The 139,016-nt window shown below is 52.1% G+C and overlaps 8 protein-coding genes and 1 non-coding gene across 10 annotated transcripts in view; all 9 read right to left on the bottom strand.

The window, feature by feature from the left end:
• LOC119946056 (kallikrein-5-like) overlaps nucleotides 1–4,274 on the bottom strand; it is a 5,375-nt gene extending 1,101 nt beyond the window's left edge. Inside the window, exons 1-3 of the mRNA XM_038767435.1 lie at nucleotides 4,211–4,274; nucleotides 2,527–2,680; nucleotides 1,636–1,889 (exon numbers count right to left, since the gene is read on the bottom strand). Coding sequence (XP_038623363.1) covers nucleotides 1,636–1,889; nucleotides 2,527–2,680; nucleotides 4,211–4,274 — 472 coding nt within the window. The remainder of the gene's footprint in view (nucleotides 1–1,635; nucleotides 1,890–2,526; nucleotides 2,681–4,210) is intronic.
• A 5,154-nt stretch (nucleotides 4,275–9,428) lies between these two features.
• LOC119945932 (kallikrein-6-like) lies at nucleotides 9,429–14,712 on the bottom strand. Its single transcript, XM_038767226.1, has 5 exons — nucleotides 14,673–14,712; nucleotides 14,276–14,432; nucleotides 12,266–12,516; nucleotides 10,501–10,637; nucleotides 9,429–9,581 (listed from the first exon to the last, which is right to left on the bottom strand). The coding sequence occupies exons 1-5, from the start codon at nucleotides 14,710–14,712 to the stop codon at nucleotides 9,429–9,431; spliced, it is 738 nt and encodes a 245-aa protein (XP_038623154.1).
• A 9,598-nt stretch (nucleotides 14,713–24,310) lies between these two features.
• LOC119946285 lies at nucleotides 24,311–24,448 on the bottom strand. Its single transcript, XR_005456391.1, has one exon. It is a non-coding gene; the product is annotated as a small nucleolar RNA SNORA7 (small nucleolar RNA).
• Nucleotides 24,449–26,518: 2,070 nt separating this feature from the next.
• Nucleotides 26,519–31,323, bottom strand: LOC119945931 (kallikrein-7-like). The gene is made up of 5 exons (XM_038767224.1): nucleotides 31,224–31,323; nucleotides 30,257–30,416; nucleotides 28,225–28,478; nucleotides 27,563–27,699; nucleotides 26,519–26,671 (listed from the first exon to the last, which is right to left on the bottom strand). Exons 1-5 carry the CDS (start codon nucleotides 31,321–31,323, stop codon nucleotides 26,519–26,521), a joined length of 804 nt encoding a protein of 267 aa, XP_038623152.1.
• Nucleotides 31,324–47,786: 16,463 nt separating this feature from the next.
• On the bottom strand, nucleotides 47,787–58,973 carry LOC119945798 (kallikrein-9-like). Its single transcript, XM_038766982.1, has 6 exons — nucleotides 58,882–58,973; nucleotides 58,360–58,433; nucleotides 58,003–58,159; nucleotides 50,034–50,299; nucleotides 48,126–48,262; nucleotides 47,787–47,939 (listed from the first exon to the last, which is right to left on the bottom strand). The coding sequence occupies exons 1-6, from the start codon at nucleotides 58,971–58,973 to the stop codon at nucleotides 47,787–47,789; spliced, it is 879 nt and encodes a 292-aa protein (XP_038622910.1).
• A 6,821-nt stretch (nucleotides 58,974–65,794) lies between these two features.
• LOC119945950 (kallikrein-10-like) lies at nucleotides 65,795–73,317 on the bottom strand. Its single transcript, XM_038767260.1, has 5 exons — nucleotides 73,231–73,317; nucleotides 72,082–72,232; nucleotides 68,983–69,260; nucleotides 66,301–66,434; nucleotides 65,795–66,068 (listed from the first exon to the last, which is right to left on the bottom strand). The coding sequence occupies exons 1-5, from the start codon at nucleotides 73,289–73,291 to the stop codon at nucleotides 65,916–65,918; spliced, it is 777 nt and encodes a 258-aa protein (XP_038623188.1). The 5' UTR covers nucleotides 73,292–73,317; the 3' UTR covers nucleotides 65,795–65,915.
• Nucleotides 73,318–82,100: 8,783 nt separating this feature from the next.
• KLK11 (kallikrein related peptidase 11) lies at nucleotides 82,101–96,448 on the bottom strand. Its single transcript, XM_038767261.1, has 6 exons — nucleotides 96,419–96,448; nucleotides 93,447–93,527; nucleotides 88,172–88,328; nucleotides 85,709–85,974; nucleotides 82,847–82,983; nucleotides 82,101–82,447 (listed from the first exon to the last, which is right to left on the bottom strand). Exons 2-6 carry the CDS (start codon nucleotides 93,490–93,492, stop codon nucleotides 82,295–82,297), a joined length of 759 nt encoding a protein of 252 aa, XP_038623189.1. The 5' UTR covers nucleotides 93,493–93,527; nucleotides 96,419–96,448; the 3' UTR covers nucleotides 82,101–82,294.
• A 14,262-nt stretch (nucleotides 96,449–110,710) lies between these two features.
• Nucleotides 110,711–118,032, bottom strand: LOC119945994 (kallikrein-12-like). Its single transcript, XM_038767339.1, has 6 exons — nucleotides 117,858–118,032; nucleotides 116,394–116,455; nucleotides 115,855–116,011; nucleotides 112,648–112,907; nucleotides 111,474–111,607; nucleotides 110,711–110,907 (listed from the first exon to the last, which is right to left on the bottom strand). The coding sequence occupies exons 2-6, from the start codon at nucleotides 116,431–116,433 to the stop codon at nucleotides 110,752–110,754; spliced, it is 747 nt and encodes a 248-aa protein (XP_038623267.1). The 5' UTR covers nucleotides 116,434–116,455; nucleotides 117,858–118,032; the 3' UTR covers nucleotides 110,711–110,751.
• Nucleotides 118,033–126,874: 8,842 nt separating this feature from the next.
• On the bottom strand, nucleotides 126,875–135,871 carry LOC119946078 (kallikrein-13-like). 2 transcript variants are annotated; one of them, XM_038767470.1, is made up of 5 exons: nucleotides 135,832–135,871; nucleotides 133,085–133,274; nucleotides 130,326–130,597; nucleotides 128,767–128,903; nucleotides 126,875–127,027 (listed from the first exon to the last, which is right to left on the bottom strand). In XM_038767470.1, exons 1-5 carry the CDS (start codon nucleotides 135,869–135,871, stop codon nucleotides 126,875–126,877), a joined length of 792 nt encoding a protein of 263 aa, XP_038623398.1. The 2 variants fall into 2 exon arrangements, with proteins under 2 accessions (XP_038623398.1, XP_038623399.1); XM_038767471.1 differs by lacking the exons at nucleotides 130,326–130,597; nucleotides 133,085–133,274.
• Nucleotides 135,872–139,016: the final 3,145 nt, after the last annotated feature.

The following is a 139,016-nucleotide window of genomic DNA, read 5'->3' as shown; positions in this document are numbered from 1 at the left end:
GTGACTGTCAATTTTGTTATATCGTACTCTCCCAAGCACTTAGTACACAATAAGCGTTCAATAAATACCACTGATTGACTAACTGATTGATGGTAAAGAGGAGATTCAATGCCTGTTCCCTGGCCACTTAGCCTGGGAACACCACGTGGGAAAAGGATGGTGTCTGACCAGATTATTTTATCTTTTTTATGATATTTATTAAGAGCTTACTATGTGCCAGGCCTTGTACTAAGCGCTGGGTTAGATATAAGCTAATCAGGTTGGACACAGTTCATGTTCTACGTGGGACTCACAGTCTTAATCCTCAATTTATGGACAGGATAACTGAGGCACAGAGAGTGAAGAAGCAGCGTGGCTCAGTGGAAAGAGCCCGGGCTTGGGAGTCAGAAGTCATGGGTTCGAATCTCGGCTCTGCCACATGTCTGCTGTGTGACCTTGGGCAAGTCACTTAACTTCTCTGAGCCTCAGTTACCTCACTCTGTAAATGGGGATTAAGATTGTGAGCCCCACATGGGACAACCTGATCACCTTGTATCCCCCCAGCGCTTAGAACAGTGCTTTGCACATAGTAAGCGCTTAACAAATGCCATCATTATTTATTATTACTGCCGAAGGTTACACAGCAGACAGTGGTAGAACCAGGATGAGAACCCAGGTCCTTCGGACTCTCAGGCCTGTGCTCTATCCTCTGGGCCATGATGCTTCTCATCACAGCGATTAACTATTATGAATATTATTATACTATTATTATTACAGAGGCGGGACACAGAGACAGAGCGAGAAAGATGAAATATAGAGAGGGGCGGAGAGACAAACAGGGTAGAGACAGAGAAACATAACCCCTCTGCTCAGGATCATCTGCATTTATTGAGTGTCTCAATAATAATAATAATTGTAGTATTTGTTAAGCACTTACTATATGCCAGGCACTGTACTAAGCATCGGGGTAGATACAAGCTAATCAGGTTGGACACAGTCCCTGTGTCACAAGGGGTTCATAGTCTTAATCAGCATTTTACAGATGAAGTGACTGAGGCACAGAGAAATGAAGTGACTTGCCCAAGGTCACACAGCAGACAAGAGGCAGAGCTAGGATTAGATTTCAGGTCCTTCTGATTCCCAGACCAGGGTCTGGAGCAATGTGCTACTCCCATTAGGAGTAGTACCCTTCTCAGCACGCTGAGAAGCAGCATGGCTCAGTGGAAAGAGCATAGGCTTGGGAGTCAGAGGTCATGGGTTCAAATCCCGGCTTTGCCACTTGTCAGCTGTGTGACTTTGGGCAAGTCACTTCACTTCTCTGTGCCTCAGTTCCCTCATCTGTAAAATGGGGATGAAGACTGTGAGCCCCACGTGGGACAACTTGATCACCTTGTATCCTCCCCAGCACTTAGAACAGTGCTTTGCACATAGTAAGTGCTTAACGAATGCCATCATTATTATTAGGGGATGGTATCGAAGAAGGGAAAGTGACGGTCCTGCCCTCCCAGAGCTTACAGTCCAGCTCCACCCATGCTCCGGGTCAGCGGCCTGGAGCTAGACCCAGACCAACGTGGCCCCGGTGCCCAATGCCACCGTCCCTTTCGGGCCCTCCTTTCCCACCCCTGTCCCCCGTAGCCTCTGTCTGCACCCCCTAACCTTGAGGGCTTCTCGTGGTGCCCCAGCCAGAGGCGAGGCAGCGGGTTCCGGCCGAAGGGCAGCGGGAGGAGAGGCCGATGGGCTTCACATCAGCCGTCAGCCGGACCGGCTGCCCCAGCTTGATCAGCATGAGATCGTTGTCATGCTTGGGGTGAGAGTATTTGGGGTGGGGGATGGTGAGGATCCCCTTGCGCAGCTGTGTTGTCAGCTCCATCTCCTGGAGCCTGTGGCGGCCCAGCTGCACCAAGTACGAACTGCGGTGACACCCCCAAGCCCCCAGTCCCCAGACATCTTCAAACCTCCCCCTTAACCTTGCCTGTCTGCTCACCTTCAAACTTCCCTTCACCCCTGCCCTGCACCTCCTGCCGCACCCCGGATGTACTAAGAGGAGAACCCCCCGACAAATTTATCAATCCTCGATTCCCCCCACCATTTTCAAATCTACCCCCATACGGTAGTCTGGTCATCCCCAAACTCCCTCCAAACCAGCCCCTCAACAGCCTCCCAACCCCAACATGGACCAATCTGCCCAATACCCAGGGAGAACTGTGTAGAGACCTCCCCCGCAAAATGATAAATCTTAGGTTTGCCCCTGCTGTCTTCAACCACTCGCCAGTCCGGTTGCCCTCAAAATCTCCACAGACTCCCCTCCACTGAACCAGCTCCCCCAATGCCCCCAAATGACCCAGGCCACTCCTCTTGACCACATCCCATCCCATCTTCTTCATCCTCCCTTCCTCCCACTTCTCCCCCAGTGAGCCAGCCCCTCCTACCACCAGCACCCTGAGCCATCCATCTGTCCATCCTTCCATCCACCTGCCCATCCGTCCACCCATCCATCCATGGACCGGTGGCCCTCCCCCACACCCCCATCTGCCATGGGTCACTCACGGCTTCCGGCAGTGGGCAGCGGTCAGAAGCCATTGCCTGTGCACCAGGACAGCCCCGCAGTAGAGCCTCTGGCCCAAGAAAAGCACCACCTGCCACGGGTGAGAGTGGCGAGGACACTCCGTCCCGTTGATGATGCGGATTTCCTCCCTCCCCTCTGGGAAAGCGAGAGAGAGAGGAAAGGGGGATCAGGTGCTGGGGTGGGGTCCAGAAGATGGCAGACTCAGGACCTGGGATATAGGGGAATGGAGCCTGAGAGGATTGAGGTCAGCAGTGGGCAGAGCAGGCAGGGGAGGGGCAGGGGTGGCGGGGAACAGGGGGGAAGCGTTGGGCTGAGTCCTGCTCATCTCATCCACACTAGACCGGACCAGGCCCCGGCAGAACCATGACAAGCGCGGCAACCGGTCAGGTCTAACCTACCGTGTTCTTTAGGCTGGATCGTTGCCCAGACCCAATCCGACTCTGGGGGTGAGGTTGTGCACCTCCCCCTTAACCTTGCCTGTCTGCTCGCCTTCAAACTTCCCTTCACCCCCACCTAGCACCTCCTGCCACACTCCAGATGTACCAAGAGGAGAACCCCCCTGACAAATTTATCAATCCCCGATTCCCCCCGCCGTCTTCAAATCTACCGCCACACGGTAATCTGGTCATCCCCAAACTCCCTCCAAACCAGCCCCCCAACAGCCTCCCAACCCCAACATGGACCAATCTGCCCAATACCCAGGGAGAACTTTGTAGAGACCCAGACCCAATCTGAATCTGGGGGTAGGGTTGTGCATATGTGTGTATGTGTGTGTGTGTGTGTGCGCGCGCGCACGCGTGTGTGTGTGTGTGTGTGTGTGTGGTTTATCCGTGTGCCCTGCTGCACCTGCCTAACTGAGCAGCAGGGCCAGAGCATCTGTTTGCAACTGCTCCGCCTCCCTGAGTGGTTGGGTTCAGATCTCCCTGCCCAACCCTCACCCCCACTCTTCAGTATGGCGTAGTGGGTAGAGCATGAGCCTGGGAATCAGAAGGTCATGGGTTCTCATTCCGGCTCCGCCACCTGTCTGCTGTGTGACCCTGGGCAAGTCTCTTCACTTCTCTGTGCCTCAGTTATCTCACCTGGAATATGGGGATTGAGGCTGTGAACCCCACAGGAGGACAGGGACCGCTTCCAATTTGATTTGCTTGTATCCACTCCAGCGCTTAGTACAGTGCCTGGAACATAGCAAGGGCTTAACAAATGCCATCATTATTATTATTTCCTGGGGCCCAGGGACAGAGACGTGCACAAACACTTATACAAACAGCTGGACATAATATGGGCAGGGAATGTGACTGTTGTTCTATCGTACTCTCCCAGGCACTTAGTACAGTGCTTTGCACAGACTAAGCGCTCAACAACTATGACTGAATGAATGAGTGAACACACACAAAAAGACACTCACATGACCAGAACTTACTTAGAGAACAACTAAAGCATACATCCATGTCCTAAGATACAAAAACACACGCATGCACACACATACACACCCAGAACTACCAGGGCATATATTCCCTCCCTGAGATACACACACACACATACACACACACACACACAATCTCACACCCACACCCAGACCCACAGTTCTTCCTACAGTCATACACACGGACCCCCACAGGCAGAGACACATATCCACACACACTTACACAGAACCTCCACCTCTACCTGTGCTAATCAGGATCATCGCTGTGGTCAGTAGCCAAGTGGCCACAGTCACCGCCCCAGCCATGGTGGTCCAAGTTCTGCAGAGGGGGAGCGCAGATGGTCTGGACCTCTCTGGCCCCTCCCTGCAGGGGACCCCTAGGCTCTGGGCCCTGTGAACTCTGCCCCGGTTCTGCCCCTTCGTTTGGGGGGAAAGGGGGCTTGCAGGGACCACAGCAAGCCAGGGGCAGAGTTGGAGGGCTCGGTGGGGAGGGAAGCTGGGAATCCTGCCCAGAAGATATCCCAGGAGGAAAAACAGGGGGTGGGACAGAGCCCAGTCCCCCAGAGAGGAGGGCAAGCCAGAGAAAGGCTGAGGCAGGGGGCTGGACAGGGGCAGAGAGAGTTGGGGTCTTGGCAGACCTTCCCACAAGGGGCAAGGATGGGGTCTTGGCTCTCCTGAGGGAGCCCTGCTGCTCACCCTCTTCTTCCTTGCTCGCCTCCCGCCCCACTGCCTTATAGCCACTGGGACCGTGGGCACATTCCCTGGGAATGAGGTGCCCAGGCCCCCTGAGGGGGGAACTCCCTCCCATCCCGGGGAGGAGCCCCTCCGCCCCCAACCCTGTTACCCGCCCGGTTTCGAGATGCCACCCCTGGCCGCCAGACCGGGCCAAACCGGCTACTGGCTTAGATGTTCAGGATAACCGGGGCGCAAGGGAGCACGGGTCCTTTCCCCATATACCCTACCTCCATCCCTCCAGAAACCACTGTGACTTTCTTGGGACCGTAGGCAGAACTCTGTCTACACCACCTGAGGCCTGAACAAGAGGGCGAGGGGGAAGAGGAGGGCAAGGAGGAGGAAGGGATGGCCGAGGAAACAGGATGGAGGATGGGGTGGGAGGAGGAAGAGGAGGAATCAGATAGGGCAGCCGGGAAAGAGGGAGCAAGAGGGGGATCACGGGAGAGAGGGGAGGAAGGAAGGATCGGAAGGAGAAGCAACGTGGCCTGGTGGAAAACAGCAAGGGCCTGGGAGACAGAAGGATCTGGGTTCTAATCCTGGCTCTGTCACTTGTCTGCTGTGTGACCCTGGGCAAATCATTTCACTTTACAGAGACTAAGTTACCTCATCTGTAAAATGGGGATTAAGGCTGTGCTCCCCATGTGGGAAAGGGACTGTCCCCAACCTGATTACTTTGTAACTATTTCAGCACTTAGCACAGTGCCGGGAACATAGTATGCACTCCTGGGAAGAAGGGGAGGGTCATAAAGGGGAGATTCTGAAGGTGGGCAGAAAAGGGGAGGAGGAGGAGGAGGAGGAGGAGGAGGAGGAGGAGGAGGAGGAGACAGTAGGAGGCAGGGGAGAGACAAGACAGAATGGCAGAGAGGCCTAAAAAATAATAACTGTGGGATTGTTAAATTGCCATATTCCCAGCACTGTGCTAAACACTCGGGTAAAATACAATACAGCAGATCAGCCCCCGTCCCACACAGGACTCAAAGATTAATGAGGAGGGAGAACAGGTATTGAACCTCCATTTTATAGATCAGTAAAATGAGGTCTAGATAAGCCAAGTGACTTGCCCAAGGTCATCCAGTAACCAAATAGCAGAGCTGGGATTATAACCCAGGTGACCAAGGCCTCTCACCCCTTCTTCTCTTTCTCACTCTTGGGCACTTGGGCACTTGGACACTTGGGCTTCCTTCCAGGAAAACTACTAATCAAGCCAGGAAATCCAACCAATTTGAAGAGGGAGTTAAGCAGGAAGACCCTGCGATTGTATTTATTGAGTGCTTACTGTTTGCAGAGCACTGTACTTGGAGCTTGGGAAGTACAAGTTGGCAACATATATCTGTAATCTATTTATTTTACTGTCAGTTTCCCCCTCTAGGAGTTAAGCTCATTATGGGAAGGGAATATGTCTGTTTATTGTTATTTTGTTCTCTCCCAAGTGCTTAGTACAATGCTCTGCACCCAGTAAGTGTTCAATAAATATGATTGAATGAATACTACTGAATGAAATACCCACCTGCCCAGTCCTTAGGTACCAGGAGAGAGCTGGGTGTGGTGAGTTGGTTGAGAAGAGGGAAAAAGGAGGGGCACCAGGAGGAGAACTCAACCTGCTTTTCTGTCCCAAACCAAGTTCCCTGCAGATTCTTAGCATGTTTGGTGTGGTCCGGAATAAGGGCAGAGTCTGGGAACTGGCAGGTGCTGGAGGGAGGGGGGGTTACGGGAAGAGGAGAGGCTAGAAGAGGGAGGAGGACAGAATGAAGGAGGAGGAGGAGGAGACTTCATTCTGGAGAGATTTCTGCTCCCAGTGAGAAAAGAGCCAGGAGAGGAAAACAGCTGCCAGGCCAGTCCCATGTTGATTCAAAACAGAAGTTTCCACCTGTCTCTCTGGATCTCTATTTTGCCTCTCTTAATCTAATAATAATAATGATGATGATGATGATGGTGTTTGTTATGTGCTTACTATGTGTCAAGCACTGTTCTAAGCGCTGAGGTAGATACAAGCAAATCAGCTTGGAAACAGTTCCTGTCCCACATGGGACTCACGGTCTTAATCCCCATTTTACAGATGAGGTAATTGAGGAACAGAGAAGTGAAGTGACTTGTTCAAGGTCATGCAGCAAGCCAGTGGTGGAGCTGGGATTAAAACCCAGGTCCTTCTGACTCGAAGGCTTATGCTGTATCCACTAGGCCACGCTGCATCTCGGTATCTATGTCTCCTCTTTCTCGCCAACCTGTCCTAAAATCTCAACTCTCCTTTCTTTTTTGTTAAACAGGATTTTTAAGGGTTTACTCTGGCCCAGGCACATACTATGGGCTAGGGTATATACAAGATGATCAAGTTAGACACAATCCTTGTCCCACAAAGGGCTCACAGACTTAATCCCCATTTTACAAATGAGGTAACTGAGGCACAGAGAAGTTAAGCAAATTAATAAGAATTGTTGTATGTGTTGTACTGTATTTGTTAAGGGCTGACTGTGCCAAGCACGGTACCAAGTACTGGAGTACGTACAAGATAAACAAGTCCCATATGGGCTCACAGTTTAAGTTTATTGAAGATATTAAGTTTACCTCCTTCCCCTCCCCACACCAACTGTATATATGTATATATGTTTGTACGTATCTATTACTCTGTTTATTTATTTATTTTACTTGTACATATTTATTCTATTTATTTTATTTTGTTAATATGTTTTGTTGTCTGTTTCCCCCTTCTAGACTGTGAGCCCACTGTTGGGTAGGGACCGTCTCTATATGTTGCTAACTTGTACTTCCCAAGCGCTTAGTACGGTGCTCTGCACACAGTAAGCGCTCAATAAATACGATTGAATGAATGAATGAATCCCCATTTTGTAGATGTGGGACCTGAGGCACAGAGAGATTAAGTGATGTGCCCAAAGTCACAGAGCAGACAATTGGCAGAGCTGGGATTAGAACCTAGGTCCTCTGATTCCCCGGTCTGGGCTCTTTCCACTGGACCACACACTCGTCCTCTCCCTGACCTCTGTAGCTCTTCCCCTCCCATAAGATTCCAGCTGGGATGACAGGAATCTGATCACATCTCAGGACAGGAACCTCCCCATTCTACCTTTAAAAATATTTCTTAAGAGCTTACTCTATGTCAAGCACTATGCTAAGAAGAAAATCAGATCAGACACAGTCCCTGCCCCATACCAACTCGCAATACAAGAGGGAGGGAGAATGGGTGTCAATCCCATTTTACAGATGAGGGAAGTGGGGCCCAGAGAGGTCAAGTGATTTGCCAAAAGTAACACAGCAAGCCAATGGTATTATGACTAGGGTTTTTTTGTTTTGTATTTTGGGTTTGTTTTTAATTGTATTTTTTAAGTGTTTGCAATGTGCCAAGACACTCTACTAATGCTGGAGTAGTTACAAGCTAATCAGGTTGGACACAGTCCCTATCCCACATGGGGCGCACAGTCTTAATCCCCACTTTACAGATGAGGTAACTGAGGTGCAGAGAAGTGAAATGACTTGCCCACAGTCACACAGCAGACAAGTGGAGGAGCCGGAATTAGAACCCAGGTCCTTCTCACTCCCAGGCCCCTGCTCTATATACTAGGACACATTGCTCCATGCTGCATCAGGGTTCTTCTGATGCCTAGTCGCCTGCTCTTTCTCCTAGATCCACTGGTCAAGAGAAGCCCCGTCTTTCTTTTGGGATTCAGGAGAGCCTACCCAGAATGATGTACTTCTTAGCCCAATCTGTCTTCTTCCCACCAGCCCTTCTCCCATCCCCTGACAGTCCCCTGATTAGAACCCAGGTCATCGGACACCCAGGCCTGGACTCTTTCCAATAGGCCACACTGCTTCTCAGTACAGTGTCTGGCACAAAGATGATGCTAATTGCTCCTACTGTTGAGGGGGGTCACAACCTGAAGGGACCCCGGCATTGAATAGGAGTGGATGCTGTGTGAAGTGGACACTGAGGGGGGCTGGACACTGTTGACAGTGTACACTAAGGAGACCCTAGTAGCCTGGAAAGGCCAGGTGCCATTCGTATTGGATTCTTGCCACCCTTTTTTCTCCCCTCTTGTTTCATTTTTTTTTAATGGCATTTACGCACTTACTATAATAATGATGGCATTTATTAAGCACTTACTATGTGCAAAGCACTGTTCTAAGCTATGTGCCAGGCACTATACTAAATATTGGGGCAGGCACAAGGTTGTTAGGTTAGACAGTGTCCCTTTCCCGCATGGGGCTCACAAGCTTAATCCTCGTTTTACAGGTGACGGAGCTGAGGCCCAGAGAGTGAAGTAATTTGCCCAAGGTAATCCAGTAGACAAGTGGCAGAGCCAGGATTAGAACCCAGGTCCTTCTGTCACCTAGGCCCGGGCTCAACAATTAAGCCACATTGCTTCCAATGCTGGGTGAAGGCAGGGAGCCGGGACAGGGAACAGACAGGCAGACATGTTTATTTTACATTTTTGGAGGAGTCACATGGTACAGACTATCCCACCCCCTTTTCCTTATCTCTGTCCAATTCCTACAGGGAGCCCCCGGCCCCCACGATGATGCATGAGGTAGATGAACCCCAGAGGCGAGGGTCCTGCCCACCCCCCCGACGGAGCCACTCAGGACAGGGTGGTGGGAAGGCAGTGAAGGCCTCGATCCAAGTCCATTGGAAGCCACGGGTATGGGCTGAGGCATCAAGTAGGCCAGAGGGGCCGGGAGGAGGGGCTCTCACCCGGAGGCCTGGCTTCTGGAGGGTCAGTTGTCACGGATCGTTTTCCGGATCCAGTCCACATAGCGGCAGACGTTCGTGTAGACCCCCGGCTTCTCCCCCGTCCCGCACGGAACCTCGCCCCACGACACGAGCCCGCGGAGTCGCCCCCCGCAGACTAGCGGGCCTCCTGAGTCACCCTGAGGAGGGGACAGGGACAGAATGAGGCAGGCCTTAGGGATATGTCATGCAGTCAGTCATTCAGATGTATTTATTGAGTGCTTACTATGTGCAGAGCACTGTACTGAGTGCTTGGGAGAGGACAAAATAACAACAAACGGACACAGATCTCTCCCCATCTGCTAGCCTAAACACTTTGCCTTCGAGTCTTGTCCAGTCCTGCAAATTCTCTCCCACTCCCACCTCCCCCTATGATCTGAGCCTCACTGATTGGATCACCTTGTCCCCTCCTACCTCACCTCACTACTCTCCTACTCCACTTCACTCCTCTAATGCCAACCTTCTCACTGTACCTCGATCTCGTCTATCTCATCGCTGACCTCTCACCCGCCTCCTGCTTCTGGCCTGGAACACCCTCCCTCTTCAGATCCGACAGACGATCATGTTCCCCACCTTCAAAGCCTTACTGAAGGCCCCCCTCCTCCAAGAGGCCTTCCCTGACTAAGCCCTCTTTTCCTTTTCTCCCACTCCCTTCTGCGCCGCCCTAACTTCCTTTATTCATCCCCCCTGCCGGGACCACAGCACTTATGTCCAAATCTGTCATTTATTTATTTATATGAATGTCTGTCTCCCCCTCTAAACTGTAAGCTCACTGTGAGCAGGGAATGCGTCTGTTATATTAGTATATTGTACTCTCCCAATCGCTTGGGACAGTGCTCTGCCTACAGTAAGCGTTCAATAAATATGATTGATTGATCGATTGATAGATAGCCCTCCCCTATCCCAGGGCTGAGCTCAGAGCTAACACTCTCCACCTCTTAGGGGCTTGGCTTCAGAGGCCTCCCCTCTCCGGCCCCACCCCCCACCCTGGAAGGGCTCCAGGTAACCCCAGCCTCAGGTGTGGTGAGGTTCTCTGCCCCCCGGCACCCCCCACCTTACCTGACATGAGTCCTTCCCTCCGTCGTGCTCGCCAGCACAAACCATGTTGTCCGTGATCTGGCCTGGGTAAGCGCGCTCACAGGCCTCATGGGAGACCAGGTGGATTGAGGCACATTGGAGTGTGTCAGGGTAGACCCCTAGGGAGAAAAGTCACCCGGGCTGCTGGGGCATCACCCTGGGCTGCTGCCATCTCCCCCTGGGCTTGGGCCCAGCCCTCAGGCCAGGCTGGGCCAAGCAGGGAGCCCCCTCCCCCGTTTCTTCCGAGTTTCCCAAGCACAGGCCGATTCATAATAATAATAATAATTCTGGTATTTGTTAAGCACTTACTATGAGCCAGGCACTGTGCTAAGCAACGGGGTAAATACACAATCCCGGTCCCACATGGAGTTCACAGTCTCAACCCCCATTTTCCAAATGAAGTAACTGAGGCCCAGAGAAGTGAAGTGATTTCCCCGAGGTCGCACAGCAGAAAAGTGGCGGAGCCAGTATTAGAACCCGTGACCTTCGACTCTCAGGCCTACGCTCTATCCACGAGGCCATGGTACTTCATCCAAGGCCCTGCTCTGGCCAGAGTCATGCCAGGGTCATGAGAAGCAGCATGACCTAGGGGAAAGACAACAGGCCTGGGAGTCATAGGATCAGTACCCGGCTCCGTCGCTTGTCTGCTGTGTGAACTTGGGTAAGTCACTTCACTTTTCTGGGCTTCAGTTCCCACACTGCAAAATGGGGATTCAGTGCTTGTTCCCCCTCCTACTTAACTTGTGAGCCCCATGGGAGACTTGATTATTTTGTATCTACTCCAGCTCTCGGAATAATGCTTTGCCCATAGTAGGCACTTAACAAATGCCACAGTTATTATTATTAAGTCACTTAACTACGCTATCAAGCACTTAGTACAGTGCTCTGCCACACAGTAAGTTCTCAATAAATACGATTGAATGAATGAATGCCTCAATTCCCTCATCTTTAAAATGGGGATTAAGACCGTGAGCCCCATGTGGGACACGAACTGTGTCCAACCTGACTGTCTTGTGTCTGGCACGCAGTGAGTGCTTAACAAATACCATTAAAAATAAATGCTTAGCCCAACCCATGTCTTTCTTTACTGAGAGCTCTAGCTCTGCTCCCCTCTTCCTCTCCCTTTGTTTTCCATCCTCATCCAAAAGGAGAAGATTCTTCCTGAAGTCTATCCATAGTCCCTCCTGCTGCAGTGTCAGCCCCTTCCTTCCCTCCCATCAAAGGGACAAAGAGAGTGTGAGGCTGGAAGCCCTCCAGACTGAAAGCTCTTTATGGGCAGGCAACATTTCTCCTGATTCTGTTGTAATAATAATGATGGTATTTATTAAGTGCTTACTATGTGCCAAGCACTGGGGTAGATACAAGGTTATTAGGTCGTCCCTCATGGGGCTCACAGTACTCTCCCATGCACTTAATAGGGTGCTCTGCTCATAGTAGATGCTCAATGAATAACACTGATTGATTTATTGAGCAACTCCAGCCTAGGTCCCTAGTTCCATGACTCAATAGTCGATCAATGGTATTTAACGAGCACTTACTGTGTGCAGAGCACTGTACTAAGCACTTGGGAGAGTACAATATAACAATATAAGAGACACATTCCCTGACCAAAATGAGCTAACGGTCTAGAAGGTCTCTTTTCCTGATCCCGACCCCCTCCCCATTTCTGTCTCCAGGAGAAGCGGGAGGCCCAGGCCAGACCGGTTCTGGGAGGGTTTCCATTTTCCACCCCTCCCTGGGTACTGACCCTTTCCGTCGGTCTTGCCCCACCCAGAAACGAGGCAACTGGAGCTGTTGGCATTGCAGTCGGTCTCCAGGGGCAGGGGCTTGATGCGGCGGGACATGGGGGTAGGGTGGGCCAGGCGCAGCAGCATGATGTCGTTGTCATGGCGCCCGTGGTCATAGGCCGGGTGAGGGAAGGGCTGGGCTACCGGGCTCAGCTGTTGGGAGCCCTCCTGTCTGTGCAGGTTGTGTTTGCCCAGGAGGACTTGCAGCTGCCTGGAGGGGAGGGGAGGGTTGAGCCATGAGGCGAGGGGCCACATGCCCTCAGACCCTCTCCTCATCAGCCAGCACCCCGGAAAGGTCAAGTTGTCCATCCCCCCCCAATCTCCAGGTTTCCGGGTCACACAGAGATCTCCCGGGATGAATCCGCCCCATTCCTCTCCTCTCTCCTAGTTCTCGTCTCTCCCTCCCTCTGATGGGCAGACTTCTCCCCTTCCCTTTTTTATGGCACTTTAATAATAATAATAATGATGGCATTTATTAAGCGCTTACTATGTGCAAAGCACCGTTCTAAGCGCTGGGGAGGTTACAAGGTGATCAGGTTGTCCCACGGGGGGCTCACAGTCTTAATCCCCATTTTACAGATGAGGTAACTGAGGGCCAGAGAAGTGAAGTGACTTGCCCAAATGCACACAGCTGACAACTGGTGGAGCCGGGATTTGAACCCCTGACCTCGGACTCCAAAGCCCAGACTCTTTCCACTGAGCCACGCTGCTGCTCAGTAAGCTGTTAAGTGCTTACTGTGTGCCAGGAACTGAACTAAGCACCGGGGTAGGTACAAGATAATCAGTTTGGACACAATCCCTGTCCCACATGGGGCTCACAGTCTGCATCCCCATTTTACAGATGAGGAAATAGAGACCCGAAGATTTGAAGTGACCCTCCCAAGGTCACCCAGCAGACAAGTGGCAGAGCTGGGACTAGAACCCAGGTCCTTCTGACTCCCACACTGCTCTATCCACTAGTCCAAGCTGGATCTTCAGTGGATCTGCAGGAGCAAGATTCTCTAGGCATTGGCCAATTCTTCCAATCCCCTGCCCCTGGCCAAGGTCACCCTTCACCCACCCATGCCGATGGGAGCTCTTCCTCACTGAGAGCTCCCAAGAGGAAATGTTCCAGCTTAGCTCCCTTCCTCAATCAATCAATAGTATTTACTGAGCACTTACTGTGTGCAGAGCACTGTACTGAGCGCTTGGAAGAGTACAGTAGAACAGAATTGGTAGCCATGTTCCCTGCCCACAAGGAGCTCGCAGTCTAGAGGGGGAGACAGACATTAAGACAAACTACAGATATAGATGTAAGTGCTGTGGGGCTGAGAGTGAGGTGAATAAAGGGTACACAACCAGTGCAGTCCTCCTCTCCCTTTGCCTTCCACCCTCATCCAACAGAAGTAGATTTTTCCTTTTTTTAATATTTGTTAAGCACTTACTATGTGCCAGGCACTGTTCTGAGCTCTGGGGTAAATTCTAAGTGCTGGGGTAGATACAAGATAATCAGATTGGACACCGTCCATGTCCCGCGTGGGGTGCATAATCATAATCCCCATTTTACAGATGAGGGAACTGAGGCACAGAAAAGTGAAGTGACTTGCCCAAGGTCACAGAGCAGACAAGTGTTGGAGCTGCGATTAGAACCTAGGTCCTTCTGACGCCCAGGCCTGTGCTCTATCCACTAGGCCACGCCATGTCTACACTTCCTGAAGTGATGATGATGATGATGATGGTATCTGTTAAGTGCTTACTATGTGCCAAGCACTATTCTAAACACTGGCACTGTTCTAAGCGCTGAGTGCAACCGTAGCAGTCCCAGCCCATTTCCTCCCATCAGAAGGACAAAGAGAGACAGAAAGAGGGGGACAGAAAGAGAAATTGAGAGAGCGCCTGGCCCAGCCTGGCCTGTAGTCCCAGGTGTGAGGCTCCGTCACCTGGTACTCTCCGCCCGCCCTCGCCCAGGCTCCCCGGCCCCAGTGACTCACGGTTTTCGGCAATGGGCAGCGGTGAGGACCCAGCCGGGGTGGATGAGGACGCCGCCACAAAGCAGCCCCCCGCCCCGGTACAGAGCCGCCTGGTATGGATGCCCGTCCTCCTTGCAGCCCTCGCCCGCAGTGATCTTATCCTTGTCCTTGGCCGTGGCTGCAACATAAGGACCCGCTTGGGATGCTTAGGTGTCGGGAGGAGGCTTGAATCCACCCTCCGCTTCCCAGAACACCCCTGCCTCCTTCCCCATGAGGTCTCCCACCAACTGTATGTGCCCCCCTAGCTCCTTTGAGAGCCCCCAGCTGGTTCCCCTACCCTTTTCTAAACTTTTCCCTAGAGCCCCCTCCCCGACCTCAGTGGAGCCATTCCCGCCTCCCGACCCCGCTCCACTCCTACCTGCAGTCACCAAGGTCAAAGCCAAGATGAAGAGCACCATGTTGGGGTTGGTGCTGTGACTGGCAGACAGGGGCCGCATCAGAAGTCCAGAGGAGAAGTGCCTGACCCCTAAGGAGGAGAAGATGCCCCGCATGGGTAGGTGGACCCCCTTTCTGCTTCTCCCTGACTCTGGACCCCATCAATACCCCCTTCCTCTTGGAAGCCAAGACCCCGCCAGCTTGCTCCCTCCCCTTTGATCCACTCCCCTTTCTCCCTGGCCCCTGCTCTGTGCCACCTTCCCACCTGGTTTCGTTTATCACCCAACCCCACAGCCCCCCACCATCCAAACTCACTGATAGACCCTAGGCCTGACTTCCCCGGGGGGCTGCGGAGATGGGAGAGGCTGCAGAATGGGGGTGTGGGAGGCTCAGCCTCACTGATGGGGGAGGTCCACCTGGGTCTGGGGTGAGGTGCCCACCCTCTGTTGGGCAGGAACAGGGGCAGAGGCAGTCTCTCTGGAGCTGCCTCTACCTCCCAACTGAACCAATTTCCCTCTGCTCCTAACCCCGGCCTCTGGCCTCCTCTCTTTGGGCCCTGCTTTTAACCCCTCAATCCCGGGCGCCAGAGGCACGGACAGGCCCTGCCCTCCTCCCCCTCCCTCTCCGCCCCTGCACTCAGCCACATTCTTCTCCCAGCCACAGTGGTGACCTCAGGTTGGCCCTCTGAACCTCCTGGCATCCCTTACTCCCTGTCCCCTGGCCTCATCCCAGGCACCAGTAAGAGCAGAGGAAGTAGAGGCGAAGGGAGGGCTGCCTGGCTTTAGAGTTAGCATGGCGGGGGCGTCTGAAGAGAGAGGGACAGGAGGGTCGGAGGGACGGACAGACATATGGACAGTGGGGCATTGAGTGGGGATGGGCTTACAGGAGGAGAGCAGGGCCGGGGTGCCAGAAAAGGAAGCAGGGGGAGGAGGGCAGGCAAGGGACAGCTGGGAGTTGAGACAGGAAACTGGTTTCATTGGTGTTTCTCACTGACTCATTAGGTTCCTGACGATAAATGCCTCCACCGCCCTTCCCCCCCACACCGCCCTCGGTGCCTCAGTTTCCCTGTCTGTGTCACGGGGAGGGCCCGGGTCCGCCTCCCCTCAGGGCCAGGGTGCGGTGATGGGGGAGGCAGCAGAGGGATGAGGAAAGGGACGGGAGCAGGGAGTGGAGACACTAGGAACAATGGGCTCTCTGTTTGGGGCGGCTTCTCCGCACTGTCTGTCTTCCTAGTGCACATGCTCCCTCTCTGACTCCCTCAGTGTCTCTGGACCTTTTTCTGACTCTGCCTTTTCCTCCGGCGGTGGCAGGGCCGGGTGGTTGGCAAGGCGAAGAGATAAGGGCCAGAGGGAGGGCAGCTGAGGCGTTAGCAGCCATGGAAACCCCTGAGGGCCAGGGCGGTGAGAAGGGGACAACTGCCCCTTTGTCCATTAGGGCAAGCAATCCTCCCCCAGTGCTGCTTCACATAAGCAATCTTCCCCCAGCACTACCTCACATTGTCCAGAAGTTTGGGCCTGGGACTTTGTGGTGGAAGAAGTTGGGGGGAAAGAAAAGGGGAAAGAGCAGGAGAGAGTGAGTGGCTGTGAGGGTGGGAGCACAGGCAGGAGAGATAAGGAGAAGAGGTGAAGGAGAAGGAGGTGGGGAAAGAGATGCAAAACTAGGGGAATACCCTCTGGGATTACTCTCTGGGACCCCTTTGAGGAAGACAGAAGTGAAAGGCAGGGAACAGTGAAACCAACTGAACACACTGTGTCTACGTTTCTACAGTGCTTGGCACATAGTAAGTGCTTAACAAATATCAAAATTTTATTATTATCGTTATTATTATTATTCTAGGCTATAAGCTCCTTTTTTATGGTATTCGTTAAGTGCTGGGGTAGATACAAGGTAATTAAGTTGAACACAGTCCCTGTCCCACATGGGGCTCACAGCCTAAATTGGAGGAAGAATAGGAGTAATGAGGCACAGAGAGGTCAAATGACTTGCCCAACATCACTCAGCAGGCAATTGGCAGAGCTGGGATTAAACCCTGGTCCTCTTATTCCCGGGCCAGTGCTCTTTCCACTAAGCCACACTGCTTCTCCTTGTGAGCAGGGAACATTTCTACCAACTCTATTGTCTTGCACTCTCCCAAAAGCTTAGTACAGTGTTCTGCACTCAGCAAATACCACTAATTGATTGATGTCCAGTAAAAGCATGGGGGCTCAGCCCCCCCAAACCTCCCCCAACACACACCCATTACCTCCAATCACTTCCTCAAACTGCAGATTAATATCTGAACTAAATAATAATGATGGCATTTGTTAAGCGCTTACTATGTGCAAAGCACTGTTCTAAGCACTGGGGAGGTTACAGGGTGATCAGGTTGTCCCACGGGGGGCTCACAGTCTTCATCCCCATTTTACAGATGAGGTAACTGAGGCACAGAGAAGATAAGTGACTTGCCCAAAGTCACACAGCTGACAATTGGCGGAGCCGGTATTTGAACCCATGACCTCTGACTACAAAGCCTGGGCTCTTTCCACTGAGCAATGCTGCTTCTCTAAATCTAATGCTAATCCTAATGCTTCTCTGAACTAAATCCTTCAGATTTGCACAGAACAAAAGAAACTTAATTATTGGGCAGAAAAATGATCCTTCCAGTCCTGAGTTTTGTCTCCAGTGGTAACTTCTAGTTCTAGTCTTCACCCCAACCCCAGTGCTCCTCTAATCTGAAACTCAGCCCTGACTCAAATCCCACCCCAACCACCCACTTCTAATCCTAGAGGCCAAGCAAAAACAGCCCAGGCCTGGGAGTTAAAGGACCTGGGTTCTAAGGTTAGTTCCGCCACTTGCCTGCTGGGCGACCTTGGGCAAGTCACTTATCGTTCCTGGCCCTCAGTTTCCTCATCTGTAAATGGGGATTAAATACTTGTTCTCCCTCATAATTACACCATGAGCTTTTTGTGGGATTGCGACTGACCAAGACATCTCATCTGGATGTCTGCCCGCCATCTAAAACTCAATATGTCCAAGACTGAACTCCTTATCTTCCCTCCTAAGCCCTGCCCTCTCCCTGACTTTCCCATCACTGTTGACAGCACTACCATCTTTCCTGTCTCACAAGCCTTGCAACCTTGGTGTCATCCTCGACTCTGCTCTCTCGTTCACCCCTCACGTCCAAAACCTCATCACCATAACCTGCTGGTCTCACCTCCGCAATATCGCCAAGATCCACGCTTTCCTCTCCACCCAAACTGCTACACTGCTGGTTCAATCTCTCATCCTATCCCGACTGGATTACTGCATCAGCCTCCTCTCTGATCTCCCATCCTCCTGTCTCTCCCCACTTCAATCTATACTTCACGCTGCTGCCCGGATCATCTCTGTGTAGGAACGCTCTGGGCATGTTACTCCCCTCCTCAAAAAGTGGCTACCAATCAACCTACGCAACAGGCAAAAATTCCTCACTCTCGGCTTCAAGGCTGTCCATCCCCTCACCCCCTCCTACCTCACCTCCCTTCTTTCCTTCTACAGCCCAGCCTGCACCCTCCGCTCCCCTGCCGCTAACCTCCTCACTGTGCCTCGTTCTCGCCTGTCCCACCATCAGCCCCCGGCCCACGTCCTCCCCCGGGCCTGGAATGCCCTCCCTCCACACATCCGCCAAGCTAGCTCTCTTCCTCCCTTCACAGCCCTACTGAGAGCTCACCTCCTCCAGGAGGACTTCCCACACTGAGCCCCTTCCTTCCTCTCCCCCTCTCCCCGTCCCCATCAACCCCATCTTACCTCCTTCCCCTCCCCACAGCACCTGTATATATGTATATATGTTTGTACATATTTATTACTCTACTTATTTATTTTACTTGCACATATTTATTCTATTTATTTTATTTTGTTAATATGTTTTGTTTTGTTGTCTGTCTCCCCCTTCTAGACTGTGAGCCCGCTGTTGGGTAGGGACCGTCTCTATATGTTGCCAACTTGTACTTCCCAAGCGCTTAGTACAGTGCTCTGCACACAGTAAGTGCTCAATAAATACGATTGAATGAATGAATGAATGAATGACCTGATTATTTTGTATTTACTCCAGTGTTTAGTACAGTGCTTGGCACATAGTATGCACTCAACAATCATTATTATTACTGTTACTAATGTTATTACTTTATCATTATCATCCCTTATCCAACCCTAAACCCAACTTATATAGTAGTAATAGTAGTAGAGTCTGCTGCTCTTCAAGACGCAGCGTGGCTCAGTGGAAAGAGCCCGGGCTTTGGAGTCAGAGGTCATGGGTTCAAATCCCAGCTCCACCAACTGTCAGCTATGTGACTTTGGGCAAGTCACTTAACCAATCTGTGCCTCAGTTACCTCATCTGTAAAATGAGGATGAAGACTGTAAGCCCCCCATGGGGCAACCTGATCACCTTGTAACCTCCCCAGCACTTAGAACAGTGCTTTGCACATAGTAAGTGCTTAATAAATGCCATTATAATAGTATTTATTAAATACTTGCTGTAGGCAGGGCATTGTGCTAAGTACTGGGAGAGAATACAAGGGTGGGTAGGTGGTTTTTTTATTATTATTATTGTTATTATCATTATGGTATTTGTTAAGTGCTTACTATGGCCAAGCACTGTTCTAAGTGCTAGGGTAGGTATAAATTAGACAGATTGGTTGAAGTCCCCATTTCAGAAAAGGCTCACTGTGTAAGTAGGAGGAAGAACAGGTGTTTAAACCCCATTTTACAGTTGAGAAAACTGAGGTACAGAAAAGCAAAGTGACTTGCCCAAGTACACACAGCAAACAACTTGCAGAGCCAGTATTGGATCAGGTCCTCTGACTCCCACGCTTATGCTCTTTCTGTTAGGCCATGCTGCTTCTCACTAACTGGACAAAACAAACTTAAACCTAACCTTAACCCCAATTTCCACCTCTAGCCTAACTTTGACCTCCAAACCAATCCTTGACTTCAACACAAACAAAATCCCAACTCCAACCCCAACTAGATTCCCCACCCTCACCTGAATTGAACCCTTACCCCAAATTTTAGCTAATGCTAAATGAAAATCAGCTCCAACTTTAAGCCCCTACTCTAAGTGCTCAATAAATACGATTGAATGAACGAATAAATAATCACAACCCCAATTCGGGGACTCTGATACTAGTCCCCAATTCACCCCAGATATGAAGGGGATCCCTCCCCACCACCTCCAGTTCAATCTACCAAGGATATTTATCAAGTACCGACTGTGTATGGAGAGGGTAGGGGAGAGCAATTTGTAGAAGAGGCATTTGATTGGATTACGGATGTGCCTGGGCACCCTACCAGATGTACCAATCCCTAGTAGACAGGGTTGAATCTAAGAAGCATTAGAATGCAAGCTCACTGTGGGCAGGAATGGGCTCAACCTTCTGTTGTACTTTCCCAGATGTTTCAGTGCAGTGCCCAGTGGGTGCTCAATAAATTCCACTGTCACAATCACTATGTCTTGTGAGAGTATAGTAGGGTTAGAAGACATGATCCAAACCCTCAAGGAGCTTACACTCTAGCCAGGGAGAGCATTAAATTACAGACAGGAGGAAATAGAGAGCACATAGAAGGACTAATTTCTCCCCTCTCGCTGTCCTGGGTAGGCCCAGCCTCAATTTTGTAAGCAGTAGTTGAGAAAGAAGAAACGACTCATGGCCTGAAGGGTCATGAGGATGAGATGAGGCGAACACCGAAAAATTCCCCAACGGGGCAAAGGAGGACACAGCATTAAACTTGTGATCTCATTTAAGTCAGTAGAAGGGATGCAAACTACATCTCCCAGGCTTCTCACGGGCTCCCAAATTATGCCTTATTCAGCACCCTGTAATAATAATGGTTACCTCTTAAACACTTACTTTGTGCCATGCACTGTATTAAGCCCTGGGGTAGGTAATAATAATAATGATGGTCTTTGTTAAGCGCTTACTATGTGCCAAGCACTGTTCAAAGCATTAGGGTAGACACAGGGTAGTCAAGTAGTCCCACGTGGAGCTCACAGTCTTAATCCCCATTTTACAGATGAGATAACTAAGGCACAGAGAAGTTAATCGACTTACCCAAAGTCACACAGCTGATAAGTGGTGGAGTCAGGATTAGAACCCACGACCTCTGACTCCCAAGCCCAGGCTCTTTCCACTAAGCCACACTGCTTCTCAGCAAAATAATCAGGTTGGACACAATCCCTGTCCCACAGGGGATCTCAGTCTAAGTAGGAGGGAGTAGGATTTAATCCCCATTATATAGGCAAGGAAACTAAGGCCTAAAAAAGTGAATCAATCAATCAATCAATCAATCAATCAATCGTATTTATTGAGCGCTTACTGTGTGCAGAGCACTGTACTAAGCGCTTGGGAAGTACAAGTTGGCAACATATAGGGACGGTCCCTACCCAACAGTGGGCTCACAGTCTAGAGTGAATGATAGATAGCAGAATACCCAAACAGCTGCTGAACTGAGACAGCTAAAAGAAGGAGGGCAGAGGAAGGGTTTTAAGGCCAGAATCAAATGTAGGCTCAGACTTCGCTGCATCCCAGCTGAAACCTTGGAGTCAATGGAGTAAATGATGGTATTTGATAAGCACTTATTATGTGACAAGCACTGTTCTAAGTGCTGGGGTAGATAGGAGGTAATCAGGTTGCCCCACGTGGCACATAATCGGATAGGCCATATAGCTCAGCTCACAATCAATCAATAAATAAATGGTGCAGTGGAGCTTATAAAAACAATCCTTGCCTTCATAGGTAATGTGTGGGCCCAGGAGTCAGAAGGACATGGGTTGTAAGCCTGGCTCCACCACGTGTCTGCTGTGTGGCCTTGGGCAAGTCGCTTCACCTCTCTGGGACTCAGTTACCTCATCTGTAAAATGGGGATTGAGACTGTGAGCCCTACGCAGGACAGGGACTGTGTCCAACCTATCATGCTTGTATCCCCACCCCAGTGCTTGGTACTTGGCACATTATCAGCACTTAACAGATACCATCATTATTATTATCAATCAATCAATCAATCGTATTTATTGAGCGCTTACTATGTGCAGAGCACTGGACAAGTGAAGTGACTTGTCCAAGATCAAAGAGCAGACAAGTGGTGGAGTTGGGATTAGAACCCAGATCCTGTGACTCCCAAGCCCATGCTCTTTCCACTAGGCCACGCGGCGTCTCTATAATTATCCTGGCATTTATTGAGTGCAATGTCCTGAACTCAGCACTCCTAGATGAGCTCCTTGTATCCCCAGAAAGTCTTCCCAGATTTCTTCTTCTTTTTCTCCCATTTCTATCCCCTCAACTCCCACATCGACTTTATTTTTTAAATGATATTTTTTAAGCTCTTACTATGTACAAGGCACTGTCTTAAGCTCTCGGGTAGATGCAATATATTCAGGTTAGACGCAGTCCATTTTCCACATGGGCCTCACAGTTTTAATCCCCACTTTAGAGATGAAGTGAGGCCCAGAGAAGTGAAGTGACTTGCCCAAGGTCACACAGCAGACAAGTGACGAAGCTGGGATTAGAACTCAGGTCCTTCTGAGTTCAGGCCTGGGCTCTCTTCTGTCCTCACTTTCACCCCCATAGCATTTCTGAAAATTCCTACTATTTAAGCACTTACTCATCTAGTTTTCCTTTCTCTTTCCTTTCTCTCTGTAAATTCTTTCGAGATACTTTCCCTTCCAGACTGTAAACTCCCCAAGGGCAGGGATCTGTGCTCTGCACAGAGGAGGTGCTCAATAAATTATCTCGATGAATTAATCAATGGTATTTAATGAGCACTTACAGTGTGTGGAGCACTGCACTAAGTGTTTGGTAAAGTAGAATACAATTGAGTTGACAGGCACAATCTCTGCTCATAAGAAGCTTACAGTCTAAGGGGGAGGCAGCTAGACTGTAGCTATTAGCTATCTCTAGACTATAAATTCCTAAGGGCAGGGAATATGTCTACCAACTGTTATGTTGTACTTTCCCAAGCCCTCTAGACTGTAAAATCATTGTGGGAAGGAATGTGTCTGTTTATTGTTATATTGTACTCTCCCAAGTGCTTAGTATAGTGCGCGTACACGGTCAGCACTCGATCAATACATTTGAATGAATAAAAACAACTGATTGCTCGATTGATAAGGGGAAGCGGCAGAGTATAAGGATATAGACCTAAGTACTTTGGGGCTGGGGTTAAAGTAACAAAGCACCTCATCTGTAACACAGGGATTAAGACTGTGAGCCCCACGTGGGACAACCTGATTACCTTGTATCTTGGCACACGGTAAGCGCTTAATACCATCATTATTATTAATTTTATTATTATACCAGACTCAAGTGCAAAGTTGGTGCAGAAGGGAGGGAAAAAAGGGTGGGGAAGTGAGAGGTTAGTCAAGGAAGGCTTCTTGGAGGAGATTTAGAAGCTCACCCTCTTGCTTCAGAGAAATCAATGTGTCCACTGCCTCCCACCAATCCTCTCCTACTTCAAGTCTTTTCACAGGCCATTTCCTCTCTTCCTCCTCTTCATCAATTCTCATCTCTTCCCTCCCTCCAAACTTTTCTAATCCCTCCTCCTCTCAGAAGCCTTCCCAGATACATTCATAATACCATTAACAATTCTGTTTATGAAGCGCTCCCAGGGTGTTAAATAATGATGATATAATTGGACTCAGGCTCACAGTCTAAAAAGGAAGGAGAGCAAACATCTCAGCCCCATTTTGCAGGTGAAAATAACTGAGACCCAGAAAGGTGAAGTGGGCTAGTTCGAGGGCACCCTCCAGGTCGGCGACATAGCCGAGATTAAAACCCGGGCCTCCTAACTCCAGTCCAAGGCGCTTTACACTAGGCTGGTCATTTCCATCACTCCAGCTCCTTCCCAGCCCTATGGATAGCTTTGTAGTTGTACATACACTGGCAGGGACACGCATGCTTCACCTTGGGGGCTCTCCTTTTCCAAAGCCTTTTTCTAACGCATACACACACGTGCACACTTGCACGCACGCAGGCACACACACATACCACAGTCAGACACATGCTCAGATAGAAGCCTTCAGGCATATTTAAACACATTCCCACATGGGGCAAGCAGGGTGGGGACCAACTGGGATGGGGAAATCTGCCTGGACGGGCCTTGTGGCCGGAGGAGCCCTACAGGAGAGGTCAGAAGGGACGGGGATGAAGTGACCCCAGGGCAAACTCAGCACCCCAGCAGACACCACTGACCTCCTCTGCCCTCCCTCGCCCTCTGCCAAAGTGGACTCCAAGAACAAGGGCGGAGCCCTGCTGAAGGCTGGGCCCTGTTGACAATGCTAACCTCTTATCTTCCCGCCTCATCCCCACTATTTATTCATTCAATCATATTTATTGAGCGCTTACCTTGTGCAAAGCACTGTACATAGGTGAGTACAATAGAACTATTGTGGTCTTATACTGTCGAGTCGTGTCCAACCCGTAGCGACGCCATGGACACATCTCTCCCAGAACGCCCCGCCTCCATCTGCAATCGTTCTAGTAGTGGATCCATAGAGCTTTCTTGGTAAAAATACCGAAGTGGTTTACCAATGCCGCCTTTCGTGCAGTAAACCTGAGTCTCCGCCCTCGACTCTCTCCCATGCTGCTGCTGATCAGCAAAGGTGAGTTTTGACTTGTAGCAGAATGCCATCCACTCGCTAGCCACTGCCCAAGCTAGGAATGGAATGTATATGCCTCTGCTTGACTCTCCCTCCTATAGTCGAGACTGGTAGAGTACTGGAAACTCTCCAGGTGCTACCCTGAGAGGTGCAATAGAATAATAAATAATAATTAATAATTATGGTATTTGTTAAGCGCTTACCACGTGCCAAGCACTGTTCTAAGTACTGGGGTTGATACAAGGTAATCAGGTTGCCCTACGTGGGACTCACAGTCTTAATCCCCATTTTACAGGTGAGGTAACTGAGAAACAGAGAAGTTAAGTGGCTTTCCCAAGGCCACACGGCAGACAAGTGGAGGAGCCGGGATTAGAACCCATGTCCTAAATAGACACATTCCCTACCCACAACAAGCTGACTGTCTAAAGGAAGAGTCAGACGTTAATATAAAGAAATAAATTACGCTACCACCACTTCAAGACTCCTACAGTCCCCTAGCATTTGAGTCCCTCACCCCCTAAGCAATTGGATATTCCCCCTACCTCCTCCCCACTTTGGGTGGGGTGGGGACTAGGAGCAGCCCTGGGGAAGTGACCTCTCTGACCAGGCCACCAGTGGCTCCACCTGTTGTATTTGTGGCCATAAAAATACAAATCAATCTCTCAAGACAAAGCTGCTGCCGCTACCCCTACCTCAGTTTTCCTGGTAACCAGGCATCCGGCCCCCACAGCCTCCGAATTGTCCATATTTTTTTAACACGGTTGCTTCTTCCTACCTGTATATACCTTCATTGCCTGTCTTCCCCACTTGATTGTCAGCTTCTTGAGGGCAGGGATCATATTTACTGCTAAGCACAGTGCTCCGCACAAAGTAAACGTTTAATCAATACTATTGACTGATTGATGGATTGGCAGCAGAGGACATTTGGGCATGATCAGAACAGGTGGAGAGGGCTGGAGGGAGGTGGTCGAAGACAAAGGGCCCAGGTCCAATTTTAGAGAGAGATTATTTGTGGTCTGGTGCATTCTGTAGGCTTGTATCTCTGTGTGTGTGTGTATGTGTGCGTTCATTCATTCGATCACATTTATTGAGCACTTACTGTGTGCAAAGCACAGTACTAAGTGCTTGGGAGAGTGTAACAATAAGCAGCATGGCTCAGTGGAAAGAGCACGGGCTCTGGAGTCAGAGGTCATGGGTTCAAATCCTGACTCTGCCACTTGTCAGCCATGTGACTTTGGGCAAGTCACTTAACTTCCCTGTGACTCAGTTACCTCATCTGTAAAATGGGGATTAAGACTGTGAGCCCTACGTGGGACAACCTGATCACCTTGTAACCTTCCCAGTGCTTAGAACAGTGCTGTGCACATAGTAAGTGCTTAATAAATGCCATTATTATTATTATTAAACAGACACATTCCCTGCCCACAACGAGCTTACAGTCCAGAGGTAAGGGTGTGTGTGTGTGTGTGTGTGTGGTGATGTGCACTGACATCTGAGTGTATTCTGTTCCACTTATTAGTGTGTGGGGCTAATTAGGGCAGGGATGGTGTCTTCTACCTCTGTCAACCCCCTGAGAGAACTCCCAGTTCAGGATTGTACTCACTGGGTTGTGGTGGTGGGGATGGTGTTGATGAGGATCCCTAGAGACAACTGACCACCCCACCCCCAATCCCTCCACCCACTCTCCCCAAGTGTGAGTATAGAGATCCCTGACTCCAGTGAGTGGACTCTTGAGCAGAGACCCCCTGAATCCCTGGGTCATTGGTGGTGCCAAGGTCTCCAAGAGATCTGGGCAGTTCTGAGGAAAGGGTGGGGAAGGGAAGCAGATACAGGTATCCTAGAGGGTGGGGATTTAGGGGTCCCAGGGGGCTATGTGGGTAGGAGGGTCTTGGGAAGCTACGGACTCTGGGTCTCGGCATATAAATCAATCTCTCAGTGACAAAGCTGCTGCCGCTACCCCTACCTAAGTTCTTCTGGAACCCAGGCATCCGGCCCCCACAGGCCCCCAACCATTTCCCACCTCAGGTTGTGCTGCTCTCCGCTCCCGATCCCCGACTCCCGCCCAGACTCCGGAAATCCGCCTCCACCCCAACTCTCCCGGCCCTACCCCCTTTCCCCACCTCCAGGATAGAGTAAGAGAAGGAGATGCAGAGAGATGAAGAGACCAGATTAGATTTATTGTGGGGGCTCAGGCCCCGGCTTCCTGCTTCTCCTTCCAGTCTCATTTTTCCCCCATGGTTTTCCGAATCCAAGCTGTGAATTTGCAGACTTGGGTGTAGACTCCGGGGTCGTTGAGCTGCCCACACGGGAATGTTCCCCAGGACACGAGCCCCTGGAGCTTCCCGTTGCAGACCAGGGGGCCCCCCGAATCTCCCTGGAGAGGGAGAGAGAACACAGCCTGAGCCCCAGAGTCCCTGGCCCTGCCTTCTGAGCTTCAGGGACCCCAGCTCTTCCCAAGGAATTCACTTTATCCAGCAGCCCAAAGAAAGGCAGCCTGGCTTTCCTCTTCTGCTCCTCAGCCCCCTCTCCCTGGTGCTGCAGGCCAGTGGGCAGCAAACATGACCCCTAATACAGGGGGCAGATTCATCCCCTAAAAGATCCCAGGGGCCGAGAACCAAATTAGGCAGGGTGGTCCAGTGGAAAGGGCCCAGGCTTGGGAATCAGGGAACCTGGGTTCTAATCCTTGCTCCACCATCTACCTGCTGTGTGACCATGGGAAAGTCATTTTTCTCTGGGCCTCAGTTTCCTCATCTGTGGAATAGGGGTTAAACACCTAGGCTCACTCCCTCAGATTGCGAGCCCCATGTGGGCAAGTACGGGATCCAATCTGATCAGCTCATACCCACTCCAGTGCTTAGTACAGTGTTTGGCACATGGTAGATGCTTCCTAGAGGCCCTTATCATGAAAACTGGGAGATCACCCCATTAAGAGTGGATAGAGCACGGGCCTGGAAGACAGGAGGTCAGGGGTTCTAATCCCGGCTCCACCACCTGTCTGCTGTGTGACCTTGGGCAAATCACTTCACTGGGCCTCTGTTACATCTGTAAAAAGGGGATAGAGACTGTGAGCCCCTGTGGGACAGGGACCGTGTCCAACTTGATTTGTTTGTTAGCACCCCAGTGCTTAACACAGTGCCTGGCACATAGTAAGCACTTAACAAAGACTATAATTTTTGTTATTATCACCATAATCACTAAGAGGGCGGCCTAGGGTCCCGACCTCCACCCCTAGGCCCTCCCTCCAGTGCCTGGTCAGCGGGCTTACATTGCAGGCATTGGTTTTTGAGTCCTTGAGTCCCGCACAGAGCATGGATTCACCCAGGAGGTCGTGGTAGATGGAGCGGCACTCCGCCTGGGAGATGAGCTGGACGTCTGCACACTGGAGCACCACGGGGTAGGTCACTGTGGGGTCAGGAGAGTCGTGGAGGGTGAGGTGGGGCGGGGAGGGAATGGCTGGGGGGTGGGGGTAGTACCTGAGAGAGCGGCTCCCCTACCCCGGAGCCAGGAGTCAGGACTAGAACCCATGACCTTCTGAATCCCAGGACCGCGTTCTAGTTACTACACCATGCTGCTTTTGGTGGCCTAGTGGATAGAGCACGGGCCTGGAAGCCAAAAGGAACTGAGTTCTAATCCTGGCTCTACCACTTGTCTGCTGGGCGACTTTGGGCAAGTCATTTCACTTCTCTGGGCCTCAGTGACCTCATCTGGAAAATGGGGATATAAAGACTGTGAGCTCCATGTGGGACGGGGACTGTGTCCAACCTGATTAGCTTATATCTACCCCGGTGCTTGGTACGGTGCCTGACAGATAGTAAGCACTTAAGAAATGCCCCCAAAACCCCAGAGGCATCAGTGCCAGGGGAATCAGGTTCAGGGGTCCTCGGGGTCAGGGGCATCCGGGCCCAGGGGCATCAGAGAGCCACTGACCTTCAGGGCTTGTCGTGGTCCCCCAGCCAGAAACAATGCACTTAGTCCCAGGGTTGTCGCATCTCGTGGGCAGAGGCACAGGTTGGACGCGGCTGGTCAGGGAGGCCGCATGGTCCAGCCGGACCAGCATCAGGTCGTTGACATGGGTCTTGGTGCTGTAGTTAGGGTGGCGGTACGAGGTTCGAGCCCTGATCACCTGGCTCCCCTTCTCTTTGGCCTTTAGGCTGTGGTAACCCAGGTAGACTTGATATTCCCTGCAGAGACCAAGAGGGGCAAGCCCAGAGGACACAGATGGGCAGGGTGGAAAGAGTTAGCACAGGAAAAGGCGGAGAGGGGCTCAAGTCCATACTTCACTCCGCTGCCCGGATCATCTTTCTACAAAATCGTTCAGAACATGTTAACCCCCTCCTCAAAAATCCCCAGTGGTTGCCCATCCACCTCGGCATCATTCATTCATTCATTCAATCGTATTTATTGAGCGCTTACTGTGTGCAGAGCACTGTACTAAGCGCTTGGGAAGTACAAGTTGGCAACATAGAGACGGTCCCTATCCAACAGCGGGCTCACAGTCTAGAAGGGGGAGACAGACAACAAAACAAAACATATTAACAAAATAAAATAAATAGAATAAATAAGTACAAGTAAAATAAATAAATAGCGTAATAAATATGCACAAACATATATACATATATACAGGCGCTGTGGGGAGGGGAAGGAGGTAAGGCGGGGGGGATGGGGAGGGAGAGAAGGGGGAGAGGACAAAGAAAAACTCCTCACCACTGGCTTTAAAGCTCTCCATCACCTTGCCCCCTCCTACCTCACCTTGCTTCTCTCCTTCTACCACCCAGCCCACACGCTTTGCTCCTCTAGTGCTAACCTTCTCACCGTGCCTCCTTCTTGCCTGTCTCGCTGCCGACCCCTGGCCCATGTCCCGCCTCTGGCCTGGAATACCCTCTCTCCTCAAATCCACCAGACAATAACTCTCCCTATCTCCAAAGCCTTATTGAAGGCCCATCTCCTCCGAGACGCCTTCCCAGACTAAGCCCCAGTTTTCCTCATCTCCCACTCCCTTCGGTGTCACTCTGACTCGCTCCCTTTATTCTTCAAGCCCCAAGTCCCGCAGCACTTACATATATATCTGTAATTTTATTTCTTTATATTGATGTCTATCTCCTCCCCTCTGAACTCGTTGTGGGCAGGGATTGTGACTCTTTGTTGCTGTATTGTTGCTTTGTTCCCAAGCGCTTAGTCCAGTGCTCTGCACATAGTAAATGCTCCTTCCTCTCCCCTTCTTCAAAGCCTTATTGAAGGCCCATCTCCTCCGAGACGCCTTCCCAGACTAAGCCCCAGTTTTCCTCATCTCCCACTCCCTTCAGTGTCACTCTGACTCGCTCCCTTTATTCTTCAAGCCCCAAGTCCCGCAGCACTTACATATATATCTGTAATTTTATTTCTTTATATTGATGTCTATCTCCTCCCCTCTGAACTCGTTGTGGGCAGGGATTGTGACTCTTTGTTGCTGTATTGTTGCTTTGTTCCCAAGCGCTTAGTCCAGTGCTCTGCACATAGTAAATGCTCCTTCCTCTCCCCTTCTTCCCCCTCCCCATCCCCCCAGCACCTATATATATGTATATATGTTTGTACATATTTATTACTCTATTTATTTTACTTGTACATATTTATTCTATTTATTTTATTTTGTTAATATGTTTTGTTTTGTTGTCTGTCTCCCCCCTTCTAGACTGTGAACCCGCTGTTGTGTAGGGACCGTCTCTATATGTTGCCAACTTGTACTTCCCAAGTGCTTAGTACAGTGCTCTGCACACAGTAAGCACTCAATAAATACGATTGAATGAATATTAATCAAATACGATTGAATGAATGAATGAGAGGACAGAGGCAGAAAGGGTCAGATGCAAAGCCCAGCTGCTCAGACAGTCCTCTGCGGGGAGGGGGAAAGGCTAGGGGCTCAGCCCCGGGAGTGGGGAAGATCAGACCCGCTGGACCCCACACGTCCCAGCCCCAAACCTACGGCAGCTTGCAGTGGGCAGCGGTCAGCACCCAGTTCCTATTCACCAGCACACCCCCACAGTATAGCTCGTTTCCCCGGAAGAGTGCGGCCTGCCACGGGTGGGAGTTGGGTTGACACTCCACACCCTCGATGATCTTGTCTGTTCCTTCCTTGTCCTCCTCTGGACGACAGAAGGGAGAAGAGCAAAATTACAGGGGGGTGGGGCAGGGGCCTGGACCAGGAGGTGGGCTCAGAGATGGAGGCGGGGACACAGTCCGGGGTACTCACAGGTGGCCATAATGATAATTAAGGTAGTGGTTAAGCGCTTACTATATGCCAGGCACATAGATACAAGCAAATTGGGTTGGACATCAACCCTGTCCCATGTCGGGTTCACACCCTTAATCCCCATTTTACAGATGAGGACACTGAGGCCCAGAGAAATGAACAATTCAAGACCTTTCAACCTCCCCCTTCTCCCCCTCCTCTCCCTCTCCACCTTCCCTTCCCCACAGCACCTGTAAATATGTATATATGTGTTGTACGGATTTATTACTCTATGTATTTTACTTCTACATATCTATTCTATTTATTTTATTTTGTTAATATGTTTGGTTTTGTTCTCTGCCCCCTGCTTCTAGACTGTGAGCCCACTGTTGGGTAGGGACCATCTCTATACGTTGCCAACTTGGACTTCCCAAGTGCTTAGTACAGTGCTCTGCACCCAGTAAGCGCTCAATAAATACGATTGATTGATTGATTGATTGAAGTGACTCACCCAAGGTCGCACAGCAGACACGTGGTGGGGCTGGGATTAGAACTCAGGTCCTTCTGACTCCCGGGCCCGGGTTTTATGGGGAGGACCGGGGGCAGGGTGGGGCAGGGGTCTCAGGGGGCCACAGGTGGGTCACTCTCGGGTGGGGATGAGGGGCGGCAGCAGTTGGAGGGACCCTGGGCCGGGGTCAGGCGCCAGGGAGAGGTCACTCACGGGCAAGGACGAAGGTTGGCAGCATGAGCGGCAGCAGCAGCAGCAGCAGCAGAGGGGCCCGGGAGGGTGAGAGGTGGTTTCTGGGACCTGCCCACTCCATCACTCCGGATGGACACGTGAAGAGCTTCAGTTCCGGCCGCAGGAGATACTCCAAAGTGAGGCCCGCTCAGAGCACATCCCCTCCACCTCCCTCTCCACCTCATCCTGCAGGGGCCTGGGCTCAGACCAACCCACTTGGGTCTGGATGGTGGCCGGGGTCCCACAGTCTTCAGGTCTTTGGGCCTTTGGGAGGGTCTTGCGAGATGCTGATCTTCCCATCCCCCCAACCCAGCCCCCAGTGGCTCCTCCCTTGCCCTCGAACAGCAGGGCAAGAGGTAGAAAGCCCACCTTGCACTCCCCTCCACCCCTGACCAGGTGGTGGGCTGAGGAGAGGTCAACCATACCCCAACCGTGAAGCCACGAGCACCGGTTGGTGGGGGCAGGGGAGGGCAGAGGGGAGAGTCCCCCCTCTAGACTGTGAGCTCCTCGGAGGCAGGGATGGTCACTTTTTATTGTTGTATTTTCCCCAGTGCTTAGTACAGTGCTCTCACACAGTAAGCTCTTAATAAATACGATTGAATGAATGAATGAATGAGAGAGAGAGGCAGGAGAGGCTGGGACTCAGGAATAGGACTGCTGGGCTCCGGAAGACAGTCGAGGAGAGGGGTCTTTGTTAAGTGCTTACTATATGCCAAGCGCTGTTCGAAGCGGTGGGGTAGATACAAGGTAATCAGGTATCCCACATGGGGCTTACAGTTTTGATCCCCATTTTGCAGATGAGGTAACTGAGGCACAGGGAAGTTAAGTAGCTTGCCCAAGGTCACACAGCAGACAAGTGGAGGATCCAGGACTACAACCCATGTCCTCTGTTTCCCAAGCCTGGGCTCTTTCCACTAAGCCACGCTCCTTCCCCGGGTTACCGGGGTGCCAAGAGCCGGAGTTCCAGCCCCTTCCTACTGGGCTCTCTGCTTTTTATCTAGCCCAGTGCCTCTGCCTCGGGAAGGAATAGGGTGGGATGAGTCAGGAAAGGTCCAAGTTATCCCTAGAGGAAAAGAGAGGAGTGGAAAGAGCGGGAAAAGATCCAAGTTATCCCTGGAGGGGTGGAGAGAGTGGGGAAAGATCCAAGTGATCCCTGGAGGAGAAGAGAGGGGTGGGGAGAGCGGGAAAAGATCCAAGTGATCCCTGGGGGAAAAGAGAGGGGTGGGGAGAGCTGGGAAAGATTCAAGTTATTCCTGGAGGAAAAGAGAGGGGTGGGAAAAGTGGGGAAAGATCCAAGTTGTCCCTGGAGGGAAAAAGAGGGGTGGAAAGAGAGGGGAAAGATCCAAGTGATCCCTGGAGGAAAAGAGAGGGGTGGAAAGAGCGGGGAAAGAGCCAAGTTATCCCTGGAGGAAAAGAGAGGGGTGGGAAGAGTGAGGAAAGAGCCAAGTTATCCCTGGAGGAAAAGAGAGGGGTGGGAAGAGTGAGGAAAGAGCCAAGTTATCCCTGGAGGAAAAGAGAGGGGTGGGGAGAGCAGGGAAAGACCCAGGTTATCCCTGGAGGAAAAGAGAGGAGTGGGAAGAGTGGGGAAAGAGCCAAGTTATCCCTGGAGGAAAAGAGAGGGAGGGGCTCCCGGGGAAGGGGGTGGGGGGGGATGGGAGGGGTGGGAGGTGACAGGAGGATGAGTGGGGGAGGGGAAAAGGGTGGGGTGGGTGGGGCGGGGCTGGAGAGGGGCAGATGGGAGAGCAGTCAGCCAAACCTGAGGGCTGCGGGGTCGGAGGTCGTCTGTCCGGGGTCAGGGGTCGTCTGTCCGGGGCTCCCTGTGGGTTGGGCAGGGCTGGGCCTGGCTGGGCTCCCTTTCCTCTGGGTCCTTAGCTGGTCTGACCCTCATATAGCCCTGGCCCTCCCTCTTAAAACCGCCCCCTCTCCTCCTGGGTTTAGCTTCCCTCTGGGCCGGAGCCCCTAGGCGGAGGACGGGCAGCCTCCCGCTCGCCAGGACCTGCCCTCCCGAGCCCTCCCCCGGACCTGGCACGGTTTCCCAGGGACCCAGGGGTCAACAGCCGCCCCACAGTCCGTGGGGGAAGGGGTGCGGCCGGGCGGAGCCGGACACCCCCGCAGCATTCCCTCTCCCACGGGCAGGGCGAGCCCAGGAGGGCCCAGGCCTGCCATGGGGCCACCAGGCCACCGAGGACGTGAGCCACGAGTCCGACGACTCCCAGAACCGACTGTGTGTCAGCCCTGACTCAAACCGGGCCCGGACCAAACCGGCCTCTAACCCTAAAAGGGCCCCGGGTGCCAGGACCGGTTACCCCACCTCGGCCCTGACCTCAATCTCGGTGCCAACCGGGGAAAGCCACAATCTTCAGCGCCACGAAGCCCAGTGCTTATCTCAGTCCCACAACCCTTCTGCCCCCGCGGGAACCTGATGCAGCATCTAATCCAAACAACATCGTAAACCCCCTAGACTGTGAGCCCCGTGTGGGCAGGGATTACCTCCCTTTATTGCTGAATTGTACTTTCCAAGCACTTAGTACAGTGCTCTGCACGTAGTAAGTGCTCATTAAGGATAATTGAATGAATGAATGAAGATGGAGTGGATTAGAATAATAATAATAATAATAATAATGGCATTTATTAAGCACTTACTATGTGCAAAGCACTGTTCTAAGCGCTGGGGAGGTTACAAGGTGATCCGGTTGTCCCACGGGGGGCTCACAGTCTTCATCCCCATTTTACAGATGAGGTAACTGAGGCCCAGAGAAGTTAAGTGACTTGCCCAAAGTCACACAGCTGACAATTGGCAGAGCCGGGATAGAGCCAGGGCCTGGGAGTCAGAAGGTCACGGGTTCTAATCCCGGTTCCACCACTTGTCCGCTGTGGGACCTTGGGCAGATCGATTCACTTCTCTGAACCTCAGTTCCCTCATCTGTAAAATGGGATTGAGACTGTAAGCCCCACGTGGGACAGGGATTGTGCCCAAACCGAATTGCTTGGATCCACCCCAGCGCTTAGTACAGTGCCTGGCACATAGTGAGCGCTTAACAAAATACCATAATTATTGTTATGAACAAATGCTAAAATAAAGCACGACACATTCATTCATTCAATCGAATTTATTGAGTGCTTACGGTGTGCAGAGCACTGTACTAAGCGCTTGGGAAGTACAAGTTGGCAACATACAGAGACGGTCCCTACCCAACAACGGGCTCACAATCAATCAATCAATCGTATTTATTGAGTGCTTACTGTGTGCAGAGCACTGTACTAAGCGCTTGGGAAGTACAAGTTGGCAACATACGGAGACGGTCCCTACCCAACAACGGGCTTACAGTGTAGAAGACTCCAACTCCGACCCCGAAGACCACCCCTGAATCCAATCCTGAACTTTACCTTCCACCTGGCCCCACCCTAACCTTTCCAAAAGATGTCTGTCCTTCCCACTCTGTCCATACTTCTCCACCCTTTCCCCTAACGATGTCATCGTTCCCAGCTCCGGCCCGTCCCTCCTTCGCTCCATATTTTGTCTCCCCGGGCCCAGCCCTCTTCCTCCTTCCCAGGGGTGCCCGCCCAGGCTGGGATCTCCTGAGGTCCTGAGGCTGGGGGAGGAGAGGGCTGGGGCTCCCTGAGCTTGGGGAAGAGGGGGCTGAGGGCGGACCCTCTCGAAGGCGGCGGTGGCAGAGGCTCCGGCCGGCCGGAGTTGATGCCCAGGGGCAGAGCAGGAGGCCTGGCATTGCAACTCGCTCCCCGTCCCCACGCCTCCTCCCCACGCGGCGGAGCCTCTTTTCTGCTCCCCGCGGGTGGGCCAGTAGCGCCCCCTTGCGGGGTGGGCCAGCAGCGCCCTTTGCGGGGTGGACCAGTAGCGCCCCCTTGCGGGCTGGGCCAGTAGCGCCCTTTGCGGAGTGGGCCAGTAGCGCCCCCTTGCGGGGTGGGCCAGTAGCGCCCCCTTGCTGGGTGGGCCAGCAGCGCCCTTTGCGGGGTGGGCCAGTAGCGCCCCCTTGCGGGTTGGGCCAGTAGCGCCCCCTTGCAGGGTGGGCCAGTAGCGCCCCCTTCGGGGTGGGCCAGTAGCGCCCCCTTGTGGGATGGGCCAGCAGCGCCCTTTGCAGGGTGGACCAGTAGCGCCCCCTTGCGGGATGGGGCAGCAGCGCCCCCTACGGGTTGGGCCAGTAGCGCCCCTTTGTGGGGTGGACCAGTAGCGCCCCCTTGCGGGGTGGGCCAGTAGCGCCCCCTTGCGGGGTGGGCCGGTAACGCCCCCTTGTGGAAAGGGGCAGCAGCGCCCCCTGCGGGTTGGGCCACTAGAGATCTTTGAGGGTTGGGCCAGGAGCGCTCCCTTGCATGGTGGACTACTAGCGATCCCTGCGGGTTGGGCCAGTTAGCGCCCCCTTGCGGGGTGGGCCAGTAGCACCCCCGTGGGGTGGGCCAGCAGTGCCCCTTGAGAGTTGCGCCAGCAGCACCCCCTGCGGGTTGAGCCACCAGTGCCCTTGCGGGTTGGACCAACAGCGCCCCCTGCGGGTTGGGCCACCAGTACCCCCTGCGGGCTAGGCCAATAGAGTGCCCCCTGCGGGTTGGGCCAATAGAGCGCCTCCTGAGGGCCGGGCCAGTAGAGCACCCCCTGCGGGTTAGGCCAGCAGCACCCCTGTGGGGTGGCCCACCAGTGCCCCTTGCGAGTTGCGCCAGCAGCGCCCCCTGCGGGTTGGGCCAATAGAGCGCCTCCTGAGGGCCGGGCCAGTAGAGCGCCCCCTGCGGGTTGGGCCAGCAGTGCCCCTGTGGGGTGGCCCACCAGTGCCCCTTGTGAGTTGCGCCAGCAGCGCCCCCTGCGGGTTGGGCCACCAGTGCCCCTTACAGGTTGGACCAGCAGCGCCCACTGCGGGTTGGGCCACCAGTACCCCCTGCGGGTTAGGCCAATAGAGCGCCCCCTGCGGGTTGGGCCGGTAGCATCCTCTCCTGGGGACGAGAGGCCTTGATGTGGGGCCGAGTCGCCGGCTGCTCTGCCGCAGGCCAGAGGTCACGGTCAGGCCGGGGAACGGCCTCTGGAAACCCAGCTGCTTCCTGCCCTGCGCCAGCTGCTTCCTGCCCTGCGCCAGCTGCCCTCCACGCTGTTTGCTCAGCCCTGACTCCTTTCGGGACCCAGGTGTCCCACTTTCCCCCACCCCTGGTTTTCAGCTGGTTCCAGTGGGCTCGGCCCTCCTGTCCTGATATTCACAGGCTGTTGAGGGCTCTGTCTCTCTAATTCATGGGGTGGGGAAGGGTGGGGAGACTGGGCCCTGGACATGGGGGGCTTCACCCTGGGGTGAAGGCTGAAACCACAGCTCCTCCAGACGCACCCACCCTCCCAACTACTTCCTCCTTCCCGGGGTCCCTCAGGGCTCTCTGCTGGGCCCGGGGGGCGAGGGCTCCTTGGACTCCAGTCTACAGGTGCCTAGGGAAGCAGTGGGCAAGTCACTTCACTTCTCTGGAGTCAGAGGTCATGGGTTCAACTCCCGGCTCCGCCACTTGTCAGCTGTGTGACTTTGGGCAAGTCACTTAACTTCTCTGGGCCTCAGTTACCTCATCTGTAAAATGGGGATTAAGACTGTTAGCCCCACGTGGGGCAACCTGATCATCTTGTATCACCCCAGCGCTTAGAACAGAGATTTGCATATAGTAAGTGCTCAATAAATGCCATCACTGTTATTATTGTTAGTGGATAGAGTCCAGGCCTGAGCGTCAGAAGGACCTGAGTTCTGTTGCCAGCTCTGCCACTTGTCTGCTGTGTGACCTTGGACAAGTCACTTCACTTCTCTGGGCCTCAGTGACCTCATCTGTAAAATGGGGATTAAGACTGTGAGAACCCCATGTGGGATTGGGAACTATGTCCAACCTGATTAGCTTGTGTCTACCCCAGCGCTTAGAATAGTGCTTGACACATGGTAAGTGCTTAACAAATACCATTATTATTATTATTATTATTATTATTATTATTATGACAATCCCCCGAGACTCAGTTTACCCCCGGGGCACCCAGTCCTCACCCGCATAAATGCTGTTCTTTCTACTCCGTCCCCACCCACTGCCTCCCAACTTCCAGGGCTTTGGAAAACCGCGTGGGGTCCGGATTGAGGATTTATCCTCCCCCTCCTCCGCCCCTCTCCGATCCCTGGCCGGGAGGCTGGGTGGTCCACGACAGGGAGCCGGGGACGGAACCTGGTTCGGAGTTGGAGCTGGGGGAGGCAGAGGGGGAGGAGGGGGGGTTCGTGGGTCGGAGGGGGGGGTCGTGGAGGGGCGGGGCCTCTCCCCCCAAGCTGCAGCCCCCTTATGGCCCGAGAGAGTCCACAGCCAGAAAGGCAGGGCCGAGGCCTCGTTGGGGTTTAGGCGACAATGCGCCTTGGGGAGATGGCCTTGGGGAGCGGGACGGTGGGGAGGCAGGGGAATCACCCCACGTAGGACTCTGCAGTGGCGAACCCCACTTTGCTCTCCTCCTCTTCCTTTTCCTCGTTCTCCTCCTCTTTCTCCTCCTCCTTTTCTTCCTTCTCTTCCTTTTCCTCCCCCCCTTCTCCTCCTCCTCCTCTTTCCCCTCTTCCCCGCCCCGCCCTCCTCGGTGAGCCCAGGCGGGAAGGCGGGGTCTCGGGGTTTGGGGGGGGCGGTCCCCGGGGAAGGGCCCGGCCCTCGCCAAGGGGTTAAATAACCCCCACAGTCAGCTTGATCCAGCCCAGGTAGCGGCAGACGCTGGTGTAGACGCCCGGGCGCTCTGGCTCCCCGCATGGACTGGATCCCCAGGACGTGATCCCTGCCAGGGAGCCGTTACAGATGAGCGGGCCTCCAGAGTCTCCCTGCGAAAATGGGTGGCAGAGGGGAGTGGGTCCAAGAGGGGGGAAAGGGACCAGGCTGAGCTCCCCAAAACTCACCACCTAGGGGGTCTGGGCCCAGACCTCCCTCCAAGAGCCTTCTCTGAGGCCACAAGGCCTCGGCCTTCACAAGTTCACTTCGGGGAGAGAGCGAGAGAGAGGCTTCTCCTCCTCAGCCCCGGGACGGGAGGCAGGGGGATGTCTGACCTGGCAGGTGTCGACGCCGTTGCTATCCCCGGCACACAGCATGGTCTCCGTTACGTGTCCCGGATACGCCGCCTTGCACTGGTCCAGGGGCAAAATTTTGAGCTCCGCGCAGTTCAGCTTGTCCGGGAAATTCTCTGAGGGCCGAGACCCGGCGCGGACGGAGGAGGGTCTCAGCCGCCGGGTCCAGGGAGACCCAGCCCCCAGCCCCGGAGGAAGAAGAGAGGGATCTGCCACCATCTGCTCTCCTGTTCGCCTGAACCGCCTGGGGACCAAAAGGGCCCGCGGGGAGAGCGGGGCTCCTCAAGCCTTCCCCCTGGCGGCCTCTCTTTCTGAGATCTCTCCTCGCTCCCTCTTACTGCAAGCGATCCTGCCCTCGGATCCTAGCCCCCTCCCCTTCCTAGCGATTGAACTCTTCTTGTTCCTGGTCACTGTGACTCGCTCGCCCCTGGGCCTTGAAGTTTCCCCGTCCCTGTTTCCTCACCCTCCTCGGGTCTCTAATCTCTCCGCCTCCAGTGCCCAAAACGGGTTCAGCTTGCGATCCTCAGTGACCCCCGGCTTCCCTCCCTGATCTCTGCCCTTCCGGGTGCGGGTGGGCACCCCCAGGGCTACCCCCGGTTTCCCCCCCTGACCTCTGCCCCCCGGGCCTCAGGGGGCACGAATGGGGGGCGGGCACCTCCGGGGCCACCCCCGGCTCCCCTCCCTGACCTATGCCCTTCTGGGTCGCAGGGGTAGAGGGGTAGGTGGGCACCTCCAGGGATACCCCCGGTTTCCCTCCCTGACCTCTGCCCCCCCCCCCCCCCCGGGCCTCAGGGGTGGGAATGGGGGACGGGCACCTCCGGGCCTACCCCCGACTCCCCTCCCTGACCTCTGCCCTTCCGGGCAGCAGGTGGGCACCCCCGGAGAAGCAGCGTGGCTCAGTGGAAAGAGCCCGGGCTTTGGAGTCAGAGGTCATGGGTTCAAATCCCGGCTCTGCCAATTGTCAGCTGGGTGACTTTGGGCAAGTCACTTAACTTCTCTGGGCTTCGGTTACCTCATCTGTAAAATGGGGATGAAGACTGTGAGCCCTCCGTGGGACAACCTGATCACCTTGTAACCTCCCCAGTACTTAGAACAGTGCTTTGCACATAGTAATTGCTTAATAAATGCCATTATTATTATTATTACTCCTGGTTTCCCTCCCTGACTTCTGCCCCTCCAGGCCTCAGGGGGTGGGAGTGGGTGCGGGCACCTCCGGGGCTACCCCCGACTCCCCTCCCTGACCTCTGCCCTTCCGGGCCGCGGGTGGGCACCCCCGGAGCTACTCCTGGTTTCCCTCCCTGACCTCTGCCCCACCAGGCCTCAGGGGGTGGGAGTGGGCCGTGGGCACCTCCGGGGCTACCTCCGGTTTCTCTCCCTGACCTCTGCCCCTCTGGGCCTCAGGGAGCGGGAATGCGGGGTGGGCACCTTCGGGACTGCTGGTGGTGCCCCAGCCGGACACGACGCAGGGGTCCTGGGGCTCGGGGCAGCGCGTGGGCAGGGGGACGGGCTGGACGCCGGGGCCCAGGTCGGCCGGGGTCCGCAGCTTGACGAGCATGATGTCGTTGCTGTGGGAAGTGGGCTCCGCGTCCGTGGGTCGGTAACACGGGTGGGTCACGTACAGAGACACCTTGCGGCTCTGCTCCATACCCTCCCGCTCCTCCAGGCTGTGCTTACCCAGTAGCGCAGACAATTCGCTGGGGAGAATAATCATTATCATCATCATCATCATCATAATAGCATTTGTTAAGCAGCTTGGCTCAGGGGAAAGAGCCCGGGCTTGGGAGTCTGAGGTCATGGGTTCTAATCCCGGCTCCACCGCTTGTCATCTGGGTAACTTTGGGCAAGTCCATTCATTCATTCAATCGTATTTCTTGAGCGCTTACTGTGTGCAGAGCACTGTACTAAGCGCTTGGGAAGTACAAGTTGGCAACATATAGAGACGGTCCCTACCCAACAGCGGGATCCCAGTCTAGAAGGGGGAGACAGACGTGGGACAACAAAACAAAACATATTAGCAAAATAAAATAAATAGAATAGTAAATATGTACAAGTAAATATGTACACTTCACTTCTCTGGGCCTCAGTGACCTCATCTGGAAAATGGGGATGAAGACTGGGAGCCCCATGTGGGACAACTTGATTATCTTGTATCCCCCCTGGAGTTTAGAACAGTGCTTGGCACATAGTAAGTGCTTAACAAATGCCATTATTATTATCATTATTATTATTAAGCTCCTACTATGTGCAAATACCATAGTGCTTAACAAATGCCATTATTACTATTATTATTATTAAGCGCTTACTATGTGTAAATGCCATAGCGCTTAACAAATGCCATTATTCATTCATTCATTCAATCGTATTTATTGAGCACTTACTGTGTGCAGAGCACTGTACTAAGCGCTTGGGAAGTATAAGTTGGCAACATATAGAGACGGTCGCTACCCAACAACGGGCTCACAGTCTAGGAGGAAATAATCGTTATTATTATTAAGCAAGTACTATGTGCAAATGCCATAGCGCTAAACAAATGCCACTATTATTATTATTATTATTAAGCACTTCCTTTGTGCAAAGCACTGTTCTAATTGCTGGGGAGGATACAAGGTAATCAGGTTGTCCCACGTGGGGCTCACGGTCTTCATCCCCATATTCCAGATGAGGGAACTGAGACACAGAGAAGTGAGGTGACTTGACCAAAGTCACACAGCTGACAAGCGGCGGAGCCGGGATTGGAACCCATGACTTCTGACTCCCAAGCCCGGGAAGGGAGGCTGAGCGGGGGAGGGGGACCCCCCCGTCCGGGTCTTTTGGGGGGTCCCTCAGCCCCCCGGAAAGGGTCGCTTTCCCCGGCTCACGGTATGTGGCAGTGCGCCGCCGTCAGCACCCAGGAAGGATGGATGAGGACTCCTCCGCACCGCAGCCACGAGTCCTCGAAGAAGGCGACCTGCCAGGGCTGGGAGTGGGGGAGACACTCCTCTCCCCCCAGGACCTTGGACTCCTGCTGCATGCTCGGCCCTGAAACACACCGGAGGATGCGGGGGGCTGGAGGGTCCCCGCCAAGAGGAGTCCCGGCCCCGCCCAGCCTTTCCCCCCCACTGCCAGCCCATCCCTCCGGACATCTCCTTTTAGACTGTGAGCCCACTGTTGGGTAGGGACTGTCTCTATATGTTGCCAATTTGTACTTCCCAAGCGCTTAGTACAGTGCTCTGCACATAGTAAGCGCTCAAGAAATAAGATCCTCCCCTCTCGACCACGACTAAGCGCTTAGACCAGTGCTCTGCACACAGTAGGCGCTCAATAAATACGATTGAATGAATGACTACAATCGTGGCTCCGTGGAAAGAGCACGGGCTTTGGAGATAGAGGTCATGGGTTCGAATCCCGACTCCACCACATGTCAGCTGTGTGATCTTGGACAAGTCACTTAGCTTCTCTGGGCCTCAGTTACCTCATCTGTAAAACGGGGATTAAGACTGTGAGCCCCACGAGGGACAACCTGATCACCTTGTAACCTCCCCAGCGCTTAGAACAGTGCTTTGCACATAGTAAGCGCTTAACAAATGCCAATTATTATTATTATTACAATCCCCCGAGGTGTGACCAAGGGGGATAGGGAAGGCGGAGAGGGGGCGTCGTGGTTCCGTTGGACACCGGTGGGAACCGCCTGCCCTCCTTCCCCCTCCCTCCCCCCGAGATAGAGCTGACACTGCAGTGGGAGGGATGGAGGTTAGACTCGGACGGGGAGCGGCGAGGAGTAGGGGCCCCTATTGTATTATCCCAAGGGCTCAGTAAGATGCTCTGCACACGGCAGGTGCTCAGTAAATACCACCGCTTGATTGACTGTACTCTCCCAAGCGCTTACGCACGCAGAGTGCTCAATAAATATCATTGATTGATTGGCCAGCAGACTGGGGTGGGGGAGTGGGGTCTCGTCCCTGGGCGTCTCAGCGCGGGTGACCCGTGACCCCGTTTGTTTTGTTGTCTGTCTCCCCCCTTTTAGACTGTGGGTAGGGATTGGGTAGGGTAGGGGATTGTCTCTGTTGCCGAATTGTACTTTCCAAGCGCTTAGGACAGTGCTCTGCACACGGTAAGCGCTCAATAAATACGATTGACTGAATGAATGAATTAGGACAGTGCTCTGCACACGGTAAGCGCTCAATAAATACGATGGAATGAATGAATGAATGAAGCAGGAAGAGGGTCAGGATGGCCAGGGAAGGAGCCAGCTGAGGGATAATAATAATGGCATTTATTAAGCGCTTACTATGTGCAAAGCACTGTTTTAAGCACTAGAGGGATACAAGGTAATCAAGTTGTCCCACGGGGGGCTCACAGTCTTAACCCCCATTTTACAGATGAGGTAACTGGGGCACAGAGAAGTGAAGTGACTTACCCAAAGTCACACAGCTGACAGTTGGCAGAGTCGGGATTAGAACCCATGACCTCTGATTCCAAAGCCCGGGCTTTTTCCATTTATTCATTCATTCATTCATTCGTATTTATTGAGCGCTTACTGTGTGCAGAGCACTGTACTAAGCGCTTGGGAAGTACAAGTTGGCAACATATAGAGACGGTCCCTACCCAACAGTGGGCTGACAGTCTCACATTGAGCCGGGCGGGGTCCCAGAGGGAGAAGTTTGGGTCCCGGCAAGGGTGGGGGGCCCTGCTTCCCTCCCCCCCTCCCGCCCCACGCGCGCCCCTCCCCCAGTGGGGCCGGGGGAGGGGTCCTCACCTGCTGCACTCGCCAGGAGCACCGTCAAGGCCAGAGGGAGAGAGACGGGTGGGGGCATGTTGGGGGAACCAGAGCTGGGGGTGGGGGTGGGGCAGGAGAGCTGGGGGTCGCAGAGGGGAGGGGGACACCGCAGGGGCTGCAGAGTGGGGGGCTTCACGGGGGCGGCGGCGGTTGCTAGGGGCTTCCTGGATCCCCCTCCTCTGCCCCGCTCGAGTCTCCGCGACTCGTGGCCCCACGCGCCTTTTATCCAGGGCCTCTCCCGCCGCCCCCGCCCTCATTAAGGCTGCCCCCGCCGCCCAGGGCCGCCCGGTGAGGTGAGGGGGCGTGGGGGAGGGAGGGGAAACCCTGGCTCCATCGCCCCCAGATGACGACCCCCACCCACCCACCCACCCAAGACGGGCGGTTCCAGCCGTCGGGGGAGCCGGGGATGGGGGCGGCTGGGAGGCGAGAGGGCAGGACGCCTGGGTCCCTGGGTGTCGGGGGAATTGGAGGAGGAGGGCCCACCCTCCTGGCCCTCCTGGGCCTCCCGGGCCCGCGCCCCCCACCCCTTCATTCATTCAATCGTATTTATTGAGCGCTTACTGTGCGCAGAGCACTGGACTAAGCGCTTGGGAAATAAAAGTTGGCAACATATAGAGACAGTCCCTACCCAACAGTGGGCTCACAGTCTAAAAGCTTTCTGTGCGCCGAGCACTGGACTAAGCGCTCGGAAAGCACTTAGAGAAGCAGCGTGGCTCAGTGGAAAGAGCCCGGGCTTTGGAGTCAGAGGTCATGGCTTCGAATCCCTGCTCCGTCAGTTGTCAACTGTGTGACTTTGGGCAAGTCGCTTCACTTCTCTGGGCCTCAGTTCCCTCATCTGGAAAATGGGGATGAAGATTGTGAGCCCCCCGTGGGACAACCTGATCACCTTGTAACCTCCGCAGCGCTTAGAACAGTGCTTTGCACATAGTAAGCGCTTAATAAATGCCATTATAACTATAATAATAGTGTGACTTTGGGCAAGTCACTTCACTTCTCTGGGCCTCAGTTCCCTCATCTGTAAAATGGGGATGAAGATTGTGAGACCCCCGTGGGACAACCTGATCACCTTGTAACCTCCCCAGTGCTTAGAACAGTGCTCTGCACATAGTAAGCGCTTAATAAATGCCATTATAATAATAATAATAGTGTGACTTTGGGCAAGTCACTTCACTTCTCTGGGCCTCAGTTCCCTCATCTGTAAAATGGGGATTAAGACTGTGAGCCCCCCCGTGGGACAACCTGATCACCTTGTATCTCCCCAGCGCTTAGAACTGTGCTTTGCACATAGTAAGCACTTAACAAATACCATCATTGTTATTATTATTACAATTTGGCAACAAAGACAACCCCTGCCCAACAACAGGCTCGCAGTCTAGAAAGAGGGAGATGGACAACAAAGCAAAACAAAATAATAATGATTATCATTATTACAATTCTGCAACAGAGACAATCCCTGCCCAACAACGGGCTCGCAGTCTAGAAAGAGGGAGACGGACAACAAAGCAAAACAAAATAATAATAATGATGGTATTTGTTAAGCGCTTACTATGTGCAAAGCACTGTTCTAAGCGCTGGGGGGATACAAGGTAATCAGGTTGTCCCACGTGGGGCTCACAGTCTTCTTCCCCAACAAGTAGACAGACATCAAGTTCTCTCCTGTCCCGCCATCAACCCCCTGCCCACGTCCTCCCCCGGGCCTGGAATGCCCTCCCTCTGCCCATCCACCAAGCTAGCTCTCTTCCTCCCTTCAAGGCCCTACTGAGAGCTCACCTCCTCCGGGAGGCCTTCCCAGACTGAGCCCCTTCCTTCCTCTCCCCCTCGCCCCCCTCTCCATCCCCCCATCTTACCTCCTTCCCTTCCCCACAGCACCTGTATGTATGTATATATGTTTGTACATATTTATTACTCTATTTATTTTACTTGTACATATCTATTCTATTTTATTTTGTTAGTGTGTTTGGTTTTGTTCTCTGTCTCCCCCTTTTAGACTGTGAGCCCACTGTTGGGTAGGGACTGTCTCTATATGTTGCCAACTTGTACTTCCCAAGCGCTTAGTACAGTGCTCTGCACACAGTAAGCGCTCAATAAATACGATTGATGATGATGATGATGATGATCAAGTAGACAGGCCCCTTCCAGCACGGGTCAGGAACTCGGCCGAAATTAGCTCCGATCTGGGCCTGCTGGTCTAGGCGGAGTCCTGACCTCATTTCCCCTACGCCTCCCCCGGCCCCGGGCACGTAGGGACTGCCCTTGGGGCCAGGAGGGTATGAGGACCTGGTTTCAGCCACGCCGATTTCAGCAGGATGGAGGAGGGTTAGATTAGACCTCAGGTAGGACGGGCTGGGCAGGCCTGGGATGGAAGGGGGTGGGGATCGGGGGGAGGGGGAAGAGGGCGGGGGTACCACGATCGCCTTTCTCCATCTCCTCAGCGGGGAGGAGGCTGCAGAGGGAGAGAAGAAGGGAGGGACAGATGGAGGGAAGAAATGAGGGAGATAGAGAAGGGCAGAAGGAGGGAGAGAGGGAACGAGGGAGGGATGGACAGAAGGAGAGATGGAGGAAAGGAGGGAGAGAGGGGGCGGGCGTACCACGATGGTCTTTTTCCATCTCTGCAGAGGGAGAGAAGAAGGGAGAGAGGGAGGGAGGGACAGAAGGAAAGAGGGAGGGAAGGAGGGACAGATGGAACGAGGGAGGGAAGGACAGAAGGAGAGAGGGAGGGAAGGATAGAATGAGAGAGAGAGAGAGAGAGAGAATGAGGAAGGAAGAGAAGATACGAGAGGAGGGACAGAGAGAGTGAGGAAGGCAGGGACAGAAGGAGGGAGACAGGGAACCAGGAAGGGAAAGACAGAAGGAGGAAGAGAGGGACAGAAGGAAGGGGGACAGAAGGCGAGAGAGGGGGAACGAGAGAGGAACAGGAGGGAGAGAGGGAACAAGGGAGTGAGGGGTAGAGGAGGGAGAAAGGGGGGAGGACAGAAGGAGAGAGGGAATGAGGGAGAAAGAGAGGGAACGAGAGAAGGGACAGAGAGAACAAAAAAAGGAGGAACAAGAAGGAAGAGAGCGACAGGAGGGAGAGAGGGAACGTGGGAGGGACAGGAGAGAGGGGGAAGGGAGGGAGAGAAGGAGGGAGAGCGGGAAAGAGGTAGGGAGGGAAGGCAGGAGAGAGAAGGACAGGAAGGAGAGAGGGAATGAGGGAGGGACAGAAGGAAAGAGAGAGGGAGGGAGAGAAGGAGGGAGAGAGGGAAAGAGGAAGGGAGGGACAGCAGGAGAGAGAGGGACAGGAGGGAGAGAGGGAACGCGGGAGGGACAGCAGGAGGGAGAGAGGGAAGGAGGGAAATGAGGCCTCCGAGTGGCCTTGGTATTGGTGAGGCTCGGGTGAGAGGCGATTGAAAGGGTCGGTGAGTTCCCTTTCTCCAGAGAACTGGAGGGGATGAGGAACAGGAGTACGGCCCGGGGGAGACCCCCGCCCCCCGCACCCCCAACGCACAGACCACAAGAAGCTGCCGAAATGGGTGAGAGATCATTTATAAAATCTGAGAAAGGCATCGCTGAAACTCCGGGAAAGGGTTCAGGACATGTGGGCGCCCTTCCTGGCCCGCGCAGGCCCGCTACAGTGGTGGAGAAGGGAGGGGAGGGATGGGGAGAGGGGAAAAAGAAGGGAGGGAGGGAGGAAGGAGCCGGCGGCTCAACAGGACGGGGATCCCCCTCCCCACTCAAGTACCCGCACAGGGTCCTCCTGGAGACTGAATTTTGTGGCCTCCTGGGGTCGCCTGAGTGGTTGACCAGCCGAGCCCACCACCACCACACAGTACCGCTGCTCCGGCAACGCGCTATTTCCCGCTCTGGGAGGGCCGACTCCTCCTCTGCCGCCCCTCGGGGGCCGGTGGTGGGAGCCCCCCGACCCCGTCTCCCAAGGAGTATGGCGTAGTGGATAGAGCACAGGCCTGGGAGTCTAAAGGTCATGGGTTCTAATCCTGACTCTGCCACTTGTCCGCGGTGTGACCTTAGGCAAGTCACTTCACTTCTCTAGAGAAGCAGCGTGGTTCAGTGCAAAGAGGCTTGGGAGTGGATTCTAATCTTGGCTCTGCCACTTGTCAGTTGTGTGACTTTGGGCAAGTCACTTAACTTCTCTGGGCCTCAGGTACCACATCTGTAAAATGGGGATTAAGACTGTGAGTCCCACGTGGGACAACTTGATCACCTTGTATCCCCCCAGTGCTTAGAACAGTGCTTCGCACATAGTAAGCATTTAACAAATAGCATTGTTATTATTATTCCCTGTGCCTCAGTTACCTCATCTGAAAAATGGGGATTGAGACGGTGAGCCCTGCGTGCGACAGGGACTGTGTCTAACCTGATTTGCTTGTATCCACCCAGTGCTTGTACTCTGAGTACAGTAAGAGAAGCAGCGTGGCTCAGTGGAAAGAGCCCGGGCTTGGGAGCGAGAGATCATGGGTTTTAATCTAGGCTCTGCCACTTGTCAGCTGTGTGACCTTGCGCAAGTCACTTAACTGCTCTGTGCCTCAGTCGCCTCATCTGTAAAATGGGGATTAAGACTGTGAGCCCCACGTGGGACAACCTGATCACCTTGTATCTCCGCAGCGCTTAGAACAGTGCTTCGCAAATAGTAAGTACTTAAAAATGCCATCATTATTATTATTACAGTGCCTGGAACATAGTAAGCAATACCAACATATCATCATCATCACACCGGGGAGGGCGGGCCGGGGGCGTGGGGGGAAGGGGGACTCAGTTCTTCTCCATGGTCTGGCGAATCCACTTGTGGTAGCGGCAAATGCTGGTGTAGATGGAGGGCCGCCGAGGTTTCCCGCATGGATCCGAACCCCCGGACACGACTCCACTCAAGACCCCGTCACAGATCAGGGGTCCCCCCGAATCGCCCTGGTTGGGAGGGGGAGGAAGGCCTAGTTTTGAGCCTCAAAGACCCCCCCCCCCCCCCCGCCTCTCCGAGAGCCCACCTGGATGTGTCCCGCCCCGCACAACCCCGGATTTCCCCGCACCCTTTTGGGGACTCCTTCCCCAGGCCCCTTCCCCAAGGGTCCCGGGGTGAGGAGGGAGGTGGCTAACCTGGCAAGAGCCGGTGCCACCGGCCCAGACCCCGGCGCAGATCATGTTGCGAGAAACCACGCCCGGGTAAGCGCGTTGGCAGAGTCGCGTGTCCAGGACGGTGACGTTGGCACACTGGAGCGAATCTGGGTACTGGGCTGAAAACGGGCCCGGTGGTTTGGGAGGAGGAAGGGGGAGAGGCCGCCCCCTCCCCTCTGCCCCCTCCCCACCTGACCCCATGATCCTGGAGAGGACTACAGGCCCCTCGAGAAACGGGAGGTAAGAGGGCCAGGCCGAGGGACCGAAAATCAAGACCCCATTTCCTGCGCTTCTCCTCCTTTTCCTCAGGTCTGCAGGGGTCCGGGACCGCCGCTCAACTCTGGGTCCCTCCGCCCCAACCTTCCCCTGCCCCCTCCCCGCTACCTGTCCTGCCCCAGAGGCCCTCTGACCCTATCTGCCCCGGAGCCATCTATTCATTTATTTTCCTAATGAGAGGGAGAGAGGCGAGAGATGGAAAGAAGGTGGGGGGTGGGGGGAGATTGGAGATTTTTGAAGAGCGGGGTGACATGTCCTGAACGTTTTCGTAGAAAAATGATCCGGGCAGCGGAGTGAAGTATGGACTGGAGTGGGGAGAGACAGGAGGCAGGGAGGTCAGCAAGGAGGCTGTTAGGCGGGATAGGAGGATAGGATGAGTGAGTGTATTGACGTGGTAGCAGTTTGGATGGAAAGGAAAGGGCGGATTTTAGCAGCGTTGTGAAGGTGGGACCGTCTGGGTTTAGTGATGGATTGAATATGTGGGTTGAATGACTGAAAGGAGTCAAGGATAATGCCAAGATTACGGGCTTGTGAGAGAAGAAGGATGGCGGTGCCGTCTACAGTGATGGGATGGGGTGGTTGGGGTTTCGGTGGGAAAATAAGGAGCTGTAAGACTACAACTCTATAATAATAATAATAATAATAATGGCATTTATTAAGCGCTTACTATATGCAAAGCACTGTTCTAAGACTCTAAGCTCGTTATAGGCAGGGAACGTGCCTATTTATTGTTGTATTGTCCGCTTCCAAGCGTTTAGTACAGTGCTCTGTACAGAATAAGCCCTCAATTAATACGAATGAATGAAGAAGGGGGGAGGGGGGAAAGGCAGCGAGCGAGAAAGAGTGAAAGAAGAGAGGGGGGAAAGGGAGAGGGAGAGAAGGTAAGGGGGCAGGGGGAGAGGGAGAAAATAATAATAATAACTAATAATAACGATAGTATTTGTTAAGCGCCTACTATATGCCAAGCCCTTAGCTGGGGTAGCTACAAGGTAATCAGTTGTCCCACGTGGGGCTTACAGTCTTAATCCTCATTTTACAGATGAGGTAACTGAGGCACAGAGAAGTTAAGTCGCTTGCCAAAGGCCACACAGCAGACAAGGAAAAGGAAAGGGAGGGAGGAGAAAAGAGGGAGGGAGAGGAGGGGGGAGAATACAGGGGAGAGAAGAAAAGGAGGGAGAGGAGGGGAAGGGAAGAGGGTAAGGAGAGAAAGAAGAGGAAGAAAGGGAGAGAGAAGCAGGGGGGAGGGAGAGGTGGCTGGCTGGGTGTCGGAGAGTTCAGGTCTCGGTCGGTGGGACCCCGGAGCCCCTCTCCCTGGTTTCTCTTCAGATCGCATAAATAGAGAAGCAGCGTGGCTCAATGGAAAGAGCCCGGGCTTGGGAGTCAGAGGTCATGAGTTCTAATCCCGCTCTGTCACTTGTCAGCTGTGTGACTTTGGGCAAGTCCCTGGGCCTCAATTCCCTCATCTGTAAAATGGGCATTGAGACTGTGAGCCCCACGTGGGACAACCTGATTACCTCGCATCCTCCCCAGCGCTTAGAACGGCGCTTGGCACATAGTAGGCGCTTAACAAATACCATCATCATCATCCCCAGGCCCCAGGGCCCTCCGGCCTACCTTCCGGGCTGGTGACGGCGCCCCAGCCGGACACGAGGCAGCGGGTGCCGGGGTCTGGGCAGCTGGTGGCCAGGTGGATGGGCTGGATGCTGGGCGACAGGTGGACCGGGCGGGGCAGGCGAACCAGCATCACGTCGTGGTTGTGGTCGTGGGCGCTCAGGTTGCTGTTGAAGCTCGGGTGGGGGAAGAATTGGGTCACTCGCATCAGCCGCTCCGGACCCTCCCACTTGAAGAGATTGTGCTCCCCCAGGCGCACCCATAGATACCTGGGGAGAGGTGGGCAGGGGAAGAGGGGGGTCAGAGGAGACCCCCCTCACCTCCCCCGCATTCATTCACGCATCAATCATATTAATAATGACGATGGTCTTTGCTAAACGCTTACTATGTACACTGTTCAATCATTCATTCATTCAATCGTATTTATTGAGCGCTTACTGTGTGCAGAGCACTGGACAAGTCGGTTAACATCTAGAGACGGTCCCTACCCAACAACGGGCTCACAGTCTAGAAGGGGGAGACAGACGACGAAACAAAACATGGAGAAGGGTGTCAAAATCGTCAGAACAAATAGAATTAAAGCTGGATGCACATCATTAACAAAATAAATAGTGAATGTGTACAAGTAATAAACAGAGTAATAAATCTGTACAAATATATATGCAGGTGCTGTGGGGAGGGGAAGGAGGTAGGGCGGGGGGATGGGGAGGAGGAAAGGAAAAACGGGGCTAAGCGCTGAGGGGATACAAGGTGATCAGGTTGTCCCACGTGGGGCTCACAATCTTCATCCCCATTTTACAGATGAGGTCACTGAGGCACAGAGAAGTGAAGAGACTTGCCCAAAGTCCCACAGCTGACAAGTGGTGGAGCTGGGATTTGAACCCACGATCTCTGACTCCAAAGCCCATACCCCTTCCAGTGAGCAACGGCATTTGTTAAGCGCTTACTATGTGCGAAGCACTGTTCTATTTATTGAGCGCTTACAGCGTGCAGAGCACTAGACTAAGCGCTTGGGAAGTACAAATCGGCAACATAGAGACGACCCTCCCCACCAACGGGCGTGGGTTTGGGGCACGGGGAGGGAATCGGGGCTGGCAAGAAGAGCACGCGGGGTTCGGCTTCAGAGCGGGCAGGAAATATTTGCTGTTGCATTTTACTCTCCCAAGCGCTTAGTACAGTGCTTTGCACACAGTAAACGCTCAAGCCCGTTGTGGGCAGGGGTTGTCTCTATTTGTTGCCGAATTGTACTTTACAAGCTCTTAGTACAGTGCTCTGCACATAGTAAGCGCTCAATAAATACGACTGAATGAATAAATGAATGAATGAATGAATAAATACAATTGAATGAATTAATGAATAAATACGATTGAATGAATGAATGAGAGAACGAATAACCCGCGTCCTCCGCCTCCCCCTGCTGGTTGGGTTCGGGATCGGCAGGCAGGGGCGCTGCTCTCCGCCACCCATCGCCCCCTGCTGGCTGGGTAGAGGCATGGACCGCCGGAGTTCAGTCAAATGCATCAAGAAACTTCTATGACTTTTGACCTTACAGGATCAGATAATAATAATAATAATGGTATATAATAATTGGCATTTGTTAAGCGCTTACTATGTGCAAAGCACTGTTCTAAGCGCTGGGGGGGATACAGGGTGATCAGGTTGTCCCACGTGGGGCTCACAGTCTTAATCCCCATTTTACAGATGAGGTAACTGAGGCCCAAAGAAGTTAAGTGACTTGCCCAAGATCACACAGCAGGCATGTGGCGGAGTCGGGATTCGAACCCATGACCTCTGACTCCAAAGCCCGTACTCTTTTCACTGAGCCACGTTGAGCACTTATTGGCCTGGAAGCAGAAGGACTTGGGTTCTAATCCCGAGTCTGACACTCGTCGGCTGTGTGACCTTGGGTAAGTCACTTCACTTCTCTGGGCCTCAGTTATCTCATCTGTAAAATGGGGATGAAGTCTGTGATCCCCATGAGGGACAAGGACTGTGTCCAACCTGATTACCTTGTATCTACCCCAGTACGTAGAAGAGTGCTTGGCACATAGTAAGTGCTTAACAAATACTGTTAATAATAATAATAATAATAATAATTTAGGGTGGACCAGACTTGACTCTTGTTGGGTCTGGGCCTCTTTCCTGTCTACCCTCTGTGTCTGGGTGTTTCTTTTCTTCGTTTTCTGTTTCTACATCAGTTGTCTGTCTGTCTACGTCTGTTTCTGTGGCTCTTATGTATCTCTCATCTGCCTCGTTCTGAGTCTCCTGTCCATCTCTGACTGGTACTGCATCTCTTTTCTGTCTCTTTTCTTTTACATCTCGTGTCTGGGTCTCCATCTCTTGTCTGTCCCTGCTTCTGAGACTCTTATCTGTCTCTCTCTGGTTCTGAATCTCCTGTCTGTGTCTGGTTCTCTATCTCTTGTTTGTTTCTGTTGCTCTGTCTCTTACCTATATCTGGTTCATTCATTCATTCAATCGTATTTATTGAGTGCTTACTGTGTGCAGAGCACTGTACTAAGTGCTTGGGGAGTACAAGTTGGCAACATATAGAAACGGTCTCTATCCAACAGTGGGCTCACAGTCTAGAAGGGGGAGACAGACAACAAAACAAAACATATTAAAATAAAATAAATAGAATAGTAAATATGTCCATATAATAAATATGGTTCTGTGTCTCTTGTATGTTTCTGTGTTGCTCTGCATCTCTTATCTGTCTCTTGTCTGCCTCTGGTTCTGCATCTCTTGCCTGTCTCTGTGTCTGCAATTCTTTTCTGTCTCTTCTGGTTTTACCTCTCTTGTCTGTCTCTTCTGCTTTGGCATACGTGTCTCTGTCTAGATTTCCATCTCTGTTTCTCTGTCCCTTGTCTATCTCTGGTGCTCTGTCTCTTGCCCATCTCCTCTGGCTCTGCATCTCTTGTTTGTCTCCCTCTGGTTCTCCATCTGTTATCTAGCTCTGGTTCTCAGTCTCTTCTACTACATCTCTTGTCAGTTTCTGATTCTGCAATCTTCTGGCTTTACTTCTCTGTCTGTTCCTGCACTTCATGTCTTCCTCTGGTTCTACATATCTTGTCAGTCTCTGATTCTGTGTCTCTTGTCTATCTCTGTCTGGTTCTACATCTCATGTCTTTCTCTGGCTCTACCTCTCTTGCCTGTCTCTGTCTGGTTTTGCTACTCTTGTCTGTCTCTGCCTGTTTTTCTTCCCAGTTCCCATCCCTCCTTACCTCCCACCTCAGCAAACCCCTCTCCCCCCACCCCTGGGTCCCCTCTCATTCCTGAACAGACTTCCCTCTTGGGACTTCTTCCCATGACCCAGCAACTTGGCAGTGTGAGTCAAGGCCTCCCCATGGCTCCTCCCCAATCAATTACCGTCAGGATTATCATTATTGTTGTTGGTATTTTTTTGCATTCGTTACATGCTTACCGTGGGCCAAGCACTGTACTAGGTGCTTGGGAGAAGGCAATATAGCTAGTAGGCAAACATCTCTGGGCCTCAGTGTCCGCTGCCCCCTGGTTCTCTGCTATGGACCACCTCTTCCCTCCTCTCTGCCCTCTGGATGTCTTGGAATTCCCTCCCATACCATAATAATAATAATAATAATAATAATAATAATGGCATTTATTAAGCGCTTACTATGTGCAAAGCACTGTTCTAACACTGGGGAGGTCACAAGATGATCAGGTTGTCCCACGGGGGGCTGACAGTCTTCATCCCCATTTTACAGATGAGATCACTGAAGCCCAGAGAAGTTAAGTGACTTGCCCAAAGTCACCCAGCTGACAACTGGCAGAGCCGGGATTTGAACCCATGATCTCTGACTCCAAAGCCCGGGCTCTTTCCACTGAGCCATGCTGCTTCTCTACTAAGGTACTATAGTCTGCCAGCCAATCAATATATCAATGGTATTTATTGACGCTTACTGTGTGCAGAGCAATAATAATAAGAGTAATTATGGTATTTGTTAAACGCTTACTGTGTGCCAGGTACTGTAATAAACCCTGGGGTGGATACGAGCAAACTTGGTTGCACACAGTCATCGTCCCACATGGGGCTCACAGTTTCAATACCCATTTTACAGATGAGGGAACTGAGGCACAGAGAAGTGAAGTGACTTGCCCAAGGTGACACAGCAGACAAGTGGTGGAACCGGGATTAGATGGACTCAGGCTTTTGGGAGAGTACAACGGAGTTGGTAGACATGTTCCCTGCCCACAATGAGCTTTCAGTCTAGAGGAATGCCAGTGGGGTGGGAGTGGGTCAGGGGTGAGGGGGGTGGTTAAAATTTACTCTGGGCCAGCAAGGTGAGGGGGTGGCCATAGGGAGGTGAGGGGGAAGCTGTTAGCCACAATGGAGGAAGGGGCAGGAGGGTTCAGCTAAGGTCATCCTGGCCAACTCCTTGAGCCCACTGTTGGGTAGGGACTGTCTCTATATGTTGCCAACTTGTCCTTCCCAAGCGCTTAGTACAGTGCTCTGCACACAGTAAGTGCTCAATAAATACAATTGATTGATTGATTGATTGTCCTCCTAATCCTCACTGATCAAGTCTCTGGCTCTGAAAGGTTGTTCCAGAAGGAGATACCTCAATCCCTTCACTTCCCTCCCCAAGTTCCTGCATCACCCCCTCTCTTCTGTCACAGTGTCCTGTCTGAGGTCTAACCATGATCCCTCTTGCCGTTGTCTCAGCCCATTTCTTGTTTTCCCCTCAGAAGGTTGTTGGTTCTAATCCCAGCTCCACCACTTTTCTGCTGTGTGACCTTGGGTAAGTCACTTCACTTCTCTGATCCTCAGTCTCCTCATCTGAAAAATGGGGATTAAGACTGTGAGCCCCCCGTGGGACAACCTGATCACCTTGTAACCTCCCCAGCGCTTAGAACAGTGCTTTGCACATAGTAAGCGCTCAATAAATGCCATCAGTAGTAGTAGTAGTAAGCGCTTAACAAATGCTACCTCCCTCCCTTCCCCACAGCACCTGTATATATGTATATTTGTTTTACGTATTTAATACTCATTTATTTATTTATTTTACTTGTACATATTCTATTTATTTTATTTTGTTAATATGTTTGGTTTTGTTCTCTGTCTCCCCCTTCTAGACTGTGAGCCCACTGTTGAGTAGGGACCATCTATGTTGCCAACTTAGACTTCCCAAGCGCTTAGTACAGTGCTCTGCACACAGTAAGCGCTCAATAAATATGATTGAATGAATGAATGAATGACCAACCTGATTACCTTGTATCTATCCCAGTGCTTAGAACAGTTCTTGGCACAAATACTTAACAAGTGCTCAACAAATATCATAATTATTATTACTATTAGTATTGTCATTATTACTATAATTATTAACGGCAGAGCTCAGTAGGCTGTGATTATCATAATTACAGGACCCCACGTGCACTCTGGTTTGAACCCAAAGGCACAGGAAAATGGAGATTCTTTCTCTGGTATTTGTTAATTCACGCCTCAGGACACTCTGGAGTGCCTGAAGTCTCTGAAGGCAGGTCAGAGGGGTCTTCCCTGAGGTGGGGGTGGGGAGGGGTCCCCAATTGGCAGGAGATGTAAGCTGCCCGCCTTTTGGAAGAGCGATTGTAGGCCGATCCTCACTCCCCAAAGAGAGTTTCATGAGCTAGGAAGTATGGCTTGTCTACGCTCAGCCATTACTCTTCTTCAGATGAACACAATCAGCTCCTCCCCGTCTCCCTTCAGATGTCCCTCCCGGCTCCCCTCCAGGACTGGGGAGAAGGGGAAGTGACAGTGAGGGGGAAGAGGAAGAGGAGGAGGAAGAGGAGAGGGAAGAACAAGGGGAGAAAGAAGAGAAGAAAGAAGAGGAGGAGGAGGAGGAAGAGGAGGAGGGTGAGGAAGAAGTGGAGAACATCCCTCAGCTTCAGTGGAGTGGAGAGGGCTTCACAGTGTCCCACAGTACAGTAGACTATGTACTGTGTATCACAGTACTATGTACTATGTATCACAGATGCCTGTCTACTTGTTTTATTATTGTCTGCCTCTCCCTTCTAGACTGTGAGCCCGTTGTTGGGTAGGGATTGTCTCTATCTGCTGCTGAATTGTACTTTCCAAGTGATTGGTACAGTGCTCTGCACACTGTAAGTGCTCAATAAATACGACTGAATGAATGAATGAATACCACATCTCCATCCCCCATTCCACCTCCTATCTCCTTTCTTCCCATTTTCCCTTTAACCTCAGACTCCCTAATGCCTTTCTTCCCCACATCCTTCATCACTTCCCCCCTAACTCCATCTCCCCACCTCTGCTCTGAGCCATCCCCTGGCCTCTAGCTTTCCCACTCCTTGGGGGGTCAGGTCTCAGGTGATCGGTTGGGGCGGGATCTGGGGTGGGTGAAGAAACATTGTTTCCACTGCTCCTTCATCAGGCTGGGGGAATGCTGGGAATGCAGGGGAGGGAATGCAGTGGGGAGGGAGGGAAATAGCAAATGCACCTAGATCCCTTCCCCTCTCCAGCAGAGTCTGGTACCAAGGCTGAGGCCCAGAGGGGCAGGGGGCAGGGAAAGGGAATGGGACCCAGGAAGTCGGCCTCCCAGCTAAGGATTGGGGTCAGGCTGAGGGAGCTGAGAGAAGCCTTCTGGGTTCACGTCACTGTAGGGTGTTTCCTGGAGAACCAGTGACTAGGAAAGAGAAGGGATCTTTCTATATTCATTCATTCTTTCATTCAATCGTATTTATTGAGTGCTTACTGTGTGCAGAGCACTGTACTAAGCGCTTGGGAAGTACAAGTTGGCAACATACAGAGACGGTCCCTACCCAACAACGGGCTCACAGTCTAGAGGGGGGAGACAGACAACAAAACAAAACATATTAATAAAATAAAATAAATAGAAGAGTAAATATGTACAAGTAAAATAGAGTAATAAATCTGTACAAACATATATACAGGTGCTGTGGGGAGGGGAAGGAAGTAGGGTGGGGGGATGGGGAGGGGGAGAAGAAGGAGGGGGCTCAGTCTGGGAAGCCTCCTGGAGGAGGTGAGCTCTCAGTAGGGCTTTGAAGGGAGGAAGAGAGTTAGTTTGGCAGATGTGTAGAGAGAGGGCATTCCAGGCCGGGGTAGGACGTGGGCCAGGGGTCGACGGCGGGATGGGCGAGAACGAGGCACAGTGAGGAGGTTAGCGGCAGAGGAGCGGAGGGTGCGGGCTGGGCTGTAGAAGGAAAGAAGGGAGGTGAGGTAGGAGGGGTCGAGGTGATGGAGAGCCTTGAAGCCAAGAGTGAGGAGTTTTTGCCTGATGTGTAGGTTGACTGGTAGCCACTGAAGATTTTTGAGGAGGGGAGTAACATGGCCAGAGCGTTTCTGTACAGAGATGATCTGGGCAGCAGTGTGAAGTATAGACTGAAGTGGGGAGAGACAGGAGGATGGGAGATCAGAGAGGAGGCTGATGCAGTAATCCAGTCGGGATAGGATGAGAGATTGAACCAGCAGGGTAGCGGTTTGGATGGAGAGGAAAGGGCAGATCTTGGCGATGTTGCGGAGGTGAGACCAGCAGTTTTTGGTGACAGATTGGATGTGAGGGGTGAACGAGAGATATTAGGCTGAAAACTCCTTGAGGGCAGGAAACATGATTACCAAATTTACTATAGTACATTCTCCCAAGTGCTTAGTACAGTGTTCTGCACATAGTAAGAGCTCAATACATTCCATTAATTGATTGCCTGATTCGCAAGCCACCCCTTCTCCTCATGTTCCTGAGGTCGGGAGGCAGGTCCAAACCTTCCCACAGCTGCAGGCAATAGCCCCACAGGCCCCCTCACCTCCTAAAACTGATTAGAGCCAATGGCCACTCAGCAATCCAAATCCAGCTTCTGGGAGAAGCAGCTAGACCGTTGGTGAGGTGCATGATGGGAAATTCCTCCTCAGCATCCTGGAGCCCAGCTAGCCTCCAAGGTCCCATCCACCCACCTTGGGACCAGACCCCTCCTGGACCCCAACTTTCTCTCCTCCCAGACTCACGGCTTGCGGCAGTGGGCGGCGGTGAGAAGCCAGCGGTCAGACAGCAGTGTGGCCCCGCAGAAGAGGTGGGTGAGGAAGAAGAGGCCGGCCTGCCAGGGCTGGGAGTTGGGAGGACACTCCACCCCTCCGATAGTCCGCGTGTCCGCCCGGGCTCCGGCTTGGAGGGTGGCGGGGGTGGTGGTCAGAGGGAGGGCAGTCGATCAGACAGGGGTGGGGTGTCAGAGATGGGATGGGGATTGGGGGGGGTGCTAAGGGTGGATGGTGATAGGTGAAACTCTCTCAACCTCTCTCCATTGGCTCCAGAGCTGGGGGGGAGCAGGGGGGACCGTCTCGGGAGAACTGAACAGTGGGGCTTACCTGCCAGGAACAAGAGCAGCAGTGTCCAGAGTGTCATGGTTATGGGCGTCTGAGGAGGGGAAGAGCCGGTCAGTCTGGGAGCAGAGAGTGGGAGGGCCCGGGGGGCCTGGAAAGTAGGACACCTGGATCCCACCAATATTTTCCCCTTTCTTTGACCACCCTCCATCCAAGCTTCTTCTTTGTCCTCCACTCACCCAGAGCAAAGGGCGGCCAGCGGACAGAGTGGGCAGGGCCCCTGAATGACTGACTCTTAGCTGGAGGCCCAAGGATTGAGGTCTTGGGGTGTCCGGCCTTCTCAGGTTGGGCTCTGGTGGCCTGTGTCCTTTCTTTCCGCAGCTCGGCTTCTCCCCCCCACTCAGTCCCCCTCTGCAATGGGGACCCAGGCATGCCCGACAACCTTTATGGCCTGTGTTCCCTCCCTTTCCTCCTCCTCTTCCATCCCATGATTAATGCGGGGGGGCGGGTGACTCCAGGGTTGGGCAGCTCTGCCCGTTGGGCAATCCAGCCCAGGTTACCACTCACCCTCCCAGCACTGGATTCCTCGAGGGCACGTCTCCCGATCCCGAGGTGGAGTTGGGGGCCGGGTCGGACTTCCTGCATCCCAGGAGGGCCATGGGGTCACCGAGGTTGGGGAGGGGTGGCAGCCTGGGAAAGCTGGGGACCCTGTGGAGGACAGGGGCCTCCAACTTCCCCACCCCCCAAGCAAAGCCTCACTCCTCCCCAGCTCCAACAGAACCAGGGGCCTCCCTGTGTCCCTCTCCGAGTCGAACAAGATTAAGCATTCCTGTTTCAAGACCAATTCCACCCACTCACCTAGGGATGCTCCCCTCCCAAAAGTTCAAGGGGCAAACCAGAAAGGGGAAACTGGAAGGCTGAGGAGAGAAGAAGTTGGGGCCGGGGGTGCCATTCCTGCCTGAGCATCTTGCTGTACTTTTTGTTAATGGTATTGATTAAGCGCTTACTATTTGTCAAACACTGTTCTAAGCTCTGGGCTAGGTACAAGTTAATTAGGTCAGACGTAGTCCCTGTCCCTCATAGGGCTCTCAGTCTAAGTAGGAGGGAGAACAGGTATCCTAATTTTACAGTTGAGGAAACTGAGGCACAGAGAAGTGAAGTGACTTGTCCAAGATCACAAAGTAGACAAGTGGCAGAGTTGGGATTAGAACTCAGGTCCTTCTGACTCCCGGGCCCGTGCTCTCTCCACTAGGCCACGCTGCTTCTCCTTCTCTCCCTACCCCCTCCCCAAGCCTCGTGCCCCCTCCCACCACAAGCCCTCGCTGGAATCGGGGGTGCTGGTTGGAGCTGAATTCCCAGGCTCCTATCCTCTCCCATCCCGACTCCCGCATTCTCTACTCCCTCCCCTCAGGGGCTAGCAAAAGCAGCAAATTCATCCCCTAAAGGCCCCATCAGACACACCAGATCTGTAAGATGTGTCCTGGGCCCCAGTTCAGAGACAGAGACAAACAGCGAGAGACAAGGAGGCACAGGTTGATAGCAGCCCCTCCCTTGAACCCCCTAGAATCCCCTGAATGAAGAGTGGGAAGCAGTGTGACCTCAGACTGGGGAGGTGGGTGGGAACATCAGGACCGGATATCAGAGGGAAACCCTCCTCGCCCAGCCCCAGCCTTCTGCCAGCTCAGCCGGGAGGACATAACTCCACACTTCTTCCTCGTGACCAGTTCAGCTTCCAACCCCACCTCCCCAAAACGTGGAGGTCGTCCTTAGGGAAGCAGCTTGGCTTACTGGATAGAGCCCGGGCCTGAGAGTCAAAAGGTCATGGGTTCTAATCCCGACTCTGCCACGGGTCTGCTGTGTGATCATGGACAAGTCACTTCACTTCTCTGGGCCTTAGTTCCCTCATCTGTAAAATGGGGATTAAGACTGTGAACCCAATGTGGGAGAGGGACTGTGTCTAACCCGACTATCTTGCATCTACCCCAGCGCCTAGATCAGTGCCTGGCACATATTAAGCATTTAATAAATACCATAATTATTAAGCAGGGTGTGGGGCCACGTGGACTGTCATCTCAGGGGTGGGGGTGGGGGAAAGGGATGGAGGGGATTATGAAGGCACGCATCATCCATGTCTGTCTCTGCCCTTCTCTGTCTCTTTCGGTCTCTGTCAGAGTTTGTCTCTGTGGATTGCTGTCTGTCTCTACCTTTTTCTGTCTCTATCTAATTTCCTTGACTCTGTCTCCCTGCCTCTGTCACTGTGTGTCTCTATCTCTGCCTATCTTCCTGTCTTTACCTAGTTCGCTGTCTCTGTCTCCATGCCTCCAATCTCCCTGTTTCTGTCATTGTGTGTCTCTGACACTGTGCAGCTCTTGTCTCTGCCTATCTTCCTGTTTGTCTAGCTCCCTGTCTCTGTCTCTTTCACGATCTGTCTCTGTCTGGCTCTGTCTATCTCCCTGTCTCTGTCTCTCTAACTCCGTCTCCTTGTCTCTGTCTGTCACGGCATGTCTGCCTGTCTATCTCCCTATTTTTGTCTAACTCCCTGTCTCTGTATCCCTGCCTCCATCTCTCGGTTCTGTCCATCACCACGTGTCTCTGTCTCTGCCCATCCCCCTGTGTCTGCCACCGTATGTCTCTGTCTGTCTCTGCCTATTTCCCTCTCTCCATGTCTCTGTTTCTCTGTGGGTCAGTGTCGGTCTCGGTGAATTGCTGCCTAACAGTCTCTGACACTGTTTGTCTCGGTCTCTGCATTTTGGAATCTCCCTCTGAGTACTGCTGTCTGGCTCTGCCTTTTTCTATCTCTACCTTTATGTCTCTGTCTGCCTTCCTCTCTGCCTGTCTCCCTGTCCCTGTCTGTCCCTCTGTCTCTATTGTCACTGCCTGTCTCTGTCTCTGCATGTTGGGGGTCTCCTTCTGTATGTTGCTGTCTCTCCCTGCCTTTTGCTACCCCTAGCTTTATGTCCCTGTCTCTGTCTGCCTCCTTCTCTGTCTGCCTCCCTGTCCACAGGCCTGGGAGCCGGAAGGACCAGGGTGCTCTGCCATTTGTCTGCTGGGTGACCTTGGGCAAGTCACTTAACCTCTCTGAGTCTCAGTTACCTCATCTGTAAAATAGGGATTAAGACTGTGGGCCCCACGTGGAACAGGGGCTGTGTTCAACCTGGTTACCTTGTATCTTACCCCAGTGCTTAGAGCAGTGCTTAGCACACTGTAAGCACCTAACAAATACCATCATCATTATCATCATCATCATCTTTTCCTCCCTCTCAGTCTGTCTCCCTGTCTCTTTCAGTCCCTCCGTCCCTATCGTCACTGCCTGTCTCTGTCTCAGTGTCTCAGAGTTCACCTGTTATTGCTGTAGGTCTCTGCCTTTTGCTGTTTCAGTCTCATCTCTGTCTCTTCCTGTCCCTGCGTGTATCTGCCTGCCTCTGGGGTTGGGTGAGGGCTGGGGGCGGGTGTTTAGGGAAAGAGACATCAGATCAGGGGGCCCCTTTCTGCCTCCACGTTGAGATGGGAGGCACCCTCTCCATGGAGCCTTTAAGGCAGGTGGAGAGATACAGGAGCCAAGTTAGGGGGAGACCAGCCTCTGGCTGAACTCGGGGTGGGGGAGGAAACAGGACAGGAGTTGCCCAGAGGCATCAACATCCAGAGACTCTGACAACCAGAGACATTGACATCCAGAGACCCTGACATCCAAAGACGCCAACAACCAGAGAAGCCGACATCCAGAGATGTGTCAGGAGCAGAGGTGCAGAGGATGCAGGGATTGTCTCTTTGTTGCTGAATTGTACTTTTCAAGCGCTTAGTACAGTGCTCTGCATACAGTAAACACTCAACAAATACGACTGAATGAATGAATGAATACAGGACCGGTGGGTGGGAGGCAGTGTTGGGTGGGGAGGAGCAATAGGAAGGTGGGTGGGATGGCAAGGAGCGTGAAGATTTGGGGGCGAGCAAGATGCTCTTCTTTAGCTCCGCTGAGAAAATAGGCAGAGGCAAACCAGGAGGGATGGAAGTTAGACTTCAGGCGGGACTTCCTAATGATCAGGGAGGGGCCGGAATGGGGACAGGGGAAGCAAAGATACAGGATAAACTTGCTGCTCTCCCTAGGATGTGAGTCACTGGCAATTCCCTTGGCAGAGGGGCCTAGGAAGGGGCTTCTATCTGCTGAGAGGCAAGGAACTGGCCAGGATGAATCAATCAGTGGTATTTATTGAGCACTCACTATGTGCTGAGCACTGTACTAAGCCCTTTGGAGAGTACAGTGGAGCTGGTGGACATGATTCTTGCCCCCAAGAGTCTTACTACCCCTGGTTGGAGGAGGGAGAGGGCAGTTAGAGAAGGTCAGTCAGTCTTATTTATTGAGTGCTTACTGTGGGCAGAGCACCATACTAAGCACTTGGGAGAGTACAATATAAAAATATACAGACAGATTCCCTGTCCACAACAAGCTTACAGTCTAGAGTGCTTGACAGACATTAAAAGAAATCAATAAATGAAAGATATTCATTCATTCAATCGTATTTATTGAGCCCTTACTGTGTGCAGAGCACTGTACTAAGCACTGACATAAGTGCTATGGGGCTGAAGCAGGGGATGAATAAAGGGAGCAAGTCAGGGAGACACAGAGTGGAGAGAGAGAAGAGGAAAAGAGGGCTTAGTCAGGGAAGGCCTCTTGGAGGAGATTTACAAGGAATGTGTCTATTATACTGCAATGTGGCCTAGTGGTTAGAGTATGAGCTTGGGAGTCAGAAGGATCTGGGTTCTAATTCCAACTCCGCTGCTTGTCTGCTGTGTGACCTTGGACAAGTCCCTTAACTTCTCTGGGCCTCAGCTCCCTCATCTGTAACAGTGGGGATTGAGATTAGGAACCCTATGTGGGACAGGGACTGTGTCCAACCCAATTATCTTGTATCTATCCCAGCACTTCATAGAGTGCCTGGCACATAGTAAGCGCTTAACAAATAATATCATTATTATTATTAATGATAATCATATTATTAATAATAATAACAAATACCACAATTATTATTATATTGTCATGTTGCAGTTTCACAAGCTTTTAGTACAATGCTCTGCCCACAGTAAGTGCTCAATAAATATGATCATTTGATTGAGTGTGTGCCAGTGTGAACACTTGTATGTGCCTGCCTGTACCCAGGCTCTGTGTCTGTATATCTGCCAGTGTGCCTGTCCAATGTCTGTCTAGGTGTCTGGTGTGTGTGCCTGTCTGATTGTATCTGTGTGCCTGTTAGGAGCGTGGACACTGAGACCAAGCTCATATCCAGCGCTGACCTGGACCCAACTGACCAGGTGGTAAACAAGGCCCCTTTCCTCAAGTCCCCTCCCCGCCTCAAAACTTCACCCGTCTGGCAGCCTTCCTGGAGAGAATGCTCAGAGGTGGGAGGGGGAGGCGATGATGATAAAGGATTAACTTGCTGCTTTTTCCCTTCATGCGCCCTTCCCCCATGGGGTTGGCTGAGTGTGGATGCTGCTGGGGACTGACTCCCAACTTCCCTTCCCTCTGACCTGGCCAGGGGGCAGGGGGAGGAACTGAATGGGATCTTAGGTCAGCCAAAGGCCGCTGGCTTCATCATCCTCCTGGCCCAACCCTTCCCCATGATAAACCAGTCTTGACCCAGCTCCATTTCGGGGGACCCAGCCCGCCCCCACTCAAATCTGGGGTCCCTAGGCAGGGAATGAATGAGCCAGACCATCAGGGGAGACAGGGTGCTCCTTGTGTCCCCTTTGTACTCTTCCAAGCATTTAGTACAGTGTTCTGCACACAGTAAACCTCTCTCCCTCCTCATATCCAACAATGACTCTCCCTTCTTCAAAGCCTTTTAGAAGGCACACTTCCTCCAAGAGGCCTTCCTTGACTAAGCCCCCATTTCCTCTTCTCCCACTCCCTTCTGCGTCACCCTGACATGCTCCCTTTATTCATCCCTCCTCCGCCCCACAGCGCTTATGTCCCAATCTGTAATATATTGATCTGTATTAATGTCTGTCTCCCCCTCTAGACTGTAAGCCCACTGTGGGCAGGGAATGCATCTATTACTGTTTTGTATTCTCCCAAGAGCTTAGTACAGTACTCCGCACACAGTAAGCACTCAATAAATACGACTGACTGACTGTGAGTGTCCAGTAAATATGATTGATTGGAGCAGGGAATGGGGTCTCCCCTAGTCCAGGACTCCTCCACAGGACACCGGGTCAGGGCCGGGACACCCCCTCAGGGAAGCAGGGGCTTGGGTGCCCCTCAAGCCCCCCTGATTCAGCCCCAGAACAGCCAGGCTCCCTGCTCTTTCCAGGACATCATCAATCGTATTTATTGAGCGCTTACTGTGTGCAGAGCACTGTACTAAGCGCTTGGGAAGTACAAATTGGCAACATATAGAGACAGTCCCTACCCAACAGTGGGCTCACAGTCTAAAACAGTGGGCTCACAGGACAGACCGGGAGAGGTGGGGACTGGGCGGTCCCAGGAAACAGCCAGAACTGGGGATGAGGAAGGAGAGGGCGAGGCAGGAGGAGATGCCTGGCCCTGGTTAGGCCCTGGTGTTGCCATGGCAACGGGGGGACAGGCTAGACAGGATTGGGGTTGAACTTGGAGAGGTTGGTCTTAAATCAGAGGGAGATAGATAGGGGTGATCCCCTCCCCAGATTTTGACCTTTGCTCTCTCAAGACTCTAAAGAGAAGAGGGGGCTGGAGGGGTCATTCATTCATTCACTCATTCAGTTGTATTTATTGAGGGGTTACTTTGTGCAGAGCACTGTACTAAGCGCTTGGAAACTACCATACAGATAGTCAGTGGCTAGCGGGAGAGAGGTCTGGGCAACTCGCCTCTGTTACCTTATCTGTAAAATGGGGATTGAGACTGTGAACGCCACATGGGACAGGGACTGTGTCCAACTTGATTTGCTTGCATCCACTCCAGCACTCAGTACAGTGCCTGGCACGTAGTAAGTGCTTAACAGATACCATAAAAAACCTCGAATGGTGCAGTGGGAAGGGTGCGAGGGCTGGATGTGTGGGTTTGAGCCCCTGAACCAGGGAGCCCCTTCCCCTGTTACTGTCTAGGCCTCAGTTTCCCTGGCTGAGTCCTAGGGAGAGATTAGCCAAAGCAATGTGGTGGGAGAGAAACGGGAGGGAGGTCAGAGTTGGGAGGGGACTGCCTGGGGTGGGTTAGGGCCTATAGGGCCTCTGGAAGGAAATTGGGTATCTGGAAAGTAAAGGGACAGCCAGCCCCTGCCACTGCTCACCCATCAGTCCCTGGAAGTCAGAAGACCTGGGTTCTAATCCCCTCTCCGCCGCATTTACGCTGTGTAACCTTGGGCAGCTCACTTACCTTCTCTGTGGCTCAGTTACCTTATCTGTAAAATAGGGTTTAAGACTGTGAGCCCTACATGGGACAGGAAATGCATCGACCAGATTATCTTGTATCTACCTCAGAGCTTCATACAATGCCTGACACAGAGCAAGCGCTTAACAAATACCACAATTATTATTATTATTATTGAAAGGAGACAAGGGGAGGAACCAGTGGGAATCCTGACGATTATTCTGGAGTCTTCGGTCTCTGGATAGAGGCCTGCCTGGGGGAGGTTCAGTTTCTCCGGATGACTTTGTTGATCCAGGAGGAATATTTGCAGATTTTGGTGTAGACGGCCGGGTGTGAACCTGAGCCGCAAGGATAGTCACCCCAAGACAGGATTCCCTGCAAGGTCCCATTACACACCAGCGGGCCTCCTGAGTCCCCCTGGAGAGATGAGCCAGGGAGAGAGACATCTGTTAGTGCCTGAAACCTCCCTACTCATGACCCCATCGGGGCCATCTCCCCCCGACACAGACCCCCAGGCCTCCAGGTAGGTGCAGGGACTGGTATTAACCAGCATTCCCTCCGGCTGGAGCCCGGAATCCCGCCTTCCCACCTTCCCGCCCCCTGGCCACTCCCTCGTGGAAGCACCATCCTTCTCCCTTGCCACTCTGACCTGGCAGGGGTCACGGCCTCCGGCCTGCCCGGCGCACAGCATGTTTTGGGTCACGACCCCGGGGTAAGACTGGCTGCACTCCTCATGGGACAGGACCTTGACCGGTGCGCAGGAAAGGTTCTTGGCGTACTTCACTGTAGACAGTTATTATCGTCATCATCATTATTATTACTACTATAATTACTGTTTTTATTAATGCTATCATTATCGTCAAAGAGGGCGGCCCAGGTGACCTTTGGTGGAAACCCCGTAGCCCTAAACTCGGTCCCCTGCTCTCCTTCTCCCCAGGCCTCACAGCCACCCTCCCGGTTCCAGCCCAGTTCTCCAGGCTCCTCTCCTCTCTCTAAGCCTCATTCATTCATTCAATTGTATTTATTGAGCGCTTACTATGTGCAGAGCACTGTACTAAGCGCTTGGGAAGTCCAAGTTGGCAACAGATAGAGACAGTCCCTACCCAACAGTGGGCTCACAGTCTAGAAGGGGGAGACAGAGAACAAAACAAAACATATTAACAAAATATGTTTTTGTTAAAATATGCTGTGTGCAGAGCACTGTACTTAGTGCTTGGGAAAGTACGGTGTAACAGTAAACACACCATTCCCTTCCCATAGTAATAACAATACTACTACTACTAACAATAATAATAACAACGGTATTTGTTAATTTGCCCCACCCTTCTTTCCAGGCCCCACCCCCATTATCCAGGCCCCGCCCCTCTCTCTAGGCCTCACGCTTACTGTGTGCAGAGCACTGTACTGAGTGCTTGGGAGAGTACGGTGTAACAATAAACAGACCATTTCCTTCCAATAATAATAATAATATAATAATAATAATTGCAGTATTTGTGAATTTGCCCCACCCCTCTCTCCAGGCCCCGCCCCTCATCCAGCCTTGCTCATCTCCTGAAGATGGCAGAGATGGTGGCTAGTGGAGAAGCAGCGTGGCTTAGTGAAAAGAGCCCGGGGTTGGGAGTCAGAGGAGGTGGGTTCTAATCCCACCTCGGCCACATATCTGCTGTGTGACTTTGGGCAAGTCACTTCACTTCTCTGGGCCTCAGTTACCTTCTCTGTAAAATGGGAATTAAAAGTGTGAGCCCCAAGTGGGACAACCTGCTTACCCAGTGTCTACCCCAGTGCTTAGAACAGTGCTTGGCACATAGTAAGCGCTTAACAGAAACCATCATTATTATTAGAGAAGTAGCATGGCTCAGTGGAAAGAGCACGGGCTCTGGGGTCAGAGGTCATGGGTTCAAATCCCGGCTCCGCCGATTGTCAGCTGTGTGACTTTGGGCAAGTCGCTTCACTTTTCTGGGCCTCAGTTACTTCATCTGTAAAATGGGGATTAAGATTGTAAGACCCTGTGGGACAACCTGATCACCCCAGCGCTTAGAACAGTGCCTTGCACATAGTAAGCGCTTAATAAATGCCATTGTTATTATTATTATTGTTATTATCATTATTATTATCTCCAGGCCCCACCCCCTCCCACTAGGCCACACCCTCCCTCCCTCCATGGCCCCTCCCCTCCCGCCAGGTCACGCCCCTCCAAGCCCCGCCCATCACCAGGCCACGCCCCCCTTTCCAGGCCCCGCTCTGATAGATCCCACCCATCTCCAGGCCACGCCCCCATCTCCAAAGCCCCGCCCCTCCCTCCAGGCCTGGCCTATCTTCAGGCCACGCCCCCTCTCCAGGCCAAGCTCCCAATAGGCCCCCGCTCCTCCTCCAGGCCCCGCCCACTTCGGTCAGGCCCCGCCCATCTCCAAACCACGCCCACTCTCCACGCCCCGCCCCTTGAATGCCCCGCTCCACCCCCAGGCCCAGCCCCCCATCAGGCCCCGCCCCCTTCTCCAGGCCACGCCCTCATCAGGCCCGGCACCGCCCCCATCAACAATCCCTGCCCTTATCTCCAGGCCACGCCCCTATAGACACCCCGCACCCCAGGCCCCGCCCATCACCAAGCCCCGCCTCTCCCTCCAGTCCCCGCCCCTCCCCAGGCCACGCCCCCTATATGCCGCTGCTCCTCCCCAGGCCACGCCCCCACCACAAACCCGCCTCTCCCTCCAGGCCACGCCCCTCTCCCAGACCACGCCCCCTATAGTCCCCCACTCCCCAGGCCCCGCCCACGTCCGCCAGGCCACACCCCCATCGCCAGGCCCCGCCTCTCCTTCCAGGCCACGCCCCCTCTCTCCTGACCCCGCCCCTATATGCCTCCGCTCCTCCCCTGGTCACGCCCACTTTCGCCAGGCCGCGCCCCCGTTACCAAGCCCCGCCCTCCCTTCCAGGCCACGCCCCTTCCCAGGCCACGCCCCCTACATGCCAACTTGTACTTCCCGATCGTTTAGTACAGTGCTCTGTACAGAGTAAGCGCTCGATAAATACGATTGAATGAATGAATATGCCTCCGCTCCTCCTCCAGGCCCCGCCCCATCACCAAGCCCCGCCCTTACCTCCAGGTCCCGCCCCTCACCGGGCCACGCCCCCTACATGCCAACCCGTACTTCCCAAACGCTTAGTACAGCGCTCTGCACAGAGTAAGCGCTCGATAAATACGACTGAATGAATGAATACGCCTCCGCTCCTCCCCCTGGCCCCGCCCACTCCCGCCAGGCCCCGCCCCTCCCTCCAGGCCCCGCCCCCTCCCCGCCGGCCCCGCCCCTCTCCCCCCGCTGCCTCCCGGCGCCACCTTGCGGGCGGAGGGTGGTGGCCCACCCGGCGGCGTCGCAGAGCGCTCCGGGCTCGGGGCAGGCGTCGGGCAGGGGCAGGGCGCGGACCCTGGCGCCCAGGTCGGCGGGCCGCCGCAGCTTGATCAGCATCAGGTCGTGGTGGTGCTCGCGGCGGGGCAGCGTCGGGCTGGGGCTCGGCCGGAAGCCCGGGTGCCGGAACAGGCGCCGGCTCAGCCGCAGCTGCTCCCCGCCGTCCGCCAGCAGCAGGTTGTAGTCGCCCAGGCGGACCCACAGCCAACTGGAGGGGTGGCCGCCAGGGGGCGCGCTCAGCCTCTCGGGGAGGTTGGCCGCCAGGGGGCGCACTCAGCCGCTCAGGGGACCCCATCCGACACACACTCCACCCCCCCTACACACACACACACACACACACACACACACCCACACCCACACCCACACCCACACACACACACACACACACACACACACACCCCACCCCAGCGCTTACAACGGTGCCCGGCGCTTCGCACAGTGTAAGCGCTTAACAAATACCATTATCTCTCATTCATTCATCAACAACAATAATAATAATAATGGTACTTGTTAAGCGCTTAACAAATACCATTATCTCTCATACATTCATCAATAATAATAATGATGGCATTTGTTAAGCGCTTAACAAATGCCATTATCTCTCATTCATCAATAATCATAATAATGATGGTACTTGTTAAGCGCTTAACAAATACCATTATCTCCCATTCATTCATTAATAATAATAATGATGGTATTAGTTAAACGCTTAACAAATACCATTATCTCATTCATTCATTAATAATAATAATGATGGTATTTGTTAAGCGCTTAACAGATACCATTATCTCTCATTCATTCATTAATAATAATAATGATGGTACTTGTTAAGCGCTTAACAAATACCATTATCTCTCATTCATTTATTAATAATAATAATGATGGTACTTGTTAAGCACTTAACAAATACCATTACCTCTCATTCATCAACAATAATAATAATAATAATGGTATTTGTTAAGCGCTTAACAAATACCATTACCTCTCATTCATTCATCAATAATAATAATAATGATGGTATTTGTTAAGCGCTTAACAAATACCATTATCTCATTCATTCATTAATAATAATAATGATGGTACTTATTAAGCGCTGAACAAATACCATTATCTCATTCATTCATTCAATAATAATAATACTAACTGTACTTGTTAAGCACTTAACAAATACCATCATCTCTCATTCATTCATTAATAAGAATAATGATGGTATTTGTTAAGCGCTTAACAAATACCATTATCTCTCATTCATTCATTAATAATAATAATAATAATGGTACTTGTTAAGTGCTTAACAAGTACCATTATCTCATTCATTAATAATAATAATGATGGTACTTGTTAAGCGCTTAACAAGTGCCATTATCTCTCATTCATTAATTAATAATAATAATAATAATAATGGTACTTGTTAAACACTTAACAAATACCATCATTACTATTATTAATGAATGAGATAATGGTATTTGTTAAGCACTTAACAAATACCATTAATGATGGCATTAGTTAAGCGCTTAACAAATACCATTATCTCTCATTCATCATCATCATCAATCGTATTTATTGAGCGCTTACTGTGTGCAGAGCACTGTACTAAGCGCTTGGGAAGTACAAGCTGGCAATTCATTCATTAATAATGATAATGATGGTATTTGTTAAGCGCTTAACAAATACCATTATCTTATTCATTCATTAACAATAATAATAATGATAATGATGGTATTTGTTAAGCGCTTAACAAATACCATTATCTCTCATTCAATCAATCAATCAATCGTATTTATTGAGCGCTTATAATAATAATAACTATGGTATCTGTTAAGCGCTTAACAAATACCATTATCTCTCATTCATTCATTAATAATAATGATGGTATTTGTTATGCGCTTAAATACCATTACCTCTCATTCATTCATCAATAATAATAATGATAATGATGGTATTTGTTAAGCGCTTAACAAATACCATTACCTCTCATTCACTCATTCATTAATAATGATGGTATTTGTTAAGCACTTAACAAATACCATTATCTCTCATTTATTCATTAATAATAATAATAATAATAATAATGGTATTTGTTAAGTGCTTAACAAATACCATTATCTCTCATTCATTCATTTATAATAATAATAATAATGATGACATTTGTTAAGCGCTTACTCTGTGCAAAGCACTGTTCTAAGTGCTAGGGGGGATACAAGGTGATCAGGTTGTCCCATGTGGCGCTCACAGTCTTCATCCCCATTTTACAGATGAGGGAACTGAGGCTCAGAGAAGTGAAGTGACTGGTCCAAAGTCACACAGCTGACAAGTGGCGGAGCCGGGATTAGAACCCATGACCTCTGACTCCCAAGCTTGGGCTCTTTCCACCGAGCCACGCTGCTTCTCTATAACCCGTTCCCTTCCAATAATAATAATAATGGTATTTATTAAGCGCTTACTTTGTGCCAGGCACTGTCCTAAGCGCTGGGTGCAGACAAGCAAAGCAAGTTGGACACAGTCCCGGTCCCCATGGGGCTCAAAGTCTCAACCCCCATTTTCGAGATGAGGGGACTGAGGCCCAGAGAAGCGAAACGACTGACCCAAGGTCACACGGTAGACAGGTGAGAAGCAGCGTGGCTCAATGGAAAGAGCACGGGCTTTGGAGTCAGAGGTCATGGGTTCAAATCCCGGCTCCACCAAGTGACTTTGGGCAAGTCACTTCACTTCTCTGGGCCTCAGTTCCCTCATCTGCTAAATGGGGATTAAGACTTTGAGCCCCATGTGGGACAACCTGATCACCTTGTATCCCCCAGCGCTTAGAACGGTGCTTTGCACATATTAAGCGCTTAGCAAATACCATCATTATTATTATTATTATTACAGTCGGGATTAGAACCCATGACCTTTTGACTCCCAGCCCTCTGCCCCCCACAACCCAGACCGACCCTGCTGACCCCCTCCCCTGGGCCTGACCCCACCCTCCCTGCTGACCCCTCCACTGTCTGTGACCCCCGTGACCCTCTCCCCCTTCTGTTGGTCCTGACCTGTCGAAGCAGGTGGCTGCAGTGAGCACCCAGGAGCGGTCCACTAGGACCCCGGCGCAGCGAAACTGCAGGTTCCGGAACAGAGAGACCTGCCATGGGTGCGAATCCCGCCCGCAGGTGCTCACTTCCAGAGGCTTCTCCAATTCGGGCTCTGTGGGGAGGCAGTGCTGTCACTGGGAGGGTGGGGGGTTGGAGAGCTGGGCCTAAATTTAGGGCCTGGAGGAAATGGGGAGGGTCGGGACAGGGACGGGGGGGGGCAGGATGACCCAGCCGGGGGTAGGGGGATGGAGATAATAATAAATATAATAATAGTAATTATGGTATTTGTTCAGCGCTTACTATGTGCCAGGCACTGTACTAAGCACTGGGATGAATTTAAGCTAATCAGGTTGTCCCTGTCCCACATGGGGCTCACAGTCTCGATCCCCATTTTAACTGAGGCCCAGAGAAGTGAAGTGACTTGCCCAGGTTGCCCAGCAGACATGCGGCAGAGTCGGGATTAGAACCCATGACCTGTGGCAGGAGGACCGGGCCCAGAAGCGGGAGGGTGAGGATGGAGGGGAAGGCTGGAGGCAGGGAGATGGAGAGGGAGGCCGGAGGCAGGGGGCTGGAGATGGAGAGGGAGGTCGGAGGCAGGGGGATGGAAATGGAGAGGGAGGTCGGAGGCAGGGGGCTGGGGATGGAGAGGGAGGCTGGAGGTAGAGGGATGGAAATGGGAGGGAGGCTGGAGGCAGAGGGATGGAAATGGAGAGGGAGGCTGGAGGCAGAGGGATGGAAATGGAGAGGGAGGCCGGAGGCAGAGGGCTGGAGATGGAGTGGGAGGCCAGAGGCAGGGGGATGGAGATAAGGAACGAGGCAGGAGAATGGGGTAGGAGAGGGAGAGGCCGGATCTGGGGCAGTAGAAGAGGGAGGCCGGAGGCAGGGGGATGCAGATAAGGAGCGAGGCAGGAGAATGGGGTAGGAGAGGGAGAGGCCGGATCTGGGGCAGTAGGAGAGGGAGGTTGGAGGCAGGGGGGTGCAGATAAGGAGCGAGGCAGGAGAATGGGGTAGGAGAGGGAGAGGCCGGATCTGGGGCAGTAGCGGGCAGGGCAGTGGGGTTAGGGTCTTGTGGCGGATTCCCCCGACATCCGCCCTGGACCCCTTGCTCACCTGAGGCGCTCAGCTGGAGGGCGAGGAGCAGGAGGTGGAGGGCAAGCAGCTTGGCACCCATCTCTGCCAGCTGTCAGTGACGAAGTGAGCGGTCAGCACCCGCAGCGCCCAACCTAGACGTCCGGACCCGCCGCCTTTCCCCTGCCCCACCCGGAGGACTCCCTGCCTTGGGACACTGAGGCTTTTGTGTGGGTCCTCCGCACCCCTCGCCCCCGCCCCTTCTTTCCCCTTTCCCCCTGATGGGAACGGATGAGCCACTAATTAGATAATTAGGATCCGGGCCCAACCGGTTCCTGGGGGCCCCCGGGGAACTTCGAACGGCACAGCGCGAGCCTGATCCCCGAACCCAGGCTTGCGCCCCAACTCTAGGCATGCCTGCGACCCCAGGTCTGACCCCTGACCCTAGGCCTTCCCCCCCCAGGCCTGACCCCTGAACCCAGGCCTGCCCCCCAACTCTAGGTGTGTCCGCGACCCCAGGTCTGACCCCCGCCCCCAGGCCTGACCCCCCGCCCCCAGGCCTGACCCCCGGACCCTAGGCATGCCCCCTGACCCAGGCCTGCCCCCCTCCCCCAATTCCACTATTTATTTATTTTATTTGTACATATTCTATTTATTTTATTTTGTTAATATGTTTTGTTCTCTGTCTCCCCCTTCTAGACTGTGAGCCCACTGTTGGGTAGGGACCGTCTCTATATGTTGCCAACTTGGACTTCCCAAGTGCTTAGTACAGTGCTCTGCACACAGTAAGCGCTCAAAAAATACGAATGAATGAATGAACAAACGAAGGAACTCCAGGCCTGTCTCCTCGCCCCCAGGACTGTCCCCTGACCCCAAGCCTGACCACCGACCCTAGGCCTGCCGTTGACCCCAGGTCTGCTCTCCAACCTTAGGCCTGCCCCGACCCCAAGCCTGACCCCCAACTCCAGGCCTGCCCCCCAACCCTAGGCCTGGCCGCGACTCCAGTCCTGCCCCTTGACCTCAGGCCTGCCCCCTCCTAGACCCCAGGCCTGCCCTCTGCAGGGTCCTGCAAAGCAGGGGCAGAAAAGCCCTCGACCTCACTTCGAGGGCACTGGCGAGCTAGGGGGTCACTGCTCCGCTCCCTCCAAAGTGGTCCCCGACTGCCGGACGGTGCCTAGACGTCGGGCTGTGCTGCTCCTCTGCGGCCATTTATAAGCTGCAGCACTGGGTGGGCTGGTGGGTGGCCAGTCCTGCCCCGGGATTAGAGCCGGGCCAGGCCGGACGCGGGCCCGGGGCTCGCCCTTCTAATGTGGTTTCCTGGGTGACTGTGGCGGCGGCGTTGACAGTGACGACTCACCCAGCCGCCGGCCTCTCCCTGCCGCTCCCGACCTCTGGGTCCGGCTCCTGGAAGGACAGGACGCTCTGGCCCCAGGGAGGGGGCCATCACCTCACCCCCTCCTACCTCACCTCCCTTCTTTCCTTCTCCAGCCCAGCCCGCACCCTCCGCTCCTCTGCCACCAAGAACCTCCTCACTGTACCTCGTTCTCAGCTGTCCCGCCGTCGACCCCAGGCCCACATCATCCCCCTGGCCTGGAATGCCCTCCCTCCGCACATCCGCCAAGCTAGCTCTCTTCCTCCCTTCAAAGCCCTACTGAGAGCTCACCTCCTCCAGGAGGCCTCCCAGACTGAGCCCCCTTTTTCCTCTCCTCCTCCCCATCCCCCCTGCCCTACCTCCTTCCCCTCCCCACAGTGCCTGTGTATATGTTTGTACAGATTTATTACTCTATTTTACTTGTACATATTTACTATTCTATTTATTTTGTTAATGATGTGCATTTAGCTTTAATTCTATTTGTTCTGACGACTTGACACCTGTCCACATATTTTGTTTTGTTGTCTGGCCCCCCTTCTAGACTGTGAGCCCGTTGTTGGGTAGGGACCGTCTCTCTATGTTGCCAACTTGTACTTCCCAAGTGCTTAGTACAGTGCTCTGCACACAGTAAGCACTCAATAAATACGATTGAAAGAATGAATGAGGGAGGGGGTCGCATCAGCTGGGAGGGAAATATCAGCAATTTTCCTTATATTGATGCCTGTTTACTCGTACTGATGTCCTGAGGTCTGTTTAACTGCAATAATAATAATTATGATATTTATTAAGTGTTTACTAGGTGCCAAGCACTGTTCTAAGCTCTGGGGTAGATACAAGGTAATCGGGTTGTCCCACCTGGGGCTCACAGTCTCAATCCCCATTTTACAGATGAGGGAACTTGGGCACAGAGAAGTGAAGTGACTTGTCCCAGGTCACACAGCAGACAAGTGGCAGAGCCGGAACTAGAACCCACGTCCTTTGACTCCCAAGCCCAGGGTCTTGCCATTAAGCCACTCTGCTCCCCTACTTGTACTGATGTCTGTCTACCCCCCTGTCTAGACTGTGAGCTTGTTGTGGGCAGGGATTGTCTTTCTTAATTGCTGTATTGTACTTTCCCAAGCGCTTAGTATAGTGCTCTGCACACAGTAAGCACTCAATAAATACAGTTGAACAAATGAATGGCAGGGGCTCCAGGGAGGATGGGGGTGCTGGGGAGGGGGGACGGGGAACTGGGGAGGGACAGAGGTCCTGCGGAGGGGCTGAGGGGCTGCCAGAGAGGCAGGGGTCGGGGTTTTTGTGAACCTCCCCCTTCATATCCACCAAATCATCACTCTCCCAGCCTTCAGCATGATGTAGTGACTAGAGCCCCGGCCTGGAAATCAGAAAGTCATGGGTTCTAATTCCCGCTCTGCCCCTTGTCTGCTGTATGACCTTGGACAAGTGACTTCTCTTCCCTGTGCCTCAGTTCCCTCACCCATAAAATGGGGATGGAGACTGTGAGCCCCACATAGGACAGGGACTGTGTCCAACCCTACTTGCTTGGCTCCACCTCAGTGCTTAGTACAGTGCCTGGCATGTACTAAGCGCTTAACAAATGCCATAACTATTATTATTCAAAGCCTTATTAAAATCCCATCTCCTTCAAGACGTCTTTCCAGACAAAGCTCTCATTTCCTTTACTCCTTCCTTCTGCGCCACCCTTGAACTTGGATTGTTTTACCAGCTCCACAGCACTTATGTACACATCCGTAATGTATTTATATCAATGTCGGTCTCCCTTTCCGGACTGCAAGCTACTTGTGGGCAGGGAACGCCTTCCAACTCTGTTATATTGTACTGTAAGCTCGTTGCGGGCAAGGAATGTGTCTGTTTATTGTTGTATAGTCCTCTCCCAAGTGCTTAATACAGTTCTGTGCACACATGAAGTGCTCAATAAATGATTGAATGAATGAACCCTAACTCTGTTCCCACCCCGACCTCCTCCCCCTGCCCTTTCCTGGTAAATCTTGACCCCAGACTCAGAGACTCCTGGTCTTTTTCTGTGTTTGTGTTTTGCTTTGCACATAGTAAGCGCTTAATAAATGCCGTTATTATTATTATTATTATTATCTGTGAATGTGTGTGCATGCGTGTGCGTATGTATGTGAATCCTGTGATGTCATCCCACTCTCGGCCGCCTCCGCCCTCCCGTAACACTGTATCTGTGTGTGTGTTTATTCTTTGGGGTGTCTGTTGGTCTTCACCTGGGCTCGGTTTCTCTCTGCCCACTTTCATTCATTCATACAATCGTATTTATTGAGCGTTTACTGTGTGCAGATAACTGGACTAAGCCTTGGGAAAGTACAATACGGCAACAAAGAGTCACAATCTCTGCCCAAAACGAGCTTTGAGTCTAGAGGGGGGAAGATAGGCATCAATACAGAAGAACAGACATCAATATAAATAAATTACAGCTATATACATAAGTGCTTTGGGGCTGAGTCAGGGGGGAGAGCAAAGGGAGCGAGGCAGGGCAATGCAGAAGGGAGTGGAAAATAAGGAAAAGGGGGGCTTAGTCTGGGAAGGCCTCTTGGAGGAGATGGGCCTTCAGTAAGGCTTTGAAAGGCGGGGGGAGAGTCATCATCCAGTGAATTTGAGGAAGGAGGGCGTTCCAGGCCAGAGGCAGGACGTGGGCCAGGGGTCCGCGATGAGACAGGCGAGGGGGAGGCCCAGGGAAAAGATTAGCACCAGAGGAGCAAAGCATGAGGGCTGGGTTGTAGAAGGAGAGAAGTGAAGTGAGGTAGGAGGGGGTAAGGTGGTGGACTGCTTTAAAGCCAATGGTGAGGAGTTTTTGTTTGATGTGGAGGTGGATGGGCAATCACTGGAGTTTCTTGAGGAGTGGGGGATGACATGTGCTGAATGTTTCTGTAGAAAGATGATCCGGGCAGCGGACTGAAGTGTGGACTGGAGTTCTGACCCCGATCGTCACCTCACTGTGCTTGTCTCTTCCACCGTCTTGGTCCGGGCAGCGGAGGAGGAGTGGGAGTCTCCTCCCCGGAGCCGCTGGGGGTGGGGATGGGGAGGTTGGGGGTCAGCAGAGGGGGAGGGGAGCATAATTATAATAATATGTATTAAGCGCTTACTGTGGGCAAAGCACTGAACTAAGAGCTGGGAGAGAATACCTGGGTGGAAATTAACCAAGGTTCTGTCCCTCCTGAGGCTATGAAAGGAACCTTCAGTTCTAAACCCGACTCCGTCCCATCTGCTTTGTGACCTTGGGCAAGTTGTTTAACTGCTCTGTGCCTCATTCACCTCATCTGGAAAATGGGGATTAGCCTTTGAACCCTACGTGGGTGTCCAACCTGGTTAGCTCATACCTATCACTATGCTCAGTACAGTGTCTGGCACACAGTAAGCACTTAACATTAAAAAAAGGACCATACCATACCATAAAAAAACATGAGAAAGTAGGCTCTCTCCACTCCCATGCCATAGGGAGTGGCAGAACGAGCCTACCCCCCAACCCCGGGGGGGTCCAGATGCCCCCTTCCAACTTTTCCAGGAAAATCGCAGCAGCATCAGACAGCGAAGCCTGTTGGCCTGGAGCCATGTTGATGGTTCCTGAAGACCACCCTTTCCTCAAAATCCTGTTACACTGGTAAACTTTTATTGCTGATTCCAGGCTGTAAGCTCCTTGTGGGGAGGAACATGTCTGCCGACTCTGTTCTACTGTACTCTCCCAAGGGCTTAGTCCAGTCCTCTTCACACAGTAAGCGCTCAATAAAAAAGAAGTAATGTGGTCTAGTGGATAGAGCACGGGCCTGGGAGCCAGAAGGACCTAGGTTTCAATCCTGCCTCTGTTACTGCTAAGTGACCTTGGGCAAGTCACTTCACTTCTCTATGCATCGGTTCCTTCATCTGTAAAATGGTGATTAAGACTGTAAGCTCTATGTGGGACAGGGACTGTGTCCAACCTGATCCACTTGTTTCTACTGCGGCACTTAATACAGTGCCTGGCACATAGCAAGCACCTAACAAATACCATAAAAAAATAAAAATAAATGCAATTACGGATTGACTGATTCCTTTATTGTTAAGTTGTAACTTGTTGGCATGGTCTTCTTGTTTTAAATGTCTAGATTCCCACTCTGACTCAGATCCTGGAGGGCCAGTGATAGGTCCTAACAGATTTTCTGCTCAACACCACAGAGCTTCGCACATTGTGACTGCCTAATCCATGTTAGTAATAATAAGAGTAATAATAAACTCTTTGAAGGCAGGGACTGCCTTTATAAATACTGTTGAGAATGATGGCAGTGAGGATAAATTCATAATGTCCAGATCATTTTTCTATAGGTTCCTTGTCTAATTCCCATGTGGGTACTTTCTCCCAGGGCTTGGTACAGTGCTCTACACATAGTAAGCACTTAATAAGCCCTATTACAACTGATAAACTCACCCAGACATACTTTTGGATGCCCCCACAAATACACTCATATACACACAAATATACATTCATTAAAATACTCAACTCTGTTGGATTCTCCTAAGTACTTAATACAGTGCTCTGCACACTGTAAATGCTCAATAAATGCCATTGGTGATGATGATGATACCCACGTAGATATGTGTGTGGATTCCCACACAAGTACACTCACCCACACACACAAGTAGACTCTCGGATACACTAATATGCTCATCTCCTTCTCCCCCACACACACCACACACAAACAGGCTCTCAGATATGCACCGTTTCACTCACCCACACAGGTACACATATACAGACAACCATCGCACATACACTCATAGATGCTCCCACCCACAGATATACAACATAAGCATTTACTGCGTGTCTACAGGGTTTAATAATTATTATGGTATTTGTTAAGCACTTAGTATGTGCCAAGCACCGTTCAAAGCACTGGGATAGATACAAGGTAATCAGGTCGTTCGATGTGGGGCTCATAGTCATAATCCTCATTTTACAGATGAGGTAACTGAGGCACAGAGAAGTGAAGTGACTTGTCCAAGGTCACCCAGGAGACAAGTGGCGGAGCTGGGATTAGAACCCATGTTCTCTGACTCCCAAGCCCATTCTCTTGCCACTAGGCCACACTGCTTCTCTAGACTTACTGAGTGTCTATAGGGTGCAAAGCAGTGTGGCTTAGTGGAAAGAACCCAGGCTTTGGAGTCAGAGGTCATGGGTTCAAATCCCTGTTCTGCCCAATTGTTAGCTGTGTGACTTTGGGCAAGTCACTTAACTTCTCTGGGCCTCAGTTACCTCATCTGTAAAATGGGGATTAAGACTGTGAGCCCCACTTGGGACAACCTGATCACCTTGTATCCTCCCCAGCACTTAGAACAGTGCTCTGCACATAGTAAGTGCTCAACAAATGCCATCATTATTATTATTATTGTCCTAAACTCTTGGGAACATCTCTGACAACGGCCCCACCCTCACGGAGTTTATAATCTAAAGGGGGTAGTCAAGAGGATATAAACTGCCATTATGCAATAGTTGAAAGAGAGAGAGCATAGATACAGATGACACAAATAAATCATGAGGTACACCCAGGAGGGTTAAGGTGAGTGATGCGTTGACGTGACCAGGAAGCAGGGGGGATTAACTGGGGAAATTCCACATGGAGAAGGTTAGGAAAGGATGTGGTTTGGTGGATTTAAGGGGGGAAAGAATTCCAGTTAGGGAGAAGAGAGTGCAAAATGGATTGGAATCGAGAGTTGGAAACTCGGTGTAGATAAAGAGGCCTTCCCAGACTGAGCCCCCTTTTTCCTCTCCTCCTCCCCATCCCCCCGGCTCTACCTCCTTCCCCTCCCCACAGTACCTGTATATATGTTTGTATAAATTTATTACTCTATTTTACTTGTACATATTTACCATTCTATTTATTTTGTTAATGATTTGCATTTGTTCTGATGACTTGACACCTGTCCACATATTTTGTTTAGTTGTCTGTCTTCCCCTTCTAGACTGTGAGCCTGTTGTTGGGTAGGGACCGTCTCTATGTGTTGCCAACTTTTACTTTCCAAACCCTTAGTACAGTGTTCTGCACACAGTAAGCACTCAATAAATATGACTGACTGACTGAATGAATGAATAAGAGGAGCATGAGAGGAGTAAAGTGGGCAAGTTGGAATGTAGCGGAACAAGAGAGCTACTTGTCTGCTGTGTGACTTTGGGTCACCTCTCTGTGCCTCAGTTACCTCATCTGTAAAATAGGGATTAAGACTGTCCCCAAGTGGAACAGGGACTGTATCCAATCTGATTTCCTTGATTTTACCCCAGCGCTTAGAACAATGGGTGGCACAGAGTAAGCACATAACAAATACCATAAAAACGAGTGGTTACTGTGAGCCCCATGTGGGACAGGGACTGTGTCCAACTTATTATCCAGAGTTAAGCACAGTGCTTGGCACATAGTAAATGCTACAAACACCACAATCATTATTCTTATTATTATTATAGTAGGAGGTGTAGTGGTAATATTTATATTGGTTAAGCACTTAGTACGTGCCAAGCACTGTACTAAGCCCTGGCATAGATACAAGAAAATCAGATCACACAGGGTCCCTGTCCCACATGGGGCTCACAGTCTAAGGGGAGGGTGAACAGGTCAGAAGGTCATGGGTTCTAATCCAGGCTATGCCACTTGTCTGCTATGTGACCTTAGGCAAGTTATTTCACTTCTCTGTGCCTCAGTGACCTCAACTGGAAAATGGGGATTAAGACTGTGAGCCCTATGTGGGACAGGGACTGCGTCCAACCCAATTATCTAGTTTCTACCCCAGTGCTTAGAACAGTGCCTGGCATATAGTAAGCACTTAACAAATACCATAATTATTGTTATTATTATTGAATTCCCCTTTTACAGATCAGGGAAAAGAGATGCTAAATGACTGGGCCGAGGTCACACAGCAGGCAAGTGGCAAAGAAGGGATTAGACCCCAGGTCTAGGGAAAGAAAAATAAAAGAGTGGTATGCTCCCTGTCCACAAGGATCTTACATTCTTACAGGGAGACAGGTAAGCTGTAAGATAGGTAACAGTTGTAAGCTCAGCTCTGATGGTTAGGAGTGTCTGATTCAGAGATAAATGGGTAACCATCAGAGGGTATTATGAAATGGAGTGATGCCTTATCAATATTACAGATTCAGATACATGGCTGTTCACAGATAACTACACAAATAGACAGACAGACACACAGATCTACTCTTCAGACACAAACAGTAATAACAATAATTGCGGTATTTGTTAAGCACCAACTATGTGTCAGGCACTGTGTTAACCACTGGCATAGGTACAAGGTATTCCTCACAGATAACACACAGCCATGTAGGCGATAAGCGCTTAGTACAGTGCTCTGCACACAGTAAACGCTCAATAAATACAATAAATACGATTGATGATGACCAAACACTCACCCAGAGTCAGATTCTCCTCGTTGCCGGTTTATTGAGAACTTTCCCTGGGGTGTTTCCATGTAACTGATCCCCCGATAGATGGGGTTTGGTGGGTGGGGGGGGCTGAGATCTAAGGGTCCCAGGGATGTGGGGGGGAGCCTGGGAGATGAGTCTGGGGGCCGGGCTGGGGAGCGGAGTGTACGTAGGGAAGAACCTGGGCTTCATTCAGAGGAGAGCTCTCTGGCGAGGGGTCCCCGGGGGTGTCCGGGCCAGGTTTTGGGTGGGGGTTGGGGAGGGTGTGGTGGCACAGTCAGGGTCCGGGCACCCCCAGAATGGAACTAGTTGTTCTTCATGGTCTGACAGATCCAGTCGACATATTTGCAGACTCGTGTGTAGACGCCCGGCTTGGAAATGGTGGCACAAGGGTTCTGACCCCATGAGATGATCCCCTGTAGGCTCCCGTTACAGACCAGGGGACCCCCAGAGTCTCCCTGGTGGGTGCGGGGGGAAGAAAGGAGACCCCACTCTGAGCCACAGAGACCCACACCCATGACCCACGATCTCTTAATCAGAGGTGTTGTCCAGAACTGAAGGGGTGAGGGTCAGAGGTCAAGGGGGGTGGGGTGGGGATGAAAAACGGCCCTGGCAGGATTTCTCCTTGTCATGAACATGAGGAGGGATCGGGGCCAAAGAGGGCGGTGGCGGGGAGGGGGGTGTCACAGATCTGGAAGGGGCCTGAAGGGGCAGAGTTGGGGGAGGGGAAGGTCACAGATGGGCAGGATTTCCCCTTATCGTGGACATAAGGAGTCAACGGTGAGGTCAGAGATCTTGAAGGAGTTTGAGGGGGGCAGAGCCGGAGGGGGGAATGAGTTGGGGGGCTGGTCACTGACCTGGCAGGAGTCCCGGCCCTTGTTCCGGACACTGGCACAGACCATGGTGTCGGTGATGTTGCCGGGGTAGGAGGCCTCGCATTCCTTCTGGGGGATGATGCTGATTTTGGCACAGCGCAGCGTAGCGGGGAGGTGAACTGTAGTGGCACAGAGAAGACCGCCCCCACCCCGCAACAAGGGCTGGGAACTGGGGGGCTGGGTCCCTCCCCTGAGGGGTGGCCCCACCCAGATCCTCCACTCTCCAGGCTTCAGTTTCCCTTCTCATCGGGCATCAACTTGGGACCACGCCCCATCCTGACCATGGGGTCACTCACAGGAGCTGAGCTGGGACCGGGGCCGGGACCGGGAGACAGAGGGGTGGGAAGGGAGTGCCAAGGACAAGAGGGTTGGGCAGAACAGGACAGGAGGGGAGAGGAGGACAGGCAGGTCTGGCCAGGACCAGAAAGACGGGCGGGACAGGGCCAGACAGTCAGGAAAGGCACTAGAATTCAGCAGGAGAGGTCAGGCAGAACAGGACAGCTGGAATGCCCTCCCTCCTCAAATCCACCAGACAATGACTCTCTCCCCCTTCAAAGCCTTATTAAGGCTCAACTCCTCCAAGAGGCCTTCCCTGATTAAGCCTCACTTTTCCTCATCTCCCACTCCCTTCTGCATCACCCTGACTTACTCCCTTTGCTCTTTCCCCCTCCCAGCCCCACAGCACTTAAGTCCATATCCACAACGTATTTATTTCTATTAATGTCTGTCTCCCCGACTCTAGACAGTGAGCTTTGTGGGCAGGCAATGTCACTGCTTATCATTGTACTGTACTTTCCCAAGCACTTAGGACACTGCTCTGCACACAGTAAGCGCTCAATAAATATGATTGAATGAATGAATGAATTGGGGAAAGAGCCCAGGCCCGGGAGTCAGAGGACGTGGGTTCTAATCCCTGTTCTGCCACTTTGCTGCATGACCTTGCGCAAGTCACTTCACTTATCTGCACCTCAGTTACCTCATCTGTAAAATGGGATTAAGACTCCGAACCCCATTTGGGATAATGGAATGGGTCTAACCTGATTATCTTGTACCTCTCCCAGAACTTAGTACAGTGCCTGGTACATAGTTAAGTACTTAACAAATACCATCAAAAAACCAAAAAATCAAAACCTTAACCCCGACCTCACCTCCAAACTCTTCTTCTAAACCCAAATTCCAGCTTTTTCCCCACCCTCCCTTTGCCCCTAAATCTTTTCTAGCCCTGTCACTTCCCTCTACTCTGACCCCAACCCCCAACCTGCCCCGCCAAACCCACTCCCATCCTATGTATTATTATTATTAATAGTAGTAATAATAATAATAGTATTTGTTAAGCACTTACTATGTGCCAAGCACTCTACTAAGCGCTGGGGTGGATACAAGCAAATTGAGTTGGACACAATCCATGTCCCAAGTGGGGCTCACAGTCTCAACTCCCATTTTACAAATGAGGTAACTGAAACCCAGAGAAGTGGAGTGACTTTCCCAAGGTCACACAGCAGACAAGTGATGGAGAACACATGACCTTCTGACGCCCAGGCCCGTGCTCCAAACTTGGATTGTGAGCCCCATGAGGGACAGGGACATAGAGGGGCAGGAATTCTGGCTGCGCAGTCAGGGGTAGAAGGCTGGGTTTCCACTGCTACCGTCTCCCCAGATTACACCACACCTTCACCACATAACCTAGACCCCCTCCCCAGTTTGCCAGAGCCAACAGCCTCAGCGGCAGGTCCCTTATGGGTCTCATTCTTTCCCCCCCGACCCTGAAAAGAACCACCAGTGTGACCCCCGGCCCTCCTTCCGACAACGCCCCGTGCCCTTCTGCCTCCCTAGCCCCCAAGTGTCCTGCCTCTGGATGGTCCACCGCCCAGCCTTATGGCCCTGTCCCCTGTACACCCCTCTGATCAGCTGCTGACCATGCCCACGTCTACCCCATCAATCTCTACCCTGATCCACCCGGCCTCAGCCTGACCTTTGGTGTAATGCCCTTGACCATGACCCAAGGCCCCAATTAGGCTGTGAACTAAGACGCTATTTCCCCATAACCCTTTGGCTTCAAATATTCTATTCAGAATGGAATGAGCTGACTCATTTCTACTGCCTGTCTGCCTGATTTCCATTAGGCCCATTGCCTGATTTTCCATCAGGCCCACTCCAGGGCAGTTTCTGGTGTTCCCAAGTGCTCACTGGAATCAAACCACTTGGCACCCTCCTCGGCCCAGCTCCGAGCTCTGTCTGGGAACCAGGATCACCAACCAACAAACCCTAGCTTAGGATCACTAGAGGTAGGTTGGGATCAAATCTTGGCCTGCCTCCACTCTCCCCTTCTTCCTTCTTCTTCTTCTCCCTTCCCTGCCCCACCCTCACCCTGCCCCCTGGGATCCTGGATAATGGATCGTCAGCCCACCACCATCCAACCTGGCCTCTCCCACACCCTCTTCCTCTCCTCCGGCTGTGCCGTGGCTCCAACAGGGAAGCAGCATGGCTTGGTGGAAAGAGCTTGAGTCTAGGAGTCAGGGAATCTGGGTTCTAATCCCACCTCCGCCACTTGTCTGCTGTGTGATCTTGAAGTTGAGTCGCTCAACTTCTCAAGGCCTCACTTTCCTCTTCTGTAAAATGGGGCATTTATACGTGTGAGCCCCATGTGGGACGGGGACTGTATCCCACCCAATTACCTTGTGTCCACCCCGACGCCAAGTACAGTGCTTGGCACATAGTAAGCGCTCGACAAATACCACCACCGTTATGATTATCAGAGGATAAACTCCTTGAGGGCAGCTCCCAAGCACTCGGTTCAGGGCTGTGGAGGCACTCAGTAAGTGCGACTGATTGACGGCTCTGTACTTTTCGGGCTGGTGATGGTTCCCCAGCCGGAGATGAGGCAGCAGGTGCCGGCGGTGACGCAGTCCTGGGGTAGGGGTAAGGGCTGGACGGCGGCAGTCAGATGGGCGGGCTTGTCCAGTTTCACCAGCATGATGTCATTGCGGTGGTCCTTGTTGGGGTAGCTGCTGTTGAAGCCGGGATGGGGGAAGGAGCGGGTGGCCAGGCGCACCTGCTCTGTCCCCTCATGCTGCTCGATGTTATGGACTCCCAGGCGGACCTGGTAGCGTCTGGAGCGGGAGAGATGGGAAGGGGAGGGGGCAAGGTCAGAGGTGGGAGGGGATAGGGATTGCAGGCCTGGGCCTTTCTTCATCCCCCCTCCCAGCCTCACAGCACTTCATTCATTCATTCATTCAATCGTATTTATTGAGCGCTTACTGTGTGCAGAGCACTGTACTAAGCACTTGGGAAGTACAAGTTGGCAACATATAGAGACGGTCCCTACCCAACAACGGACTCACAGTCTAGAAGGGGGAGACAGACAACAAAACAAAACATGTAGAGACATGTCAAGTCGTCAGAACAAATAGAATTAAAGCTAAATTCATTCATTCATTCATTCAATCGTATTTATTGAGCGCTTACTGTGTGCAGAGCACTGTACTAAGCGCTTTTGCACATCATTAACAAAATAAATACAATAGTAAATATGTACAAGTAAAATAAAACTTTATGCATTTCTATTCATGTCTGTCTCCCCCTCTAGACTGTAAGTTTGCTGTGGGCAGGGAACGTGTCTGTTGATTGTTGTACTGTACTCTCCTAAGTGCTTAGTACAGTGCTCTGCACACAGTAAGCGCTCAGTAAATACAACTGATTGACTGGGGGAGGGAGAGATAGGGTGGGAAGGGGTGGCGAGGGATGGGAGATGGGAAACAGAATGGAAGTGGAAAGAGCAAGGGCCTGGGAGTTGGAGGACTTGGGTTCTAATTCCAGTTTGCCTGCTCTGTGACCTTGGGCAAGTCACTTTTCTTCTCTGGGCCTCAATTTCCTCATCTATAAAATGGGGATTCAATGCCTGTAGACTCTGAGCCCCATGCGGGACAGGGACTGAGTCCAACCCAGTTATACTGTACCTACTCCAGCTCTTGGTATAGTGTTTGGCGCATAGTAAGCGCTTAACAAATTCCACAATTACAATTATTATTTTTAGATCTCAAGGTACAGGAGAGACCCAATCCCTGTGGGCTAGGAAGGGACCTTGCCAGTTGCTATGAAGATTGGAGGAGGAAGAGGAGGAGAAAGAGGAGGAGGAGGAAGAGGAAGAGGCTCCTGAAGTGGGAACTGAGGGCTGGCAAGTGGGGTGGAGGCTGGGAGAGAGACCTAAGGGTTGGAAGGCAGGACCTCTGGGGTCCCTGAATGGAGAGAAAACTGGATGAATGCGGTGGGCCTGGGTGAGGGTCTGAGAAGGGGAGAAGGAGGGGAGAAAGCTCACAGGTGTCAGGGCTTCCAGAGAAGGGAGACCCCAAGAAGGTCAGAGGGCATCAGAGGGTGGCAGGTTCAGTCTGCAGGTTTGGGCCAGATGGCTTCTCTTGACTTTGGGTCAGTGGTGCCCTTGAGGAGTCTGGGACCTCGGGGCAGACCCCAGGATGTACTGGGTCATGGTTCTGTGGGGGCAAGGGGGTTAGTTTGATCTGGCCTCCCTGGGTCCCTGTGGGTCTTTGGAATTTGATCTGGGCCTGTCTGGGGGGTGCCTGGGACCCAGGAGGGTGGGTCCTGGGAAGTCAGGGGCTGGCCCAGTTCCATTCCAAACCTTGGAATTAGGCCCAACGAAAACCTTTCCCTTAGGGAGAGACCTGGTGACTCCATGTTCGCCTGACACCTACGTCCAGCTGCAGGTCAGACCCTGGGGAGCAGCTGGAGTTTTCCACCGGGTGTGTGTGGGAGGCAGAGAGGGAGGGGAGCACTGCCAGGGGTGTGAGGATGGGTGGGGGTCCCTGATGGGTGTGGGGGGGAAGGGAGGGGACCTCTGACAAGTGTGTGAAAATGGATGGGGGGCTCTGATGGATGTGTCGGGGGAGCTCTGCCAGGTATGTGAAAAGGGTGGGGGATCTCTCATGGGTGTGGGGAGGGAAGGAGGGGAGCTCTGCCAGGTATGTGAGGATGGGTGGGGGTCTCTTATGTGTGTGGTCGGGGGTGGGGGGTCCTGTGTCAGTTGTGTGAGGATGGGTGGGGGGCTCTGATGGGTGTGGGGGGAGGGGACCTGTGCCAGGTGTGTGAGAGATGGGAGAGCGGGAAGAGGGTGAGTGGGTTCTGTCCATCCTGTGTGTGTTGGGGTGGTGGGTAAAGTCCTTCCCAACCCCGTCTTTCCCTGGCAGCCTCTCCTCCCTCTGCCCGCATCCCAAGAGCCTTCCTGAGCCCCCCGAGCCCCCGGCCCAGCCCGGGCTGCGCCCCCCGGTCCCCGCCCCCCGACGCACAGAGACCCACGGCTTGCGGCAGTGAGCGGCGGTGACCAGCCAGAGCGGGTGGATGAGCGAAGCTCCACAGTGCAGCCGGGACTTGAAGAACAAGGCCACCTGCCAGGGCTGGGAGTGAGGCGGGCACTCGTAGCCCTTAATCACCCGCGTCTCTGGCCGGATCCATCCTGTGGGGACAGACAGGCAGGGGTCAGGTGAGCAGGGTCCGGCCCGGACAGGGCCAGGGCCCTCTGAATCAAGACCTGATGGCCCCAGGTCTTGGACCAGCTAAACCTTGATGGGGACAGGAGGGATGGAGAGTTGTGGGGGGCGAGGGGGAGGGAAGGATGGAGTGCAGAAGCAGCGTGGCCTAGTGGAAAGAGCCCGGGCTTGGGGGTCAGAGGTCGTGGGTTCTAATCCCAACTCCGCCACTTGTCTGCTGTGTGACTCTGGGCAAGTCACTTCACTTGAGAAGCAGCGTGGCTTAGTAGAAAGAGCCCGGGCTTGGGGGTCAGAGGACCTGGGTTCTAATCCTGGTTCTGTCCCTTGTCTGCTGTGTGACCTTGGGTAAGTCACTTCACTTCTCTGTGCCGCAGTTACCTCTTCTGTAAAATGGGGATGAAGACTGTGAACCCCACCTGGGAAAACCTGATTACCTTGTATCTACCCCAGCGCTTAGAACAGCGCTTGGCACATAGTAAGCCCTTAACAAATACCACTCCCCCCCACTTTTCTTCTGCTCCCCCTCCCCTCCACATGGCCCCAACTCGCTCCCTTTGCTCTACTCCCCTTCCCGCCCCACAGCACTTGCGTATGTATGTACATATTTATAATTGTAATTCTATTTATTTTTATTAATGATGTGTATATATCTATAATTCTATTTATTTATAATGATGCCACTGATTCCTATTTACTTGTTTTTATGTCTGTCTCCCCCCTCCTAGACTGTGAGTTCATCGTGGGCAGGGACTGTCTCTATTAATGATGTGTATGTATCTACAATTCTATTTACTTATATTTAAATTCTATTTATAGCGATGCTACTCGCTCCTCATTGCTCTGCAAACAGTAAGCACTCAATAAATATGAATGAATGAACCTCTCTTTTCCCATAGGCCCCTGCTGCCATCTCCCTGCCACTGTGAAAGCTGCTGAGCTATTCTTCGCCCTCCTTCCCCACTTCCCATGGAAATTTAGATCTAAATCATCATCAATCATATTTAATTTAATAAAATCGTATAAATCAGAGCCAGATCCAGCCCATCCCAGCCCGGGACTCCCTCAGCGCTCCTTCTCACGGCACCGCCTCTCTGCTTTCAGTGCTTAAGTCTGGAGGACCCTGAAATCCAGATCCTTATTTCGGATTTATCGTTCCCCTATTCTCTTGTCCTCTCCCAAGCATTTAGTACAATGCTATGCACACTGTAATAATAATAATAATGGTATTTGTTAAGCGCTTACTATGTGCAAAGCACTGTTCTAAGCACTGGGGAGGTTACAAGGTAATCAAGTTGTCCAACGGGGGGGGCTCACAGTTTTAATCCCCATTTTACAGATGAGGGAACTGAGGCACAGAGAAGTTAAGTGACTTGCCCAAAGTCACACAGCTGACAGTTGGCAGAGCCGGGATTTGAACCTATGACCTCTGACTCCAAAGCCTGTGCTCTTTCCACTGAGCCACGCTGCTTCTCATGGATGCCAGAAGGCCCATTTTTCTGTACTGCACGTTGACCCTATTACGCATGCTCTTTATTCATCCCCACCCACCCAGCCCCCCAGTACTTAGGTCCATATCTGCAGTTTATTTATTTATATTAATGTGGGCAGTGGGCAGTTTACACTTCTGTGTGTGTGTTTATTGTCGTATTGTACTCTCCCAAGCGTTTAGTACAGTGCTCTGCACATTGTAAGATTGAATGAACACTCTGGGCCATTTTCTGGGCAGAGGGGAGACCAGGGCCCAGGGGTCTGGTTCCTCCAACCGAGGGCGGCACAGCTGCGGCCTCTGATTCTCTCCTGGGGCAAATATGTGGGGTGACAAGGGAGCGGGAAAATCACAAATTGGTGGCCCATGGAGAGATCCCTGTTTGACTCATGGAGCAATTTCTACTGTTTTTGATCTAATTATCTTGTTTCTACCCCCAGCCCTTAGTACAGTCCTTGGCACATAATAAGGGCTTAATAAATACCCTCATTGCCGTTATTTCTATTTTCATTCAATGGCATTTATTGAGCACTTACTGTGTGCAGAGCACTGTACCAAGCGCTTGAGAGAGTACAACAGTAAACAGATACATTCCTTGCCCACACTGAGTTTACGGTCTATTTTGCGGAGGTCCCCCAGATGGAGAAGCGGGGGAGGAGGATGGATCCCCAGTCTGGTCAGTGTCTGACTGGCTGAGAATTTCAGTGTGACCTATATCTCCTTATCCCCAGTACATCACCCCATCAAAGACTAGCACACCCAACAACACCCCAGAATTTTCATAGAAAATTTGTCCCTGGCCCATGGGTGTCATAGGTATTGAAACCTCCGAACTGGGAGGTGCCAGGGTAATCCAGTCCTGGATGGACTCAAGCTAGGTTTGAGTGGGTTCGGTGCCTATGCACTTTAATCTGTAATAATAATTGTGGTATTTGTTGAGCGCTTACTATGTGCCAGGCACTATAATAATAATGATGGCATTTGTTAAGCGCTTACTATGTGCGAAGCACTATTCTAAGCACTGGGGGGATACAAGGTGATCAGGTTGTTCCCTCGGGGGGCTCACAGTCTTAATCCCCATTTTACAGATGAGGGAACTGAGGCACAGAGAAGTTAAGTGACTTGCCCAAGGTCACACAGCTGACAAGTGGCAGAGCTGGGATTTGAACCCACAACCTCTGACTCCAAAGCCCGGGCTCTTTCCATTGAGCCACGCTGCTTCACTACACTAAGCGCTGGGGTGGCTACAAGATAATCGAGTTGGACACAGTCCCTGTCCCACGTGAGGATCACGGTCTCAATCCCCCATTTTACATATGAGGTAACTGAGGACCAGAGAAGCGAAGTGACTTGCCCAAGGTCACACAGCAGGCAAGTGACGGAGCCAGGATGAGAACTCAGGTCCTTCTGACTCCCAAGCCTGTGCTCTATCCACTAGGCTCGCTGCTTCTCTACCCCTTAAACATTCTCTTTTTCCCTAACTGTAAACTTTTTTACATGTGTGTCTCAATCAATCAGTCGTATTTATTGAGGTGTGCAGCCCTATGTTAAACTCTTGGGAGACTACAATGCAACAGAGTTGGTAGACACGTTTCCTGCCAAAAACAGGCTTGCAGTCTCAAAGGGGAGACAGACATTTCCATAAGTTAAATTACATATATGTACTCAAGTATTACGGGCTGAAAGTGAGTAAAGGATGTAAATCCTAGTATCTCTCCTGAACCGTAAAATGGGGATTAAATCCCTGTTTTCCCTCCTACTAAGATTATGAGTCCCACGCTGGGCAGGGACTGTGTCCAACCTGATTACCTTGTATTTTAGAGAAGGAGTATGGCTTAAAGAAGAAGCGTGGCTTAGTGGAAAGAGCCCGGGCTTGGGAGTTAGAGGTTGTAGGTTCTAATCCCGACTCTGCCACTTGTCAGCTGTGTGACTTTGGGCAATCACTTCACTCTTCTGGGCCTCAGTTACCTCATCTGTAAAATGAGGGTGAAGCCTGTGAGCCCCCCACGTGGGACAACCTGCTGACTTTCTATCCACCCCAGTGCTTAGAAAAGTGCTTGGCACATAGTAAGCGCTTAATAAATGCCATTATTATTATTATTATAGTAAGCGATTAAAGCCCACTTGTCAGCTGTGTGACTTTGGGCAAGTCACTTTACTTCTCTGTGCCTCAGTTACCTCATCTGTAAAATGGGGATTAAGACAGTGAGCCCCCTGTGGGGCAACCCGATCATCTTGGAACCTCCCCAGCGCTTAGAACAGTGCTGTGCACATAGTAAGCGCTTAATAAATGCCATTATTATTATTATTACCATTATTATTATTATCTACCCCAGCGCTTAGAACACTGCTTGGCACAACAGTAAAAGCTTAACGAACACCACAATAGTAATTATTGTTATTAGTACAGCGCTCTGCACACCGTAAGGCCCTAATGAATACAACTGATGGAGGCCGGGGCGGGGAAACAAGACAGGCACAGGCGATCAGCTGGAACTACAAGTCCCGGCAACCCCCGGGGCCGGCCGGAAGTGAAGCTTTCCCCAGCCTACTACCGCCCCCTGGTGGCCAATCTCGGGAGCGGCCGGGTCTGGCCCTGCAGGCCCGGGTGGGACGGGGCAGGGGCGGAGGGGGCCCTCTAGTGGAGGAAGGGTGCACAAACCTGGAGCCCCTCCAGGCTGATAATAATAATAATAATGGCATTTATTAAGCGCTTACTATGTGCAAAGCACTGTACTAAGCGCTGGGGAGATTACAAGGAGATCAGGTTGTCCCACGGGGGGCTCACAGTCTTAATCCCCATTTTACAGATGAGGGAACTGAGGCCCAGAGAAGTGAAGTGACTTGCCCAAAGTCACACAGCTGACAATTGGCAGAGCCGGGATTCGAACCCATGACCCCTGACTGCAAAGCCCGGGCTCTTTCCACTGAGCCACGCTGCTTCTCAATTGGGGTGTCTCCTCCCTCTCCTCCAGGGCCACCAGCCCCCCTCCCCAAACTCTGCCCTTGAGGGTCAGCGGGGTCCAATGCAGGCCCAGAGATCGCCGGCCCGAGGACAGAGCGAGCACAGAGTGGCTTAGTGGAAAGAGCCCGGGCTTGGGAGTCAGAGGTCGTGGGTTCTAATCCCGCCTCCGCCACTTGTCAGCTCTGTGACCTTGGGCGAGTCACTTAACATCTCTGTGCCTCAGTTACCTCATCTGTAAAATGGGGGTGAGGACTGTAAGCCCCCAACCTGATGACCTTGTATCTATGCCAGTGCTTAGGACAGTGCTTGGCACATAATAAGCACTTAACAAATACCATCATTATTATTATTACCGAGAGGGGGGCTCGGGTGGGCTAAGTGGGCAGATGGGATGCAGGACAGACTAGACTGTGAGCCCACTGTTGGGTAGGGACTCTCTCTATATGTTACCAACTTGTACTTCCCAGGTGCTTAGTACAGTGCTCTGCACACAGTAAGCGCTCAATAAATACGATTGATTGACAGGGCCTCGGAGCCAGGCAGGGGACGTGGCCAGGTGGAGGGGGGGGCTGCAGGCTTTCTGAGGGTAGCTCGTCCCCTCCCCTAATCCCGGGGGCCACGCGCTCCTCTTACCTGCCATCAAGGTGAGGACGAGGCCAAGGAGCGGCAGGAGCAGCATGGCAGAAGCCGGGGGGTCAGGCGGCGGGCGGGGACCTGTCAGGTGGGCACAGTTACCACACACTGCCGCCGGCCTACACTGCCTCCGAAACGGTCAAACTCCAGTTCCCTGGACGCCTGGGTCCTGAGAGGAGGGCAGGGGTCTCCTGGCACGCTCAGATGCTCCTTTTGTTTGTCCTGCTTTCCTGCCACAGATTCGGAGAGTGGTGGGGGCGGTGGAAGGGAAGCGGGGGGACTAGGGGACGGGAAACCCAACTTTTCTGCCCGGTTCTCCTTGGGCTGGTCCCGCGCCTGTGCAAGTTTGTTGGGGTGTGTGCAGTGTTTGCAGAGGGGTGAGTTGGCTTGTCAGGAAGGCAAGGGGTGAAAGGGTTTTGGCGGTGAGGGGAGGGGGTGATCCCTGGTGCTCAGTTATTTCTAGTCTACCCCTCTAGACTAAACTCCTCGTGGGCAGGGGACATGTCTACCAACTGTGTGATATTGTACTCTCCCAAGGGCCTAGAACAGTGCTCTGCACACAGTGAGAGCTCAATAAATACAATTGATTGATGGATTGAGCAGCTCTGGCCCCAACCAGGGTGATGGGAGGCCAGGGGAGGGGACGGGGCTGGGGTCTGAGGTCAGAGGAGGTGATAAAGCCAACACCCCAGGTAGGTCTCCTGAAGCCCGACCTGAAGGCAAACGAACCCTTTGGGGCTTCAGGACTCGGGGAGCAGCAGTGTGAAGGTGTATAGGCGGACTCCTCATTCTCCCCTCCCTGGTTGGGGAGCTGGATGGGGGGTCGAGGGGGATTCCCAGCAGGGAGAGAGACACAGAGACACTGGGAGAGTTATAAGAGACATCTGCTAGAGTTGCTGAGAGACTGAGAGATACCGTGAGAGGCTGAGACTGAGATACAAGGAAAAAGTGACGGAGAGGGAGTGGGAGAGGCACAGAAAGAGAAAGAAAGACAACGAAAAACCGAGGGGAGGGGGTAGCAACACCAAGAGACTGGAAGAGACATGAGGAGAGACTGGGGGGATGCAAGGAGAGACAGCGTGGCTCGGTGGAAAGAGCCTGGGTTTGGGAGTCAGAGGTCATGGGTTCTAATCCCAACTCCGCCACTTGTCAGCTGTGTGACTTTGGGCAAACCACTTAACTTCTCTGTGCCTCAGTTACCCCATCTATAAAATGGGGTTTAAGACTGTGAGCCCCACGTAGGACAACCTGATTACCTTGTATCCCCCCAGCACTTAGAACAGTGCTTTGCGCATAGTAAGCATTTAACAAATACCATCATTATCAAAGAGATATAGTTGCAAGGAGACCCTGGAAGAGATATGAGGAGATAGTGGGCGAGATTCAGGGACAGAGACCCGAGGAGAGAGTGGGAGAGACAGGTGCGAGAAGAAACCTGGGGCGACCCAGGGGCAGGGACCCGAGGAGAAACTGCAAGAGACCCAAGGACAGAGACTGGGAGAGACACAGAATGAAACAGAGATGCAAGGAGGCAATGGAAGAGATACGAGGAAAGACTTCAGACAGAGACCCGAGGCGAGACTGGGATAGACGGGTGCGAGCAGAGACCTGGGGAGACACAGGGACAGGGATCCGAGAAGAGACTACGGGCAGAGAACGCATCAATTACCAGAGAAGCAGCGTGGCTCAGTGGAAAAGAGCCCGGGCTTTGGTGTCAGACTGGGTCATGGGTTCAAATCCCCATCTGCCAATTGTCAGCTGTGTGACTTTGGGTAAGTCACTTAACTTCTCTGTGCCTCAGTTCCCTCATCTGTAAAATGGGGGTGAAGACTATGAGCCCCCCGTGGGACAACCTGATCACCTTGTAATCTCCCCAGCGCTTAGAACAATGCTTTGCACGTAGTAAGTGCTTAATAAATGCCATCAAGAAACAAACTAATTCTGTTGTCCTCTCCCAAGCGCTTAGTACAGTACTCTGCACATAGTAAGTGCTCGATAATAATAATAATAATGATGGTATTTGCTAAGAGCTTCCTAGGTGGCAAGCACTGTTCTAAGCGCTGAATCAATACTATTGATTGATTGATTAGAACAGTGCTTCACACATAGTAAGCGCTTAATAATAATAACGATAATGGTATCTGTTAAGCGCTTACTATGTGCCAAGCAATGTTCTAAGTGCTGGGGCAGAAACAGGCTAGTCAGGTTGTCCCAGGCGGGGCTCACTCTTTCCATCCCCATTTCCCAGATGCGGGAACTGAGGCCCAGAGAAGTGATGTGACTTGCCCAAGGTCCCACAGCAGACTATGATTATCATTGTGATTATCGATTGAGAGACCCGGGGACAGGGAGCAGGGGCGTGACAGATGGAGGAGAGGCCTGGGGAGACCCAGGGACCCACGGGGAGATGGGGGCAGGCCCTAGGGAGGGGAGGGCGGCAGGGCCGGACTCTGCTGACCCTTGGCCTCCGGGGCTCACCCTTTTCATCCCCATTTTCCAGATACGGGCACGGAGGCCCAGAGAAGTGATGCGACTTGCCCAAGGTCCCACAGCAGACTATGATTATCATTGTGATTACTGATTGAGCGACCCGGGGACAGAGAGCAGGGGAGTGACAGGGGGGAGGAGAGGCCCGGGGAGACCCAGGGACCCACGGGGAGATGGGAGCAGCCCCTAGGGAGGGGAGGGCGGCAGGGCCGGACTCTCCCTTTTCATCCCCATTTTCCAGATGCGGGCACTGAGGCCCAGAGAAGTGATGCAACTTGCCCAAGGTCCCACAGCTGACTGTGATTATTGATTGAGCGACCCGGGGACAGAAAGCAGGGGCGTGACAGGGGGGAGGAGAGGCCCGGGGAGACCCAGGGACCCACGGGGAGATGGGGGCAGCCCCGAGGGAGGGGAGGGCGGCAGGGCCGGCCTCTGCAGGCCCTTGGCCTCCCGACCCTTCGTGTCCCCGGTCCCGCCCGGCTCACCCGGCCCGTGTCGGGCCTGGCAGGGTCGTCTGTCGTCGTCTGGGGTCCGGCAAGCTGGCTGGCTGGCTGGCTCCCTCGGATTAACCCGGCTCGGCCGTGCCAGGGGAAAAGGGGGCAGGAGATGGGGCGGGGGGGGGGGACGCCTCGCCCAGCTCATGTGACTCCTGCCCGGGGCCTTATCTCGGCCCGGGTCCCCGCCTCCTCCGCCCCCCTACCCGGGAGGGTTCGGGTAGTGATTGGGCCACCGGGCGAGCCACCTGGATGGCCGGCTCCTCCCCCCCGCCCCCTCGCCCACCGGGGCGCCCAAGCCTTGCCCACCCCGCCCCAGGGCCGCGGAGCTCTATGTGTGTGTCTGTCTGTGACAGAGGGACCTCTCCCTGCCTCTACCCTACCCCCTTCTCCTTCCCCACGACACTCGTCTATATTTCTACACATCTATTATTCTACATTTATTGTATCTGTACATATTTATTACTCTATATTATTAACGGTGGGTACATAGCTATCATTCTATTTATTCTGACGGTATTGACACCTGTCAACTTTCAATCAATCAATCAATCAATCAATCGCATTTATTGAGCGCTTACTGTGTGCAGAGCTCTATGTGTGTGTCTGTCTGTGACAGAGGGACCGCTCCCTGCCTCTGCCCTACCCCCTTCTCCTTCCCCACAGCACTCGTCTATATTTCTACACATCTATTATTCTATATTTATTGTATCTGTACATATTTATTACTCTATATTATTAACGGTGGGTACATAGCTATCATTCTATTTATTCTGACGGTATTGACACCTGTCAACTTTCAATCAATCAATCAATCAATCGTATTTATTGAACACTTACCGTGTGCAGAGCTCTATGTGTGTGTCTATCTGTGACAGCGGGACCTCTCCCTGCCTCTGCCCTACCCCCTTCTCCTTCCCCACAGCACTCGTCTATATTTCTACACATTTAGTATTCTATATTTTATCATCTGTACATATTTATTACTCTATATTATTAACGGTGGGTATATAGCTCTATCATTCTATTTATTCTGATGGTATTGACACCTGTCACCTTCAATCAATCAATCATATTTATTGAGCACTTACTGTGTGCAGAGCTCTATGTGTGTGTCTGTCTGTGACGGAGGGACCTCTCCCTGCCTCTGTCCTACCCCCTTCTCCTTCCCCACAGCACTCGTCTATATTTCTACACATTTAGTATTCTATATTTATTTTATCATCTGTACATATTTATTACTCTATATTATTAACGGTGGGTATATAGCTCTATCACTCTATTTATTCTGACGGTATTGACACCTGTCAACTTTCAATCAATCAATCATATTTATTGAGCGCTTACTGTGTGCAGAGCTCTATGTGTGTGTCTGTCTGTGACAGAGGGACCTCTCCCTGCCTCTGCCCTACCCCCTTCTCCTTCCCCACAGCACTCGTCTATATTTGTACACATTTATTATTCTATATTTACTGTATCTGTACATATTTATTACTCTATATTATTAACGGTGGGTATATAGCTATCATTCTATTTATTCTGACGGTATTGACACCTGTCAACTTTCAATCAATCAATCAATCGTATTTATTGAGCGCTTACTGTGTGCAGAGCACTGGACTAAGTGCTTGGGAAGTCCAAGTTGGCAACATATAGAGACAGTCCCTACCCAACAGCGGGCTCACAGTCTAGAAGGGGGAGACGGAGAACCAAACCAAACATACTAACAAAATAAAATAAATAGAATAGATATGTACAGGTAAAATAAATAAATAAATAAATAAATAAATAGAGTAATAAATATGTACAAACATATATACATATATACAGGTGCTGTGGGGAAGAGAAGGGGGTAAGATGAGGGGATGGAGAGGGGGACGAGGGGGACTATATTTGCACACATCTATATATATCTCGTCTATATTTGTACACATTTACTTGTTTTGTTTTGTTCTCTGTGCCCCCCTTCTAGACCGGGAGCCCGATGTTGCGTAGGGATTGTCTCCGTCTGTTGATGATTTGAACTTCCCAAGCGTTTAGTCCAGTGTCCTGCACACAGTGCTCTGCACATAGTAAGCGCTCAATAAATACGATTGACTGATTGATTAAGCGCTCACTAAATGTGAATGAATGAATGAATGAATGAATGAATGAATGAATGAGGGGGCGAGCCCCGGAAGAGGGTCTCAGGGCGCGGTTTGTTGGGGCTGGGCTTTGGGCCCAAGCGAGGTCCCGCCTTGCTCGTCTTGTTTCGGATCCAAGGGGTGGGCGAGGCTTCCCGAAGCCCCCCAGCCCTGCCCCGCAGCCCCCCAGCCTCTCTGAGGGTCCCGGCCTCCCTCCTCGCCCACCCACCCGGGGGTGGCCAGGCCCGGCCGGGTGGGAAGGCCAAGGTAGCCCTCACAGGCCGCCCTGGGCCTCCAGGGTCTGCAGCCTCGGCTCTCCCCTCCCCCTTGGCCGTAGTCATATTGGACCCCCATCCTCGACCCCTCTCCAGCCTGCCCCTAAAGGATGCAGCCCCCCTTCCCACCACCGACCCCTCTCCAGCCTGCCCCCTGCAAGATGCAGCCCCCTCCCACCGACCCCTCTCCAGCCTTCGTGGGTTCTAATCGAGGCTCTGCCACTTAGCTGTGTGATTTGGGGCAAGACACTTCACTTATGTGGGCCTCAGCTCCCTCATCTGGAAAATGGGGATCGAGACTGTGAGCCCCCCGTGGGACAACCTGATTACTTTGTATCCACCCCGGCGCTTAGAACAGTGCTTGGCACGTAGTAAGTGCTTAACACATGCCATAATAATAATTATTATTATTCCCCTGCAGAATGCAGCCCCCCACTGACCCCTCTCCAGCCTACTACCAGCAGGATGCAGCCCCCTCCCACCGACCCCTCTCCAGCCTTCCCCTGCAAGATGCAGCCGGTCCCCTCCCACCGTCGCCCACCTCCCCAAAGTGCACGAATTCCTGAGAAGAGGGGGTCTCCGGGATTGGGGGCCGGGATCGGTCCGGAGGGTGGTCGCGGTCTTTCCAGTTTTTCCAGCCTCCCCCCCCGGGCCACGGGGGCCTTCGGGGTGACCGGGATACCGGGAGCACCGGAGGTGGGACCGGAAAAACCGGCCTCGAGGGCGGAGCAGGAGCCGGGGGTGCGGGGGGTGAGTCAGGGACGCCGGAGGGATCAGGAGGGGCCGAGCTGGGCGCCCCCTCCCTGAGTGGGGGGCTGCGCTGAACCTCCTTCTCCGGATCCTCGAGGGCAGGGGGCTGGACAGAAGGAGAAGCAGCGTGGCTTAGCAGCAAGAGCAGGACGTGGCTTGTACTTCCCAAGCGCTTAGTCCAGTGCTTGTCGGGGGAGGGTTGGTGCGAGTGACGGGTGACTGTAATCTCACTGTGGGCAGGGAATGTGTCTGTTTATCGTTATAGCGTACTCTCCCAAGCGCTTCGTTCAGTGCTCTGCACACGGTTAACTGCACTTCATCCCTTCCCGGTAGAGAGAAGCCCATTGCATGGACAGACTGGCCTCATGGGTATTTAGGAAAAAGAAGCAAGGACAGTCCTGTAGACCCATTCATTCTACTCAAACCCCGAGAGGGGTGCATGCCTGAGCAGGAAGAGCACGGGCTTTGGAGTCAGTGGTCATGGGTTCAAATCCCGGCTCCGCCAACTAAGCAAGTGGTCCGCCACTTGTCTGCTGGGTGACCTTGGGCAAGACGCTTAACTTCTCTGGGCCTCACTTACCTCATCTGCAAAATGGGGATGAAGACTGTGAGGCCCACGTGGGGCAACCTGATGACCCTGTATCTACCCCGGTGCATAGAATAGTTCTTGGCACGTAGTAGGCGCTTAACAAATATCATTGTTATTATTATTATCATTATTATTGTTATTAGGGGGACCCGGAAACCTACATCTCGTTCTCCAGCAAGCTGCCAGACTGCCCGAGAAATCGAGACAGGGGTCTCTGGATCCCCCCGGGCCTCCCTGACCTCCAGGCCCTCAGCCCTCTCCCCTCTCCTCCCCAGGTTGGGGAGATCGTGCACTGGTCTTCCAGACTGTGAGCCTGTTGTCGGGTAGGGACCGTCTCTCTATGTTGCCAACTTGTACTTCCCAAGCGCTTGGTCCAGTGCTCTGCACACAGTAAGCGCTCAATAAATACGATTGAATGAATGGTGAGCCCCGACGGCCGCTCAGCTGCCTCAGTGCCTTGAGAAGGGTTGGGGACTCCCCCCACCCACCCCCCCACACACAAACACACAAGGCAATCAATCATATTTATTGAGCGCTTACTGTGTGCAGAGCACTGTACTGAGCGCTTGGGAAGTACAAGTTGGCAACATATAGAGACGGTCCCTACTCAACAGTGGGCTCACAGTCTAGAAGACACGGTTCTTAGCCTCAGGGGGACAGGTCAGCGGGGAGGGCAAGAGAAGGCCACTGGGGACTAAAGAAAGGACCGGCTAGGAAGGGGCATCCTAATCCGTTTTCTCCCCTTGACCCGATTCTGGCTGTGTGTGGCTGGGGTATACGTGCCCAGCTCCCTACGGACACCCCTTCTTCTCCCCCCCAAATTCTACCCCTTGCCCCTGGGCACAAGCAGGAGTCGTGGGCATCTTCACTGGCACCCCCAGCAGAGCAGGGGCGGCACAGTAAGCAGCCGAGCTGCCAGGGCTAAGGCTGTCGGGGGTGATTTTTCATGGTATTTATTAATGATGATGATGATGATACTGGTATTTCTCAAGAGCTCACTATGTGCCGGGCATTGCAGTAAACGCTGGGGTGGATACAAGCTAATCACGTTGGACCCAGTCCCTGCCCCACATTCATTAATTCATCCAATCGTATTTATTGAGCGCTTACTGTATGCAGAGCACTGGACTAAGCACTTGGGAAGTACAAGTCGGCAACATGTAGTGATGGTCCCTACCCAACAACGGGCTCACAGTTCTAGAAGGGGGAGACAGACAACAAAAAAAACATGTAGACAGGTGTCAAAGTCGTCAGAACAAATAGAATTAAAGCTAGCTGCACAACGTTAACAAAATAAATAGAATAGTAAATATGTACAAGTAAAATAAATAGAGTAATAAATCTGTACAAATATATATATAAGTGCTGTGGGGAGGGGAAGGAAGTAGGGCCAGGGGGGATGGGGAGGAGGAGAGGAAAAAGGGGGCTCAGTCTTGGGGATCACAGTCTCCATCCCCATTTTGCAGATGAGGTAACTGAGGCCCAGAGAAATGAACTGACTTGCCCAACGTCACACAGCAGACAGGTGGTGGAACTGGGACTCGACTCCCAGGCTTGTGCTCTATCCACTATGCTGTGCCTTACTATCTGTGCCAGCCACTGTTCTAAGCACTGGGGTAAGATACAAGATAATCAGGTTGGACACAGCTTGTGACCCACATGGGGATCACAGTCTCCACCCTTATTTTACAGATGAGGCACCGAGAAGTGAAGTGACTCGCCCGAGGTCTCACAGCAGACAAATGGCGGAGTTGGGATTAGAACCCAAGTCCTCTGACTCCCAGTGCTCTATCCATTAGGCCACGCTGCTTCCTGCGATTGCAAGGGGTCCCTGCTCTGTGGAGGGAGTGAGGGATCTTGGAAGTCTGACCTGGAGGACAGATAAAGCAAGAGAAGCTGTGGTTAGGCCCCCGCATCCCCCAACCCATCAAGTCCAGAGTCCTCTAGACTCAACCTCAACAGGTAATCTCCCATGTCATTCATTCATTCATGCAATCATAGTTATCGAGCAGTTACTGTGTGCAGAGCACTGAACTAAGAGCTTGGGAGAGTATACTATAATGATAAACAGACACATTCCCTGCCTACAGTGAGATTACAGTCACCCATCACTCTCACCAATCCTCCCCCCACAACCACTTCATCCCTTCCAGGTAGAGAGAAGCCCATTGCATGGACAGGCTGGCCTCATTGGTATTTAAGAAAAAAAAGCAAGGACAGTCCTATAGACCCATTCATTCTACCCAAACCCCGAGAGGGGTGCATGCCTGAGCAGAAAGAGCACGGGCTTTGGAGTCAGAGGTCATGGATTCAAATCCCGGCTCCGCCAACTGTCAGCTGTGTGACTTTGGGCAAGTCACTTAACTTCTCTGTGCCTCAGTTCCCTCATCTGTAAAATGGGGATTAAGACTGTGAGCCCCAAGTGGGACAGCCTGATCACCTTGTAACCTCCCCAGCGCTTAGAACAGTGCTTTGCACATAGTAATTGCTTAATAAATGCCATTATTGTTATTATTATTATGACACTACTCCTCCCCTCTTAGGCAATCCCAAAGCCCCCCCCCCCCCCCCCCCCCCCCCCCGCCCCGTGGGACCTAGCAGCTCTTACCAGTCTCTACCCTTGTCTTTCCCAGCACAGCATAGTGGATAGAACATAGGACTGTGAATCAGAAGGGCACAGATTCTAACCCTGGCTCCCCCACTTGTCTGCTGCATGACCTTGAGCAAGTCACTTACCTTCTCTCTGCCACAGTTACCTCATCTGTAAATGGGGATCGAGACTGTGAGCCCACATGGGACAGGGACTGTGTCCAATCTGATCTGCATGTATCCAGCCCAGTGTTAGTGCAGTGCCTGGCACATAGTAAGCACTTAACAAATACCACAATTATTATTACTCTCTCCTTCCTCTGTCTGCCTTCTCTCCCTCTTTCAGTCTATCCCTCCTCTCCAGATCCAGGGCCACCCCAGTGACCTCATCGGCTTAATCCCATCCTCCCCTCCACCTAACAAGCGGCAGCTAATTGTCCTCTGATGAGTTTGTTGTTGTAGTGAGGTTTAGTGCTGGGCCTTGGGCTGGAGACTCCATGTTTGGGCAGGTGCTGGAGGGACAGGAAGGGAGAGGAGGAGGAGACAGGTTTGGAGTGGGGTAAGGGGAAGGAGATGGGGACATGAATTAAGGTGGAGGTGAGGTGGGAGCTAGGGAAGGGGAGGCTGGAAGGAATGAGGGAGCAGCGTTGTCTGAAAGTGGAAGGAGCTGGAAAATACCTTGAAGGACTTTGCCTTGGATCTGTGACCTTTGAGTACTTGATATTCGTCCCACCCTCAACCCCACAGCACTTACGTACATATCTTTAAATTAAACATTACAACAGACTGTAAGATCATTATGGGCAAGGAACGCGTCCACAAATTCTGTTGCATCGCACTCTCCCAAGTGCTTAGTGCAGTGCTCTGCACATAATAAGTGCTCAATAAGTATCATCGATTGAGACAGGGGGGTCGGAACTGAGAGGAGGGAAAGGGCTAGCTGGGGTCAGGAGGGTAAAGGTGCTGGGTTATTAATAATAAACTTTGTTAAGCCCTTACTATGTGCCAGGCACTGTTCTAAGTGCTGGGGTAGATAAAAGATAATTGGATTGGACACATGGGGCTCACAGTCTTAATCCCCATTTTACAGATGAGGGAACTAAGGGACAGAGAAGTTGAGTCCTACAGCAGACAAGTGTAGGTACTGGAATCAGAACCCAGGTCCTTCTCACTCCCAGTCCTGGGTTCTGTCCATTAGGCCACACAGATTCTCAGAGGAGCGGGGATGGTAGAAGACCCTTAAGGAGCAGATTTGGGGCTGGAGAAGTTGGGGATGACCACGGATGAAGCAGAGGAAGCAGGTGGACCCAACCTAGCCACCTTTTGAAAGTCCAAAAACTTCCAACCTCCCCACCCGGCATGGAGGCGTTCCCAACCCCTCCCTCTCCCTCTTTCAGGGAGTCAACACCCTCCTAATCCCATTGTAGACAGGAACCCCTGGAACACCGCCAGTTCTGGCACTGCTGACGGCTGCTGTCTCTCCATTGTCAGCACTCTCTCCTCCCTGAGACAATCTCAACCCCAACCCCAGCTCCAAATCTAACCCCAAATCCCAATATTGCCCTGTTCCCCCAACCCCGGCTCAACCGATCAACCAGCCACGATCCTTGCTCCAGATCCCAATATCGGCCTTAACCCTTAACCTCGGCTCAACCGATCAATTAGACACAATCCTTGCTGATTTTGGCCATATCCTCCACTGTCAGTTCAAACTCTCAACTAACCACATCCCCTGCCCCAAATCCCTATATCAGCCTCAACTCCTAACTCCTGCTCAACCGATCAACTAACCATGACCCCTATCCCAAAACCCAATATCAGCATTGACCCCCTAACCCCAGCTCAACTAATCAACTAACTACAACCCCAGCCCCTGCCCCAAATCCTTAAGAGCCTTAACTCCCAATCCTGGCTCAACCCCAACCCCAACCCTAACCCCTGCCCCAAATCCTAGTTTTGTCCTTAGCCCCTAAACACAATCCTAATCTTCTTCCAAACTCAATAGCAACAACCAACCAAGAGTGCCACCCTTAAAAATGACACCAACCCCTACTTCATCCCTTTTCCTTTGCAAACCTGACCCAAATTCTAGCCTCATCGGTAACCAATAACAAAACATTGAACTGAAACCGACCATAATTCTATCCTTAACCTCAAATCTAACGCTTTCTTCTTTCCCCAACATTATTATTGTTAGCCCCAACCCTGCAACTAGCCCCAATCCTAAACCCTAAAATTGAACTTGACCTTAGCCTTGACCTACAACCTAATCCCAACTCCACACCAACCCTAACACTCCTGCTGTCACTGAGTCTAACCCAGTCCCTCCCCATTATCATAACCATAATCCCAACCTCACACCAACCCTAACACTCCTGCTGTCACTGAGTCTATCCCAGTCCCTCCCCATTATCATAACCAGCTCATAATTATCACCTTGAAAGTATTGCTAACTCTAACTAAAACTTAACCATAACTAAAATTCTAAGCATATCCTTAATCTCAACCCCAAACCCCCTCCTAACCTGAACCTGTGTGCACATTTATACTCTCCTAAAAGCCAATTCAGCACTGCTTATTCTCTCAAACCCTCCCCACTGTAGCAGTGATGTTCCCATCTTTGTACTCTAATTATTTTCTTAATGGTATTTGTAAAGTGCTTACTATGTGTCAAACACTGTTCTAAGTGCTGGGTAGGTACAGGCTAATTAGGTTGGACAAAGTCCCTGTCCTGCAGTGAGCTCACAGTCTAAGTAGAAAGGAGAACAGAAGAAATGAGGAACAGGGCAGTAAAGTGACTTACCCAAGGACACAAACCAAGCATTTGACAGAGGTGAGATTAAAACCCAGGTTCTCTGACTATCGGGCCTATGCTCTTTCCATTAGGCCATACTGCTTCTCTATTTCCTCTTATCGGTAATTTATTTCAGGGTCTGTCATCCCTGGTTATAGTGCAAACTCTTTGAGGAAAAAGGTGACCTCTTCTTCTACTCCCATCCTAACTCACACACTCTGCTCCTCCTAAAATAACCGTCTTTCCGTGCCTCGTTTGGAACGTGCAGTATGGCGGAGTGGATAGAGCACGGGCTTCGGAGTCAGAAGGCTGTGGGTTCTATTCCCAGTTCTGCCACTCGTCTGCTGTGTGACCTTGGGCAAGTCACTTCACTTCTCTGGTCCTCAGTTACCTCATCTGTAAAATGGGGATTGAGACTGTGAGCCCCATGTGGGATAGGGGCTGTGTCCAACCCAATTTGCTTGTATCTACCCCAGCACTTAGGATAGCACCTGGCACATAGTAAGCACTTAACAAACACTACCATTATTATTATTATTCCCCCGCCTCTAACCCCTAGCTCGCACCCTTCTTCCTGCCTGATACTGCTCCCTGAGAGCAGGGAGCATGTCTACCGATTCTGTTACATTGTACTCTCCCAAGTGCTTGGTATAGTGACCTGCACACAGTAAGCGCTCAATAAATACAATTGATTGATGGATCGATATTCCCTTTGGTTTCAAATCTGCCCATCACAGCTCCTACCATCTTCAAAACCCTTCTGCAATCCCATCTCCTTCATTTTTCTTCTCCCCAGGTTTCATCAACTATTGCCTCAGCACTTTTGCACTCACAGCCACCCAGAGCATTTTGTACATACCGATTTCCATATTGTGCTATTTCAGCATGTCTCCCTATTTGAAAATGATTGTGTGCCTATCTTCACGAGTTGATTGTAAAATCCTTGAGGGCAGAGATGATAAGGCTGATATGCTCCCACCCCCTTAGAACAGTGCTGTACACAGAGCAGGGCTCAATAAATACTCGATTTATTGATTAACTAAATTTGTCTGGCACTGTTTGCTCTTCACAGAGCCATGAGGGTGACCCTCTCATTGCTGAGGCTCTTCTAGGTGATCACAAACGGATCGTTTGTTGGTTTGATTCACAGATCTTTGCAGTTGTGACTTCTGGTGACTTCATCTTTCCTTAAGTATCCTTCGCCAACCCTCTCCCCACTCTTTATTCTTAAATTGCAAACCCCTTAGGACTATAATTCATCCATGTATTTTTTTCCCAGCACTCAGTACAGTGCTTTAGACATAGTAAGCACTTAATAAATACTACTATTATGACTCAGAAATAACTTAGGGTCATCCTCTTCCCCTATTTTAAATGTAAATGCCATTTGGGCTTCCAGTTTTCAGTGACTTCTCTGTCCCTCGGTCTGTCAAAGCAATTGGCAATCTCTCTCTGCAGCACTCCCCTCCCAGAAGGACCTGGGTTCTAATCCTAGCTCTGCCACTTGTCTGCTGTGTGACCTTAGGCAAGTCAGTTATCTTCTCTCTGCCTCAGTGACCACATCTGTATAATCAGGATTTAGACTGTGAGTCCCACGTGGGACATGGACTGTGTCCAACCCGGTTTGCTTGCATCTGCCCCAGCGCTTAGTGCAGTGCCTGGCATGTGGTAAGTGCTTAACAAATACCATTTAAAAAAAAAAGACAGCCACCTCAGGGCATAAAGTCAGAGTGGGCAGAGCGGAGTAGGGGTGGCCTCACTGCTCTAGGTGGATTTCTCATTCAGGATGGCACTGCCATCTTGAGATCCCCTCACTGGAAGGTGCAAGCTGTAATTTGGGGATGTTGATCACTGGTCAGTCAGTCGATCAGTAGTATTTATTGAGCACTTACTGTGTGCAGAGCACTGTACTAAGCACTTGGGAAGTACAAGTTGGCAACATATAGAGATGGTCCCTACCCAACAGTGGGCTCACAGTCGAAGGGGGAAGACAGAGAACAAAACGAAACATATTAACAAAATAAAATAAATAGAATAAATATGTACAAATAAAATAAATAAATAGAGTAATAAATACGTACAAACATATAGACATATATACAGGTGCTGTGGGGAGGGGAATGAGTTAAGGCGGTGGGGACGGGGAGGGGGAGGAGGGGGAGAGGAAGGAGGGGGCTCAGTCTGGGAAGGCCTCCTGGAGGAGGTGAGCTCTCAGTAGAAGCCAGCCCTGCCGACCAAGTCCTGAAACAGTGGAGAGAACAGGGCAGCAGAGTCCTGCTCAGTGGGAGATGTCTAGTTTCTGAGATCTTTCCTCATTTCCATTTCCTCTCCCTATTGGCTTTCCACCACCCATTGCTGGGAAACAGCATGGCCTATTGTATAGAGTGCGAAGGACCTGGGTTCTAATCCTGACTCTGCCTCTTGTCTGCTGGGTGACCCTGGGCTAGTCACTTCACTTCTCTGAGCCTCATTTACCTCATCTGTAAAATGGGGATTAAGACTGTTAGCCCCATGTGGGACAGGGACTGTTTCCAACCTGCATTCATTCATTCATTCATTCATTCATTCATTCATTCATTCAATCGCATTTATTGTGTGCTTACTGTGTGCAGAGCACTGTACTAAGCGCTTGGGAAGTACAAGTTGGCAACATATAGAGACGGTCCCTACCCAACAGTGGGCTCACAGTCTAGAAGGACTGTGATATAATTTGATTTAATAATTTGATTTAACTTGATTGGATGGTGCTAAGCACTGCTTAGCACGGTGCTGGTCACCTAGTAAGTACTTAAGAATAAATACTGTGTTTATTATCTATCAGGCAGAGCCCTGAGCCAAGGCAGGATCCACCTCAGGGAAGTGGAAGAGTTGAGAGCAGATTGGCTTGGAAGATCTAATCAGATATAACCTGATTAGCTTATATCTACCCCAGCACTTACAACAGTGTTTGATATAAAGTAAGTGCTTAACAAATACCATTACTATTATTATTATTGTTACTACTAATAATAATAACAATAATTTTTAAAAAAACTTGCTGTGGTCAACCAATCATGCTTGAGCATTTCCATAAAGACAGGAACATGAGAAAAAGCACAGGTACCCTTTCCACACTTTTTATGTCCCTTTTTTAAAAAAATGGCATTTGTTTAGTGCTTACTATATGACAGGCGCTGGGGTAGATAAAAGACAATCAGGATGGACACAGTCCCTGTCCCACATAGGGCTCACAAACTTAATCCCCTCTATGCAGACGAGGTAACTGAGGCACAGAGAAATGAAGTGACTTGCCCAAGGTCACCCAGCAGACAAGTGGCAAAGTCAGGATTAGAACTCAGGTCCTTCTGACTCCCAGGGATTTGCTCGATTCACTAGGCCATACTGCTTTTCTTCTCCTCTTCTCTCCTCTTCCATCCCAGACTTTCCCAAGTCTAATGGAGAACAAGTTCCTGTTGTCCCTTTCCCCCTCTCCGGGGTCAATGGGAATTTCCCTTACCCTTAGGTGGAGTTCCAGCTCTTCCATGCTCAGACTTAAGATCTTCCAAGCCAATCTGCTCTCAACTCTTCCACTTCCCTGAGGTGGATCCTGCCTTGGCTCAGGGCTCTGCCTAATAGATAATAAACACAGTATTTATTCTTAAGTGCTTACTAGGTGACAAGCACTGTGCTAAGCAGTGCTTAACACCATCCAATCAAATCAGACACGCTCCCTGTCCTAAATAAGGCTCACTGCCTAAGCGGGAGGGAGAACAGGCATTTAATCACCATTTCATAGGAGAGGAAGCTGAAGCCCAGAGAAGTTAAGTGATTTGCCCAAGGTCACACAGCAGGCAGTGGCAGACCCAAAACTAGAACCCACATCTTCTGATTCCCAGTCTTGCGCTCTTTCCACTAGGGCACACAGCTTCTCTTCACCACCCTAAAGGACACCCTACTGTCAGTTTTGTGTTTTTTTAGTGATATGTGTTAAGCTCCTAATAGGAGCCAGGCATTCTGAGTGCTGGGGTAGATTTAAGATAATCAGGTTGGACACAGTTCATGTCCCATAAGGATTCCCAGTCTTAATCCTCATTTTACAGATGAGGTAACTGAGGCACAGACAAGTGAAATGGCTTACCCAAGGTAACACAGCAGACAAGTGGCAGAGCTGGGGTTAGAACTTAAGACTGTGAGCCCCCATGTGATTAACTTGTACCTACCTCATCACTTAGAACAGTGTTAGGCACATAGTAACTACTTAGCAAGTACCAAAATTATTATTTTTATTCTAACCCTGGCTCTGCCACTTGCCTGCTATGTGACCTTGGGTACATCAGTAAGCTCTCAATAAATACAACTGAATGAATGAATCAATGAAGTCACTTAATTTCTCTGGGCCTCAGTTTCTCATCTGGAAAATGGGAATGAACACTCCTACTTAGACTGTGAGCTCTGTGTGAGACAGGGACAGTGTTCTATCCGGTTATTTGTATTTACCCCAGTGCTTAGTTCAATGCTTGCCACATTGTAAGCGCTTTAACAAAAACTATAATTATTTTTATCATTATTCGGGACACGAGCCCCTCAACCCCTGCTTGACCTTTCCCTGGACCCCAACACTCATCTAAGGCTTGACCCCAAATAAAACCCCAAAGACAAACTCCTGACTTCAGCCAGGTCCCTGCAGGGCATCCTCAATGACTTTCCTCTCCTTCAAAGACTCGGTGAAGTTACATCTCCTCCAAGAGGCCCTCCCTAAGCCCTCCTTTCCTCTTCTCCCACTCCCTTCTGCATCGCCCTGACTTGCTCCCTTTATTCATCCCCAGTTCCCATCCCCACAGCACTTATGTACGTATCTGTAATTGATTTATTTAAACTAATGTCTGTCTTCCCCTCTAGACTGCAAGCTCACTGTGGGTAGGGAATGTGTCTATTGTTATAGTGTGCTCTCCCAAACGCTTAATGCAGTGCTCTGCACACAGTAAGCGCTCAGTAAATATGCTTTGACTAACTGATTGACCCCCTGCCCGGCCCTGCTCCCCCAGAGCCTCACACCCTTCTCACTCTTTCAGCACTCGAACAGAGGGACACACAAACACCCCTTCTGTGTCCAGACAAACTGTTTATTTTGGGAAGGACTTCGGGATAAAACAGGAGCAGCTCCCCCCGGACCAGCTCGGGGGTTGGAGGGAGGGTGTAGGCGGGGTAGGGGGAAGGGTCATTTCTCAGTTCTTCCTTATGGTCTCCCGGATCCAGTCCAAGTACTTGCAGACGTTGGTGTAGACCCCCGGGATCCTGAGCTGACCACAGGGGCCAACTGACCCCCAGGATACCAGCCCCCTCAACACCCCATCGCAGACCAAGGGTCCCCCCGAGTCTCCCTGGAGAGGGGGAGAGAGAAATTCGCTTATTGTGGGCAGGAAATGTGTCGCTATATTGTTGTACTGTGCTCTGCACACAATAAGTGCTCAGTAAATTCATTCATTCATTCATTCAACCGTATTTATTGTGCACGTACTGTGTGCAGAACACTGTACTAAGCGCTGGGGAAGTACAAGTCGGCAACATATAGAGAAGGTCCCTACCCAACAATGGGCTCCCAGTCTAGAAGCGGGAGACAGACAACAAAACAAAACATGTGCACAGGTGTCAAGTCGTCAGAATAAAAACAATTAAAGCAAAATGCACATCATTAACAAAATAAATAGAATAGTAAATATGTACAAATAAATAGAGTAATAAATCTGTATAAACATATATACGATTGACTGACAAAATTCCTCAGATTCTCCCTCTCTGTGCCCCCCCACCCCACCCACCCACCCATCCACCCATCCAGGGCCTGGGTAGACCCAGGATCTCTGAGAAGAGGAGATGCTCCTCATCACCACCACCAGGATCCTTCCCACTCACCCCAGGGGCAGCCCAGAAGAACCCACTGTCTCACCTGGCAGGCATCCTGGCCCTCCTGTCCTCCAGCACACACCATGTTTTCCGTGATTCGTCCCGGGAATGCTGCGTGGCATTCGCTATCTGGCGTGATTTGGACGTTGATGCATTGCAGCAGGTCCGGATAGGAAACTGGGGGACAGTCATGTGACAGATAATAATAATAGTACTTGTTGAACCCTTATCGTGTGCCAAGCACTGTTCTAAGCACTGGGGTAGACAGAAGTTAAAGTCACACAGCAGATGGGGCAGAGCTGGGTTTAGCAATGCGTAGGAAGCAGCATGGAGTAGTGGATAGAACCCGGGCCTGGGATTCATAAGGTTGTGGGTTCTAATTCTAACTCTGCCACTTGTCTGCTGTGTGACCTTGGGCAAGTCACTTAACTTCTCTGGTCCTCAGTTACCTGTAAAATGGGGATTGAGACTGTGAGCCCCACATGGGACAGGGACTGTGTCCAACCCAATTTTCCTGTAACCGCCCCAGCTCTTAGTACAGTGCCAGGCACATAGTAAGCATTTAACAAATACCACAAGTATTATTCTGGACTGTGAGCCCACTGTTGGGTAGGGACCGTCTCTATATGTTGCCAACTTGTACTTCCCAAGTGCTTAGTACAGTGCTCTGTACACAGTAAGTGCTCAATAAATATGATTGAATGAATGAATGAATGAATGAATTAGAACCCAGATCCACGCTGCTTGGCCTAGTGAAAAGAGCCCAGGCCTGGGAGTTAGAGGACCTGGGTTGTAATTCCGTCTCTGCCAAATGCTTGCTGTGTGACCATAGGCGAGTCACAACTTCTCTGTGCCTCAGTATTCCTGCTCTCCCTCCTATTTAGAGCCCTATGTGAGACAGGGACTGTGTCCAACCTAATTAACTTGTAACCTACTTCAGAGCTTTGAACAGCGTTTGACACAAGATCATACAACAGACAAGTGGCAGGGTGGGGATAAGAGCTCAGGTCCTTGTGACTCCCGGTCCTGAGCTCAATCCACTTGGCCACGCTGCTTCTCTGCATCATAAGGCTCCCTCCCCTCCAGACCCCCAAACCCCTGCGACCCTGGACCCGGAGGTCATGATCCCAGATGTGTCCCCATCCTCCTACCACTGGCTTGATCCACCCCATTCCCCCTGCTCCCCCCGGGACCCCATCCCTGTCCCCCGTAAATACCGCCGGGCCTGTTGGTGGTGCCCCAGCCCGAGACGTTACAGTGGGTGCCGGGCTCTGGGCAGGAGGTGGGCAGCGCCAGGGGCCGTACGCTATTGGTGATTCGAGCCCTGGTGGCCAGCCTCAGCAGCTTGATGTCGTTGTCGTGGCTGCCGGGGGCCTGCACGTAGGCAGGGTGGGTGATGGAGCGGTCAGTCAAACGGATCTGCTCCGTCCAGTCCAGGGTCCGTAGGTTGTGTTCCCCAAGACGTACCCAGTACCTCCTGGGGGGACCAAAGGAAGGGGAGGGAGGGTCAGGAACTCCCTCCCTCCTCAAATCCCACAGACAATAATAATGATGGTATTTGTTAAGCGCTTACTATGTGCACAGCACTGTTCTAAGTGCTTGGGGGATACAAAGTAATCAGGTTGTCCCACGTGGGGCTCACAGTCTTAACCCCATTTTACAGATGAGGGAACAGAGGCCCAGAGAAGTTAAGTGGCTTGCCCAAGGTCACACAGCTGACAAGTGGCAGAGCAGGGATTCGAACCCATGACCTCTGACTCCCAAGCCCGTGCTCTTTCCACTGAGCCACGCTGCTCTCCCATCGACTCCAAAGCCTTATCGAAGGCACATCTCCTCCAAGAGGCCTTCCCTGACTTAGCCCTCCTCTTCTCCCACTCCCTTCTGCGTCACCCTGACTTGAACCCTTTATTCATTCCCCCTCCCAGCCCTGGAACACTTATGTCCATATCTGTAATTTATTTATTTCTATTAATGTCCGTTTCCCCCCTAGACTGTAAGCTCGCTGTGGGCAGGTGGTGCGTCTGTTTATTGTTATGTTATAATAATAATGATAGCATTTGTTAAGTGCTTACTATGTTCTGAGCACTGTTCTTAGCGCTGTGGTAGATACTAGGTAATCAGGTCATCCCAGGTGGGGCTTACACTTTAAATCCCCATTTTACAGATAACTGAGGCCCAGAGAAGTTAAGTGACTTGCCCAAAGTCACACAGTTGTTGGTGATCCGAGCCCTGGTGGCTAGCCTGGTGGGAGCCGGGATTAGAACCCACGACCTCTGACTCCCAAGCCCAGCCACTCTTCCAAGCGCTTAGCACCGTGCTCTGCACACAGTAAGCACTCATTAAGTATGATTGAATGAATGAATCAGTCAGAGACGGTTGCTTCCAGGGCAACTCAGACCCTTCCACCTGCCCCCCCCTTTCCCTCCCCAGATCATTTTCCCTCTTCCCTGAATCCCCCCAAATTCCCCCCTTCTACCTTCCACTCCCTCCCAGTCCCCATCCCATCCTGCCCTCTCACCAGACCTAACCCCCAGGTCTCAGCACGGCCTAGCGGATAGAGCCGGGGCTTGGCAGTCAGAAGGACTTGGGTTCTAATCCTGCTGCCCCTTGTCTGCTGTGTGACCTTGGGAAAGTTGCTTCTCCTCTCTGGGCCACAGTTCCCTCATCTGGAAAATGGGGATTAAGACTATGAGCCCCAAGTGGGACAGGGACTGTGTCTATCGTGATTACCTTGTATCTACCTCAATGCTTAGAACGGTGCTTGATACATAGTAAGCACCTAACAAATATTATTGTTATCGTTATTATTATCTCTGGCTGGTCTCTCCAGACCTTCAGGGAGGGGAGGGGTCTCCCAGACTCTATTGGTGGGGAGAGGACCTCATTTCGAGGGTGGGGTCTAGGGAAGCATTATTTCCAGACCTGAGGGTATCTCTTCACTCCATCAGTGTCCAGTCTGTCTGAGACCTAGAAACACCAACTGATCGCCCCCCATACCTTCATACCGTAACTGAGAGAAGGGGAAGGAGTCTAGCCCAGACTGACAGGTGGGGGTGGAGCACTAGACTCTCTAGACTCTGAGCTTGTCATGGGCAGGGAGCGTGTTTGCTTATTATGTTGAATTGTATTTTCCCAAGTGCTTAATACAGTGCTGTGCACACAGTAGTAATAAGGATAATAATAATAACAATAATAGTGGCATTTATTAAGCATTTACTATAACAATAATAATAATAATGGTATTTGTTAAGTGCTTACTATGTGCAAAGCATTGTTCTAAGCGCTGGGGGGATACAAGGTGATCAGGTTGCCCCACGTGGGGCTCACAGTCTTCATCCCCATTTTACAGGTGAGGTAACTGAGGCCCAGAGACGTGAAGTGACTTGGCCAAAGTCACACAGCTGACAAATTGGGGAGCCGGGATTAGAACCCATGACCTCTGATTCCCAAGCCCGTGCTCTTTCCACTGAGCCATGCTGCTTCTCCAATGTTCCAGTCACCCTACTAAGCACTGGTCCAGATACAAGGTAATCAGGTGGGACACAGTCCAGGTCCCACATGGGGCTCGCCATCTTAATCCCCATTTTACAGATGAGGTAACTGGGGCACAGAGTAATGAAATGACTTGCCCAAGGCCACGTAGCAGACAAGTGGTGGAGGTGGGATCAGAACCCAGGTCCTTCTGACTTCCAGACCTACGATCTATTCACTAGGCCTCGCTGCTTCTCTTAATGCTCAATAAGTACCACTGATTGATAGGGAGGAGCAGGTCAGGGGGCATCAGTAACATTGACCACTAAGCTCAGAATGGTGGGAAGAGGTGTCACTGGAGGTGGGTCCTGAGCACCCTCCCTCAGAATAGCAGCAGGTGGGGAAGCTGGGGAGACTGGGGTCCACGACAAGGGGGAAGGTCAGGGGTCAGAGATTAGGGGGCATGTCCATCAGGGAGTATCCAGAGCCCTTTGGGGGCAGTGTCCAGCCTCAGGAATGACCTCCCAGCCAGACAGGAGGAAAGGCCAGAGCAGATGAGTAGCCAGCAGGACTGGGTTTTTATAGCAGCCCAGCCCCTTGCCCTCTGTCGGGCCCTAGGCTGGTCCCAACTCTTTATGCCTTAGTTTCCTCAAGGGAGATGGGCAGGAACCCCCACTCCTCATAGAGAAAGGTTTGGAACATTCCAGCCCTTCTTTCTAGCTCTCCTAGAACCAAGTGATGGGACGTCCTTCCTGAAATCTGACCTCCATCCCTTCTGCTGCTTCTCACCACCCTTCTCTCTGGCTAGGTTCTCCTTGCCTCAGCATAATTCTATAATCCCCCTTCAGAGCCCCTGGCCCAGGGATCTGTACCCTCCTCCACCAGGACCACCCCTTTCCAGAAGACCCCCAGACGATGGTCCCTGCGTCAGGCCTGGCCACCCAGAGTCCTACCCGCGGGTGCAGTGAGCAGCGGTCAGGACCCAGCGCGGATGGATCAGGACTCCCCCGCAGCGCAGATTCAGCCCCTCGAATAGGGCAACTTGCCATGGCTGAGAGTTGCGGGGACAATCGGTCCCATTACGAATTTTGGTTTCAATCTGGGCCTGCACTGGGAGGGGAAGGAGGAGAGAGACTGAGTTCAGGGGGCTGAAGGGCGATCAGAGAGGGAGAGCCCAGAGTGGGGGTCCGGAGGGAGGTTTATTTTTTTAATGGTATTAAGCGCTTACTATGTGGAAGGCACCGTACTAAGCGCTGGGGGGGGATCCAGCTAATCGGGTTGGACACAGTCCATATCCCCACATGGGGCTCACAGTCTTCATCACCGTTTTACAGATAAGAGAACTGGGAGATTCAGGGGTGCGGGGAGCTGGGGGCGGGGAGTGTTGAGGTTTGTGGGTTTCGGTCACCGAAAAGAGGTGTGGGGGGAACCCGCGAGCCCAAGCCCCACATGCTGCCCCCTCTCCCCCCGCCCACCTCTGGCCGACGCTCACCTGCCAGGCCGAAGAGGAGGAGGAGGGTTGAAGTAGTCATACTAGCTGCGGGAGTCCAGACCCTGATTTTCAGGGAGAAGACGGTTTCGAAGCTCAAAGGAGCCCACCTCCCCCTCTCCCTCCTTCTCAGCTCCCCCCGACGCCCCTCCCCACTGTACCTTACATTAGTCCCTTCCCTCCTCCACCGACTTCCATCCCGTCTCTTCCACCTCTCCCCTTGTCACCTTGCAGTAATAATGTAATAATAATAATAATAATAATAATAATGGTATTTGTGAAGCGCTTACTATGTGCCAAGCACTGTACTAAGCACTGGGGCGGATACAAGCAAATCGGGTTGGACTCCTTCCCTGTCCCATACTGGGCTCACAGTCTCAATCCCTGTTTTACAGACGAGGTCACTGAGGCCCAGAGAAGTGAAGTGACTTCCCAAGGTCACACAGCAGACAAGTGGCAGAGCCGGGATTAGAACCCATGACCCTCTGATTCCCAGGCCCGGGCTCTAACCACTAAGCAATTCTGCTTCTCTTCCCTCCTCTTTTATCCTCCCTCTCCCTCCTCCCCGGGTTCCCCGACTCCCGTCCTTCACCCGGCGTTAACTTCTCATTAACCTCTTTCTTCCCCTTTCCTCCCTCGGCCCTCCCCTCTTCCTTCTTCTTCCTTCTTCTTCTTCCTAATCCCTGCTATGCTACCTGTCTGCTGTGTGACCTTCGACAAGTCACTTCGTTCATTCATTCATTCATTCAACCGTATTTCTTGAGCGCTTACTGTGCGCAGAGCACTGTACTAAGCGCTTCACTTCTCTGGGCCTCAGTAACCTCAACTGGAAAATGGGGATCGAGACTGTGAGCCCCAAGTGGGACAGGGTCCGCGTCCAACTCAATTGGTGTGTATCCACCCCAGCGCTTAGTACAGTGTCTGGAACATAGTAAGCGCTTAACAAATATCAGAATTACCATTATTGTTATTCTTTCTCCTCCTACTCCCTCCTCTGCGGTTTCCCGCCCTGATTTCTCCGTTCCCTTCCCCTTCCTCCCTCCCCATCCTTCGCCGATTCCCGCCCCCTCCCCACCCACGTGTCCTCCCCACCCCCATCCCACGTCCCCTGGGGTGGGGACCCTGGGGGTCCCTCTCTCTGACCCCAGTTCCCCCTTCCCGGCCCCCCTTTTAGAGCACAGGGCCGCTCCCGGGGTCACCTCCTGCCCCGGGGTCTCCCGGCCCTGGAGAAGGACAGGTCACCCCAATCCGACGCCCACCGCCCCCGGGCCTTGCTTGAAGCCCCTGGTCTCACCGAGAAGGGACGCGAGAGGAGGGGGACACCGATCAGCGCTTAGAACAGTGCTCAGTGCTTAGAACAGTGCATGGCACATAGCAAGCGCTTAACAAATAACATTATCATTATTATTATTATTATCCCGGCTGCGGCGACACCGGTAGGGATCCGCTTTCCGGATGGGGGCCTACTTTCTGTCCGGCTGTCGCTCCCACTGTCCGGCTATCCCTTCCACCGTCCAGGGAGGTCTGTCCGGCTGTCCTTCCCACTATCCGTTTATCCCTTCCACCTTCCAGGAGGGGATCTGTCCGGTTGTCCTTCCCACCGTCCGGTTATCCGTTCCAGCGTCCAGGGACCAGCCCGGCGGCCCGTCCCCTGGTCCTGGTGTCTTCGATCCCCGCTTTCTCCTCGGCCCTCCCCTTTTAACCTCCAGCTGCCCCGAGCGGCGGGTTTCGGGGTGAGGAGAGAGGGAGGGAGGATGGGAGGGTGGGGTGTCCAAGGTGGGGAGGGGGAGGTCCTGATAATCCCGCAGCTCCCGGCCTCTCGTCCCTCCCGCCCCGCCCCGCCCCTTCCCTAATGACTCTTAATTAGGCTGCGGGGCCTGGCGTCCGAGGGTAGGAGGGACACAAGGAGGGGTGGGGGAGGGAAATAATCCACTCACTCTGCCTCTCCCCGTCCCTTCGTCTGGGTCTCTGGGCCTCCGTTCGTGTCGGGGCAGAAGAGGGGATCAGAAGGGAAACTATAATCTTATAACTATATAACTATATAATATATATATTATAACTATAATCCTGTGATTCTGTTTATCTATTTTGTACTTCCCAAGCGCTTAGTACAGTGCTCTGCACACAGTAAGCGCTCAATAAATACGATTGATTGATTGATTTATCTGTTTTGATAGTAATAATAATAATGATGATGACATTTGTTAAGTGCTTACTATGGGCCCCGCGCTGTTCTGAACAACGGGGTAGACACAAGGTAATCGGGTTGTCCCACGCGGGGCTCACGGTCTTATTCCCCATTTTACAGATGAGGTAACTGAGGCCCAGAGAAGGGAAGCGACTTGCCTAAAGTCACACAGCTGACAAGTGGCAGAGCCGGGATTAGAACCCAAGACCTCTGATTCCCAAGCCCGGGCCCTTTCCATTTAAACCACACTGCTTCTCCTGTATTGACGCCTGTCAGTGTATGGTATGGTATTGACGTATGGTGTTGACGCCTGTCTACTTGTTGTGTTGTCTGACTCCCCCTTCTAGACTGTGAGCCCGTTGTTGGGTAGGGATTGTCTCTATCTTATGCCGAATTGTACTTTCCAAGCGCTTAGTACAGTGCTCTGCACACACTAAGCGCTCAGTAAATACGACTGAATGAGTGAATGAATGAAACGGAGGCCCGAGGAGGCGGTGTCTGCCCCCGACCCCCGGCTCTCCCCATCCCCGGAACCCCTCTAGACTGTGACCTTGTTGTGGGAAGGGGCTGTCTCTCTTTATTGCTGTATTGTACTGTTCCAAGCGCGTAGTACAGTGCTCTGCACACAGTAAGCGCTCAAGAAATACGACCTAATGAGTAGGGAGCCGGGGGGCAAACAGCTCTCCTTCCTCTTCCCCCTTCCCCTCCCCCAGCCCGGCCGGGACGGGCGACACCGGGAACTGGGAGCCGGGACACCTGATTTCTTCCAGGCTTCGCTGCTTCCAGGGAGCTAAGGACAGCGATGTGTCAGCGGGAGGGGCCAGGCCCCGGGGCAGGAGAAGAAGTCAGGGGTAGGGGTGGGAGGGAGGGGGCACAGGCCGAGCAGGCCCCTGGGGCAGCTTGGCATCAAGGGTCGGGGGTCGGGGGAAGTGGCAAGGCGAGGGTGGAGCTGCTAGACACTTGGCAGACTCCCCCCTTTAGACTATAAACTTGTTGTGAGCAGGAAATAATAATGATAATTAATAATAATTGTGGTATTAAGTGCTTAGAATGTGCGCCAGGCACTGTACTAATTTCTGGAGCAGGCACTAGGTAATTGGGTTGGACACAGTCCCTATCCCATGTGGGGCTCATAGTCTCAATCCCCATTTTGCAGATGAGGGAACAGAGGCACAGAGAAGTAAAGTGACTTGCCCAAAGTCACACAGCAGACAAGTGGCCAAACCGGAATTAGAGAAGTGGCGTGGCTCAGTGGAAAGATCCCGGGCTTTGGAGTCAGAGGTCAAGGGTTCAAATCCCGGATCTGCCAATTGTCAGCTGTGTGACTTTGGGCAAGTCACTTAAACTTCTCTGGGCCTCAGTTACCTCATCTGTAAAATGGGGATTAAGGCTGTGAGCCCCCCGTGGGACGACCTGATCACCTTGTAACCTCCCCAGTGCTTAGAACAGTGCTTTGCACATAGTAAGCACTTAATAAATGCCATTATTATTATTATACTGACCTTCTGACTCTCAGGCCTGTATTCTAGCCACTACACCACACTCCTTCCCATGTGTCTGTTTCTTGTTCTAGTGCTCTCCCAACTGCTTAGTACAGTTAGGTTTTGGGAAGGAGTTAGTTGTAAGGTTGGGTTAGGGTTAGAATAGTGGTTAGGATTTGGGTTGGAGTTAGTTTTAAGGTTGGGGTTAGGGTTCAGCCTGGAATTGCAGTTAGGGATGAAGGGCTGGTTAGGGATAGAGTTGGGTTAAGACTGGGACTAGTTTTAAAATTGGAGATTAGGGTCAAAACTGGGATTAGAGTTGGGGCTAGAATGAGGGTTGGGGCTGGGACTAAAATTTGGGTTAAGATGAGGATAGAATTTAGAATGAAGATAGAGGTTTGGATTAGGGTTAGGACTAAGAATGGTGTTGGCGTTTGGATTCAGGCTCCTTTTGTGATTGTTTTTTAAAGTAAAGACTTGGGGTTAGGATTGGGCCTGGAATTTATTTTAGGATGATTTTCATGATTGCTTTTTAGCTTAAGAGCTGGGGTGAGGATTGGGGTTGGAGTTTGGATTTGGGCTACTTCCTTTCAAATTGGTTTCTAGGATAAAGACTGAGGTTCGGATTGGGATTGGAGTTTATGATCGGTTTTAGAGTAGGGCTGGAATTTTGCCCAAACCCCCTTAGCATTTTCCCAGGAACGGACAGACTCCTGTGCAAATTCAGGGAAGGCCTAGGGCAGACAGGTTGGGGTTCACAGCGTAGGTCCCTTGTTACCTGGCAGAATTGGGAGAAAATAGTTCGTGGGGAGGGTCCAATCTTAAAGTCATAATCCCGGGATGTTTTATCTCCCTTTGGGCAGTTGGAACTGGCTGTGTGCGGGTAAGGAACTGAACCCCGGTGTCCAGGGTCTCCTCCCGGGGCCCCAACCCGTCCTGCGTCAGCGGCCGAGTCGGTAATAGGTCCTGGAATCTCTCCTGAGTCACCTGGGGCTCACGCTACACCCGCTGCCCCGCCCGCATATGGAGCCTGCACACGAAGGCCGCAACAGAATCCATGCACGGGGCCCAGATTGGTCCGGGAAGGGGCCAGGCAGCTGAGGGGGAAGTGACCCATCGGAGAGAGGAGAGAAACAAGAGAAACGTGATCACCGGAGCAAGATAAACGAGAAGGGGGAAGTGATCTGAGAGACAGAGATGCAATGACAGAGACAGAGATAGAGACAGGGAAAGACAGAGTGCCAGAGAGAATTCTGAGCGAAGGGTGAGGGGGAGGATCCTGGGAGGGAAGGGGCGAGGAGAAGGAATTGGAAAGGGATAATAACTGTGGTGTTTGTTATGTGCTTACTATGTGCAAGCATTGGGGTGGATAGAAGCAAATCAGGTTGGACACAGTCCCTGTCCCACGTGGGGCTCACAGTCTCAATCCCCATTTTACAGATGAGATAACTGAGGTACACAGAAGTGAAGTGACATGCCCAAGGCCAAACAGCAGACAAGTGGTGGAGGCAGGATTAGAACCCATGACCTTCTGACTCCCAGGCCCCTGTTCTACCCACCAAGACATGCTGCTTCTCCTCCATCCCCAATCCCAATTTCATCCCCATCCTTGATACTATCTTTACCTCAACTCGCTGCCCTCCCTGTACCGAGGGCCAGGCCCCTTCTCTGTTCTCTGCCTTAATTTACCCTCCATCCCAGGGCCCCTCCCAGCCCCTCTCCCGGTGCATACCACCCTGAAGGGGACAGAAAAGATGCTTTCCAACCACCAGGCCGGGAAACAGAAGCACAGAGAGGGCCAAAAGTGATCCTGGATCACAGCGTGAAAGGATGGGGAACCCAGGAGTCCTGACCCCAGAGACCGCTGCTTGGCAGATTATAGGATTGGGGTGGGAGAGAGAGCATAGGCTGGCCCCTCCTTCTAATTAGTGCTCAATAAATACAATTGAATGAATGAACAAATTAGCTGAGAAATGAATTAGTGGATAGTCTTTTAATGAGGTTAGTCTCACCAGTCTCTCTTTCCCTCCCTTCCTTACAACCTCCTGCTCTCTTGCCCCTCAGCCTCTACCCATGGCGTAGTGGATACAGCACGGGCCTGGGAATTAGAAGGACCTGGATTCTAATAGCCACTTGTCTGCTATGTGACCTTGGGCAAGTCACTTCACTTCTCTGGGCCTCAGTTACCTCATCCGCAAAGTGGGAATTAAAACTGTGAGCCCAATGTGGGACAGGACCTGTGTCCATCCTGATTAGCTTATATCTACTCCAGCTTTTAGAACAGTGCTTGACACATTGAAAGCACTTAACAAATTCATTCATTCATTCAATCGTATTTATTGAGTGCTTCCTGTGTGCAGAGCACTGTACTAAGCGCTTGGGAGAGTACAATACAGCAATAAAGAGGGACAATCCCTGCTCACAACTAGAAATACCATCCTTGATATTAAATAGCATTTAAGCAATTAAGAACCAAAGTACTCATATACTGACCCGCCCTCTGCAGTAGCACTTATGTGCATATTGTTAAACCCTGTTGCTCCTCACTACTTGTCATTTATTTAAGTGGCTGTCTTCATTTGGTTGAAAACTCCTTGTAGATCATGTCTGCTAACTCACTGTACTTCAATCTCGTATATCTTGCTGATGACCCCTCGCCCACATGCTACCTCTGGCCTGGAATGTCCTCCCTCCTCATATCAGACAAATAATTGCTCTCCCCCACTTCAAAGGCTTATTGAAGGCACATCTTCTCCATGAAGCCTTCCCTGACTAAGCCCTCCTCTTCTCTTCTCCCACTCCCTTCTGTGTCACCATGACTTCCTCTATTCATTCATCCTCCCTCACAGCCCCTCAGCACAAATGTATATATTTGTAATTTATTTATATATGTATTTATGTATATTAATGTCTGTCTTCCCCTCTAGGCTGTGAGCTCCTTGTGGGCAGGGAATGTGCCTGTTTGTTGTTGTATTGTACACTGTATTAGTACAGTGCTTTGCACACAGTAAGCACTCAGTAAATGATTGAATGAATGAATGAATGAATGAATGAATAACTCTAATGTACTTTTTTTCCCTATAGTATTTTTTAAGTGCTTACTATGTTCCAGGCCTTGTAATAAGTGCTGGGGTAGATACAAGCTCACCAGGTTGGACACAGTCCCTTTCCCACATGGGGCTCACAGTCTTCATTCTCATTTTGTAGATGAAACACGTGAGGCCCAGAAAAGTGAAGTGACTTGCCCAAGGTCACGTAGCAGACGAGTGGCGGAGCTGGGTTTAGAACTCAGGCCCTTTGGACTCCCGGACCTGCGCTCTACCCACTAGACCAAGCTGTTTATCTTCTTTTGTACTCTCCAAACGCTTAGTACAGTGCTCTGCACAGAGTAAGCACTCAATAAATACGATTGATTGATTGATTGATTGATTGAGGGAGTGAATGAGATTGGGGTTGGATTTGGATTTGGGATTGGGATCAGAGTTGGGGGTGGGGTTAAAGTAGTGAGGGATTGGGTAGGAGTTGGGGATGGGGATGGGGATGAGATTGCTATTTATTGTTTATATTGTTCTCTCCCAAATGCTTAGTACAGTGCTCTGCACACAGTAAGCGCTTAAATACAATTGAATAAATGAATGATTGGAATTAGGGTTGGAGCAAGAGTAGGATTAGAGTTAGAAAGGAGACAGTTTAGTGGGGGCTGCCCTCAGGCAAGACAATCAACACCCACAATAATACAAAGCACAGAGATGACAAAGGCCAAGAATCAAGGTTTAACCAAACACAAATTCCATAGTCTTAGAGACCTCCATAATTATAGGGAGGTGGGGAAACGGGTCAGGTCGGGACAGGACAGGATGGGGACTGGGGAGGGGATGGGAAAGGTTCCAGGAGGGGTGATATTTAGCAGATTCTGAAAGAAGGAGTGAGTGGGTTTTGAGAAGTAGGGAGGGAAACAGACTTGGTGGAGACCCAAGAGATGGGATGGGGCTTAGGGCATAGAGACAGGGGGTTAGAGGGTGGGAATGGGGTATTGTGTGTCCTAAGCATGGGGCTGGAGGCTGTGATGATCAGGAAAGATTAGGACTCTTGGCCTAAGATGAGAAGGTTTGGAGGGGTCAGTTTGAAGTTTACAGAATAGGGAAACAAGCAAAAATTGAATTATTGTTCCCCAAATCCCCCAGCACCAGGACAGGGGGTCCCATGAAGCTTGGCAGTGTTAGTCAAACCAAAGAAAGGAAAGACTTTTTCATCCAGCTGGTGGTGAGCAAATGGCTGGCATTCCTCCTGGAAACATCCACAAGTTCTAGAGGGGCTGTGGACAAGCACCCCCGTGGGTTAAGGGAAGGATAGTCGAGGATGTCCCACCCCTAACTGGGGGACGAGGCCTGCAGGCGTCCTGGGACCCTTGCCCGCTGGAGACAGAACTCTGGGCTGGCTAGGCCGTGGGCCTGACCCCAAAATGACCTTGCTGATGGGTTTGTGCTTTGTGCTTTGTTCCAACCGGGCGCTGTCCAACATCTTTGACGAGAATATCACTGGGACCGTGACGAACTGTGACTGTGACAGTGACAGACATTGGGAGCCGCCCCGGACCTCGGGCCTCTGACACCCAACCCTGCCGGGAATGGCTTGGAGCCGGCCCAGGAAGGTTGAGCTGGCTGGGCCGGAGTGGGTAAATTACAATGGGGGTGTCCTGTGTTAATTTGGTGGTGGGGGGGGGGGGTCCCCCATTCCTCTTCCTAGAGTGGAGGGGAAAGACCAAGGAGGGACTTCTTTCTTAATCCCCACCCCCTGGATCGATTCTGGCTCTGCCCAGAGCACAGGCCTTCAGTTCTGGGGTTAGTGGTGATGATGATGGTCAATTGATAGCATTGTTTAATTGACTTGATAATGATGACGATGTTGATGATGATGATGGAGACGATAATGAAGCCGGGAGGAGAGGTTTGGAAAGAGATTAGCAGAAAGGATGGTGGCGATGTGGGGTCGGGAGGCAGAGTGGGTAACACAGGGTGGGAGATGGAGGCTGCCTTGGGACCACCCATAGATCCAAATGTGACTTGCCCTCCACCCCCTACACCATGTCCCTGCTGTGGTGAAACAGCAGCACCCAGGCTAGGAATGTTGGGGTTCTTGGGAGAAGGAATGAGCCCCCACAGCTCTGTTTGAGCACCCCCCACCCAACCTCCACCTCAGCTTAGATCCCAAAACCTCCCAGCCTGAGCCCTTGAGAATCACATCCCAGCCTGAGTCCGGATCCCTCCAAGTCCCTCGACCACCGGTCTCCATGGTGGCTGCAGGCCGGGTGGGGTGGGCTCTGGGGGTGGATGAAGCAGATATTTGGGAGGGGAGGGGACTAGAGTCTGGCTAGACCCGACTCCTTCAGGGGAGAGGGATGGGGTGGAGAATATTTGAGGGTTCCTATTTGAGCCAAGGGAGGGATAGTCGGGGATGGCAGTGTTTGGAGAAATGGTCCATCCCTAACTGGATGGTGTCCAGGATGCGACTCTCTCCAGGGGCCTGCAAGGATCCTTATACCCCTGCCCATTGTACACTGAACGCTGGACTGGCTTGGAAGCTCCCTAATGCATAGAGCATGAGCCTGGGAGTCAGAAGGTCCTGGGTTCTAATCCCTGCTCCCCCACTTGTCTGCTGGGTGGCCTTGGGCAAGTCACATTGCTTCTCTGTGCCTTGGTTCCTCAGCTGTAAAATGGGGATTAAGACTGTGAGTCCCATGCGGGACAGGGACTGAATCCAACCTGATTCACTTGTATCCACCCTAACGCTTAGTACAGGGTCTGGCACAGAGTAAGTGCTTAACAAATACCGCAATTATTATCATTATTATGGACCCAAGCCCCGGGGACCAGCTCAGAAGTGAGAAAGGATCGAGGAGGGAGGCTGAGACCAACACAATGCTCTAAAATGGCTTGACTGGAGTGAGGGGAGGGGAAGATGGCTGGCGGGGGTGGAGGGGAGAGGGGTCGACGAGGAGAGGAGCTGCAGTCCCTAGCCCCTCCCACAAACCCCTCAACCTTGCAACCCAGGTAAAACCACCTCCTGCCCCCCACCACCTGCCACACCTCCAGTAAGTGAGATCTAGGGTTTAGGAATCAGAGGACTTGGGTTCTAATCCTGGCTCTACCCCTTGTCTGCTGCATGACCTTAGGCAAGTCACTTCACTTCTCTGTGCCTCAGTTACCTCGTCCGTAAAATGGGGATTAAGACTGTGGGCCTCACGTGGGACAACCTGATTACCTTGTATCTACCCCAGTGCTTAGAGAACTGCTTAGTACATAGTAAGCACTTAACAAATATTATTATTGAATGGCCAGAGGAGAAGGGGTCTCAGGATGAGCCATCAAGATGTTGGGTCCATTGAGGCTTGCTCCAAGGCTGTCAAATCTTGGTTTTCAACCCAGGGCACCCAACCCAGTCTTGGCCCGAGCACTCCCGGGTGGGGGTCTCTGAAGCCCAGGCCACTCCCAGCCCTATCCCCCTTGCTTCCCCCGACCCCCCGCCCCCGCCCTCACATTGGAAAGCTGCCAAATGGGTTGGGTCCCAAGGGCCCCAGGGGTTTGGAGGACCAGGCCCAGGGAGCAGAGAGGAGGATGTCAGGTGGTTAGTCAGGGCCTGAGAAGGGGTCTCTGAGCTCCCCTGCCCACACTTCCAGGGACACAGGGGCTGGGGGTCAGCACCCAGTCGCTTCTCCACTGCCGGGGTCAATCCGGGCTCACGAGGGATGAAAGGAGATGGTGGCTGGCAGCCACCTGGTTTAATTCCCATCCCCCATTCCCAGACCCCCGCCGGGGTCAGTCTCTGCCGATCGTGTCCGAAATCCACTTCAAGTAGCGGGGGACGCGGGTGTAGACGCCGGGCCGGTTGGGCTGGCCACAGGGGAAATCCCCCCATGAGATGATGCCCTGGAGTCGCCCATTACAGACCAGAGGACCACCCGAGTCTCCCTGCAGAGAGAGGGAGAAGATCACATAGTGAGGAGACAGCCCTCACACCAAATCAATCAGTCATTAGCATTTATTGAGCACTTACTGTATGCTGAACCCTCATTCATTTCATCGTATTTATTAAGCGCAGAGCACTGTACTACGCACTTGGGAGAGTACAAATACAATTAACAGACACATTTCCTGCTCATAACAAGCTTACAGTCTAGAGGGGGAATTAGATTAGATTCCTCCCCCTCCCCTCCCGCTATATAAGCCCCACTTAGACACTTCCCCTGAGGGACAGGGACCGTGTCTAATTCCTTCCTGTGCATTCCCACCCAACACTTAGTACTATGGCTCTGCACACAGAAGCAGCATAGCATAGTGGATAGAGCTTGGGCCTGGGACTCAGAAAGTCGTGGGTTCTAATCCCAGCTCTGGCACTTATATGCTGTGTGACCTTGGGCAAGTCACTTCACTTCTCTGGGCCTCAGTTGCCTCATCTGTAGAATGGGGATTTGAGGTTAAGAACCCCATGTGGGACAGGGACTGTGTCCAACCCAATTTGCTTGTATCCACCCTAGCATTTAGTACAGTGCCTGGCACAGAGTAAGCACTTAACAAATACCATTACTATCATTTTTACTACTTGCTTGATAAATACTAATACTACTACTTCCCAATCACCCATACAAACACACACTTCTCAATTACATAAACCAGCCAGAGGCAGGGGGGCAGCCAAGTGGTAACATGAGAGGATGGGGGCTGAGGGGAGAGCATGTCTCGGAAGGACTATAGACTCAGTTTCCCCACTCAAACCTAACTTCCAATCCTATCCCTAAATCTCCACATTCACTGTAATCCCAACCCCTGCCCGAACCCTAGGTTAGATTCTTACATTATTACATTCTTATATTATGAGGCCCCTGCAGGACAGAGGCTATTTCTAATTCTCACCTGCATATTCTCTCCCAGCATCTACTACAGTGCTCTGCACTGGGAAGCAGTGTGGCTTAGTGGAAAGAGCCCAAGCCCAGGAGCCAGAGGACCTGGGTTCTAATTCCAACTCTGCCACTTGCTCGCTGTGCAACCTTGGGCAAGTCACCTTACTTTTCTGAGCCTCAATTTTCTCAGCTGTAAAATGGGGATTCAATACTTGTTCTCCCTCTTACTTAGACCATGAGTCTCATGTGGGACAGGGACCTAATTAACTTGTACCCACTCCAGGGCTCAGAACAGTGCCTGACACATAGTAAGCACTTAACAAGTACTATTAGAAAAGAAAATCTAACCTGGAGTCCATCCCCAACAACCAACACCTCAACTCCACCCCCAAATCTAACTTCCAAAATCCTCACCCTAAACCTAATTAGTAACGTTAGTCTTAACTCTAACCTGATCCACAAAGTCTAATCCCAAATGAAACCTCAATGCCAACTCTAACCTCTACTCCAATTCCCTCTCCAACCCCCAATCCCAACCTCGACTGGGACCTTGAAAACTTTATTCTGCTTTTCTTTACCCTAAACCTCAACCTGACCCTAACCTCAATTGGCAACCTACCTAACCCTAAACCCTAAACCTAACCCTATCCTGACCCCTGACCCCCCCCCCCTCCTACTTAAGCATTTAGAATTAGGTAAAATGAAGTGCAGTGGGGTCCCCAGGCTTCTCCCTTGCCCCTTCTCCAGTCCCGTCAGTGATCCCAGCTACTTCGCCCCCTCCAAGGGGCTGCCAGGAGAAGGCTCTCTTACCTCACAAGAATCCTTGCCACCCTCCTGAGTGCCCGCACAGAGCATGTTGGGGGTGACCCTGCCCGGGTAGACCTGGTGGCACTCCACGTCAGAGCGCAGCTGGATGTCTGCACATTGCAGGCTGTTTGGGTAGTTAACTGCGGGGTTGGGGGAATGAGGAAAGGGGAGGGTCATGTTGTCTCCACAGCTTCCTTCTCAGGCCCACCCACCCCCTCGGGGAAGGGGCCTCCTCCATACCCACCCCCCCTCGCCAACCCACACCCTCCACTTCCCACCCCTTGGAGCTCCTACACCCCAAAATCTCATTCTAACTCCTCCCAGGACCTGGGGCCCAGGAGGGAAAGGGCAGAGTCAGTAGAGCTGGGGGCTGTGGGCTGGTATTGGGGAGGGAACTGAGTGGGAAGTTGGGGGGTCTGGATGAGGGGAGGCATGGTGGGATGGGGGCTTAGCAGAGCAGAGGGAACTGGGCTGGGAAGACTGGGTGGGGAGGGAATCTCAGAGGAGAGGAAAAAGTGGAAAGAACATGGGCTTGGGAGTCAGAGGATGTGGGTTCTAATCCCAGCTCTGCCACTTTCATTCATTCATTCATTCAATCATATTTCTTGAGCGCTTACTGTGTGCAGAGCACTGTACTAAGCGCTTGGGAAGTGCACTTGTCTGCTGTGTGACGTTGGGCAAGCAGCTTAACTTCTCTGTGCCTCAGTTACCTCATCAGTAAAATGGGGATTAAGACTGTGAGCCCCACGTGTGACAACTTGATTACCTTCTATCTATCCTAGCGCTTAGAACAGTGCTTGGCACATAGTAAGCACTTAACAAACACCATTATTATTATTATTATTAATAATAATAAATGTGAGCATTGGGGAACTCAGGGCTGGAAGGACATCTGGATAGGAAGTGGGGTGAGGGGGAGAGGGCTTGGGAGGAGTGTGTGGTGCGGGGGGGTTGGACATAGTGGAGAGCCCCGGTAGGTGTCTGGGCAAGGAGGCAGAAAGCGAAGCAGCATGGCATACTGGTGTCTGGGCCTGGGAGTCAGAAAGTCATGGGTTCTAATCCCGCTGCTAATTGTCTGCTGTGTGACCTTGGGCAAGTCACTTCCCCTCTCTGGGCCTCAGTCCCCTCAACTATATAATGGGGATTGAGACTGTGAGCCCTACATGGGACAGGGACTCTGTCCAGCCCAATTTGTTTGTCTCCACCCCAGCGCTTAGTACAGTGCCTGGCACATAGTAAGCACTCAACAAAATACTATTATATATATGCAGGTCTGGGGAAGGAGGTGTATGAGTGGGAAGGGGGCGTGGGTGCAGGGAGGGCTTGCAGGGAGGGTCTGGGCAATGAGGTGGAAGTCCGGATGGGGAGGGGGGTCTGGAAAAGGAAGAAGTCTGGGAGTGGGGTGGGATGGGCAGAGAGGGGTTCTGGACAGGATGGGGGTCTGGACAAGAGGTCTGGAGTTTAGGCGGGGAGGCGGAGGAAGGGAGTATGAGGATGGGGAGGTCTGGGTGAGGAGTGGGCCTAGGCAGGGAAGTGGGGGGGAGGGAGGGGTCCATGCGCACCCTCAGGACTGGTGGTGCTGCCCCAGCCCGAGACGAGGCAGGGGGTCCCGGGGGGCAGGCCGTTGTCGGTGGCCAGGGCCAGCGGGCGGATGGTGTTGGAGAATTTGATAGGCCTGCTGAGGCGCAGTAACATGATGTCGTGGTCGTGGTTGTGATGGGTAGGGCTGCTCTGGTAGGAGGGATGCGGCACGGAGCGCTGGACCCAGCGGCTCTGTTGACCGGGCTCCTGCTCCCCCGTCAGGTTGTGTTTGCCCAGGAGAACCGTGTAGTTCCTGGGGGAGAAAGAGGAGAGGGGGGTAAGGCTAGACCCTCCCGCCCCTTCCCTCCAACTCTTCAGCCGGGGAATGCCACCCCCCCGCCCCCCGACTCACACTGGTCAGGGCCCCCCATTATCTCGTCCTCAACCTGGGCTGTGATCTCTCCTCCCAGACAAGGCTTAGCCCTCCCTGGAGGCCCTCCAAATCCCTGCTGCCTCCTTCTCCCCCTGACCACGGCCCCCCGGTTCTAGTCCTCCTTAGACTTGCCCCTTCCCCGGATCAGGGTCATCCCATGCTCCCCCTTACCACGCTCACAGGACACCCCCCTCCTCCCCATGACCACGCTCCCCAGACCTGGCCCTCTCATATCTGCATTGCCCTGACTTGTTCCCTTTGCTCTTCCCCCCTTTCCCTGCCCTACAGCCCTTATTAATTAATTATGGCATTTATTAAGTGCTTACTATGTGCCAAGCACTGTTCTATGCGCTGGGGTAGATACAAGGTAATCAGGTTGTCCCATGTGGGGCTCACAGTCTTAATCCCCATTTTACAGATGAGTTAACTGAGGCACAGAGAAGGGAAGTAGCTTGCCCAAGGTCTGCTGTGTGATCTTAAGCAAGTCACTTCACTTCTCTGGGCCTCAGTTCCCTCATCTGTAAAATGGGGGATTCAGAGTGTGAGCCCTATGCAGAACAGGGACTTTGTCCAACCTAATGACCTTGTATCTACCCCAGCGCTTAGAACAGTGCTTGGCACACAGTAAGCGCTCAACAAGTACCATAATAATAATTATTATTATTATCACATAGCAGAGAAGTAGTGGAGATGGGATATGTGTCATTTTATTTATTTATCCTGATGTCTATTTGTATTGTTGTCTGTCTCACCCCCCCCCCCCCCGCCCCCAACTCTAGAGCTCGTTTTGGGCAGGGATTTTTCTCTCCTTATTGCTGTATTATATTTTCCCAAGTGCTTAGTACAGTGCTCTGCACTCAGTACAGTACAGTACAGTGCTCTGCACTCAGTAAGCGCTCAATAAATACGATTGAATGGATGAATGAATAAATTACTCTTCCGCTCCCCGGCCCCAGCTCGTCCCCTACTTCCCCGACAGAGTCGCCCGGACTGCCCTCTTCTCCCCCTGGACGTGCCTCCCTCCTCGAACCCCACAGACATGACTCTCCCCCCTCCAAAGCCTTATCGAAGGCACATCTCCTCCAAGAGGCCCTCCCTGCCTAAGCTCTCCTTTCTTCCTCTCCCACCCACTCCCTTCTGCGTCACCCTGACTTGCTCCCTTTATTCATCCCACCTCCCAGCCCCACAGCACTTATGTCCATATCTGTCATTTATTTATTTACATTAATACCTGTCTCTCCCTCTAGGCTGTCAGCTCCTTGGGGCCCGGGAATGTTATGCTGCTCTGTTGTCCTCTACCAACTCTTTAGTACAGTACTCTGAGCACAGTAAGCGCTCAATAAATATGTTTGACTGGCGATTTGTTAAGCGCTTACTTTGTGTCAAGCACTATTCTAAGCAAGGACCACATGCCCTTCGGACCACTCCCGGGGCTTTCTCCTTCCTCCCCCTGGCCCCTGCCTTCCTTGGGCTCTAGACTGTAAACCCGTTGTGGGCAGGGATTGTCTCTCTTCATTGCTGTATTGTAATAATAATAATAATATGGTATTTGTTAAGCGCTTACTATGTGCCAAGCACTGTTCTAAGCACTGGGATAGATACAAGGTAATCAGGTTGTCCCATGCGGGACTCACAGTCTTAATCCCCATTTTACAGATGAGGGAACTGAGTCACAGAGAAGTGAAGTGGCTGGCCCAAAGTCACACAGCTGACAAGTGGCGGAGCTGGCATTAGAACACGGGCTTTGGAGTCAGAGGTCATGGGTTCAAATCACGGCTCCGCCAATTACCAGCTGTGTGACTTTGGGCAAGTCACTTCACTCCTCTGTGCCTCAGTTACCTCATCTGTACAATGGGGATTAAGACTGGGAGTCCCCCGTGGGACAACCTGATCACCCTGTAACCTCCCCAGCGCTTAGAACAGTGCTTTGCACATAGTAAGCGCTTAACAAATGCCATCATTAACCCACAACCTCTGACTCCCAAGCCCGGGCTCTTTCCTCTAAGCCACTATGCTTCTCTATTGTATTGTACTTTCCAAGCGCTTAGTACAATGGTCTTCACGCACTATGGGCTCAATAAATACGACTGAATGAGTGACTGAATGGGGCTGGCCCCTTCCCCAGTCCCCTGTCGCAGTCCCTGGCCACTCCCTTCGAGGGACCCCCCGCCCCCCGGCCTCCCCTTCCAGCCCCTGGGGTCGACCCTTAGTCCAGTGCTCTGCACACAGTAAGCGCTCAATAAATACAATTGAATGAATGAATCTCCCTCCCTTGGCCACGATGCCCCGTATTCAGGTCCTACCAAGGATCGCCCTTTTGGCTAGGCCTCTCCCGCCCCCCGGGGTCCCCCGGCGCCCCGCACGTACTTGCGGTAGCAGTGGGCAGCGGTCAGCACCCAGAGGCGGTGGATGACCGTGGCCCCGCAGCGCAGAGTGCCCCCCTCCATCAGCGCTGCCTGCCAAGGCTGTGAGTGGGGGGCGCACGTGTAGCCCCCCGGCAGGGACTGGCCGCCCGCCACGGACCCGTTGAGGATTTTCGGGAACTCCTGGCTGGCGGCTGCGGGGAGAGGCAGGTGGGAGGTGAGGGGGGCTGGGAGGGGGACCGGGAGTCCCCCGCGCGCCCCCAGACCTGGCCCTCCAAGACTGGTGCTGAACTAGACTTTCCAAGCGCTTAGTCCAGTGCTCTACACACAGTAAGCACTCAATCAATACGATTGCATGAATGGGTTGTCTCTATTGCTCAATTGGACTTTCCAAGCGCTTAGTACAGTGCTCTGTACACAGTAAGCGCTCAATCAATACAATTAAATGAGTGCATTGTATCTATTGCTGAATTGGACTTTCCAAGCGCTTAGTACAGTGCTCTGCACACAGTTAGCACCCAATAAATACGATTGAATAAATGGATTGTCTCTATTGCTCAACTGGACTTTCCAAGCGCTTAGTACAGTGCTCTGCACACAGTAAGCACTCAATCAATACGATTAAATGAATGCACTGTCTCTATTGCTGAATTGGACTTTTCAAGCACTTAGTCCAGTGCTCTTCACATAGTAAGCACCCAATAAATACGATTGAATGAATTGTGTCTCTATTGCTCAAATGGACTTTCCAAGCGCTTAGTCCAGTGCTCTGCACACAGTAAGTGCTCAATCAATATGATTAAATGAATGCATTGTCTCTATTGCTGAACTGGATTTTCCAAGTGCTTAGGAAAGTGCTCTGCACATAGTAAGCACCAAATAAATACGATTGAATGAATTGTCTCTATTGCTGAACTGGACTTTCCAAGCGCTTAGTACAGTGCTCTGCACACAGTAAGCGCTCAATCCATACGACTGAATGAATGGATTGTCTCTGTTGCTCAATTGGACTTTCCAAGTGCTTAGTACAATGCTCTGCACACTCTAAGTGCTCAATCACTACGATTAAATGAATGCATTGTCTCTATTGCTGAATTGGACTTTCCAAGTGCTTAGTACAGTGCTCTGCACACAGTAAGTGCCCAATAAATACGATTGAATGAAGTGTCTCTGTTGCTCAAATGGACTTTCCAAGCGCTTAGTCCAGTGCTCTGCACACAGTAAGCACTCAATCAATACGATTGAATGCACGGATTGTCTCTATTGCTCAATTGGACTTTCCAAGCACTTAGTACAGTGCTCTGCACACTCTAAGTGCTCAATCAATATGATTGAATGAATTGTCTCTACTGCTGAACTGGACTTTCCAAGCGCTTAGTACAGTGCTCTGCACATAGTAAGCACTCAATTCATTCATTCATTCATTCACTCATATTTATTTAGCACTTACTGTGTGCAGAGCACTGCACTAAGCAATAAATACAACTGAATGAATACATTGTCTCTATTGCTGAACTGGCCTTTCCAAGTGCTTAGTCCAGTGCTCCGCACACTCTAAGCGCTCAATCAATACGATTGAATGAATAGATTGTCTCTATCGCTGAACTGGCCTTTCCAAGCGCTTAGTCCAGTGCTCCGCGCACAGTAAGCGCTCAATCAATACGATTGAATGAATGAATTGTCTCTATTGCTGAGCTGGCCTTTCCAAGCGCTTAGTGTAGTGCTCCGCACACTCTAAGCGCTCAATCAATACGACTGAATGAATTAAGTGTCTCTATTGCTGAACTGGCCTTTCCAAGTGCTTAGTCCAGTGCTCCGCACACTCTGAGCACTCAATCAATACGATTGAATGAATGAATTGTCTCTATTGTTGAACCGGCCTTTCCAAGTGCTTAGTCCAGTGCTCCGCACACTCTAAGCACTCAATCAATACGATTGAATGAATGGATTGTCTCTATTGCTAAACTGGCCTTTCCAAGCGCTTAGTCCAGTGCTCCACACACTCTAAGCACTCAATCAATACGACTGAATAAATGGATTGTCTCTATTGCTGAACTGGCCTTTCCAAGCGCTTAGTCCAGTGCTCTGCACACAGTAAGCGCTCAATCAATATGATTGAATGAATGGATTGTCTCTATTGCTGAACTGGCCTTTCCAAGCGCTTAGTCCAGTGCTCCGCCCACTCTAAGCGCTCAATCAATACGATTGAATGAATGGATTGTCTCTATTGCTGAACTGGCCTTTCCAAGCAATTAGTCCAGTGCTCCGCACACTCTAAAGCACTCAATCAATACGATTGAATGAATGGATTGTCTCTATTGCCGAACCGGCCTTTCCAAGCGCTTAGTCCAGTGCTCCGCACACTCTAAGCGCTCAATCAATACGATTGAATGGATTGTCTCTATCCAATTCAGAACTGGACTTTCCAAGCGCTTAGTCCAGTGCTCCGCACACAGTAAGCGCTCAATCAATACGATTGAATGAATGGATTGTCTCTGTTGCTGAACTGGCCTTTCCAAGCGCTTAGTCCAGTGCTCTGCACACAGTAAGCGCACAATCAATACAGTAGAAGGAAGGAAGGAAGGCCCCTCGAGGTGGTCTGACTTGGGAACGGGGAGCGGGGGCCCGGGATCCCCCCTCACCCCGGGGTCTTGGGCCCCGCCTTCCGTCCCTCCCCGCACCCCGGGGTGGGGGGGTCCACCCGACAGGGACCCATTGTACGGAGATGCCTCCCCGCCCCCCAATTCTTACCCGCGGAGGCTGCCAGGGTCAGTGCCAGGGCCAGCCACATGCCAGCTGTGGGAGGGCCGGGCAGGGAGCGGGCACAGCTCTCCACCCCCGGGATCCGACCGTCCAGGTACTGCAAGGGCAGAAGCGAGGGACCCTTTGGACCCCCCCAGGCCCCGCCTCCCACCCCCCTCCCCGGGATAATAATAATAATAATAATGGCATTTATTAAGCGCTTACTATGTGCAAAGCACTGTTCCAAGCGCTGGGGAGGTTACAAGCCCACGGGGGGCTCACAGGCTTCATCCCCATTTTACGGATGAGGGAACTGAGGCACAGAGAATGATGATGATGATGATGATGGCATTTATTAAGCGCTTACTATGTGCAAAGCACTGTTCTAAGCGCTGGGGAGTTTACAAGGTGATCAGGTTGTCCCATGGGGGGGCTCACAGTCTTAATCCCCATTTTACAGATGAGGGAACTGAGGCCCAGAGAAGTGAAGTGACTTGCCCAAAGTCACCCAGCTGACAACTGGCGGAGCCGGGATTGGAACCCATGGCCTCTGACTCCAGGGGCCGTGCTCTTTCCACTGAGCCACGCTGATTCTCTATAATAGTAATACTAATAATAATAATGGTATTTTGTTAAGCGCTTACTGTGTGCCAGGCATTGTACTAAGCGCTGGGGTGGATAATGATAATAATGATGGCATTTGTTAATGATAATCCTGGTATTTGTTAAGCGCTTACTATGTGCCAGGCACTGTACTAGGCGCGGGGGTGGATAATGACAATAATGATGGCATTTGTTAATGATAATCCTGGTATTTGTTAAGCGCTTACTATGTGCCAGGCACTGTACTAAGCGCTGGGGTGGATACAGTGCTTTGCACATAGTAAGCTCTTAATAAATGCCATCATTATTATTACAAGGTAATTAGACTGTCCCACAAGGGACTCCCAGTCTTAATCCTCATTTTACAGATGGGGTAATTGAGGCCCAGAGAAGTGAAGTGACTTGCCCAAAGTCACACAGCTGACAAGTGGCAGAGTCGGGATTAGAACCCACCACTTCTGGCTTCCAAACCTGAGCTCCTTCTGCTAAACCACGCTGCTTCTCTAAGCGCTTACTATGCGCCAAGCACTCTTCTAAGCGCTAGCATGCAAGCTACGACACAGTCCCTGTCCCACATGGGGCTCACAGTCTTAGTCCCCAGTTTACAGAAGAGAGAACTGAGGCCCAGAGAAGTGAAGTGACTTGCCCGAGGCCACACAGCAGACAAGTGCAGCGTGGCTCAGGGGAAAGAACACGGACTTTGGAGTCAGAGGTCACGAGTTCCAAATCCCGGCTCCGCCAATTGTCCGCTGTGTGACTATGGGCAATTTCTCTGTGCCTCAGTTACCCCACCTGTAAAATGAGGATTAAGACTGTGAGCCCCCCGTGGGACAACCTGATCACTTTGTAAGCTCCCCAACGCTTAGAACAGTGCTTCGCACATAGTAAGCGCTTAATAAATGCCATTATTATTAAGTGGCGGAGTGGGGATTAGAACCCACGACCTTCCGACTCCCAGGCCCGGGCTCTCCCCATGAGGCCACACTGTTTCTCCCCGGGGGATCTCCCCCGCCTGCCCCCCAGGAGGGTCGGCGATCCGAACCCCGTTTAGCCCCCCGCTGGGATTCAAAGAGGGTGGGAGGGATGTTGTGCCCCCCCTCCTCCCCGAAGCCCACCGCGGAGGGGCTGGCCTGGCCTTCCAGGGCTCCTGGGTCCTCTCCATCCTTGGGGGAGGTGACGGGGGCGGGGCGGGGCGGGGGGCGCTCACCTGCGGCAGCCGGGAATCAAACGGGCCCGGGTCCTGCCCAGCCCGGGCCCCCCAAGCTGCTCCCCACCGGGGTCTCTGTCGCCCAAACAGTAGTCGGGGGCGGGGGGCTTAAAGCCGTCCAGTCCCGCAGCCCCTCGCCCTCCTGTCCGTCCTCCCGTCCGTCGCTCTGCTCCTAGCCACTCCGCCGCCTGCGGCTTTTAACTTCTCCCCTGCCCCATCTCGGGGAGCCCCGAACCCCAGAGCCTCCGAGGGCTCTGCCTCCTTCTCCTCCTTTTCCTCCTCCTCCTCCTCCCCCTCCTGAGCCCTCCTGTCTCCTCCCGCGCTAATCCCGCTCCTGGCCCCGGGGGGAGGGAGCGGCCCCCATAGACCGGCCAACGAGGCCTACCTAGCAGGGATGGGCCGGCCTGTCCAGCCGGCGCCCAGCTCATCCCAACTTCCTCCCCCCCTTCCTTCTCCCTCCCCTCCTCCTCCAGAGCCAAACCCGCTCGCCCTGTCTGTGAGGAACCCCCCCCCCCCGCAGCGGGGAAGGGAACCCCATCTGACCCCCGCCCCCACAGCTCCTTCCTAGATCCTCCGGGAGCAACCTCTCCCATCACCGCAGCTCTCTCTCCCCCGCCCCAAGCCAGGAGGGAAGAGAGGGAGATACTTACTTTCATTCATTCATTCAATCGTGTTTATTGAGCACTCACTGTGTGCAGAGCACTGTACTCTGTACCCCATCATGGGAGAGTACAAATCGGCAACAGATAGAGACAATCCCTGCCCAACAACGGGCTCACAGTCTAGAAGGCGAAAGAAAGACAAAAAAACAAAACAAGTAGACAGGTGTCAATGCCACCAGAATAAATAGAATCATAGCTATATACTCATCTTCCCCCCCACCCACCCACACACAATCCGGTGTCCTGAGAGGGCCAGGGGCGCTGGCTCATCTCCTCCAAGAGGCCTTCCCAGACTAAACCGCACTTTTCCTCAACTCCCACTCCCTTCTGCATTGCCCTGACTTGCTCCCTTTCCACTTCCCTGCTCCCAGCCCCACAGCACTTACGTACTTGTCTGTTTTGCTCTGCACATAGTAAGCGCTTAACAAATGCCATCATTATTATTATTTTATTTATTTGCATTGATAACTGTCTCACTCCCCTCTAGACTGTAACCTCCTTTTGGGCAGGGGATGTCCCTGGTTATTGTTGTGTGGTACTTTCCCAAGCACTTAAGTACAGTGCCCTGCACACAGTTTTCACTCAGTAAGTGCGATTGAATGAAAGAATGGGGCTGGAGGCTCCTTGTGAGCAGGGAATGTGTCTGTTTATTGTTATTTTGTAATAACAATAATAATGATGGCATTTATTAAGCACTTACTATGTGCAAAGCACTGTTCTAA

This window comes from Tachyglossus aculeatus, chromosome 26, assembly GCF_015852505.1.
Source record: "Tachyglossus aculeatus isolate mTacAcu1 chromosome 26, mTacAcu1.pri, whole genome shotgun sequence".
NCBI lineage: Eukaryota > Metazoa > Chordata > Mammalia > Monotremata > Tachyglossidae > Tachyglossus > Tachyglossus aculeatus.
The sequence above is the reverse complement of the archived record's forward strand: the minus strand, read 5'-3'. Positions and strand labels throughout refer to the sequence as shown.

What these genes read in the sequence shown, in the direction of transcription:
- LOC119945932 (XM_038767226.1), bottom strand. Translation starts at nt 14,712, where the DNA reads ATGGTGCTCTTCATCTTGGCTTTGACCTTGGTGACTGCAG. An exon ending in GGGCAAGACCGACGGAAAGG is followed by an intron (nt 10,638 to 12,265) that starts GTCAGTACCCAG and finishes TTTTCTCCCTAG; the next exon opens with GGGTCTACCCTGACACACTC. An exon ending in GAGGGAAGGACTCATGTCAG is followed by an intron (nt 9,582 to 10,500) that starts GTAAGGTGGGGG and finishes TCCCCTCCTCAG; the next exon opens with GGTGACTCAGGAGGCCCGCT.
- LOC119945931 (XM_038767224.1), bottom strand. Translation starts at nt 31,323, where the DNA reads ATGGAGTGGGCAGGTCCCAGAAACCACCTCTCACCCTCCCGGGCCCCT. An exon ending in GACCACGACAAGCCCTGAAG is followed by an intron (nt 27,700 to 28,224) that starts GTCAGTGGCTCT and finishes CTGACCCCACAG; the next exon opens with TGACCTACCCCGTGGTGCTC. An exon ending in CAAAAACCAATGCCTGCAAT is followed by an intron (nt 26,672 to 27,562) that starts GTAAGCCCGCTG and finishes CTCCCTCTCCAG; the next exon opens with GGAGATTCGGGGGGCCCCCT.
- LOC119945798 (XM_038766982.1), bottom strand. Translation starts at nt 58,973, where the DNA reads ATGGCCCTCCTGGGATGCAGGAAGTCCGACCCGGCCCCCAACTCCACC. An exon ending in GCTGCTCTTGTTCCTGGCAG is followed by an intron (nt 58,160 to 58,359) that starts GTAAGCCCCACT and finishes CCACCCTCCAAG; the next exon opens with CCGGAGCCCGGGCGGACACG. An exon ending in CGCCGTCACCAGCCCGGAAG is followed by an intron (nt 48,263 to 50,033) that starts GTAGGCCGGAGG and finishes GCCCGTTTTCAG; the next exon opens with CCCAGTACCCAGATTCGCTC.
- LOC119945950 (XM_038767260.1), bottom strand. Translation starts at nt 73,291, where the DNA reads ATGGGTGCCAAGCTGCTTGCCCTCCACCTCCTGCTCCTCGCCCTCCAG. An exon ending in CACCACCCTCCGCCCGCAAG is followed by an intron (nt 66,435 to 68,982) that starts GTGGCGCCGGGA and finishes AACTGTCTACAG; the next exon opens with TGAAGTACGCCAAGAACCTT. An exon ending in GAGGCCGTGACCCCTGCCAG is followed by an intron (nt 66,069 to 66,300) that starts GTCAGAGTGGCA and finishes TCATCTCTCCAG; the next exon opens with GGGGACTCAGGAGGCCCGCT.
- KLK11 (XM_038767261.1), bottom strand. Translation starts at nt 93,492, where the DNA reads ATGCTGCTCCTGCCGCTCCTTGGCCTCGTCCTCACCTTGATGGCAG. An exon ending in GCCGCTCACTGCCGCAAGCC is followed by an intron (nt 85,975 to 88,171) that starts GTGGGTCTCTGT and finishes CTCCCGCTCCAG; the next exon opens with ACGCTACCAGGTCCGCCTGG. An exon ending in AACCATCACCAGCCCGAAAA is followed by an intron (nt 82,984 to 85,708) that starts GTACAGAGCCGT and finishes GTGCCACTACAG; the next exon opens with TTCACCTCCCCGCTACGCTG.
- LOC119945994 (XM_038767339.1), bottom strand. Translation starts at nt 116,433, where the DNA reads ATGACTACTTCAACCCTCCTCCTCCTCTTCGGCCTGGCAG. An exon ending in GCTGCTCACTGCACCCGCGG is followed by an intron (nt 112,908 to 115,854) that starts GTAGGACTCTGG and finishes TGGTCCCCCCAG; the next exon opens with GAGGTACTGGGTACGTCTTG. An exon ending in AGGGCCAGGATGCCTGCCAG is followed by an intron (nt 110,908 to 111,473) that starts GTGAGACAGTGG and finishes CCCCCTCTCCAG; the next exon opens with GGAGACTCGGGGGGACCCTT.
- LOC119946078 (XM_038767470.1), bottom strand. Translation starts at nt 135,871, where the DNA reads ATGTGGCTGGCCCTGGCACTGACCCTGGCAGCCTCCGCGG. An exon ending in GACCCTGGCAGCCTCCGCGG is followed by an intron (nt 133,275 to 135,831) that starts GTAAGAATTGGG and finishes CTCTCCCCGCAG; the next exon opens with CCGCCAGCCAGGAGTTCCCG. An exon ending in GTGGCAAGGATTCTTGTGAG is followed by an intron (nt 127,028 to 128,766) that starts GTAAGAGAGCCT and finishes CTCTCTCTGCAG; the next exon opens with GGAGACTCGGGTGGTCCTCT.